Source organism: Tiliqua scincoides, chromosome 4 (assembly GCF_035046505.1).
Source record: "Tiliqua scincoides isolate rTilSci1 chromosome 4, rTilSci1.hap2, whole genome shotgun sequence".
NCBI lineage: Eukaryota > Metazoa > Chordata > Lepidosauria > Squamata > Scincidae > Tiliqua > Tiliqua scincoides.
Window position 1 is genome coordinate 166612517 of NC_089824.1, and position 143115 is coordinate 166755631.

Consider the following 143115-nt stretch of genomic DNA (forward strand, 5'->3'; position numbering starts at 1 on the left):
GAGCAATGCAAGTAGCTGAGTCAGGACAGCATTTCCTCCTGAAGAATTCATCCTGCAGATGTTTCAAAATAATGAATATGAAAGGAGGCATCTTTGCTTTCCTATATAGTACAACATCCTTATCTGAAGTAATTTTATGGAGCATTCCTTAAGTAGTACCAAAGGCTAGACCCTCATTCCCTAACACAACCCAATCCTAACCAGCAGTGGCATAGCAAGCCAACTGGCCTGCGCCATATCCAGCACAGGTTAGGAGGTGGATCTGGCGCAAGTCGGGGTAAGGGGACTTATGCTTCAATGAGGCCTCAATGAGGCTACTCGAATCTGCGCCAGCTAAATTGCTGGTGCAGATCTGAGCAGCCTGGTGTAAGGTTGGGCTGCTGGGGGGGAGGGCGGCTAGGATCCAGTCTGTGCCAGAAGCCACCCTGCTCTTGGGCTCAGTCCACCCACCGGCCCGGCTGCTCTCCCCCTGCCCTGAGATGCCCTAATTATACCCTCCCCAAACTCCCACACCAGTGGCCTGCCAGCAGTGTGAACTTATCTCTGCCAGGACTGGATCTGGCATGCATCCTTGCACTGGTCTCTCTGAACTGGTTTTATGACTTGTTTGTGTCATCTGGAGACCGGCATAAGGGACTTGCACTGGCTTAAGAGCAACTCAGGATTGTGCCCTTAATCTTCGAAGTACTGATTACCCTCAATGCTGAAACCTTCACATCACTTGCCTATTTTGCATGCCATTTTAAGTCATCAATCAGCGTAGAACCAAGAGACTTAAAGCTAAAGGGAGGGCAGTGGACAGTGTGATCCAGAGCACACATGGCTGCTTTTGTGCAGGAACAGGCAACAATCAGTCCCCAGGGAGCGTCCCCAAACAACAGTCCCCAGGGAGCGTCAAACTAACCCCACTATAGCTCCAGATCCAAGGGCCTCTCATTATGCACCTCAGCTGCTCTATTTAAGACAAGTCACATGTAAGGGTTTCTTTAAGCCTCTCTTTTCTGTGTGAAGAACTCCCATGGAAGCAAGTCAGTAGGTAAAGCTAAAATGATTGGCTCATCAACTCCTGCTCGATACAAAATATGACCCTTATGAAAAATGAGTTGCCAACCAGAAGTCTTTAATTTGAAAGAACAGAGTTCTTTGTCACATATGTCCACTCTGGTTTGATGATATTTGCTGATAGTCTTAGAATACGGTGATCCAGACTGAACAGGAGTACATCATCCATGCCAAGCAGAGGAAGCTCTGCTGCTTCCAGGATGTTTGAAACATGTTACTGCAGATGCAATTTAAATTGCACCAGCCTTTTTTCTCTGGCGCATACAGGTTCAGATCATAAGACAATATAGTCAGTATCAGTTTTAGCAATGGTACTGGCAATGATAAAGTCAGTTAGCATCCTTTTTTCACTTCTGCTTTGATATGCTTTTATATAATAAAAATGCAACATGTTTATTGTTTTAAAATAGATTAAGGTCGCAATCCAATACACAGTGGACAGTAAGTCCTTTTACATGTTGTGTCTGTTGTCTTGTGTGCTCCCTGGGGCAAGAGGTCTGGTCTAGAGGGTATAGCCTTCATTACCCGAAGATAACATCTGAAGGTCACCAGTTCAAGGCCACCAGCAGTTCCCTGAATGGCAAGACCTTGAAGCAGCAGAAGTGTGATACCAGATCATGAAAGTTCCATCTGAAATGTTGTGTGGTTCTTGAAAGATACAACCTTTCTGTTATTGTAAAAATCCCCTCGGGGGGGGGGGTTTAGAGGGAGGTAACTGGGGGCCAGAAGTGATACCAGACCGTGAAAAATCCATCTGAAATGTTGTGTGGTTCTTGAAAGATACAACCTTTCTGTTATTGTAAAAATCCCCTGGGGGGGGTTTAGAGGGAGGTAACTGGGGGCCAGAAGTGATACCAGACCGTGAAAAATCCATCTGAAATGTTGTGTGGTTCTTGAAAGATACAACCTTTCTGTTATAAAAATCCCTTCTGGGGTTTAGAGATAGCCTGCCTATGTGAACCTCCTTGAATAAAGTCAAAGGAGTAATCTGATGACCAGAAAGGCGGTATATAAATACCATTATTATTTGGTGGGCCACTGTGAGATACAGGAAGCTGGACTAGATGGGCCTTTGGCCTGATCCAGTGGGGCTCTTCTTATGTTCTTACATACAATGGGACTTACTTTTGAGTAAACACATATAGGAATGTGCCATGAAACAATTCCAAAAAGATTATTCAATTTCTAAATGCGAACAAGATAAAAACAGTGAAAAAACTTTCCATTCAGTAGAGATCATAGAGTCCGATTCTGATACCCAGAATCGCATTCTGACATGATTTCACAAGTTATCTATTATTCAGTGTGAGTTTTAGCCATCCATCTATAGTAGTTTTCCCTCAGAACCTTCCAGGTTCTTAAAAATTATTATGAAAGTCCATCAAAAGTGTTCCTGAAATTCAGATCTACCTACAGTACTCACTGTACTACCTATTATCATGAGAAATGGACAAGATTGCTTCAAAATGTTTTTGTTCGATTTAGGCAGCAATCCTTTATACGCTTACCTGAGTACTATTGAAATAAATGGGACTTACTTCTGAAGAGACATGCCTAGGACTGCAGTGTTAATCTTTGATTGGCTGTTATATAAACTCTCCCATTATTTTCTAGATACCTGGCTAATCTCTCCCTAAATTCTTAAAATGGTGTTGACCTTCCAGATCTTGTTCCCTGAAACTTATCACCTGTTCAGCAGAAGCCTGTTTTCTCTAACAGAGGTGGGGAAAAACAATCCTAACTTGTTTGTGTTCTGAAGAGGATGATGTACCACTACATTATATTATGAAGAAACACCATAAGCTTGTCAAGATTTTTATTGGAAAGGCAAAAGGTATTTCCCATTGTGCTCCAGATACTCAAAAAGAGCATCTTACTCCTTCGTTCTTTGATGGGGATAATGGATCCTTCAGTATTTCCTGCTTTCTCTGTTTTTTATAATTATCCTCTCAGTACCTTAACTGCTATCTTGTTCTTGGTTTGCAACATATTTTTAGATTCATAATGCTATTTCTCACTCTCAGTGGCGCTGCCAGGGGATGCAGGCCACACCAAGTGATGCGCACAGGGGGGTGACACCACTACTGGCCAAAAAATTTTAAATCTTGGTATTTTTTAATAATACCATCATGTTACATAATCAATGCGTAATTTCATGCAGAATGCTATGAAAACAAACCAAATTGAAATATCTCTATTCTAGCAAAAGTTATAGCCAAAAAACCAGTGGGGCAGAGCAATAGCGCATCATCACATCAACTGTGCGGGGCGCTGCCTGGCACACTGCCTGGGTGGAAGTCCATCATAGGGGTGATGCGCTGGCCTCCTGCACCAGATGATGCAAACCCTAGTGACTCCACTGCTTTTTCTTTCATCTATTTTTTTTGGTTTAGACCCCTCAGTGCTGATATGTCAATGTCCAAGCAATTAAGATTCAGATCTAGAAAATCAAAATCCACACTGCACGTGAGGTATGATCAACAAATAAGAACTAGGTGCATAGAGGGCAAGAAGGGTACACGACACTTTGCTTACTATGAAGGAAAGCTCCTCCAATTTATCGGTGTATCCCTCAGAAGCTGAGCATCAGGGAATAGATTTTGGGAAAGACAGGAGCATCAAGAGCGAGGCACCACAGCACTCGAAGTAGGGGTTGTGAGGCTGTATGAAGGAATAAGGAAAGGGGTGTATGAAGGGAGAATAAACTTAGACGGAATGGGTGGAGTATTGTCAAGGGTTTAGAGGTCAAAGGAGTGAAAGAAACAGTACAGGGTGGGAGCAAGTTCTTATCTGCAGTTACTCTCTGTATAATCTTAGGGTACTGCAAGTGGAGAGAAAAGCAGCTTGGCAGAAAATACAGATTAGGCCAAAAGATTCAACTGATAGGAACTCCGGAAGACCAACTAGCATTCTGTAGCCAATGGCTAAAGGCTGCATCCCATGCAGGAAACCTTCTGTCTTTCCCAGACCTGTTCAGGACTGACCAGAGAATGAGAATTTATAGGGGTTCAAACTTTCCTGGCTTGTCTGTTTGCGTCACAGTTGTTCTCAAATGAGTTCACTATATGTTCTGCCTCATACAGTTATGTTCATATGGTTATGCAATAGGGTAGAAACAGAGGTACACGTTGTGCTGGAGACATGACTAAGAGCACTCAGCTTTCTTCCTTAGAGCTTTGCATACATTTACTTCTCCTGCCTGAAGGCCTAGAGACTTGCATACATAGGCACAAAGCAGATAAACCCAGTCTGACATGTTTATTGTACCTCCTGCTTCTGTCCAGCAGCAGAGGTGCAAAAACCAGAAAACACTGGGTTGGGGCACGAGTGAGTTCTTGTTCCAATTAGAGTTGCAGAGCAAAAAGGGTAGCAGATCCATGGTGCAGGGCTCTCTCTGGATAGGTCAGTGCAACTGTGAGCCACTTTTTTGCATCTCCAACATAGGAAGTTTTGCACCTGACACAGGCCGGAGTGCAAGAGCTGTCTCCTGCCCTTGCATTTGCTCTCGAAGGTGCTTGAGTTCTATACGCTGTATTTCAATGATCCTTTCGGTTTCCTCCTCAGGATTCAGCCGCTGGATGCCTGGACTGGGCTGCCGATCAGCAGAAAGATCTGGAGGAAAGTGGAAAATCATACTAATTGAACATAAATGTGAAGAATAGCCCCAGGAGATTAGTCTAGATGAGGGATCACCAGGAAAGCAAGTAAAAAGACAAAAGAATGCATCATGCACTTGCAAACTTGGCAATGCGATTCAGAAACTTAGGGCCCAATCCCATACAATTTTCCAGTGCCAGGGGAGCCGTGCCAATGGGGCATGCACTGCATCTTGTGCTGGAGGGACAGTCACAGAGGCCTCTTCAACGTAAGGGAACATTTGTTCTCTTACCTTGGGGCTTCATTATGGCAGCACCGTTGCTGGAAAGTTGGATAGCATTAGGCCCTCAGGCTTTAGCATTCTTTGTAGCTTTGCACTAACAAGTGCTATCATGTCAATTACAGGGGAAACAAACTGAAATAAATAGGGATGTATCTTGTATTGGATAAACAACTTTGGTGCAGCAGGATGCAAACTTTCCAGTAACAAAAAATATAAAGGTGAATGAATACAATGAACGTACATGTGCCAGACCAGTTCTGATGTGATACAGTCTTTGCCAAAAGCAACTACAGGCAAAATGATTTATATCCAGTACTCTTATCAAGGCCTTATACAACAGACAAGTTAAGAATCATAATGGGATGGAACTGGCAACTGACAGTTCTTGCATTTTCATAAGCAAATACAATAGGCTTGTTAGCTAACGAAAACATGGCTGAAGTGCCTGTTAAAGAGGTTCCGTTACTGTTCCATTATCTTTTGAAAGATAACTGGTGCTTTAAAACTAGCTCAGTTTTCATTCTGTAACTCAATAGCTTGGACAGGCTCACATCAACACATGTTGATTCAATATAAGAGATCACCTATTTCATGTCTCAGAGCTTCTAGCAAAAAGGGGCTAGGGAAGAAGAGATGGAAAGATTTTCAGTGAAAGAGTGGAGGAAAGGGAAAGCTAAAGAATAACAGGAATCACCTGTGGACTGCCCGGGCTGCTTTTTGCGTTTCTGAAGGAGATTCAGAGCTGACTGGAGGTCATGGATTTGAGTGCGAGTAACCTTCAGTTCCCTCCGCAACTCATTGATTTCCTTGATGAGACTCACATTTTCCTGTAGCATCAAGATACAATGCCACCTAAACTGAGATAATTATTCTGCAACAACCCTATAAGGCCAGGGGTCTCAAAACATTTCAGTACGAGGGCCACATTGTATATTTTATACATTTTTGAAGATCCCAAAAAATCAGTTTGATAAATGAAAAGTTTAAATGAATGAATAAGTTTTATTTGGATCCTTTTTGTAATCAGCATGATATGATTCAGAACAAAAGAGAAATGTGACAATTGCAAAGAAATGATGTCATGCTTAAACTGATAAATTATACACATGAGTAAAAAGGTCACAAAATTAGCAATAAAAATATTTTAAGTTACTGCAGGCTAGATAAAATCTTGCAGGGGGGACAGTTGCGGCCCCTGGGCCATAGTCTGGAGACCCCTGCTATAGACCTATAAGGAGAAAGCTGGTATGATGGGCAAAAGTGTGGTGATAGGCAGGATATCAAGGGCAAAATGGAGGGGAGGAGATTGTTGACTCCCTTGATATTCAATACCATACCAGCCCTAACTACACTTTCTGTCTCTGGCTCTTCATTAGATTTAGCACTTGACTCAGGCCTGCCTTGACCACATCTACTCCCCCTAGTGACAGCTCAAGGCCTGAGTACCTGCATGATGCGCACATAGTCTCCACGATGGATCTCGCTTTCCTTTATCACCTTCTTCTTCAGCGTGGCCAGGTTGCGTTCAAGATGCTCTCGTTGTCGTGTATACTCCTCATGCAGGTCTGAGTTAACACCAACAATTTCAACCTGGAGAAACAAAGGAAGTGAGCTCAAATAAGGCAGAATGGAGACCTGCTGCTAAGAGGGGACAATTTTCCCTTACCATATCTGCTTTCTGTACATATTTCTCATAAATATCCCTGATGCTCTCCTTTAGTTTCTTGGGCTCCTGGATGAGGCCTACACAGTCGTGAAGGTCAGTTTTAAATCGCTTGATGAGTGCTTCCATGTCTCGCTCCTGCGGAGAAAAACGTTAAAGCTTGAATCAGCAGAATACCTTGCTTGTTGGCTGGCCTGCTTGTTCTGGCTTAAATGAAGTCTCACATATTGTGAGGGACACGTGCCAGCCAGAATGTCCCACAGGGAAAGGGGGGGGGGAGATTTGACCCTGTAAAATATTCTCAGCCTTGCCCTTAATGAACTAGCACCACAGGATGAATTTGCTTACACATGTTCATTATATCTCAGGATAATTTATCACTTCTTAACTTGGTGTGAATTGCCTTCAATGGAAAGCAGATCATTGCATTTGAGAGGATACAGAAATCTGTGGTGTTTGCAGCATGATAGCTGTTTCATACATGCAAGTTATCACTTGATATTGCAATCATCAAGTCATAGACAGGCACGTGTGAAGCCACCTATTAGGCTACTTACAGAAGAGCACCCTAAAATGCACTCCAAAATGTCATTACCCTCCTTTGCTGGAAAACACAAACACCAGACTCGGTGCAAGAAAAATTTACATCGTCTTAAAGACAGAAGGGCCTTCCATCAAGTCTATATGTGTGACTCAAAAGAAGGACCAATTATAGTTTCTCTATCTATGGTGATAATTGGCACATTCATTCCTGAACCTGAAAGCTACTTTGTGACTTGGCTACTAACAGTTCATTAGTATACAAGTATAGCATACATCAATTTAAACTTGCTGCTTTTATCAAGTACAACATACAAATGTCCAGCTCACTAGTAACTGCTCATCAGGGATATTGTAAATGTCAGTAGTGGACCTGATAACATTGGCCTCTAGATAGTGAATAAAGTATATGCAGAAGTATATGCAGATCTCTTTTTCAGAACACTCTCTCTTGGCAGAGAAAAGTGCAAAGATTTCACCTTACCCAGAACTCCTTCAGCAACTAACTCTGGCCCAATTTGTATTTCTCTTAGTGACATGACCACCACCTGACCACTCTTTTCACATCTTTTAGACGCACCTTCTGCATCTCTTTATGCATCTCACGGTCTGTGGCTCTCAGCTTTAGTCGCAGTTCCGCTATGTTCAGCTCTAACTGTGTATTCTGCTTGTGGAAACGTTCCAGTTCTCCCTCCATCTGCACAGATGCATGAGAAGAGATGAGATTGTGAAGGAAGCCTGTAACCTGATGTGGTCTTCAAGCAGATCAAGCCTCAGAGCAGGAAGTGATCTGTCTGGTCTGCTTCTCACCTCCTGGATCTGCTCCTTCATTGCTTTGATTTCATTCTCACGTGGCTCTATTTGCTTCTTCAACTCCTTTATTTTGTAATCTAATACAAATTTGAATTTCTCCAATTCCTGATTTTTCTTCTTTAGATCATAAATTCGCTTCTCCTAGGACAAACAAAACAGGTACATGGGTAAAGTGTATGCAAATAGATACAGGGACCTATCATACCTCCATCCTTAGACAATCAGACAAGTACAATGGAGTCGGAAAGAACTTATGTGAGACAATGGTAAATGGGGAAGCAGAGAAAGGTGGGTACAGAGAAGGAAGGACAGTCAATGGCCAAAGTACACCATACTCCAGCCCTCAGACTGGGAAGCACCCATATGGAGGCCTTATTTACAGATCTAGATCTTTTCTGCCAGTTAGAAATATGGGCATTGAAAGCCAGCTGGGGATGGTGAAATGTCACAAACAAGATGAAGGAACACATACCAAACCTTCTAGGTGTCTCACCTTGTCTTGAATTGTCTCATCTCTTTCTTGAATCTCTCTCTTCAGCCCCTGGATGTCCTTCTCCAAGGCCTTAATGATCCCTTGCAACTTTTGCTGTTCCAACTTCATTGCTTCAATGTCACTGCAGCGTTCTTCAATCTCTTTCTGGAGACTATTGAACTAGTGAGACAAGCATAGATTATCTGCTAGGGACAGATGGCTAGGGACTGTGAGCTGGTGTCTTATTCAGCAATAGCAAAATAAATTTTACTTTAAAAATGCAATCAAATCTTGAATAAGCTGGCTTGCCCCATATCCATTTATAGAGCAACCGTACTTACAGAAGACCATAAAACATGAGGAGATTCATTTTTTATATACCATGTCCATGCTTATTAAAGATATTTTATAAATATAAAAGTATTTTCATTCTTGGATTTTTTTTTTTTCAATATGATGTAATGTCATTTAACCAGAGAAGCTCTGATAAAATTTCTAAGGTTACTTTTAGTGGTCTCCTGGAGATTTGCTGATTCCTGAAGACACCAGGCTAATCCTGGAGGGCTGGCAACCTCATACTCAAGTGTGCTGGTGGAATTTATTTATTTTAATTTATGCCCCACCTCTCTTATGAGTATCTCAAATCAACTCACAACACAGAAATTAAATAACCAAACACATCATGATAAAACAACAGTACAGCAGCAAATACTTAGAAATCCCAGCAGGAAATACTGAGAAATCCTCCTGCCCAAATGCCAGCACAAACACACACTACAACATAGTAAAATCAATTTAATCTGAATGCCTGTTTAAAAAGCAACACCTTGGTCAGACACCTGAAGGTATATAATAAGAGTCCTATGTGGGCTTCCCTAGTGAGGGCATTTCACAAAGAAGACATCAAAAACTAAAACATTTTGCAGTAGCTGAGAGTGATGGGAACTGGTTTTTCATTTGGCATTATTGTGGCTGTGTTTCCAATATAATTAGTTGATAGCTAAATGTAAACTGTTCTTTTTTTGTAAATTGTAATTTTTTATAGAAATGCTTTCTGTTTATGGTTTTATTATTCATCTTGCTCATCACTTCAAGTGTCACTGTTTGAAGGGGATGGAACATAAATCTTAAACCAAAATACAAACCAGAAGTATGATAATCGGAGAAATTTGAGCATACTTTTTTCCTCATGATTCCTGTCTCCCCCTTTAGCTTCAGGTTGGATTCTCTTTCCTCACGAAGCCGCCTCTCATATTTAATTTTGATATCCTGAATTTCTCTATCTTCATCTTCTTCAATCTGTTTTTTGGTTTCCTCGAATTCTCGAAGCTGCTGTCTTGTCTCATCCTGAGCCTGAAAGACAGGAAGGGGAAACGTAAGAGGAAGGCTGAAAACATGACTGGGAATCAAGGTGAAGTACCAGGGATGGCCTAGGAGTTGGGGATGGGGGCCCAGGTTGGGCATGAGGCAAATTTGCACTGGGAAAACAAAGGCAGCAACATGGTGTCACTCTGCTGAATGTCTTGTTGAGAAGTGATACAGGGTCCACTTCAAATCAGACTGGATATATAGGGCCCAATCCTGTAGAATGCTCACTGACTCACCACTGGCATGCACTGACACAAACGTGCCATAAGGTATGCCTGTGACTGTTAGCGCTGGTCAGAGACTGGCGGACTACACCTAGTGTTCCATGAGAAGCGTCAGGCAGTGGAGAGGTTAGTGGAGGCCTAAGGGGAGGTGCTCTGGGGCAGGGAGAGGGCGGAGAGAAGGTGTGATGGGGAGAAAGCAGGGCAGAAGGCTCTACCGGATCCAGATCCCTGTGTTGGGCCTTAAGGCCCGACACAAGACGCCTTTACTCTGCACCAGCTAAATAGCCATCGCAGAGTCAAGTAGTCCCATTGCAGGGCTGCTTTCCTTAACCAGGGGAAGGGGACGACTGTCCCCTTCCTCAAAGGAGCCACTGGCAGCTGCCTGGCACACTCAGGATGCTGCAGCAGCCATTTTTGGTGCCTCTACAGCCTTTTGCACTGGGCAGCTCAGGATTGGATTGGATTCGTCTAGGATTGCCACATCTTGTTCATTACTCTTAAGGGAGATTCACATAACTGTCATCCATCCATTGTTCATCTACATTTTCCATGCTTAAATAATCGTTTATTAATGCAGAAAATCTGACTTTTTGCACATCTGGCCCTGATTTTAAAAACAAAAGTGTACATAGCTCATACCTCCTCCAGCAAAGTGGTTTTCTCAAGCAGCTTTGCCTCATAATATTCTGTCAGTTCCTCCAATGCCTGGTTTTTACTCTCTTCCAATTCATGCAGCTGCTTCTCATACTCCTCCTGCATGCGCTGCGACTTCATTTGCAGTTCCTGGTATTTCTCATATTCTAGCAACAGCTTCTGATTGTTGCCAGATTCTGACCAGAAAAAGGGTGGCACAGAAAATAAAACATTATCGAGTACCAAGTGTGTTTTGCCCTATCCAGGTTATTCTTGGTTTTCAACAAGGGAGCATACTTAGAATCCTAACTGTTAATGCCTGTCTTTGTGAACCCCACATTGCTCCATTCTTTCCAACACTACTCAATAACTACTAGCTTTGAGACTCCATTTGCTATATCTTTATGGATGAGTCCACACAAGGACTTCTTAAATATGTTTGTTTCTTCAGAGCTAAATCAGAAGTGTGCAAGGCCCCTCTCCCAAGAAATTAGAAATGATGTCATGCTGGGAAAAATCCTGTGCAGATGTTGATGTTGGAGAGCTGCCTGGTGAGAAAGGCTGAAGCAATGCAAAAAAATGGCTGCCGCGGCATCCTGAGCACACCAGGCAGACGCCGGCAGCTCCTCAGGAGAAGGGGAAATTTGTCCCCTACCTGACTATTCAGCTGGTGCAGGGTAAAGGTGCCTCGTGACAGGCCAGGAGCTCCGCCAATCCCACCCCCGCCCTCCTCCCTCCCCTCACGCCTTCTCCCTGCCTTTCTCCACTCACCTTTCTGCCACCCAGCGCTTCTCATGGAGTGCCGAGCGGCGGTCCATCAGCTTCTAACTGGCGCTGTCCCAGCAAAAGCTTGTGCTGGGCCAGCTCTGGTGCTGGGCCAGTGGTAATGGTTACAGACGTGTCTTCTGGCACATTTGCAACAGTGTGCACTGGCAGTGAACCGGCGCGCATTCCTCAGGATTGGGCTCTTAGCAAGGGTGTGAACTGCACCACTTGTGCTGACTGCCATCATTTTAAATAGCAGATAGGCAGGAAAGGAGTGCAGAGGAAAACCTGGTTCTAAGTGGCTTGCAGAACTCAAATGATTTGCAAAAGAATTCTGATTCCCTGACAATGCACCTGTATGAATTGTGGTCTATGTATCAGTTAGTTACCATTTGTGTTTTTCTTCATTAGAACTTCCATTTCCCCTGCCTTGTTTGGCAGGGAGATACATTCATCACAAAAAATTAATTAATTCCATTTACAAAAAAGCAAATTATTCCCAACATGGCTAAATAGACTCAGATCTCACAGTGACTCCTTTGCCATGACAGACAAAAGGGTTGGAACTGTGGATTTATATTTTTTAACAAAATGTTTCGCTCTCCATGTTTTGCCTAGAGAATGAAAGGCCTTTTTCATACTCTGCAGGCAAGTATTACTTAGGATCCTCCTCACCTAGGTCTTGCACTTCCCTTGACTGCTTCTCCACTAGTTCTGCAAGTTGATCCTGGTAATGAATTTCCTGTTTCTCTTTTTCTGTTTTTAAAACCTGAAAAAGAGATGAACATTGTATCCCTAAATAGCCATGCCAACAACTCAATTCCTCAAAAGGTTGTGTGATAGGAAAAAAGTAAGTTTATTAAAAGGTCCATGCAGTAATGCTATGTCCTTGCATTCGCCAATATGGTATGAACAGCACCTGGTTTTTGGTTTTCAACGATTCCATTTCCTGGATGAATTTCTCAGTTAATTCCTTAATCTTTTCATTATAATTCATGTCCTTGAGACGTAGCTGGTACTCATTTTCCATCTTCAGCTCCTCCACACGTGTTTTCAGCTCAAGCATAATCTGAGTCTGCAGGGCAAATCATTACCAGAGTGATAGCAAAATAAGTCAGTGAATAAATTATCATATGAAATGAAAAAGAAAACTCATGAACAGTAGGCTGCCAGAACTGTTGGTTAAGGCTACTTCACACATTAAATGCAGATAATACATTCTGCATATATTGCTAAAAATGCCCTTTGTGAAGGCAGCATATACTCTTAGTGCAGTGTTATTCAAACTGTGAGGCACAGCTCTTTAGGGCGGTGCCAGGAACTCAAAGGGGAGGTGCGGGGTGTCCTCTCCCAGCGATACAGTCACACCCCTGGCCAGAATACCCCTGAGCCCGTCTTCTGCCCGTTTGCGCTTTTTTTAAAGCAGAAGAAATGGGAGTTGCTCAGCTTCAAGAGTGGCTGCTGCCACCCCGCCCTCTTCCGAGCATCGGCTTGCAGTCCTTACCCTTGCTGATCCTTGTCTGGTTGGTTCCTAGTTCCCAGCCTGGGATTGCTTCTCATTAAAGTGAAATCTCTCTTTTCAACCCCCTCCCTCTTCCACTCCCCCCTTTCGATCTCCAAACCTTCCCACTTTCCTCCTCCTCCCCAAATAAAACGCTTCCTATTTTACCAGTCATCAGGACTCTTAAAGTTGCTTCCATGCAGTTGGCAAAGGGGGGGGGGGGGAGAGAGAAGCACACACCTCACTTGGCCAGGAGCAGAAAAAGGGTACTGTTTTTAAAGTGATTTATTAATGTTGTTGTTTGACTGAAGAGGAAAGGCTGTATTCTTAAAGTGATGAACCTTGCTATTTGAAGGGAATACTTATCAGCCATTGATGAAGTGATTGCCAGCCCAATCCTATCCACACTTTCCTGGGAGTAAGCCCCATTGACTCTAATGGGACTTACTTCTGAGTAGACATGCATAAGCTTGAGCTGTGCGTCTCCTAGTATAGGAGACAAATCAGCTTCCTAACCAAACCCTCATCAGCTCTGATATAATTTCATGGTCTATTTTTGTTTTCCCCACCAGCTGCTAGAAAAATTTAATTTCATGAAATTAATAAAGGGTTCAATCCTATCCAAGGAGAATGGGAGAAATGACTAGTTGGATTGGGGTCCACAGGCATGTGTGTGTAATGTTGGTCAGACTGGTTGTTCACAAAGTTCATTTGATAAAACAATTCTATTGGTATGCTTACAAAGTTTAAAAAAATGAGTCATCCTGGACCAGACAAAATCTACCTACTCCAGCATCCTGTCTCCAACAGTGATCAGCAGCTGATATATTTAATATAGTTCATATTTCTGGCCACTTCCTGTTTAATGATGTCACTTCCAGGCCTCAGGAACATGATGGGGAGTCATGGCCAACAGCCATGGGGTTCAAGGGATCCACTGGCCGGAAAAGTTTGAGTACCACTGTCCTAGTGGCTACATATATGAAACAGTACAGAAACAAGCCTGCATTTGCTGCTGTGTTGCATATGAAGCAGTTCTCAGGGACGTGGTGCATTGTGACTTAAAAAGTTAGCATTAGGTGTATCATGCTTGAATCCTGCATGAAAACCTTTATTCTAATAACTTTGCTACAATCATAGATCTTGTTGGATATATGCTGTCCACATGAGGATCTAAAGCACACTGATATTCAAATTTCCACTTTCCTATTTGAAGGATACTGTGTAGCTGCAAACTCTTATGAGAATATGGGAACTATACTGTGCTGTACTGTAACTGACCTTCTCTTCCATGTCTGTTCTAGTGATCAACACTTCATCAGAGTATGGTACATCTCTCTCCCTTTTCAGCCCACGTCCCTCTTTGTCATATACTTTCCAAATAATAATACAACCATCCTCTGCAGAGGTTAGCAAAAACTGGTCATCAGACGTTATGGACATCTGGGAAGAAACAAAAATTACAAAAGGCATACAGGTGGGATCTCGGTATCCACTGATTTGACTCACCACTGATACTGAGGTCCACCTTTAAATGCTTTGTAACAAGGGGGAAAAAAGCACCAAAATCCAATTTTCCTACCTTCACATTGTTAAAAAATTATAATTTCATTCAACTAGATTCCATTATTCACCCCATCTAGTGACCGAATGTGGTACAGTGTCTATACCAATGCATTCTGGGGCAATAATAGAGGAGCAAGAAACCTGGAAGTGGGTCTTTAAAGCTATTTTTCCACTGATTTGGTATCCACTGATATTTTTGATTTGTTGGGGGTTCTGGGATGGAACCCCAGAGGATAACGAGGTATCACCTTTACTGAACTCTGAGAAAGGACAACTGGAGAGTTGGACAAAAGAAAGGTCACTGTGTACTGGTGTTCTGAATTTTATTGGTTAATTAGTTGCATTTTATTCTTATGTATTTTATGTTGTCTATTTACTGGTTCATACCATTATGAATTGTTGTTAGCTTCCTTGAGCTTTTGGAAAAGTCAAATATAAATATTTAAATACATAAAATAAAGGGCAGTGGACAGGCTAAATCAACCAGTTAAATCACACTAAACTTTTCTCACTAGGCCCAATGCAGTCCTGTATTTATCGCCTTGTATTCTCTTGTCCTGCTGTCTATGCGGAAGAAATTTTCCCTTCTCTATGTATCAATTTGTCTTCCACTCTAAAGATACATTTCATTCTCAAAATGTTTCCCCACCTTCATTAGCTTCACCTTACCTGATCCTTCATGGACATTTGACATTCTATTCTTGATCCCTTATCTCAGGGATGGGCAAACCCCGGCCCAGGGGCCATTTGCAGCCCTTGGGGCCTGTCAGTCCAGCCCGCAGGGAGCCTCCAGTCTCCAATGAGCCTCTAGCTTGTCAGAGACTGTTGGGGCCCATGCTGGTCCATGACTTTATCACGATCGCCAGACACAAGCTGTGGGCTGAGTTAGAGCAGGGCCTTTTATAGTCTCCATGTGTTTTCTGTTTTTCCCTTGGCATTTTTTAACACCCCCCCAACTGCCTCTGAACAGCTTATGTCTCTATGTGTGACATGTATGGTCTTGGCTTGGTCTGTATGCTTTCACTGTGGCAAACAGTTCATAGTTCTCATGTGGTCCTACATGCCTGCATTATAGTTCTCATGTGTATTATAAATAAGTTCAGTAAAATTCATTCATTCACGTAAGTTCTGCCTCTAATGTATTCATTTATGTAAATTTATTCAAATATGAAATGTAAATTAATTTTTTCCCAGCCCCCGATACAGTGTCAAAGAGATTATGTGGCCCTCCTGTCAAAATGTTTGCCCATCCCTGCCCTATCTAAAATCAAAATCTGACCTCTAGTAGGCAGATTTCACAGGACTCTTAAAATGCACACTCACTCTTACCTCTTTTCTCTGATCATTTCTCAAACCTATAAGGGAGAGGCTCACAGCAAAGTTGAAAAAGAAATCACTAGAAATCCCTTGCACACAGTGTCCTACCTGTTGCTTTCCAGTCTCTAAGCAAATTTGATATTTGCAGAAAGATATTTCCTGCACTCAAATATACACTCCTGTATATTTCCTGAGTTAGGTGAACTCCATTTGAATGGCAGTGGCGGTGTGTGTGTGTGTGGGAAGAATGTACACATAACTCATTCTCACAGCCTTCCTATCCAGGCCTGGCTCAAGCACCAACAGCTTCTGAAGCCATGCCGTGACAGGCCAGTTCTGTTTCTTACACTACAATTGGACTCTTCACTGTCTGATGCCTAGCAATTCCCAGTGTTACTTTGATGCATGATAAATATATCCTATTTAGATAAACTAAACACCTCTGTGTGGCTCATTTAGCAAAGTATTGCACATTCGTGCATCAGTAGATGTTGCAGCCTGAGGAAAAGAAAAGATACACAAAGGTAAGGGCAATCAAAGTGACTCAAAGATGAATGGAAATACTCTTGGCCTGTACCTTTGTGACTGGACCTGCATGAGCTTGATACTCATTGAATTCCTTGTGCACAGGTAGTGGATATTTCATAGACCGGATGGTCCCTGTGGAGGTTCCAGTGAACACCATGCGCCCAGAATGCGAAACTACTATGCAGGTGTAAGTAACATCAAATGTGGGTACTTCCCGAAGAATCTGAAAAAAGGAGATCCATTAAGCTCTACCACATTATGTTTATCATATGCAGCAAGTTACAGAGCAAGTGTGCATTTTTGACCAGATAATGGTTGCACTGTAACTAAGAAGGTAAGGAGAAGTAAAAACACAACTGGTACAGAACAGACTGGCAACCTCAGGTGTTGCAAGTCAAAAGATGAGTGCTGTATGCCTCAGTACTAGGTTCATTTGAGATATAGCACTATTCTCTTGTGTATTGTTACCCTCTGATCAGTAACATAAGAACATGACACAAGCTCACCGAGGAATCAGAAATCTCCTTGATGGTTTGATCAGAGCCAACAGCGAAGATGACTTTTGTATCTGGGGATATTGCCACTCCACTGTAGCTGCAGGACTTGAGTACACATTCAGATTCCCTCTTGCCATTCTGGAGATTCCATTCATACACTGCCCCATCTGAGCCACAGCTGACCAGTTTATAATCATTTATGCTCCAGACAACAGAGCGCACCTAGGGGGAAAAATGACACTATGCAGTGGTTTATTAGTCAGAGGAGGCATTTTTTCTGTGAAATTATGCCCACTCGCTTATTACCATTGTACCATGTCATTTTATTTCTTCACAGCCTAATCCTATCTATTCCCCCGCTGATACAGAAGCGCCAAAATGGTGACTGCTGCATCCTGTGGGGGGACAGGGGACAATCCAGGAGATCTGGGTAAAGTAACATTTGTTTCCTTACCTGGGGGTAAGCCTCCATGGTGCAGGAGGGTCTACTTAAACCTTCGCCAGCTAAATAGTTGGATCCATGTGGACCCATGCTGCGGGATTGGGTCTGGGATGGGGGACATGATATTGGCCAGGGCCGCCTATCCTGCCACCTTCCAGGACCCAATCTGCCCACCCCATTTCGCCCCCCCTGTCCCTGTTCTGCCCTCCTGCTGCCCTTCCCACCTCTCCCACTGACTTACCATAATCAGCGAGCAGTGTGAGAACCCTTCTCACCAACTCTGCTGGGGCGCACTGTCAGTGCCTTTTGCGACTGACATTGACTGTATGACAGTCAGCACCACCACAAGTGTTGCCATTGGGCAGCATGCATAGGATTGAGCTGTTCAAAAGTTTTGCAACTTCTCCTCCAAAGAGGTGTCCAAAGCAGCAAACACACACACATGCCATAATAAAATAATGTACTAAAACTCCAAAGCAGCAACCAATATCCAACACCTGAAGAAAAAAAAATACCCCAGCAAGTGAACAAACCATCATAATCCTAGAAATAAGGCTTGTTGAATTTTGTTAAAAATGTTTTTGACAGATGGTGGAATATCAAGAGGGACCAAATAGAATCTCCTGTAGCTGAAACTTTCACAGGGTAGGTGGGAAAGGCATCATGCCAGGGTAGGAGGGGCTGTTCTCTCATGAATCACCACTTGGCCAAGATCCAGAAGCTTTTTTTTTTTTGCTGCAAGGACCACAGGCCTTGAATTATTCTAATTTCCACTTGGTTTCTAGTAAAGAAAAGAATTTCGCCCTAGCCTGAATTTCAGGGTCAGCTGCCTCCTATTCTGTTCGTTTGAAATTTCAGATACACTTTTACCTGTATTGTGGATGTCATTCACTGACCTTCCCATTATGTCCTTTCAGGTTAATGATATTGTCAAAACTTATGAAGGAGTAAACGTGAATCACATTTCCATTTACTGCTGCAAACAGGTGGCCCCCTGTACTGAAGGCACACTGTAGAGAGAAGGAGATAGCATCAGGCAAGGAGAATTCATAAAGACAACCTCTTTTTGAAGATACCAGTTATCTGGAATTTGGAGGTCACATGCAGAAAGCAGCCTCCAACCATGCATGAGGTTACAACTAGAGGCAACCTCCTAATCAAAAAACGTTCCTTCCTATCCCATTTAATCCCACTCATGGCATCTTCCAATATACTTCCAATGCTTTACTCCACCTTCCTTCCTCCTGGTGTTCTCCAGCTAAGCTCTTCTGTCAGGTTTCTTTCCTGCGCTCCTCACCTCTCTGCATCCTCGAACAGTGAAGTCTTTGAAAGTCTGAATGTCATCAATTAGCAGATTCATAAGTCGGAGTTTGTCAGCAAAACCAACCAAAACATACAGGCCACTGGGGTGAAAGGCAAGGGCATATGCTTCTTCTTGGTACTCCTTGTACAGGTCCAGCATGCTGCAGTGAAATTAACCGTGGCAATTAATGCACACCCCAGTCTTTTCCCCAACAGAGCTGTAGTTTGTGCCATTCTTTGCCACACTCTGTCTTCTTGAAGAAGGTTCAATGCTTGGAAACAGACCACAAAGGGGAACAAGGAAAACTTGACAGGCGTGAAGATTGACTTTTAAAGTCCTAAATGGCTTAAGACTAGGGAGCTAAAGGATGCCCCCCCCCCCGTATGAAACAAGCTGATCCTTCAGGTCTTCTGGAGGGGTCCTCCTTTGCATTCTGCCACCACCAAAAGTTCAGCTAGCAATGATATGGGAGAGGGCCTTCTTTGTGGTGCTGCCTCAAGTGTGGAACTCCCTACCAGTAGAAATTAGGATAGCTCTTCTCTCCTATTATTATGATAGCAGCTGAAAACACAACTTTTCAGGGTGACATTTGGAGCTTGGTTTTTTGTTTTAAAGTATGTATTTATCTTTATATATTTACTCTGCAACCATTATTATTTGTTTAAAACTGGGAGATCTTGATTTTATGACCTTGTTTGATGTTTTAGACACCTTCTGTTATTTACATTGACGGAAGCTGCCTTGGGTACCTCCTTATTTAAGAAGAAAGGTAGGACAAAAATATTTTAAATGAATGAATTCAACACACACAAACAAGGCAGCAAAAATCATCAGGTAATGCGTCACATGAAAGGAGTATATGATGTGAATGAGGACTTCATGCTATCAGACAATCAAATTAATTCAGATATATTGTCGGTTTGATGTTTCCTATCCCCTGTTCCATTCATTTTTAGGTACCCATAGAAAAGTACTTCCTCTCCAACCTGATCAGAAAAGAATTCATCACTTTTTTTTGCATTTACACTTAGAGCTCAGTCCTTAGAACTCAATCCTCCTCCACGTGCTGGTGCAGCTGCTCCAAAAACGAGAGTGCTGCATCCAGTGGGGGGCGGGCAGGTGTGTGATTGGGAGGCTTCAGAGGTAAAGGGGATTTAAATCCCCTTACACCTCTGTAAGCCTCCTGCTTCACAATGGGTCTCCTTGGACCTGCACAAGTGATTTTGCTAGCGCAAGTCCAAGGACAGAAAGAGCATAGGGAGGTTGCAGGAAAGGAGATAGCTTTCATGGTTGCAGGAAAGGAGATAGACATCATGGCTGCCAGATCCACCCCCTTCTGCAGACTCCCCACCACCTGATATGCCACCCCACCCCCATTCCATCCTCTCCCCTCTTTTGCTGATTGCTTGCTCTGGCAGGCAGTGAGAGAACCAGTGATGCGCATGGGAAGCCTCCGATTTTCCAGCCAGCATCCCAGCAGTGCACAACTTAGCATGCAGACAGAAAGCACTTAACAATGCTTTTCAGCAGTTAGCGCTGGTGGGAGACTTATTTTGCCAGTTCTGAAGTGACCTAGCTAGCTCATTGGAAGTGTTCATTTGGAACAGTTTTTAATATTGAGCGCTGCCTTGAATATATGTTTTTTGTAGGAAGATGTTAAATATATTTTATATTAAATAAAAAAGGATGTACGTTTTATAACAGTCTGTGGAGATAAGAATTTATTGATTCTCATTTGGTAAATAAGCAAGCTACAAACTCCTATTTCTACACCTTATAAAAAAATTAGCTCCTGCTAATTTTCATGGTAATATTTTAGGTTGTAAGTCAAATTAAGGTTCATTATTACAAGACCATCTGACTAGCATGGATAGGGGATGCCTCTCCATTAGAATGTTTACGCAGTACCATAGCTGTTGCCGTTTTTAGTGGGTATTAAGACAGATTCCAACTGCCTTGGTTATCTCAAAGGTACATCCACTGACAAGAGTTACATGTGACACATGAAAGGAGTAAAGGATGTGGTCTTTTGACTATATAGTTATCTTCCCAGGTCTTCTTGGATATTTCTACATACGCCTTATCCACCATTGCTAATGTCTATGTATGTTGCCTATAGCACATAAGAGATCAAAATGGAAATGTGGCTATTCCACCCCAATTTCCCCAAATATTCAAAATGGTAGTTTTCCTCCTCTCATCAATGAAAAGATTGAGCTGATCTGACACTTGAATTGAAAACTCACAAGGATATTGTCAACTGCCTACCTAAATCTTTGTTCACACAACAAATTATATGAGATGAGGATCCCATAATGGGTATTGTTTTCCATGGATTTTTAAAAAAAAGCCTTTTCCTTGAAGATGATACAAAAAAGCCAAAAAAAGGTTGGGTTTTCTAAAGCTGATAACTATACTGTATAATTTATCTGGATTTAGAACTAATGCTTCTGTTCATGCCATGAACACAGTAGTTCTATGACCACATAGAACCCCCTGTCTCTTCTTTGAAGCTTGCCCATTGCTACTGCAACTTAAGGTGCAATCCTAACTATCACTCTAGCACCAAGATAAGGGCAATGCAGTTCTGAGGTAAGGGAACAAACATTCCCTTACCATGAGGAGGCCTCTGTGACTGTCACCCAACTGTAGGATGCAGCATATGCCCCACTGGCACAGCTATGTCAGTGCAGGAAAGTTGGTTAAGATTTGGGCCTTAATAGTATTCAGTCAGAATAGGGCTGGCACTTGCCCCACGCACACTGACTTTTCAGGAAACTGGCACTGTTTGGGTAATGAGTACACAACAACAAAATCAAAAAAAAGTGCAGCAAAACATAGATCCTTACTTGGTTTCATAGTTCCAGATGCGGACAGATTTGTCCAGTGAACAGGTTGCAACGAGGGGCTTGCGGATACAGGTGTCCAAGCCAGTTATGGAAGAAGAATGTACTGGGTAAGCCAGATATTCAAAGCGAGCCATCTCCCCCTAGTGACATATCATAAAAGTGTTAGCTAGAAATGCCCATGTGACTAAAGTCTGCTATGAAAACCGCTAACACAAGACAACACTGAACATCTCTTTATATATCAAAAGGAAATACCTAATGTTCACTACATCAAAGCACTGAAATGGCTCAGTGCCATAATAGTTTTATTAATATTGCTGAATATTTTTAAATTACCATTGAAAAGGAAAAATTGAGCGTAATTGCAGAGTAACTTTGCACGCCATATAAAAAGGTACCCTATAAAGAGTCCTATACAGAAATCACGAGAATGTTTGTATGTACATCCTTCTAGGTCTTGGGAAATTATTCTGAAATACATATTTAAGATAGCTAGATGTGTTTGTGCTCCTATGAAGTGAGACATGAAATATTGAATAGTATTTGAAAAGGACTGCCACCACACCTCCTTTTTTGAAAACAGAAAAAGAGACAGTGTAAGGAAAAAGCATAATTATGGCCCAATCCTAGAGAGCCCTGCTGCTGCCACAAAAGTGACATAATGATTGGTGAGAGAATTGTTGAACCGTCTGATGCTGATTAGCTTTCAGTCATCTTAGCAGGCTGATAGGTGTTTGCATCAACAGTATCTACAGTTCTGTTGAATTCCACTGCATATCCTGTCATTGTTCAGAACACAGTGGTCAGAATGAACTCACCTTGACCAACTCAGCCGATGACATGGAGAGTAAATAGAGCTGATTCTTATTTGTGCTGATGAGGAGTGTTTCCTCTGCAGGGCTGAAGGCAATACACGCAATCTCCTGTTTGTCTGATTGATTTGGATCAATGCTGTACTGATCCTGTGGAATCTACAGAAAGAAATCAGCCCAGTTAAACTCCTGCATACATACTTTTTTCAATCCAGTTCTGCGCAAAAACTATAAATAACGTTCCATGACGCAAGATTGCTTTAATGAAGATCTTCACTTCTAAAGCAGCTGCTTCATTTTGCTCTTGTTTTTAAAATGATAGTTTTAAAAAAAGGGTTATAATTCAGGTCACTTGAAAGGTCTCTGCTTCAGTCATTTTTCATTTTAAATGCATTTAATTCTATTATCTGCAACTACTGGATGTAAAAGGATAGAAAGGCTGCCTTAAGCGTTCTTTTTCATAAAGAAGGAGTATGGTGTAACTTGTTCAGTTTACAATTTCTGCCAACTTAACCAGATAGACTGCATCTGGTCACAGGACCCTGGACAATCCCAATCCCAACTGTCCAACTGCTTGTATGTGTGTGGGCTGAATCTGAAGAAAGTTAATTATGAACTAAGCACTACTGATATCAATGAGACACGTAAATCATATTCATTTATTTCAACAAGATTTAGGAATCCTGATCATGTTAAGAAACAATTGTATGTATTTTCTTTATGAATCTGAGGGCACAATCCTAACCAGGTTTACTCAGAAGTAAGTCCTATTTTGTTCAATGGGGCTTACTCTCAGGAAAGTGTGGTTAGGATTGCAGCCAAAGTCTGTTATACAGTAGCAGACATCTTGGGAGCTTACTTATGAGAAGACATATAGGAATGCCTTGTAAAGGAGTGTCTGACATACTAGCTAGCAATGCTCTGGAGTGTGTGAAAAGATCTTAATGACCAGTACCTTGAGATGCTTAAATAATTTAACCTTTTAAAAGTTAATCTCTAACTGGCTGACACAAACCTGGCCTATGAAACAGACAGGAATTGCTCCAAGCCCCAAAAGGCAGGAGTCTGTCTCTTCTTCCTGTCTCCATTAAGAGCAGAGCAGAGAAATTAAAAGGAACTTCTTTGCCTACAGGGAATCCAAACTGCTGTTTGTTCTGTAATTTACAGAATATATTTGTAAAAACCCCATGGTGGCTTAGACTAGCATCTGGTCATGATAACTGCCTTGAATCTGTCTAAACAACAGAGAAAGGTGGTGTATAAATAATGAAATACTAAAATAAAATAAATAAAAAATAAGCATGAATAGCTTCCTGCTTCTCTGTTGTGAGAACATGCACTTGATTCCATCTTTGAGAATAATATAACAAAATGTCTTGCAACACAGTTTTGAGTGACTCTATTTGGAAAGAACAAAGAGCAGCCCAATCCTAACCTGCCCTGCATGCAAGGCAGGGTTGGGGCCAAAGTGTCTCCGCTTGGGGTAAGGGGAACTGCTTCCCCTTACTCTGGGTAAAGCTGCAGCAGCCTCAATGGGGCTACTCGAATCTGCACCACCTAAAGAGGTGATGCAGATCCAAGCAGCCCAGAGTTGCCCCAGGTTGCCCAGGAACAGGGATAGGCTCTGGTATAAGTGCCGGATCTTGGTCCCGCCCCCACTTCCCTGCCGTCTGCCCAAGAGACCACATGCCACCCGCTCTCCGCTGCCCCAAAATGCCTCCCTCCTTCCCTCACTCTCCACGCCCCCCAGACCCTTGCGCCAGCCTGGAAAGATTGGTGTGAACTTACTGGGCCCAGGGCCTGCTCTGGTGCAGGGAGGCCAGTGCGTGTCTTCATGTCAGTCTCCCCAACTCACAAGTCAGCATAAAAGTGCTTTATGGCAGTTTTGCAACAGTACTGGGCTGGTGCATTGGCCCAAGACTTGCATTGGCCCAAGGGGTGCTCAGGATTGTGCCCCTAGTTAGCTAATGAATTAAAATGCTAAGGAGATATTGTACTTTTCTACATTTTTATGCCAATTTAAGAAAATTGTTTGCTTTTAAAAACAAAAAAATGTCAAGTATAAATAAATTAAATTTACTTGCTAATTATTGAACTATAAACTATAACACATGAGTGTGGCTTGCTCCTGCCTTCATTCCTCAAATAGCAATCATCTATGCCCCTGAATGCAATACTGATTTTATCTTCATCCCTCCCCACTTGCTTCAGGCAAGGTGCATTCCCTCTAAAATTTTCTCAAGCACTGCTTGCAAATTTATATGATTAAATGCTCATTTGATGGCTTAAAAAAACCTCAAGGTTTAAATAAATTTAAAATACTTCAGGGGGAAGTGGTTACATGCAGCGCAATCCAAAGTACAAGTTAGGCTGGCGCAAGTCCCTTGAGCCAGCCTAGGAGGGTCGCAAACATGCTGAAGTATGTTTGTGCCTCCTTTAGAGCAAGCCATGCCAACACACAAAGGTGCACTGGCACACAGAGGTTGCATCTAGCCTCTGTGGCGGCTTGTGGGGCGAACCTTGCATCGGCCGAGCTCAGCCAACACAAGGCTCTGGAGTGGGCGGAGAGGAGGTGGGAAGGATGCGTTCCAGGGTGGGGGGAGAACGGTCCAGGGGGCAGGCGGGTGGGGAACAGGAGGCGGGGCTGGGATCCGGCTGTTATGCCAGATCCCAACCCCTGTTCCCAAGCTGCTCCATCTCCTTGGACTTGTGCCCTGAGGTCACTTGAGCCACTGTGGAGCCCTATCTCATGCTGGATACAGTGCAAGCCTCCTGACTTGCCTGTCCCAGAGCAAGATAGGATTGCGCCCTTAGTATAATAAGGGCTAGCTAATAACTATTATGCACAGCTGATTTATGCCAGAAGCAAAGAAAACCGGTTTCTCCTGAGCTAAATCTTGCAGGAAACAAGGTATGCATGACCAAAATTAGGTGAGTGTGGTTCCTCAGCAACTTGAACAATCAAATTTCAGGTGTTTGTATGTATCCTCCAAATGGTTGACATGGCAACAAACTTTTCAGTCTCAGCCTCTCCATGTGAATCAGCTTTTTCAGTTGTTCTAGTCTGGTCTATAAGACACAGTTGTGTATCCCTTATCCAGAATGCTTGGAACTGGAAGTGTTTTAGACATTGGATTTTCCTGGATTTTGGAATATTTGCATAAACATAATGAGATATCTGGGGGATGAAACCCAAGGATAAACACAAAAATCATTTATGTGTCGTATACATATAGCCCGAAGGTAATTTTATAGAATATTTTTAATAATTTTGTGTATTGTGTACTCTGATTTCTTGTTCTTGATTTCTTGTTCTCCTTCATGATTTCTTGTTATTTAATGAATACATGTCGGCTGGTGCCCTAGGACAAGTTATGTCATGTTGGTGTTCAAAAAAGTTTCTGGGTTTCGGAATTCCTGATACAGTGTAATCAACTCATAGCTAAGTCAAGAATCCTACATCCAAGTCCTAACACCTACCCGTATCTCTCGACTCTCTCTGTAGCCTTCTCTCTCTTCTGACTTCTCAAACAGTAAAATGATGCCTGGACCAGCTGAACAAGCAAAGCCTTTGGAATATGCAGCAATACAAGAAACTCGGGGCAGAGATGCTTGCTGCTGTATTTCAGATTCACAAATTTTCTCACTGGAGATTTCAGGGGAACTGGGGGCAGGAAACTCAATAAGGCTTTAAAGAGAAGAAAGATCATTAATCAGAAGCAATCAGAAAAGTCAAACAAGTTCCAAATTTCAGTTGTGATTTGTGCAAGAATAAGAACCTTTCTTTAAAAAACCTTTTGTATTCTAATGTTGTTGAGCCATTATCCAAATACTAACACAATGTTCTTCCCAATTGTTTGTGCACATTTACTAAGATTACCTCAGTGAACTTCTTTCTAAGTAAATATGCTTAAGATCAAGCTTCATGTTTCTAGTACGTTGTGCTAAAACATCTGGAAAGGACCAATATTTCAGTCTTAATATTTCTCTAGTACATAAATTTATATTTATATTTCTTTAGTATATCCTCCTAAAATATCTGGAACAGACCAACATTTTAGTCTTAAACATGCCACTTGAAGACAACACTTGGAAACCCCTGCTAACAGGGCAAAGAGGCAACTTTTAAAGCGGTGACCTCATATATTTAGCAGGGGGAGAGCAATTGTTCCTCTTCACCCCAGCATGGCATACTTTCCGGTGGCTGTTCCTGGTGTCTCTTCTGTATATATGTGTGTGTGTGTGTGTGTGTGTGTGTGTGTGTGTGTATAAAAAATTAATTAATTAATTAATTGTTGAACCCTTTGGGGACAGGGAACCAAAACCAACTGGTCTGCAATAACTTTGTAAGGGAGATGGTACTGTTGTAAAATGAGGATAATAGTGACCCAAAATTGAAAGATGGGGCAGCTCAATCCGACCTAAGTCCCCCCCCCACAGATGCAGCCACGCCGCTGGAACATGCACTGCATTCCACGGGGGAGTTTCAGGTTCTAGAGGTCTCCTTCAGGTAATTTGTTCCCTTGCCTGAGAGTAGCCTCCACCACCCAAATGGGTCTACTTGAACCAGCACCAGCTACTTTAAGTAGCAAAAATCTGAGTGGTCCGGAAAGGTGGATCAAAGTTGGGAAGAAGGATGTCAGCCCCACTGCCAATACTGCTCCCTTACAAGCCACAATCTGCCCCTGTCCCACCCATTCCACTCCTCTCTCCACTTTATTCCTTCCACCCCCATCCTTACACTGACCTACAGGTGGTGGGACTCTTTTTCTAGCAGCGCTGAATAGCTTTTTGCATTTTGTGGTGCCTATAAAGGAAAATGCTAGGGCCTGGCAGTGCAAGGCCCTATTAGGATTGGGGTATGATTTGTGCAAAGTCATCAGCACAATCATGACCAAGATCCAACTTCAACCCAGGACTTCCAGGTTTTACCGAAACACACTATTTCATCTCTGAACCACACAGACTACTGCAAACTAAGCAGCATGAAGACTGCTTCACCTCTCTGATTCTTGTGGTTGTTCCTCCTTGTCCTTTTCTGTTTCACTGGGAACCTCCTTGCGCTCAATACTTGTCTCCCAGCGTAGATCTCCAGAATCAAATAAGTAGAGTTTGCCTGTGTCTGTACCTACAACCACCTTCTCTTCAGAGAGCCAGGCATGTGACAGATAGTTTTGGGGCTCCCCTCGCAAAAAGTTGGTCTGTTTTAAGGTTCCCTCTGTGTATCTGAACAGTTTGAAAATGCCATATCCTGTAACACAGACTTGGGTATTATCCTGTGGATTGAAGCTGACCTGGAAAGCAACAGATCACAAGTTATTACTTAAGGCAGTGTTTCTCAAACTTTTAGGAGATTTACTCCTAAATAAGTCTTTGAGGGGGAGGGGCAAGGGCATCAATGTGATCCCAGGATCACGTTGCTGGGTGGGGTGGGGTGTGTTTTTATTCACACAGGGCTGCAGGACGTTGCAGGAGGTGCGGGGAGCCCTGCGCAGCCCTCTGCAGGGTTCCCCAAGGCTTGGAATGTTCAAAACAAGTGAACACAAAGCACCTCCTAGAAACTGGAAGTGCTTTGCGTTCGCTTGTTTTGAATGTTCCAAGCCTTAGGGAGCCCTGTGTGGGGCTCTCCACACCTCTTGCAATGTCCCGCAACCCTGTGTGAATAAAAGTACCCCCCCTTGCCCCCTTTAGCAACACGATCCTGGGGATCACCTCACTGCCTCTCCCCTTTCCACGTCCCTTGAAGGGACATGGGAACCTTTACAAGAACTGGTGGGTCACAACCCACCAGTTTGAGAACTGCTGACTTAAGGGAGATTTGTGCACAATTGTCAACCAGTGGAGATGAATATTTGAAGGCCACAGGACAACACAGTGTTATAAAATGTAAAGGGCTGTATCCTAAACAGTTTTAACACAGTGGCACTTGCATAAGCTATCTTCCCTTTCTTCAGGGCAGCTCTCTGAGCCCCTCAAAAAGCTGCTCGAGGGTTAGTGGACCCTTGGGAAAAGAGTTAAGGACTGTAGTAGGAAGGGAAAATTACGGAAAATTGTGCAGAAGTAGCTTCCATGAGTGAAACTTAGGATATATGCCAAACTGTACAGAATTCAAGGGAAACACAGGAACAGGAGACTTCAAAATAAAGGGGGAATGGTCGCATCATAATGTACTGTAATTTATTTCAAGCATTTACTCTGCATTTTTCCTGTAAGCAAGGCAAAAATGCCACTATAGTAAGTATACTCATACCAACCAGCAGAACGCAAAGTATTTTTATCATCTGTTGGCTCCCTAAAATTAGATTACAGTCATACAAAAATCTTTCTCTTAAGAAAATAAATACAGGAGAAATGAATTATCTCCACTAATCCTTACAGAAACTTTCAACACTTAACTGGCTTTATATTTTAACACAGAGAAAAACAAACAACAAAAATGTCACTAAAGCACATGATGGAAGTCAACCTCAGCAATCCCAGTAAAGATCTAACTTTAGTTAAGGGCTAAAGCAATAAAAGGGCAACAGTATCATAATAATAATAATTAGCAATACTAGTACAGTACATCCATTGTAGTCCTAATATACATGCTGCTGTTCATTTTTTTTTTCTTGAAATGGTGATCATTATTGTGTAGTTTTTTTAAAAATATTGCTGTTTCCAGGCCATTGCAACAGGGAACATTGCAGCACTGAGCCAAGTGTAACACTATGTGCATATGACATGCACTACTCACTGAATCCTCCTTTTTGTTATTTTGTGCATATAAGCAATTCAGTTTTCAGGCCTTATGGAGATATGAAGACATGCAACATGAACAGAAGATCTGGGATTTCACTCCAAGAACATCTCCAAATGGCAATTTCTTTTACTGGGGTCCTCGGTGGCTGGGGCCCTACTTTTTCATTTAAGGTAAATGACTAGTGGTTATGCTTATTTTGATTATGTCCCTCAGTACAAGTATAAAAATGGACCTCAGAAGAGATTCCTGCCACTGGACAGTGTTCTTCTCTTCCACCTTACCTGATAGAGAGGACTGTTCTGAACATCAACCTTGATAATTGCCATTGTTCTTTGCTTTTCCCACATCCAGTAGGCAAGGTTTGATTCAGGAGGTCCTGTCTGAGCTACCAGATATTTGGAATCAGGGGAAAAACCCAGACTGACAAATTCCTGAACAGGAAAATCAAAGGTGTTTAGAATCTTCCGCTTCTTGCATGGGACAGATGACAATTCATAGATTGTGATAGTAGGTTTATCTAGCATTGTCTCTGAAATGGCCAAATAGCGTCGGTTTGGACTAATGGCCAGTGCCAGCATCCCTTGACTCTTCTCTGAGCCTGTAAAACACAAAGAAAAAACTAATGTGAGCCTGATGTAATATTGTTTTCATAAGATGAGGCCAAAATGCCAGCAAATTCCAATGCTGTGGAACCTTCATCTCAATATCAGATACTTCAAAATAACATTTTAGGAAACTACTCGGTGAAATAAAATTGGAAAAGTATATCGTTTGTGCTTCATTCACACCTAGATGCAACATGATTAGGGACAAAGAGGCCATTTTCCTAGCAAGTTCCAAAGATGTGTGCAAACAACTGAATTGTGAACATGTCTAAAAATAACATCTATATTTTATATCTCAAAAACATTCAGCAGGGTAAATTTGAGGTTTGCTACTAGCTTTTACTATGCTTTCCATTGTCAATATCCTATGATATCCTATGAATATCCTATGTTCTGAACAAACACTTCAACCATATTCAAAACCAAATCATGACAACTAGTTTGTGACTCTGTGAGTAACATCCAGCACACCTTTAATGCATAAACTCTGCAAAATGAAGAGACAGCAGCTGAAAATGCACTGCAGAAAAGACCTTGCCTGATCGCAGTTGTTCCCAAACTTTTCAACACCAGGACTTTTAAAACAACACTTTATTGGGACCCACCTAGCTTTATGAGACTTCAAATAAATCTAAAATTTAATTAATTAATTTATTTATATGTCTTTATTTACAAAAAAGACCCATTTTTTTAATGAGGCAGCCCTAATGAGCTTTAACAAATGCTCTCCTTCCTTTACCATTTCTCACTAGAAAAATAAAAAAACAAAAACAAAATCTTCTGCTTTTAAAAAATTCTTTATGAGGAGGTATCACCTACTACACATATTTCTCAGAGCTCAGCTCCTTGCAAACTACAGAAGCTGAGCTTTTTTAGGGCAATTGGCTCCTGCAAGTTGCAAGAAAATTGCTAATTGCTCTGTAAAGAACTTGGCTCCTGCAGTTTGCAAAACAACTACTGAGCTTTTTTGGAGAGCAATTAGCAGTTTTCTTGCAAACTCCAGGAGCTGAGCTGTTCGCAGAGTAATTAGCAGCTACCTGATTTATGAATAGGGCGACCAGAAATCCTCTTTTTCCAGAACATGTCCTCTTTTTTACCCTTGTGTCCTGGAAAAGAACTTATATGTCCTCCTTCTTGCAATTAATTATATGCAATATAGCTTTAAATTTAACAATCTAGTAATATAGTGTTTAAATTAACCATGTGAAATCAATATAAGAGTGGTGTTTAGCTTTTATTTTGTCACGTCCTACATTTTTCTTGGATGTCCTGCATTTTGGGGTGCCTAGTCCTCTATTGCAGTTATGACATCTGATCAGCCTGTTTATGAACAGCATCTGGGCTTGAGAGGCAGTTAGTTGCCTGTTATTGCCTGCGTTTACACTGGAAACTCTGCTTGGTCCTTTGTGACCCACCCAAAATCAGATGGCAACCCACAATTTGGGAAGCACTGCCCTGGCCTGCTCTGCCCATGGGGTTTTAGAGTTGCAGAGGGAAAACGTCATCGCTCACTGGGTCATTGCCCTAAAACTCCACGGGTTTTCCTAAAAATGTCATCGCTGGGCACGAGGAAAGGGGGGGAAGGGGAGGTTTACCTGGAATGAACTTCTGCCATTTCTGTTCTATGTGATACTTCACACAGCAATTCCCCGCAGGGTATACAATGATCTGCTCATCGAAGAAGCAGATATTGTTCGCTACTCGAGACTGGAAGCCAAAGATGTGCAGGGACTGTGCCACGATCACCGACATGGTGCCTGAGCCTCAGCCAGCCGCGCTGCCTGGAAGAGAGACACCAAAGGGGGGGGGGAGTCAGGTTGGCCTGTCCACTCACAGGAGAGAGGCAGGTGCCCAGGAGAAGAGAGCCAGGCTGGCCTGTCCACTCCTGGGGTCCCTGGAGTGGACCCTGGAGAGTGGAGGGCTCCCAGGAGGGAGACAGAGAGCCCAGGCAGGCTCACCGGGAGCCTGTCCACTCCCAGGAGACTCCCCGGGCTGGCCTGTCCGCTCCCAGGAGGGAGACAGAGAGCCAGGCTGGCCCGTCCACTCCCAGGGCTCCCCTTCCCCTTCCTCAACAGCCTCCTCGGCCTGCAGCTCGCCCGGCCTCCCTCCGTTAGTAGGGGCCCTTCTCGCCCGGCCTCCGCCCTGCAGGCCTTCCCTGAGCCCTCACGGAAAGGGACACGGGGGGGGGGGCGAATAGCACACGACCAAGAAGACTGTAGCACCGGTTGCCGTGGAGACGGCGTCCCGGAAGCCGGGGGAAGTTGGTCGCAACGGAAGCGGAAGTACGTGTGTCGGAAGCTGCCTGGGGGACCGGAAGTGGCGCCGGACCAGTCCTCGTGGTGGTGGTGTTGGTGGCTGGTTGCGCTGCTGTTGGGAGGTGAGTCGGTGCGGGTTGGAGGGAAAGGGACGCCCCGGGCTCGGCTCTGTGGCCCGAGGGGGGCCGGTCCCTGCAGAGAGTGTGACAGACTGAGCGGCCCCCCCCCGCCTCGAGGATGGAAGGGGCTGCCCGACTTAGAGCCCCAGCCTAGCCGTGTCTACTCAGAAGTAAGCCCCATTTTAGTCAATGGGGCTTACTCCCAAGTAAGTGTGGATCCTTTGCGTGTCTTACTGAGAAGCCAGCCCCATTACGTCCAGTGGGGCTTACTCCTAGGAAGGTGTTACTCAACCGTGGGTCGGTACCCACTAGGTGGGTCGCGAGCCCGTTTCAGGTGGGTCCCCATTGATTTCAATACTTTATTTTTAATATATTAGACGTGATGCTGCCATGGGATGTGGCAGCATTTGGGGAAGTGTTACAGACCTGTACTGTTAACAGGCATACTGTATATGCTTTTAACAATGACAGTCAATGGGACTTACTCCTGAGCACGTGTGGGTAAGATTGTAGCATAGGACTGTGAAAAATTTCCCTGCTTGACGATGTCACTTCCGGTCATGACATCACTTCCGGTGAGTCCTGACAGATTCTCATTCTAAAAAGTGGGTCCCAGCGCTAAAAGTTTGAGAACCACTGGATAGGATTTCTGCCTAATTTTGTTCCCGGTGCAGCTCGGTGAAGGAGGAGTCGTGTCATCCCGAAGCACGCAGTGTGGTGCCCCAGGTTGGACATGGACCAAGACTTGTTGTTGTCGTCAGATTCTGAAGAGTCTGTTATTGCTGACCATGAGGTGCGTTTGGGGCTGTATTCACAAAGTAGGAAAAGCAGCCTGAGTTCTCCTGGCTGTGAATAATTTACATACTGGTCGTATGTTGAGGCCAGCTTCTATAATAGTCTGTCATGGCTTGTGTTGGGCTCTTTTTATTGACTGGTGAAGCCCTGCTTCGGTTCATCTGAAGTTATTTAACCTTTTTTGTGCCATGACACCAAATAAATAAATAAAAGTATAAGAGGGGAACCCACCACTGGTCCCACCTCCCGTCTGGGACCCTGTCCATCCACACCCTCCCACTATTGTTCACTGTAGCCAAATATCAATATTAGAGTAAGAAAAAGTTATCATGGAGCCTAAAACTAGTGAAAGCTATTTTAGCACAATTGCTGAGAACCTGGGCAGGAGTAGGGCACAGTCTCCTGGTACCTGAAGGGATACAACAGTTGCCTCCCCCTGTACCTGGTGGTGCTCTAGTCCAGTGGTCATCAACCCTTTTCATTCTTGTCAGTTGTGGTGACCCCACAACTAAGGCTTCACGACCTCATTGGTGACCTGACCCCAAGGTTGAAGAACACTGATCTAGGGCATTTTTGCTTAATTCCAAGACTTGAAATCTGCAGTGGTGGTGATAGCGGTAAGAGCGCACACTAATAATTACCTGGCATATATAGGGCATTTAAAGTATTCAAAATACTTCATGTATTATTTCAATAATATTACAGATCTGTAACATTTCTGTAAGGTTAGACTAGTTTTGTTGTCTCCGTATTGGTAAGTAGGTAGGGCTGAGGCTGAAAGAACAGTGATTTGCTGAAGACTTCTTGTGAGATTTGAGCTAGGGCAGTGGTGGCTAACCTATGGCACACGTGCCAGAGAGGGCACACATGCCATCGCCCTAGTGGCCAGGCGGGTGCCTCTAGGATCGCCACCCTGGGAGGCGCAGCCACAAAGCCAGCCTCCTCCTGCTTGGCAGCAGCCAGGGCAAAGGAGGAAGGGGTGAGGCCAAGAGGGGAAAGGAATGGACAGCGGGGAAAGAGGGAGATCAGGCGGGGCTGATGATGCTCCCAAGGCACCCCATCTAGCCAGGCCACCCCATCTAGCCAGGCCACCCGGGGAGGAGGAAGGCTGAGAGGCCCTCTGCTCAGCAGCCCAATGGGAGCACTTCCTCCCTCCCCTGTCTGGGGTAAGGCGGGCAGCTCACATGCCACATGAGAGTGGGCACAGCGAAGCTGCTGCAGGCTTTGGGGAGCCAGCCCTGTACATGGTGCTGGTCCTGAAGTAAGTCTCATTAAAGTCATTGGGGTCTGCTCCCCAGGCTCGGATTGCAACCTGAGGGCCCAATCCTATGCGTGTCTGCTCAGGAGTTGGTCCATTGTAGTCAGTGGGGCTTACTCCCAGGAAAGTGAGGGTAGGATTGAAGCCCTAGTCAAAAGGGGGGGGTTGCTCCTAGTTAAAGAGCCCAATCCTATGCATGTCTACTAAGGAGTTAGTCCCATTATAGTCAATGGGGTTTGCTCCCAGGACAGCATGGCTAGGATTGCAGCTTGAGAGCCCACTCCTGTGCAATGTCTGCTCAGAAGTAAGCCCCATTACAGTGGATGAGGCTTGCTCCCAGGAAAGGGTGGCTGGCATTGCAGCCTTGGAGCCTGCTCCTGTGCGTGTCTACTTAGAAGTAAGCCCCATTACAGTGTGTGTGTCTACTCAGAAGTAAGCCCCATTACAGTGGATGAGGCTTGCTCCCAAGAAAGGGTGGCTGGCATTGCAGCCTTGGAGCCCACTCCTGTGCGTATCTACTCAGAAGTAAACCCCATTAGAGTCGATGAGGCTTACTCCTAGGAAAGAGTGGCTGGGATTACAGCCTTAGAGCCCACTTCTGTGGGTAGGGCTTTTTAAAAAAAACATTTTCTTGTTTGAGACAATAAGCAGCGGCAAGGTCTTGCAGCCACCCCTTCCGTGCCAATATTTCTTTACCCAGAATGTAATTAGTCTGTGGAACTCTTTGCCACAGGAAGCAGTGATGACAACTTGCCTAGATGCCTTTAAGAAGGGATTGAACAAATTTCTAGAGAAAAAGTTCATTACAGGTTACAAGTAATAGTAGGTAAAAGATGTTAATGTATAAGTTTTTTCTAAACTAAAACCTCAGTATTCAGGTTAAATTGCTGTGTTGGCACTTTGCTATAAATAAGTGGGTTTTGGGTTGCAGTTTGGGCACTCGGTCTCTAAAAGGTTCGCCGTCACTGAGCTAGGGTTTTGGTAACTCACACTCCTAGCCCATTATGCTGTGCCAGCCATCAGTGGCACAGTGTAGTATCTATTCAGAACTTCGAGCCATACATGCTCATGTAGGGTTAGACATATAGAGCTGCACTTCCTAGTAATCTGTAGGTTGAGTGATTTGGCTTCAACCCTTCTCCCGCTCATCAACTCTTTGTGCTCAGTTGTATGTTTTCTTTGTCACCTGTTGTTTTCTGTTGTAAAGGGGTGTGGGTGGATGACTCCAATATTTGGGTGTGTCAATTTTCTGGGAATCTACTAATGTTTTGCTTTTTCCAATATAGCTCCAGGAGGCGTTTTCTAAAGGTTCACTGAAGCCAGGCCTAAATGTTGTGCTTGAGGGAAGACCAAAACGTTTCAACAATGTGGTGAGTGCTGGGCAATTGAGGCTTATGTGGGATTGTTGTGTGTTACCATATTGAGCATCTGTATGATATAAATATAGAATTTTATAGGAATAGAGTGGACACAGATCAATTGCTTGGTTCCATCTGTACTTTGGACTTGGCAACCAGAACATTCTGTTGTGGGTGGACCTTGCCTTTCCATTAGATATCATATACCAGTTGTAGGACATTTGCTGCTTCTCCTGCTTGGACTATAGAGACCTGTTGGAGATGAGAGAAAATACAAAATGTTGCCATTAATTTGGCTGTAGAATTGGGTAACATAACATTAAAATGCAAGTGTAAAATTTGATAGGAAAATTCTGCATCTACCTTGGTTTTTGCTTCCATGGTGTTGAAGCTGAATGTGGTACTTTCTTTTTCTTATAGTTATTTGATAGGATACACTTGATAGGATACACTTAACAGTGTATATGATGTCTGAAGAGAATCTAATAGTTTGGGGGAATTGTGTAGGCAGGAATGCTCCTACAGACTCCTAGTGCTGTATTGCTTGACATGCTAGTCAGAGTACAGAAGATCTTATGTGTTGCACATATGCACAGTTGACTTTTTTTTTTCTAGGATGGATTGAAGCAGTGCCTGTCTGAATTTCAAAAGCATCTAACTTGGGTGGAACGGCTTGATGTTACTTCTCAACTGCCTACAAATGCAGCTTCTAGTCACGTGCCTCAAAATGATGCTGCCGACCCGGAGGATGACTTCAAGAGAGAGATGAGCTTGTAAGTCTGTATATGAGGTAGAGATTTTTCTTGTGAGCCTGATGTGCTGCATTGTTATCAGTATATACAACAGAACATCTGTTGTATATACATTGTATATATATACAGGAAGTATATACATTGTAGCATCTATGCAAGCTACATGCTTCTAGGTTGTTTGTGTCACCATTTTATTGCCTGCTGCACAAATATAGGAACCTGCTAGTATACTGGACATGCATATACTTGAAGTATCTCTGAAAATACATACTAAATGGGCTATACTAAATACATACTAAATATTTTGTGATCTTTTGTCTTATTTTCACCTAGATTGTGAACTGTTTAGGAACAAGGATCATTTCTATTCTGTAAGATGGCTGTTACTTGTCCTGACCCCCTAGAAAGGACAAACACTATTAAATGTTGTTTTAGGCTTAGTAGCCCTAAAGGACACTGGGTGTCCATTGTGGGGGAGCAAGGTCTAGCATAACATAATTGCAGTTCTGAGCATTTAGCAGTGGAAGCAACAGCACAACAATAGCTTAGAAACAAGGTTAACATGGCAACACCAACAATCACTCTCATATCATCCCTAGGAGTAGAGCCCCTCATCCCACAAGCACATCATGTGTTGTCAGTTTACAACATCCTTCACATGGGAACCTTTATTATATAAGAAGTGGTTATTACATGGCATATGACAGATGTTCCCTTTAGGAGGCCTCCTTGATTCCACCACAGAATGTAGCGCACCCCCCATTGGCACTGCTGCATTGGTGCTGGAAAATTGGTTAGGATTGGGTTGAAAGTTAATAAAGTGGCTTACATAGCAAAAGGAATGCAAAACTGGTTCCTTGTCCCAAAAGGGCTCATGAACAAACATAAAAGGGAGCGATCAGTAACCACTGCCGGAAGTATTGCTCTGTTGGGTTGAATAGTTGTTATTCACCAGCTAACTGCAAGAGAGTTGCTACTCTCAATTGTGCTTCTTTTGTATCGGTGTCTGTGTATAGGAAGTAAACACATTACAAAGGAATGGGAAAGGAGCCATGTCAAGTAAAATGAATATACGTTACAACAGCAGCAAATTCATAGAAAGCAATACTCTGATCTGTCCGATAGGTTTGTGAGAAGCAGGAGATAAGGGTTGAAGTCCCACCCTGGGAGATGTGAATGTGGCTCCCACAAGGCCGTACCCTTCCTTTTAGGCATCCTACCTACAACCATGTTAGATGGGAGAAGTCCATCTAACTGCAACTATTTTGTCCAAAACTGATGAAAGCCATGAAAGGATGCCAGCTGCCATCAAGATATAAAAATTTTAATATGCTGTCTTTTGTTTTCTCAGTTACCATCAGGCCCAAGCATCTGTTCTAGAAGCCTTGCCTCGGCTGCATCAGCTCAAAATACTCACTAAGCGACCGGATGATTATTTTGCAGAGATGGCAAAATCTGATCAGCAAATGCAAAAAGTAAGATGTGTGGTTGATCAAACTATTTTTTTTAAACTAACTTGTATAATGGACATCTTAGTAGTTCGTTCTCTGATCCAAAACTGTAACCTGTCTATTGAACTGGTGATGCCAATGGTTCAAAGCCACTAGCTTCAGAAGCCTTCATTTGCATAACCACTATGTTTGTTTGCTATCTCCTAATTTAGATTCGGCAAAAGCTGAAGAGCAAACAAGAAGCAATGGAAAAGAGTGAAAAGGCCAAACAACTCCGGGCTTTGAGAAAATATGGCAAAAGGGTAAGGAGAAAATCAGAGAAGAGCACATAGGGAGGCCCTTTGAGTTTCAGGACAAGGGCATACTTTTGGACAGTTTTGATTGGAGGTCTGGAAAGTAGATATTTTGGGGAGAGGAATCCAGCTCCTGAGCGTTAACACACAATCAGGGCTGGCCCACCCGTGATGCTAAATGAAAGGCTCGTGCTGGCAAGTTATGGGGAGCAGCAAAGTGATGAGGGGCCCCCCACTCCTTATGCCTGCCTTTCATCCCCCCTGCTATGCCATTCATTGATCCACTTCACTCTCTAAACTTATGGGTAGCAGCAGTCCATCTCCTCATCCAGAAGGGAAGGGGGTGGAGCTGCTGCCACCTCCTTACACACCTTACACACACACCTTACATCTGTGGTTTTAGGAAAGCAGCTCCAGCACCGCTTCCTCCATGTCTTCCTATTTCACTTAAACGGAATGAGCATTCTTTGCTTATCCTGTTTATTTTGAACAAGATGATGAGGAAAAAGGAGGTTGTGCTGGAGTTCAAGCTGGGGTGGGGAGTGGGCTCAAGGCTGCCTTTTCCTCTTTACCTGCCCAGCTGCTTTTCTAAGCAGGAAGGTGGATAAGGAAGCAGTGGCGGTTTCCCCCCTCCTTTCTCCAGCAGCAAGGGCTGGAGCTGCCACTACTGGGTGTGCAAGATGGTAGTGGTGTGTACATACTGCACAGAAGTGCAGCAAAATTTCAGACAGCAACTAAGCTTTGTTGGGCCTGGTGTGTGTGTGTGTGTTTTACAGAGATGCACAAAAGAGGGGAGTCTTTTGGAAAGGACTGGGGCAGAAGAGGGGGCAAACCTAATATTTGATTTCTTATTGATAGGTACAAACTGAGGTCTTGCAGAAGAGGCAGAAAGAGAAGTCCATGATGCTGCATGCAGTCAAGAAATACCAGAAAGGTATGCACTCTGCTCTTTTTTCTTTCTCTGAAGCCTTGCAAAGGGGAGTATGTGATATGGAGTTTGTGCTGTGGAAAAACATGTAGAAACATGTTTCTCCACATCTAAAAACTTGTGGAAAAACTGCTGCATAGCAGAAGCAAGATAAGCATAGCCCTCTGTGGTAAAAGATTGTCCCACTGGATATTAGTATGGTCCAATCCAATTTGGATGCTGTGCCAACAGTGTAACACCTGCTATATCCTAAGCTTGTTCAGGCAATGCCCCACTGGTGCAGCCCTTCCCAGTAATGTCTCCAGTGTCTGTGGAAATAGTGATACAGCCTGTCATCTGTGAAGTGGCATCCTGATTTCAGTGCAATGTTGGTCCGACATCCAAAGAGCTAATCGCCACATCTGCCCAGCCCCAATGCTGGTGACCAGAGGAGTGCTGCCAGGATGACCTGAGCAGGAAGCAGACACAAGACCAATGAGCAGCCACCAGGAATGAGCAATGTGGCAAAAACCACCAGCACCAACTATGGGGAGATGTTCCAAGGACCTTGTGTGTGCATGCACAGACAACACAAGGATACCATAGCAGTCCTATCACCTACACCTACAGCCTATCACTCTCCAGGAGTTTGAAAAGCACAGTAAGTCCTTGTGAGGGGGAGGCAGCGGAGGCAGGGGGGAAGGCAGTGACGCGATCCCCAGGATCGTGTGTCTCAGGGAGGCTGCAGGGACTGGGATGCACTCACCAGTCCCTGCAGCATTGTCCTGGGGGTGCGGGGAGTCCTGCAGGCACTCGCGCAGGGCTCCCTGCAGGACTCCCCAGCTGGTTTGAAGTGAAAGTAGAGCAATCGCGCTCCACTTCCAGTTTTGTACCCCAATTTCCTCGCAGTTTGGGCCTCTCGTGCCTGGAAATTGCACCACAATTTCCTCCCAGTTTGGGCCTCTCGTGCCAGTTTCCAAGTTACATTGGCATGACATTTTTCAAGTTATGCACTGGCATCTGTGGCACACTCATCAGCAGATTTATGCACTAGTGGGGTGATCATAATTTGTGCCTTTCATACATGGACATACGCTGACATATCTTGAAGTCTGAATTGGACAATTAATCTTGGTCCTGAATGCTAAGCTTAGGATAGTTTGATTAGTAAGTAATTTGGTCGTAAGTTTGGATGGTAAGGTTGTGCCTGCAGTTCATTTATAATTGGACATGGGATTAACACGCCAGTATTTGCCACCAGGGAAGCCCTTTCTGTAGCGTGCAGTGTTTAGTCTCAGCAATTAATCCTGTTTTGCTCTGTTTTTTTGTTGCCCACCAAGTCTTGCTACAAACACATTGTCTTGCTCTGTAGCCTGTCGATCTAGTTACATCTCTACGCAAAAGCATTTATGTACTATCTCTAAAAGTAGTTGGCTTCATTTTACAAGCCTGGCCGGATATGGTTGGCAATATGTTAGGCATAAATATATTACTGTATATTACATATTAATGCCAGAATGAAGAGTAGGCTGCATCATCTGTTTTTCCCAATGCAACTACTATATTCTTATTTGAATCACTTTGAGTAATCAGTCACTGTCTTATATTTGTGTTTAGCACAATATGATCTGTTTTATTTTATCATGTAAACTCCCCAGACTAACTACTTGTCATCTCTATAATGGGAATTATGACTTAGAATGTGAGACTGTTGGAAAGATCACAGAGCAGTTTGAATGTGCTTTGTGCATAGATAACATCAGTTAGGGTTAAAAGTAGTTTTCAGACAGCAATTATTCTGGGGTTTCTATGGGTTGGCTTTAATGCAATTCTATCATTCTGCTCTTTATGTAGGTCTCTCAGACAAACTGGAATTTCTGGAGGGGGAGCAGCCAGTAGCTTCTCGAGGCAAGAAGAAGGAGGGGACTGGAAATCAACTAATAAAGAAAGGGTATGACCCAGGAAGCAAGACTTGTTCAGTGAAGCCTCAACAAGTTTTGCCTTTTTCATTAAAAACTAATAATAATAATACAGGTATTTATATACTGCCTTTCTTGGTCCTCAGATTTTAATTCAAGGCGGTTTACATAGGCAGGCTGTTCTAAATCCCCGTAGGGATTTTTACAATTGAAGAAGGTTCTATCTTTCAAGAACCACATTTCACATAGATCTTTTGCTGATCTGGTATCACATTCTGGCCTCCAGTTTCCTCCCACGCAGGCTGACATGCAGCTCCTTTATCTCTCACTTGAAGGGCTGCCAAGATGCTTACAGGTGGAATAACTTTGCTCAGCTTGTCAGCTACTTTAAGGTTTTGCCATTCATGGTGCCAGTGGTCTCAAACTGGTGACCTTCGGATGTTATCTTCAGGCAAAGGGAGGTTCTACCCTCTAGACCAACCTCCTGCCCTATAACTAAAAACTAGTTATATATGTTTTGCGTGTGCCTTGATGCACTATCATAAATCAGCTGTATTTAATTGACTTTCAGTATCATTGGTCACCCCTTCCTCCATTTATCCATTAGATTGAAGGCTCACTGTATTTTGTTTCTTTTGAACCAAATAACACAAATTTTGGAACCAGTAAAGGAGAGACAATATTCAGCTTTCAATGTGTATTTATGTGGGTTTTTTTTTCAGTTTGAACCTGATATTCTGGTCAATTTTTTTTTTTTAAAGCGTATGGGTTTCTGGTTCTTGTATCAGCTTGAAATATATGGGTGGGCTGTTTGTGATTCTCCAAAGGACAAAGGAAAACTTTGTGTTCTACAGTAATTAATTTGAAAAGAGCTAGGGCTGTAATTGTATGCACACTTGCATGGGAATATGTCCCATTTAACTCCATGAGACCTAGTTCTGAGTTGACAGGCACAGGATTGCACTGTAAATCTATGATTGTGAACATTTGGGACTAATATTTCCAGATTTTATCAAGCTTGAAGACTTAGCCTGGGATTTGCTGAGAATCAGAGCCTTGGCACAAGTGCCATTCATACATATAGACAACATAAATTGGCCTCTGCTGCCCTGCTGTTCTCGCCATTAACCTTGATGCTGAATGAGGCTGCAGTCCTATGCCTGCCTTACCCAGGAGTAAGCCTGTGTAGCAAAGTGAAATGTACTTTGGAGAAGGTATGAATAGAATTGCACTATGAGAAGCTTTTACTTTAAAATACGACAAAGTTGGAAGTATGGGGGGGCATTTCTTAAAAGAAAGCAGATCAGAGTCTGACGTATTTTCTTCTCAGAATAGGCATGGCAGGCAGATTATTTGGCCTGAGGTGCGGACTATAACCTACAAACCTGGGAAGTGGTGGGATACTACCCAGTCATGGCTGATTAGTTTGTTTTCCTTTCAGACCAAATGCCAAACGACGATACAAGAATCAGAAGTTTGGTTTTGGTGGTAAAAAGAAAGGCACAAAGTGGAACACTCGAGACAGTCACAATGATACGTCCGGCTTCCGTGCTAGTGTGGCCCATAACAAAGGGTCTGGGAAAGCAAGAAAAAAGGTTGCCAAGGTGAGTACTTGTCATGAACAGGGACCTGGGAAGTAATATAACTATATTCTAGAAGAGCATGGTGAGAATTCAGCTGTCTAGGAATGTCTTTCTACAATTGAGCTGGGTTAGGGAGCATTCATTCTGGCACATGGCATTTTTGTCTGTCTTGTATATGATGGAGGTGGCAGGATGGTAGTTAACTCTGTACTTGTCCATCTCTTTCTTTGCAGAAGAGGCCTGGCAAAAAGATGAGGCAGAAAGTAAAGAACCGTTCCCGATGAGGAATGAAGAGGGTGGACATCTCTTTTCTGAAGTCTTACTTTCTTCCAGAGTGTAGGCATGCAGCCATATGTTGATGTTGGTAATGGCCTCCTTTGCCATTCTGCCTGCTACAGAATCAACAGACAATACCACCTAGTGTTGAACACACCAGTGTTTGGACATGGACTGTCAGCAGTAGCTTCCTGCTGTCTCTGTTTTCACGTTGACTTGGTCTTTCTTGAGTCTCCTTATGCAAGACTATGAATTAAACAGTTTTGAAAGTTTACAGTACATACTTCAGCCATATTCTCTTTAGGAGGTCTCTTCTGGTGGCATTTGGAGGAGCTTGCTGATCCCTTAAATTCTCTCTGCAGCTCATATGCAACAGTGCTTGTGCATCAGGTGCTGCTACCCATTTGGAAGCCATGTAGCTACTGAAGTAGCAACGCCCATACCTCTGCTACTTCATGATTCCCTCTGCTAAAGGCATTGACTCCCTCTCCCCTATTTAGCCACAGAGGCTAGTGGTGTGCCACAACCACTTTTTCACAAGCTGCTGCTTCTCATGTAAACTGTTTTGGGGAGGCGGATTGTGTTCTATGTAACTTCTCTAAAATGGACTTCTACATAAATAAATATAGCAGGTACAGCAGCAGATAAAGTTTTGGGACAGTTTTACTGTAAACAGAAAGTGTTCCAACACTGAGCTACCTTCCTTGCCTTAGGGCTCTGCTTTGTTTCATGTAGCTGCTAAGCATTTGAGACAGTGCAGATCAACCCCCACTAAATTAAGTTTCTAGTCTCCTTCGGTTAAACCCTATGGTGTCCTCATCTCTTATCTTTTGACATCTCCTTCAGGCGCCACATGGCAGCCATGTATTTGGTGATTTCAGAGTTCCGGCATGGGAAATACAGCCTTGGGTCATTCCGATTTATACTGACCTGCAACAGAGAGTTTGAGCATAGTATAAACAACATCAGGCATAAGAAAGAAACAATTTTTCACATGTACAGGCTGCCTTTCTACCAAGGAACTCAGGGCAATATACATGGCTCCTCCCCTTCCTTTTATCCTCACAACAACCCAGTGAAATAGGTTAGGCTGAGAGAGAGTGACTGATCTAAGGTCACCCACTAATATCTATGGCCTAATAGGGATTTGAAGGTAGGTGTGCTGAGTTCAACTCGCTAACCACTACTTAACTGAAACTCTATATCTGGTGAAATCTCTGGTTTCTGATTGTTTGTTGGTAGGATCCTGTGAACCTTTTCAGCACTTTACTCCATAGCTGTAAGGGCTAGGATTTTTAGGATATTTGATTAGGAACTTCTGTGGCAATCCCTCGATCCCGCCATTCAGGCAGCTGTCTCTACATAAATAAACTTCTTGAAAACCCACTCACCAAAGGTGTGGAAAACCAGCCAATTTCCTGGCTTGTGGTTTGTGGTTCTGTGTATTTTTTTGGAGGTTCAAGAGCAGCATGATGAATAAGTTTCAGGAACTTATCTGTTGGGTTAAAGAATTGACACAGAATTACTAAGTCTAGACTGGGTGCAGTGCATTATCATTATTGATAAGTGTCATCAATGTGCATTTTACAATGAGTGCAAAGATAGGCTATACTTTTCTCTGATTTGCTGGAAATATTTCTTAAACAGTCTTGATTTTTTTTTTTTTTACTTCACTACTAAACGTTTAAAAGCAAAGGTTTCTTACCATCTGCAGGCTCTTCTATGTTATCATGCCAAGAACTAGGTTTTCTGGTTATGGTGTGAACTTGAAGGCAAAATTTAAAAAAAAAATGGAAATTAGTCACTAGTAGACCTCAAGCAGCAGTGTGGAGGGGCAGGAAGCCTAATGAGGCTCAAAACTGATTGTATTTTTTCTTTCTATCTAAACCAGGGGTCTCCAAACTTTTTGGCCAGTGGGCTGCATCAATTATCTGGCATTGTTTTGAGGGCCGGGAAAAAAATTTAAATATAAAATTTAAATAAATAAACTAGAGATGGAACTTAGATGAGTGAATAAATGAATGAATGGATTCATTCATTCAACCTCTCTGGCCCTCAGAACACCCTCCAGACACAACCAGAGCACAGCTCTGGTCGTGTTCAGTTGAGTGGGCCAGAGGCTTTCAGGGGACAAGAGCCTGCCGGTGGGCCAGACACAGGCTTGCTGTGGACCGCATCTGGCCCCCGGGCTGGGGTTTGGAGACCCCTGATCTAAACCCTGGATGAATTCTGTAGTTGAGCAAAGATGTGCTCTGGATGATGTACACACTTGGCACAAACAGCACGGGAACTTGTCAAAGCCTGCTGTTCCTTTTACAGGAAAAGATTGGCTTCTGAAGTAAGAGTCAGATGGGATAGGACTTTAAATGTTACAATTTTGTTTAAATTCCTGTTCCTGATTGAGTTTGGGTTGTATATTAAAGTACATAAAGTCTGCTAAGGTGATAAAAGCAAATTGCTTTCCTATAGCTTCCAACTGAATTAAGTCTGGAACTGAGAATGTGAGGAGTTATGCATCCACATGCAGCCTGCTCCTATGCACTTCAGCACACCCAACTCTCCATAGCAGTGGTTCTCAAATTTTTAGGGCTGGGACCCACTTTTTAGAATGAGAATCTGTCAGGACCCACAGGAAGTGATGTCATGGCTGGCCAGTGGCATCAAACATGACAATTTTTAACAATCCTAGGCTGCAATCCTACCCACACTTACCCAGGAGTAAGCCCCATTTATCATTGTTAAAACCATATACCTAGTAGCCTGTTAAAAGAACAGATCTGTAATGTTTCCTCAAAAGCAGTCACATGGTATGTCTGATATATTAAAAATAAAATAAATGGAGACCCACCTGAAATTGACTTGCAATCCACCTAGTGGTTCCTGACCCACAGTTTGAGAAACACTGTTCCATAGGCTTGCAGTCCTAATTTCTGTTTGGGCATCAAGGCTCACTTTGTGATACATATTCTCAGGTATATCAGGAGTCAATTTGGGTACTAGCCAAGGGTGTGAACTTTCTGTACTGGTGGTAGTGTCTAATGTAGAGGTGCCCCCCATATTTTTTACATAGGTACATGCACATTGCACACATCCATGAACTTCATCGGGTTCATGAGGCTGAAGCTGACAGTACAGTCCTACACCTATTTACTCAGGAGTAAGCCCTACTGGGTTCAATGGGGCTTACTCTCAGGTAAGTGTGTAGGACTACAGTCTAAGTAGTTATTGGTAGGAAGCCATTAGCCCCAACCTCGATTATCCAGTTTTGTATCGCGTGTGCTCTGCTATGGGGAGGGGAGAGTCATCCACGTTAAGGGAAAATCCCTACTCCCCCCCCCCCCGTCTCCATAATTCCATCCCATCGCCTCCATACCCTGCATGAGGGGGTTCATCGCGTACTCCGTGTGCAGGCGCTGGTGTCGCAGCTCCTTCCGGACTGTCTCGCAGAAGATCTTGTTCTGACTGACCGGGTCGAGCGGCTCCTTGGGAGCTTTGGTCACCCCCGCCATCTGCCTGCCTGGGGGCGTTCAGCCCAGGAGAGCCCCTCGAGGTCTTTTCTGAGGGGTTCGGTCGGTCTCCTAGCAACTGACTAGGATGTTTCTAATGCGAAGATTCTGACTCCACCCCTGCGCTTTCATTGGTTGAAAAGTTAAAGTTCCCAAAGCGCTGATTGGCTACGGCGCGAAACTCTTCTGGTTTGAATGGGGCAGCGGAGACTGATTAAACTGGGACCGAGAGAACGTGTTCTGCGCTGGGGGACCAGCTGTGGCCGGGTTTGAAGGCAGCACAAAGCCGAAGTCCTTGCCAGCTCCGGTCCTTAGCGGGCCTCTTCTACCAGCGCCGGTCTCGCCTTCAGCATCCCTGCCCCTCTTACCCTTCCTCGTGGGCACTCGGGCAGCAGGATGCAGCCGGACCTGGAGTGGGACGGGAGGGTTCGCTGCACCGTTGCCATCGAGCACCTGGGTGCAGCAGGAGCCCCGAGGCGGGTGCTACTCCGGGATGCCTGGGCTACCCTGGGCCGGGACGAGTTCCGTGAGCTGGTGCTGCAGGTGAGCAGCGCCAGCAGCGGCGCGCCGGGTCCTCCCCGGATTTTCCAGCTGCGGAGGGATGAAGTGCGCCTGTTCACGCGGTTCGTGAAGGAGGGCAAGAGCTCGATCCGGCTGGGCGCGGGTCCCACCCACGTGCAGGTGCTGCTCTCCAACTGCCCCCCGGACCGCCTGCGTCGCTTCGTCCAGACGCTCCGTATCAAGTCCGAAGCGGCCCATGAAGGGCTTGGGCAGCCCGTGTCGGAGCGGGCAAGGCTCCTCTCCAGCCTGCCCCGCACCTTCGACACAGTGAGCCCTGTGCAGGCTCGCGAACTGCAGCAGGCGAGAGCCAGGCAGGCTCTGGCGGAGGTCGCAGGCACTCCGGTGAAAGGCCAGGCGCTGTGCGATGCTTCCTCTCGGAAACGCGTCCGAATGGACTCGGGGGAGGAGCAGAGCCAGGTAAGGTCTCTGCCTAAACCAGTGTGTCTCAGTGCGTGCCCTCCGCTGTGCCACTTCACATGGTCCACCTGCTGGAAGCACCGCTGGAAGTGCTTCTGGGTGGGAGGTCTGATGCAATGTGTCAGACACCAGTAAGAGGCTTAGGGTGGACCAGAGGGCTTTCTTGAGCATGGAAGAGCATCCTTTAGGGCTCTGCCCACTGAGCCAAGCCTCCTACAGCTGTTTGTGGTGTCTCTCTGCCAGGTGGCAGGTGTCCAGGGACCCTTCGAGTACCACTAGACACCACTTCAAGTACCATTGGTGGTACCCCTACCACTGGTTGAGAAACACTGATCCAAACATTCAGGCTAGCTGTTTGGGTTCCTCTCTGTCTGCAAGGGCAATGGTTACTTTATAAAGGAGAGTTGCTGATGGGGGGCGGGGGAGCTTAATTGGAAACCAGATTATCTGACCTGATCACACTGCCCAGGGTCCACGAGATGGGGTTTAAAGGGAGTAATTTGTACCCAGGCCCAGGTTTAAAAAGGGGTCCCAGGAACCAAAGGAGAGGCCCAAAAAAATTCCTGGATTTTTTCCTATCTCACCAGGCCCTGTGAGAGGGGGATGTAGGTGTGCATTGTACATGGGCCCAGGGTCAAAAATGGGCCTGGGTGCCAATGGAGGGGAGCTGGAAATTTCCTGGGATCTCAGAAAAAGTTTGTGTGAAGACTAGCGTTCACGTTTTGGTACGCCCACATAGTTTTATATATTGTTGTTTGTAGAAATCATGATCCAATGGAGAAGGGAAAGGGCCCAAAAGAATCTTTGTCCCTCCAAAAGGAGGCCAAAGAACCCTTGTCTGGTCTAGAGGCAGGAAGTCTGATCTAGAGGGTTGAGCCTCCATTTGCCTGAAGATAACATCCAAAGGTAGCCAGTTTGAGGCTACCACTGGCTCCCTGCAACCCTGAAACAGCTGACAAGCTGAGCTGAGTTATTCCATCTGCTCTGAGCATGGGAGGATGGAGGCCAGAATGTGCGATCAGATCAAGAAAGAAAGATCTGAATGTTGTGATTTCTTGAAAGATAGAAACCTTCTTCAAATTGTAAAAATCCCTACAGGGATTTAATTTGCCTGCCTATGTAAACTGCCTTGAATAAAGTCTAAGGAGAAATCTGAGGACCAAGAAAGGCGGTATAGAAATACATGTATTATTATTATTGTACCCCCTGATAAAATTCCTCTCGGAGTCACTGGCTCTGCCTACAATATGCCTGGTTCAGGGAGTAGTTGCAGAATGTTGATGGAAATTCACTCTGTGTATACACATAGGTACTTCTAAAAATTGTTGCTTCACATGTTCTAAACCTAGACAGGTGCTGAAAGGAGTTCTGATCCTGGTCTAAATTACTTGCAGAAGTGTGCTTTCTATTTTGGGTCTGCATGACAGGGACATAGCCCAAAATTTGTGTCTTTTATTATTTCTGAATCCAACCTTACACTGACTGACAGATGTTTGTCAGGTGAGCAGGATACATCTCTAGCAGAAGAATGGAAGAAGGGAATAATGTAACATGATTATTTACTTAGGTAGGTTAAGCAGGGAGTACAACCTAGCAGCATATATTCACTAATAGCATCATGTTTTTTTCCCTATAAGAATAATTCCCATTATAGACATCAGTAGTGGGGACCTTTTCCCCTTGCTTTGTTCCACAGCTGCTCTTAGCCAAATTCATACTAACCAAGTGGTGTAAATAATATTATTGGGCTGTCATCAGCAAGTAAGACCAAATCTAGCCATTGGACATTACGAAGAGTAGGTAGTATGCTGAAGTGGTAGAATTCTGATTGACTCTCCACCTACAGTCAGAAGAATAATAATTTCAGAGGCAACCCCATGCAAGAAAAAGTCACAGCATGTAGTAAATAAGCATCTTGGAGGAAAAGTTAACCAATGTTGCTAGCTGATTTGCTGATTCATTACATGAAAGATTGGTGGTTGTTGTTCTTTATTATTTTGCATGAGGGGGAGCTCAAATATGATCCTCCACCTGGACACTGAATGTCAGAATTCTACCACCTCATTTTGCATAATGTCTAGAGTAGGTCTGATTCTTTTCCTTTTGAAAGTTTTCCATGACCAGGTTCTATAACAATATAAGTGTGAGGACCCTGCAAAATTCATGGAGCATACACACTGATTGTGTAGAAGCGGGGGGGGGGGAGAAATTTGGGGTCACAGTGTGCCAAAAGGTTTCTCCTTCCAGCTGTAGTTATTTAGAAGGGGAAGGGAGTTTATAGCCTCTCTTTGCTCCTGAACAGCCATTGCTGGAAAGAGATTTTTTTGATCCCTGCACTCCCCCCATCTCTGCTCAGGGCTACCTCTCTGCTGGGTTCCACTACAGGAAATTTTATTTGGCAGCAGCAGGAGGTGCATGTGTCTTGACTCTTGTCTGGAAACATTTTGGGAAAAGGTACAAATTAGTGTTTTTCCTTTCTCAAACATTTTTCAGCAATAGCACAGTCTCTCCTATTCTGTGCTCTCCACTTTTGGGCTCCCATCATGTCTGCATAGGGGGCACCTGCTTAGAAATAGATAATTTACAGCAATCGTATATAACTGACGTATCCAAAGCACTTCCCTTCTCAACAATCTTTACCACAGCCCTCTGATGCAGGCCAGTATTATTCCCTATTGCAGATGCAGGGACTGAGGTGAGAGGGTGGTGGCTTGTATAAGTCTCCCTGTTGACTGGATTTGTCAGTGAACTGAGATTGAAATGGAGTGTTTCTAGCTTGTAACAGGTGGGATAAGATCATATGCCACATCAGCAAGCACAACACACTTTCCTTGGATGAACTTGCAAACTGATTTGGACAGAGTGACAGCTATGCCTTTGAGTAGAGAGGCATTTTCTCCCCTCTGGCAGCTATGTACAAAAGATGTAGGAGGGAAAGTTATCTTGACCTAAACACTTTGGATTTGGGGAGGTACATGCAATCTCTGCCTTAGGAAGAATGTTGAATGACAATGTGGAACTTCCCTTCAGGTGACTGAAAGGCAGCAGGTGAAGAAGTCTTGGTCAATGTGCCCTCGAGCAAATCTCTCCCAGGAACAGTCAATGGTGCTGAGGGCCATCCTGAGTGGAAAGAATGTCTTCTTCACAGGCAGTGCTGGTGAGAAGAGGATCAGAAAGGACCTGCATGCATTTCTATTTATGTTAGCAGTTGTAATGCTTCTGTTTGTTGCAGTCCTAATGCCTCTGTTTGTTGTGAGTCCTAATGCCTTCTACGGCAGAGCAATCCTGGAGATTCTAGCTAATTCACTCCCACTGTTATTCCCTAGGTAGCTCACAGATAGACAAGTTCCTTGGTGAGCCTGATTTGGGGGGGGGGGAGAAAGAAAGAAAGAAAGAAAGAAAGAAAGAAAGAAAGAAAGAAAGAAAGAAAGAAAGAAAGAAAGAAGAGAAGAGATGATAGATTCTGATATCTACATGTCCTACATGATGTCCTACATGTACAATTCAATCCAAAGCATGTTTACTTGAAGGTAGGTTCCACTGAACGAGGTGGAACCTACTCCCTGGTAAGTAGCTTTAGGGTTGCAGTCTAAGTTATATTTCTCCAGCTTCACTAGTTTGTCATTTCTCTTTGTAAGTTGTAAATAGTAGTAAATATACTACTTACTGTTTAAATCCGGGGTTGGTAACTTTCTTCCACATAGGGGCTAGGTATTGGGTCCATAAATAGTAAGAATGCATGCACGTTTGATACACATGTGCAAACCTCCTGATTAGGCCATATAGCTGAGAAAAAAGAGATGAATGTGGCATGGAGAGGCACATGCCCAGGTGGAGAATGATACTCAAAGAAAGTTTCTGCTCTTAATCTGCTTACTCTTTAACCTTTACATAGATGGAATTACAAACCGGAATCTTTTTTAGGACGACTGCAGGCTTGGTGGATATATCCTATTGGGACTACAGGCTGAATGATTTCAAGTGGTGGGCATGATTGGGCCTGTGGGCCATAGGTTGCCTACCCCTGATTTGAATGGTTCTGATTTGAGGGGGAGTTGTAGGTGGGCAGGGAGGAGGTGTGAGTGGCACTGAAAGGAGAGCTGAACTGAAATTCAGATTGCACATGTCTAAGATAACAAATTTCTCCAAAGGTACAGGAAAATCCTACTTGCTGAAAAAGATTGTGGCCTCACTGCCTCCAAATGGCACATTTGCCACAGCCAGCACAGGAGTGGCAGCATGTCAGATTGGTGGCACCACTCTCCATGCTTTTGCAGGTAACCAGAACCGTGAGAAAGAGGTGGGACAGAAAGACCCTCATGCTAGAATGTCCTTGACACATTCTCTCCCTGTTTTTCCTCAAATATTTACAGGTATTGGCTCTGGAAAGGCCCCCTTACATCAGTGCACTGAGCTGGCTCAGAGGCCAGGGGTACGGCAGCAGTGGCTGAGCTGCCGCCACCTGATCATAGATGAGATCTCGATGGTGGAGGGTGAATTCTTTGATAAACTGGAGGCAGTGGCCAGGTGTGTGGTGCTGTCCTTGTTGGGAATCTTCTTGCACAAGCATTAGTCATGTGTGGTTGGAGGAGCTTGGAGATATTGGGGCAGCACACATTGCATTGTGTAGGATTGTCATGTTCTTCCTCGGGAGTTTCTTGATATAACTTGTGTTTATCAGTGGTGATGGGGTACCCTGGAGAGAAGCATCAACCTTTTCTGGAGTGCTATGGTGCTATAGTCTACAGCAGACAGACCTAGATCTATACCTATTCCAATATGTATGCTTCAATTCTATGTCTAGTTTAGGAGAGGACAGTGAATTATCTGCCGTTTGCCATCTCAGTCCTTTAGGCAGCTGGCTTCACTACTTAGCTTGGTTCTTGTGCCTCTGTTTATGAGCCTTGGTTCTAAAACCAGTCCTTGAGCTCAAATGTGGGCCAAGGAGTACTTGAACATCTTATTTTTCTTGCATCCTTGGTCTGTGGCTGCAAACTGTATTCTGCCTCTTTGCTCTCCTTCTCTTACTGTATGCAACACACGTTCAGGCACTTGTAAAGGCAGCTTAATACAGAAGAGTGTGTTGGCTGGAAGGCTTCTTGTTCCTGTAGTCTGAGCCCTTTCCAATTTCCCAAAGACCCATATCTTGGCAATCTTTAAATTACCCTGAACTGTGCCTCACTGTTGCCACATACTACAGGGTGGTGTGGTGGCAGTGGCTAAGATGGGGGTCATCCAGTCAGCTCATGGACAAACTGAAATTCAATTTGTTCAATTTGAGTCTTAACCACTCTGCTGTCTAGTGTAGTATAATGCAGTTAATGTGATGTATTGCACTCTTGAAGTGCTATTTACATTATTTTCCACCATTCTTCTCCCCCTCCTCCACTTACCAAATAAAATGCATCAAGCCTCTGAAGCTCCTTGTAGGTTCTGGTAGGGAGCATTGGCTTAGGATGACTAGCCTTGAGACTCTGGAAGAATTGTTGTATGCATGAACAGTTGTATATATGCATGTATGCATGGGAGTTGGGGCATGGGATGGGGGAGAGAACTGAACTGCACCATGCAATTTCACTGAGATGCAATGCCTAGGGAGTACAGGTAGCAAGGCAGCAGGAGGGTAGGTGAGGGAATATTTGGCAACTGTAGCATGAGTTTGGCTGGTTAACCTATTGTATTGCCATCTTGTTGAAAGCTGGCTGCAACTCGCTGAAGGCAGTTATATTCCCTTTGCTGTCTTGGCAGAGCTGTCAGGAAATGTGAAGATCCATTTGGAGGAATTCAGCTGATTATCTGTGGAGATTTCCTGCAACTGCCTCCAGTCAGCAAAGCCACCAGTCAGCCTAAGTTCTGCTTCCAGGTATGCTGCCATTGCTGTTTCTCATGACATAACCTGCCACTGGCTAATCTGTAACGTAAACAAGGAGTCTTCTTTCACAGACAAAGAGCTGGCGGAAATGTATTCACTTGAACATGGAGCTGACAGAGGTGCGAAGGCAGACTGACAAGGCTTTCATTTCTCTTCTGAATGCTGTCCGCCTTGGCAGGTGAGCTCTTTCCCTCTCCTGAGCTTTGCATTTGAATACTAGTATTCCTACACTACCTAGAATTTGGGTCTAGTATTCTTTAAACAGAAGAACAGCATTTTCCATCACTGGGAAATGCTGTTGGATTACTTGGCCCTGATGTGGGGTACCTTGCCAAATAGTTTCAGGAAGAATGAACTTCCTCAACATGCAAGGGAATTTATTTATATATATTTTATCCTAACTTCCCCCTCACAGCAGGGAGTTAAAGTCAACTTACATTAGTTAAAAGTAAAAATAACAATGGCAATTAAACTTAAACAAAAATCACATAATCAGGAGATGAAACCACAAAAATTTACTACAAAAAACTAAATCCTAAAGTCTAAAGTAAATAAGTGGGTCTTCAGCATCCATTGGAATGCAGCAGAGGAGGAGTGACCCTGATCTCTAAAAGATTCACATCAGAGGTGCCACTGTGAACAAGATCTGTCATTATAATCAGCTCAATCTTTATTTTTAGAGGTCTTGTGCTTTCTCATAGGTAAATACTTGGTGTTGCAGCTGATGACAGTATTACACGCACATGCATCCTTGGCCATGTGCTGACGATAACTAGTCAGAGCTGGTCTTTACGTTTTAATGAAGGATACCACTGCTGTGTGTTGACAGAGATACTCTTCTGGCTGCATGCAGTTCATGGATTCTGTTCATGTCAAGCATGACACTATTTGTAAACTACATGGGTTCTCCTGTGTTACAACTATAGTCCTTAATGTTTCTCATTTAAATACTGTAGAGCAGTGGTTTGCAAACTGTGAGTCGCAACCTGATGTTGGTTGTGAAACTGACAAGCTAATAGCTGACAAGGAAAATGTATTGAACCTTATGGAAAGTAAAACAGCTGCATGTGTGGATTTACTCATGAGTAGGCAAATGTGCCGTGGTCCACTTTGAAGGGCAGGTTGAGAAGAACACACCACCACAAGGTCCTGATCTGATTAACTCAGGCTCCAAAAAACTCTTGAAGAAAGCCCCCTCCCCCCAATGACAAGGAAAATGTATGGAGCTCTATGGAAAGTGAAACTGAGCCACATGCAGTGGCGTCGCTAAGGGGGTGCAGGCTGCACCGGGTGATGCGCTAACATCATGGCTTTAGGAGCTACTGTATCATGCCATACACCGTTGGATGTGGAATGTCCAGCAGAACACAATGCAAAAATCAGAATTGAAATACCTCCTTTCGTTCAAAAGTTATGGCCAAAAAACCGGAAAGAAAAAATGAATGGATTCCTATGGAAAGTGAGCCATATCGTGTGTTTACTCATGAGTAGGCATACTTGCCATAGTCCCTTGAAAGGGCAGGCTGAGAGGAATCCAATGACACCTGAATGGTCCTGATCCAATGAATGCAGCCCTCCAAAACATGAGAAGGATGTCCCTGTCTCCCTCCCAGCTGCGAGTGGAGCTCAAAACGAAGTCGTGTGGCCGCATTTACTTGTGAGTAGGCAAACTTGCCTTAGTCCAGGTAAGGACTGAGAGGACTCAGGGCAGGCTGAGAGGACCCCAAGAACGTCAGAATGGTCCTGATCCAATGAATGCAGCCCCCAAAATCACCCGAGAAGAAGGTCCCTGCCTCCTAGCTGCCCTATTGAGCTCTATGGGAAGCAAAGCAGCCTCATGGTTGCATTTACTCGTGAGTAGACAGACGAGCCTTGGCTGGTGGTCAGGCCAGGCAAAGGGGAATATGAGGACACCAGAATGGTCTGGATCCAATGGAGCTGCTCCAGAAGGCAGCCCTCCCCCTAAAAAGGACCAAAAAGAGGCTTCAACTGATAAGGGGAAATTTTCTATTTTGCACTTGCAAAGCCAGGAGGATCTTTATCTTGATATGCCTGAAATAGAAGAACTTTAAACTGGGTACTGGGGAGGGCTGAAGATCTCACTGATTCTTTTTTTTTTGGGGGGGGGGGGTTATTGCAGGCAGACTACAGAGTAAGCTCCATTGACCACTATGGGACTTACTTCAGAGTAGATTCACTTGGGGGGACAGGACTGGCTCCCCCTTATTTAATTATTTCTTTTCTTTTAATTTAATTATTTATAATTTATTTTAATTTGCTTGATGATGTCACTTCTGGCCATGACATCACTTCCAATGGGTCCTGGACAGATTATTCTAAAAAGTGGGTCCCAGTGCTAAACGTTTGAGAACTGCTGCAATAAGGTGTTAGTAAGTTGACACGTGTGTGTGTGTGTGTGTGTGTGTGTGAGAGAGAGAGAGAGAGAGAGAGAGAGAGAGAGAGAGAGAGAGAGAGACTCTACAAGTTTTCAAAATCACTAAAATCAGAATTTGGAGGAATAATACCATGTTATATATCAATCAATGTGTAATTTCAAGCAGAATGCAATGAAACAAACCACATTGAAATATCTGTGTTCTAACAAAAGGTACAGCCAAAAAACCAGTGGGGGTGGGGTGATGGTACATCACCACACCCACCACCTGGGGCATTGCCCCGCCCACTGCATGGGGTGATACGCAGGCCTTCTGAGCGAGGGTGAGCGAATGGGGTGAGCGAATCCTAGTGATGCCACTGGCCACATGTAGCATTTGTTCATGAGTAGGCAACTGTGCCTCAGCTCTTATTGAATGCTGGGTGAAGGGGAGTTGAAGGCCACTAGAATGGACCCATTCTGATGAACGTGGAGCTCAACAAATGCACCAGAAGGCAGCCACTCAACCAGACAAAAAAGGATAAAAACAAAGGCTTGAGCAGCAGGTAAGTTGAAAATTTGTTAGGCTGCTATCCGATGCTTGCTTACTTGGGAGTAAGCCCAACTGAACACATTGGAGCTAACTTCTGAGTAGACATACCTAGGATTGTGCTGTTAGTCTTGTCAAGCTATAGTAGGTAAGGCCCTGATGGAGTTTTTAAAAAGTGGGTTGCAGTGCTAAAACAGTTGGAAACCACTTCTGTAGAGTTTTGCTTTCTTGATCTTGATGTCCTCATCCATGTTTACCAGGTGCACAGAGGAGGTCACCAGACAGCTGACTCTAACGGCTACCCACAAGGTGGAGCGAGATGGAATCCTGGCGACTCGGTTGTGCACTCACAAGGATGATGTGGAGCTCACAAATGCTAGACGGCTTCAGGAATTGCCTGGTAAGAATGTGGTGGCTTCAGCTGGTACAAATGGCTCTTTCCTTCAAGTGACAGTGAGGCTTCCAGCTACTGTGAGACCTGATGATGGGAGCAGGCAGGGAAAGGGAATCCTGAGAGAAGGCAGGCTGACCAAGGAGAGTAGTATCCGCCTAGATGGACAGGGGGTTTGGCTGCTCAGTTGCTAAATGCATGAACATCTTGGAACATATGTGTCTGGAGGGTGGGTCCAGACAAGAAAAAAAAACCAAATCCACAACCACCACATTTTGGGGGAATAGTGGAGTTTCCAAACAAAAGACAAAGACTGCTTGCTGATGCAAGATGATGCTACAGCAGCATTTTAGGGTGCTGAACTTGCACGGGTGTTTCTGGGAAGTACCTAAACACAGAAAAATAGGCCAAAAATTGGAGGGGAAAAAAGGACATCTCTCACAGGAGCCATCATAGGGGAACTATCCAATTCCTTTCTGAATGAAATACAGCAATGTGCAACATCATTGAAGACTAACTTATGTCCCACTTCAACTGTTAAGTTTCCAGTCCTGGGATTTTGCCACTAGTTTTTGATAAGGGAAGTGTCTGTCTCAGTTCACACTGTTTGGAGCTGTGGAAGAATTGATGGGGAACCCTCCATGGGCAGCTGAGTTGCTGGAACACATGTGGGGAAACCACCCTTAAGGACAAAGGGGGTACAAGTTCTTACATCTAGGTCATGTTTCCTAGGAGAACCAAGGTCCTTCAAGGCAGTGGATAGTGACCCAGTGTTGATGAACATTCTTGATGCACAGTGTCCAGTCAGCAGCATGATTGAGCTCAAGCAAGGTGCCCAGGTGAGCAAACTGGACATTGCCTGGGCTCGAGGCAGATAGTGGAAAGAATTTGCTTTTACTTGCACTAGTTTTTATCTTTCCCCTACTTTGTTCACTGGCATTACAGTTTCATAAGTTTCATACATAACTTTCATAAAAGCAGCTCCTGGTTCTCCTGGGGTGTGTTCAGAACTCAGTTATGGATACATTCTAACTGAATCTTGTAGAAGCAGGCAAGCAGAGTAATAAAGGTTTTAGACAGGTTTCTGTAACAAGCATCTATTAATACAGTTAATTGGGGAGCCATGAATACACTTGTAGGCAACCATTGGTGATAAACTGGTATATCGGTAGCAGATCTGAACACTCATATATTCAGTATTGTGCCTACTCAGCTATTCATCCCTTCCATTCTATTAAGCCTGTTGCTTATATAATAGAAGTATGGCTGGTGAGCAGTGCCTGAGCCTTGCAGGTTGAAATTGTGAACTATGCTGCTAGAATAGATGAATCAGAAGACCACGACCGAATTGCTATCATATCAGCTGAATGGATGAAAATTACTTCAATTATTAGATTAAGTAATTTAACTATTTAAGTTACTATTCCCAGCTATTACTTATGGGTTGTGCAATGTGTGGTTCTGGAATACTTTTGAGATTCAGCTCTTGTCAAATGCCAATGAAAAGCCTTGATCTTCATTCCTATGCCAAACATCTGAGTGTGTCAACCAAGAGGCTTTCCTCTTCAGTATTGGGGGAGACATTCTTAGAGTTCTATATTCTGCTGTGGAAGCTAGCTGGGAAAGGCCACAGGGCAACACCTTTCTGCAATTTCTACATTTTCCTGCTAGGTGATGCTTACCAAGAATCTTGATGTGTCCCGGGGTCTGGTGAATGGTGCTCGTGGAGTAGTGATTGGATTTGAAACTGAAGGAAAAGGTTAGTTCCCAAGTGTGTTCATGAATGCACACTTGGGACCACCCATTATATTCAACTGTCCTTGTAGAAAAAGTTTGTTATACTCACACGCAACTCCATAGCTTTTTTCACTGGGAAACCTTTTATTCTGTTTTGCCAACCATGTTCTCTTGGTCTACCCTACCTGAAGTGGAGGGGCATTGGGCTGCTTCCCAACAGATTCCAAAAAGTGTGATTGTCTGGGGATTGTTAAATATACTAAGCATAGGAGTACTTTTGGCTCTGACTTGCCTTCTTCCTACAGGGCTGCCGAAAGTGAGGTTTCTGTGTGGCATCACCAATGTTGTTGGGTTGGAACGATGGGTAATAAAGGGACCAGGAGGAACTTATCTGAGTCGCCAGCAGTTGCCCTTAAAACTTGCCTGGGCCATTTCCATCCACAAGAGCCAGGTTAGTGATTCATCATCTAGTCATGAAGGAAGCCAGAATAGTACGAGGAGTCCACTACTTTGAGCAGGACCATTTTAAGCTGCATGAATCTTTGACTACTGTGCATATCTGTACTCAAGTTCCTACCAAAAGTACTGCTGTTCTTAACCACGAGCAGTCTAGGCCTTCATCTGTGGTTTTACTCTTTGCAATAATTTGTAAATTTAACAGTCTAACAAAGACTGCTGTTAGCTCTAGGAAAATCTTTCTGTCCCACTTGAAACAAAAAGCACAAACAGGTACAAAAGGGACTTATAGCATGCATGTTATAATATGCATGCTATATCAGTGTTTCTCAAACTGTGGGTTGGGACCCACTACGTGGGTTGTGAGCCAATTTTAGGTGGGTCCCCATTCATTTAAATATTTTATTTTTAATATAGGACTTGATGCTATCATGGTATGTGACTGCATTTGTTAAAAGTACAGATCTGTCACATTTCCCCAGTGATACTCCATGGGACTTACTTCTGCGAAAGCATGGGTAGGATTGCAGTCTAGGACTGTTAAAAATTTTCCTGCTTGATATCATTTCTGGTCATGACATCACTTCTGGTGGGTCCTGACAGATTATCATTCTAAAAAGTGGGTCCCATTGCAAAATGTTTGAGAACCACTGTGTTATATATCCATTTATTATAGGGGGCAGTAAATGGAATGCTGAAATCTCAAGTGTATCTCTTTAACAAATGTAATCCCAGCCCTATCTCTCACCAATGAAAGCCTAATCTTCATGTAATGCTGGGGACTAAGTATTCCTGACTGGATTATTCCAAATATGTACTGTTATTACATACTCCTAAAACACAGTGGTTGGATGTTACTTGCTACCTGCCTGACTTGTTTTTTCCTTTGTACTAGGGTATGTCTCTAGACTGTGTTGAGATCTCCTTGGCTCGAGTCTTTGAACATGGTCAGGCTTATGTTGCACTGTCTCGGGCACGTAGCCTCATGGGTCTTCGTGTTCTAGATTTTGATCCTAATGTAGTGAGAGCCAATCCATATGTGTTGCAGTTCTATGGTCAATTGAGAAGAGAACAACTTCTAACACAGGTAATTTGATTATCTGATTTCCAAAAAGACAATAAACTTGTTCATTGCATTTATACCCTGCCCTTCCTTCAAGGAAGTCAGGGCAGTACACATTCTTCTTGTCTTAAAACAACCTTGTGATATAGGGTGGCTGAGAGATTATGAATTGGAACTGAATTCTAGTCTGACCCTCTGAACACTATATAGGCTCTTCACAATTTACAGGGCAAAGTGTTGGCCTTACAAGGTGGTGGGAGGTAGGGTGAGACAGGAGAAGAATGGCATTATGAAAGTAAAACAGAGGGGCACAAGTTCCTGGGATAGTGTATACTAAAGCATCCAGCCAACTTTTTGGAGACCTAGAGTAGCCTATGCTTTTGAGCAGATTGGTGACATCCCTCAATTCTTTCAGTACAACTCCTTTCGCTCACCTTCCTCCTACAAAAGCTATGGAAAACAACTTCCAGGCTAGTGCAATATTCAGTAAACCTTTATAATCCTTGTGTTTTCTTCTGATATACTATGTATAATTTTTGCTATATCTTCCTTCAGGCTTCTCTTTACTCCAACATTCAAGATAAGGAAAACAGAGAAATAACGTGAAAAACCAAGTGTCCCTGTCCTTATTTTATTGGTCCTGGTCAACTTATTCAATAGTTTACAAGTGCTACTTGGGAAACAACTTCCAAAGATTCCTATCCATATATAGAATTTCACTTCTGATGTATAGGAAGGAGGCACCTCTTGAAGTAAACAATATTTTGATCACCATTTCCTCCATGTACAAGAAATCCAGCTATCTTCTGTCATGGCTTAGAAGATGAACCCTGATATCAAGTTTCAAACCATAATCACGTCCCTCCTAGAAGAGATTGAATCAACATAGAGGCAGCCTCAAGCAGTTACAGAGTTCAAACAGTATCTGTATTGTGTGACAAACTTCATGTTAATGAATGAAAAACATGGCCTTTACAGAGAAGAGTTGGTTACTTTCTTCAACAGTCAAAGAATTTTTACTAAGACATGTACTTAATGCTACTTGCTGCTCTAAGAGTAGCAAAGCTAGCATACTTCTGTTTATAGGAACACCATGAATACCTGAATTGACAAAGATACTATTCTTCTAAGACTCTCATAAGACCTAACCTGCTGGGTAACACTGAGAATATAATAGAAGCCTCCTAGACTAAAACAAGCTAGCTAACTCATCCATAACATATTGCACTTTTTAAATGAATCTGATGTTTTGAAATCTCAAGCTGCTAGTTATTCAACTTTGGCTTCCTCCCAACTCTAGGGCAAGTCCCTTGTGAAATTTATGGGATCAGAATGTTTAAGGTAATAAAGAAATTGCTTTATAAATCAATGCTTAAAATGAGTCTTGTTCATGTGCTAGGACACTGGATTAAAGTAACAAACTTTCACTTAGGCTACACCCATCAAAGACACGTCACAACAAACTTCAGAGGCCACAAAACTGAGCAACAGGCACTTTAAAGACAGTTGCATAAAACTGAATGCACTTCTCTGCAGATTTTGTAACAGAACAAGATTACACCTGCACTAAAAACCTCAACCTCTAATACAGAAGCTTGTTTCAAGTATAAACAGAAACCCTCTAGGGTCAGTTTTCAGTAACTAATAAGGCAAACTTGAACTGTGTACAGTCTATTTAAATCCATCTGTGCCTGTGGATGTACACATGCAACATATAGTGGCTTCCTGTAGGCCATGTGGGCAGAAATGGGTTAAGAACAAAGCAAATATATGCATAAAACAAAGCAGGACAGACTGTTCTAACACATAATGCTGCTACAAACTTAATATGCCTGTGCATAAACCCAACGGAACTGTCCAACGCCTCAAACATCTGTGCTAGTTCTGAGAGGGATAAAAGACACACAACTCATCACAGAAGCTCAAAAATACAGAATCCAAACTCCTTCAGTCCAAGCTCTGTTTCTTTTGTGAAAGCATATCTAATGGAAATGAGAAGGAATTCAAAGGGCAGACACCCAGCACTTTCCAGTTCACAGCAGAAGTCTGTGTGTTATCTGATTTGGAAGCAACAGTAGGAGTTGTACAACTAGTGTCTTCTTGTTGTGGAAGAGTGCTAGTGGCTGCATGCGGAGAGAGAGTTGTGTCTTGTAACTCACTACTATTCCTTACAGGTAGGCTGGACTCTGCCTGTGTTTTGCTTCTCTCACTTTTGTAACGGGCACTTAAGTCCATGTAAGATTTATGCATGTGGCTCTTCAGCTTCTTAAAGTCCAGGAAGCCCAATTCTTCTGGCAGTGACAATAGCAGATCTAGGAGAACAGCAGATTCTGCAACAGACAAAAGAAAATGTGGGAAGGCAAACAGCTACCCCTCACCTTGACAGAACCATACATAGAATTCTTTGTAACCTGTTTCCCAGATGCAGATTCCAACCCACTTCCTACAACAGGGGCAGTAGAAAACATTAAACCTGGATTATTGTCTGGAGGCAATTGGGAGCTGGATGTGGGTAAACAAGCTGAAATTAAATACTGATAAGACAGAGGTTATCCTGGTCCAGAAGTCCACGACTCAGGTATTGGACTATCATCCTACTCGGAACTGGGTTGCACTCCCTCTGAAGGAGCAGGGCCGCAGCTGTAACACACTGTGGGGCTGCTTTTGAAGATGAACCAGAAACTGAAACTGATACAGAACATGGTCCCCTCCCCCCATGGGGTTGCTGGGGCTCATCCCTTTGATTCAGTCAGACCACTGCTTTGGCGACTACACTGGCTGCCTGTTTGCTTCTGGGCTCAATTCAAAGTGCCTGTTTTGACTTTTAAAGCCATTTACAGCTTGGGAAGGTGGAACTGCCTTCTTCTATAGGATCCCCCCCCATCCTCAAGTCATCAAAGGGGGCCCTACTGACTGTACTGCCACCAGCAAAGGTGAGGGAGATGGCAGCAAGAAATAGGGCATTCTCTGTGGTGGCTCCTTGTTTACAGAATTCTCCTGGAATTGCGAATGGCTCCCTCATTGGAGACCTTTCAGTGGGACCTCAAGTCCTTTTTATTCAGGAAGATGTTTGATTAACATTGTGGGCTGGTGTTTTTAATGAGATGGATTTTAATAGTTCTATTTTAATGTTTTGACCATTTTTATGCTGAATGTTTTTAATATTGTTAATTTATTAATATTGGTTTTATGCTGTAAGCCATCCTTAATTCCCTTTTGTGTGGGGGAAAAGGTGGGATATTAATTCTTCAAACAAATAAGTAATCCACATCAAATGTTATACTACTTGATTTTTTTCCATTTGAGCCTACAAACTCAGGATCACTTACATGAAAACTTGAATTATATTTCTAATTTTAAAGCAGAAATCTATCATCCAGCCAATCTCACCCTTCCAACTGTTTCTGTCCTCCATATATTTTCCAAGGGGAAAAGCACCCACTCCCTATCCTCAAAGTTCATGCCCCTGGCCCTATTTTTAATGGACTGGGAGAAAATACTTCCATCTGAAACGTTTCCATGGTTGCAGAAATTCCAGTTATCCTCCCCAAACATGAACAATCTCAAACCTGATAATGTTTGCCCCACACAATCTCACTCTTGCTTCTTCCATGTTGCTGTGAGACTAGGATGGGTTACAATTTCTGAAATATGACTTGGGCCAAGCAGAACTGCATTTTAGCTTCCCTCAGTACATGTTAGTTTTCACAATTATCCCTCAAAAATATTTGGCGCCCTTAGCATGATAAGTCAAATGTCATAGAGCAACTGCCCCATTCATCCTGCATACACCTAAGCCCTGACTTACCACTTGGTGGGAGTTCTGGTGCTTTTGATCCACGTGAGATTACAGAGAGATACATATAGATTCTTTCAAAGTCTATATGAAATTCATTTTGTTCTGGACCTAGTTTCTCAGTATTTGATGAGATAGTTGCTGCCTGAGATTCTTCACTTGGTTTCCTATTTTCACTATGAAGGGATGGAGATGACTGAGTGTTTTTAGCATCCACAGGCTTTGGGGGAATTGAATAGAATAAGCTGAGAGGCTCAGCAGATGCAACTGTCAGCACCTAGAAGGATGGGAAAAGACATAGCTAACAGAATAGCAAAGAGACTGTAGCAGTAAGGAAACTGACTCTTCCTTGTCAAACCCCCAAGCAATCAGCGATTCTTGTGAAGAGCCATCTCTGCTGCTCAGCAATGAAGCCTTGAACTGGGAACCCCTTATAATCTGCCCCCAACTCCTCTATCTGTAGCACCATGTACGTTTTCTAACATTGCTTTCCTTCCAAGAAATCTGTCCCCAAAAGCCTAGCTACTAGGTATGAGAGGAGATTGAATGACTCGAACAGGCAATGTCTGATGTGCCTGGATCAGGGACGAACAGATCTCTCAAGCTTCTAGATTTATAGCAAGAACCCATCTTATGATCAGGTGCCAGTCTATACACTATTACCTGTGAAAAGGCAGTTGTCACAGCATCCTCAAGACCACCTGTCAGTTTTTCAGCCAACTCTGTCCATACCTAGAAACAAGACACATCAGATAAAAAGTCTGATTACATTTCAGTCATAAATATCATAAATCTTCACTTACATTCTTAATTATCACATACTTCAATTGGTGCTGGAATGGGGGCATCTTTCTGTTTACGCTGGCGATACTGATATTGATCCTGGACTGCTTCTCTTGCCACCCGCAGTTTCAATAGGTCCACAAAGGCCAAGATCTGCAAACAGCAGCACATCTTAGAATACCTTCATAGAGTGCTTTAGGAAAGACAAGTCTGCTTTCTGAAGACTTCTCCATACACACAGATGCAGATTTCTCCCAGGTACAAGGAAGAAAGAAACCATGCAATCATAGGAATGATTATGCATTTTGTCACATTTGTAGCCATCATTCATGGGAAACAATTGCAATTCCCAAACTGCCATCATGAGTAGATTACACATATCTGTCAAGGAATGAAAAATGCAGTAAACTTACAGTTCTATAATAAGGATGAAAAAGTAAATGAACAACCGATTGGGTTTGGTGACAACTTGTATTTAACCAAAGTTCCTAGATTGTGTTTCATTTGGAATGAATATGCTTGATATGGAAATACAATCTGACTAACTCAACCCCACATAAAAACAAATATCACAATTGGCAAAGGGGAGACAAACAGTTCAGTTTATATTCTGAATCCCTTTTCTCAGTTACTCTCTCTTAGATTCCAATCTGTCCCAGTCAACAGCCCTCAGTGTTTGGTATCTCTCTTTTCCATCATGCTTTTCTATAACTGTCTCTGACCATCTATTCCTTCTCTTCAGGATAATGTCTCTTCTGCACCTTGTCTCCAGGGTGCACCCTCCCATACCTTGCAACAGCCCTCTTCTTTGTTTAGCTTATCTCCCTTACTTCTTAGCTGTTTTTGTCTTCTTCCTACAGAACACTCCATGCTCCTCCATTTCTATAACCAATATTTTGCACTTTTACAGAATCTGACACTTCACATACAGAAAGCAGAACCTTAATCCACAGAAGTTTACAACTCACCCTTCTTGTGGTGCTTGCAATTAACCATGATAAATACAGAATCCTCGGAACATGTAAGTTCTAAATTCACTTCCTACATATCCTTTGCTGGCACCTGTAGCTTCTCAAGCTTCAAGGAGAATGGGGTTCTCTCAATTCAGTCTTACTCAGTCTCTCAGTCTTACTGTAATTCATCTTCTCATCAAGCCTAACCATCAAAACTCACCTCATGGCTAATCATATATGGACTTCTCACTTCCAAATCCTGTTGTTGCCCAAATTGTCCAGCCCCAGCAGCAATTTAGGCTGGCCCTTGACACTACCCGAGAGAGAGACATAACTTGTATACGGATACTGGCTAAGTTTTCAGAAGCAAACTTAAAACAGTACAGATCAACAAGCAAAACACATTGATAAGCAGGTAGGTAAAGACACTAACAGTAAAAGCATAACACTTCCACCCAGCAAAACCTTCCTTCCCAGGCTAATCCACTTTCCACACAACAGGGGCCAGGCAGATGCTATTTTCCAATATTAAAGAGAGAAAGGCAGATGCTATCACCAAGGTAAGTGACTCTTTCCTTCAGCTGGAACTCAGAGCTCTCCCTCCAATCACACTCAAGAACTTTGAAGCTCCAAGGAACCCTGAAGGCTTACAGCAGCCTCTATAAGAAGCCTCTGTAAGAAGGCTTACAGAAGTTGGCCTCTGCACATGGCCCTCAACAGTCTTGGAGGAGGAGTTACAGTTTTCACTCAGGTCCCTCTCTCTTCTCCCTTCTGTGAATGTAACAACTTCAGGTCCTGGGTAATAGTGGTGTACCTCCCATTCATTTGATAAGGCAAATGCGCCGGACGTGGAGCCTTGTGCAGTTTTTGGACCCTGCGGAAGCCTCTTTGAGGTTCCTGACAGGGTCAGAAACAGTTTAAAGCATCAGGAAAGCTTCAGAAGGCTTCTGTGACGCGTCCACATGAGGCGCCATATGCTCTAGGTAAGTGGGGGGGGATTTGTGTGCAGGTGGAGGGCTGGGGAGGTCTGCCACTGCTGGGTCAAGAAACAGCTGTTGCTGGGCAGAATACTTGTTGGGCAGAAAATCATACACAAGACATGGAAGGGCAGAAAGGACATTAAGAACTTGGAACTTTTACAGCACTGTCCCTGGTCACATGGTGCAACAGTTTGACTGCATGGAAATGAGGCCATTGACAGAAGGCTGACACTGCCAGTAGTGTAGCTGGGGGGGCACAGTACTAAGTGTTACAGGACACCTCAATGTACCCCTCCTCCTCCCGCTCCCATCAAGGACAGCAAAGCAGAGGCAACTCCTCTGCTGTCGCCACTGGGAATGGCTCTGAGGCAAGGAGGAAGGGCAGCTTACAGGGCCCTGAGAAACTTAGTGCTGTGGCCCCCCTCTGTGGCTACACTACTGGCCACTGCTGGAGCCTGCAGCCTGTCCAAGCCGCAAGCCCTCGCCTGAGCCCACCTCCGCTTCATCCCTGGAAGGCAGGTACTTCTTCAGCAGCTGGGGCTGCAGAGGGCCTTGGCCTTGGGCTCTCAGGGCTGTCAGAAGGCGCCTCTTTTCTTTCGCCGTCCAAACGCGGGCGGCGCCGCCCAGCCCATAGCGCGCAGGAGCCGAGCGCCGCCTCGACGGGGGTTTCATGGCGCTGTGGACGGAAAAGACCGAGCGAGGTGTCAGAATGGGGGGAAAGATGCCCAGGCAGGCCCTGCGGCTGTGGCTCCCACCCGTTGCTATGGAGCTTCTCGCCCCCCCACTCCTTCATCCCGTTCCCATGGCAACAGACCGCACCTGGTCCCTTAGCCGTACCTGGCCGGGAGAGAAGCTCTCTTCCAGCAAGCGCCTTTCGCCGAGCCGTCGCGCACAGGTGACGTATAAAGAATGCGCGCGAGGACGCCGGCGAGGTAAACAGTCGCTGCTGGCTGAGCCACACCTTCTACGCGTATAGTGGAAGGGCGGTGACGTCACTTGCTATGGCTGCCACGGGGGCGCCGATCGCGCCCTGCAGGGGTTCTGAGGAGGCGGCGGGCGCTGTTCTGGCGGGGAATCCCCAGCAGCCTCCGTTGCCTTGGCAACACCCTCTGGCGCTCCGGAGGGGGGAGGTGCTTGTCTTCGGCCTGGCCATCTGTCCTGCCAGGCGGTCGGAGCCACTAAGAGCCCAATCCTATGCACGTCTACCCAGAAGTAAGTCCCATTATAGCCAATGGAGCTTACTCCCAGGAAAGTGTGGATAGGATTGCAGCCTTAGAGCCCAATCCTAGGCATGTCTACTCAGAACTAAGTCCCATTACAGTCAATGGGGCTTACTCCTAGGTAAGACTGCAATCTCATCCACACTTACCTGGAAGTAGACCCCATTAACTGTCATGGGACTTGCTTCTGAGTAAACATGCAAAGGATTGGGCACTAATCTCAACCACACTTTCCTAGGAGTAAGCCCCATTGACTCTAATGGGACTTACTTCTGAGTAGACATGCATAGGATTGGGCTCCAAGAGGCATGAAGTACTGTGGTGTCAGGCTGCAATCTTATCCATACTTACCTGGGAGTAAGCCCCATTGACAATGGGATTTACATCTGAGAGTACATCTGAGAGTATGCCTGTCTTCACAGAAGTAAGTCCTATTAGAGTCAATGGGGCTTACTCCCAGGAAAGTGTGGCTAGCAGTCAAAGATACTAGCCCTGTTTTCTGCTTGTTGTGTGTATGTTAAAGGTGATGAGACCCTAGCTGCAATCCTATCCACACTTACCTGGGAGTAAGCCCCATTGGCTACAATGGGATTTACTTCCAGGTAGATATGGCTAGAATTGGGCTCCCTGTCCAAAAACAGGTGGTGACTCTAGCACCTACCCAGTTTGCTTGTGAGCAAAATGTGACCAGCCCCTGCATTGATCTACAACAGGGGTAGGGCTTTTATCTTAAGAACCTTGGGGTCTGCCACCTTCAGGGGTGTGTGAAGGGGGTCTAGTGGTGCATGAGGTGCTCCCAGAACTAAAAAAATTGGAAGGGACAAAAGTCCCCTTCTGCTGAGGAGCTGCTGCTGCCTGGAGCATGTAGGACGCAGCAGCAGCCATTTTTGGCTCCACTGCAGCCCTGTGCCCTGGGCAGCTCAGAATTGGACTGTATGACAGCCTGCTGTTGGGAAGTACAGCTTCATGAGCATTGTGGCCCACCAGCCTGGAAAGTTCAAACAACTTCCAAGGGTGGCAGTTTGCTGAGCTTGACTATCCCCTTTTTGGGTTTGGGCTATCACCCTGACTTGTACAAACTAGAGAACAGAATAATAGCATTTCTTTTTCAGGACTGACTCTTGCTGGAGAGATGAGAAGTTAATTCAAGCAGAGATATAGCAGCTTTTCTATAGTTGTGCTCTACTGGCTGTTTGGCAGTGGTTCAGGAACCAATCCTATCCAACTTTCCAATGCTGGTGTTGCAGCGATACAGCCCCGAGGAAAGGGAACAAACATTCCCTTACTTGGAGGAGGCGTCTGTGATTGCCCATCTACCATAGGATGCAGCTCATACTCCATTGTGCCAGCTGCACTAGTGCTGGAAAGTTGGATAGAATTTGACCCTCACTTCTGTCAGTATTAAGAAAGTCTTCTTCCACTGACATAGTATTTTTTGAGTCCTAATGACTCCAGCAACTCCGTAGTGTTTTGTCATTAGCTCCTCTACACAATTGTTAAAGGTCCAGGAACCCTAAATTTGAAAGGTTGGCCACCTCTGCCTTAACCTATTTCTGCCCCGCCCACAGGTGAACAAGTTTGGTCCCTGTTGCATATAGGCAACATTGGGCAGAAATGGTTAAAACACTACTTTTGATCCCAGAAGCTGCAATATCTATTCACATCCCTGGAAAGCTTCACATCTATCACTAGCTGTTATCCCCTTACCTCGTCTTTCCCTTACAGCTGTTCCAGTGATTCTCTCATGCCGTTATGGATTCCATTCAGTCACAGCCAAATCTTTATCTGTTTAGCACCTTGCAATAAGCATGGCTCTTCCAAATCAAGGAGGGAGAGAGAGCGCGAGAGAGCGAGCGAGCACGAGCTCCACAACTCCTCTGAGGAGTCTTGATTGCAAAGAAGGATGCACTTTGAGTAAGGTTTAACTTGAAATTGAGAACTTTACACCCAGGCTCTGTTCCTTCATTTTCACCCCATCCCACCCCCTATGGGTACCCACTGAACCCAGCAGGACCAGGGTTTTTGCAAGAGCAATGTTGCCACTTCCTAGACAACTGGTTCTGGGTAACTAGGGTATGACCCTGCCCATATTTTGCTCAGGAGGTTCTGGGAAATCAGAACTGTGTGGGAGGTGTGCCACCTATGAGTCATATGCCTTATGTTTATAAGAGAGTTTCTGTCTTCTCAGTGTTGCTTCTGCTATTGCTTTCACCCTTGCAGCCAGAAATGTGATTCTTCTACTACAAAGGGTGGGCAAACTAGCAAAAAGAAGCTCCAACCTTTGCTGGTGACAGAGCCCTTTTGACCTCTCAGGGACATGACTATCTCTTGCCGCCTCCTTCAAGCTTAAAAGAGCAGCTAGGAAAGGCTGTGTTCTCACCATCTTTTGGGCTGGAGGAACAATGTAGTTGTGAGGGCTCTTGTGTTCTCCCCAGCCACCTTGGCTCAAAGGCATGATACATGACAGTGAAACACTGTCCAGCATCAGGCCTGTTTGAAGACTGTGGGCCCAACCCTATCCAACTTTCCAGTAATGATGCAGCTGTGCCAGCAGTACATGCACCACATCCTGTAGTTGCATCCTGTAGTGGGGGGCGGAGGTCACAGAAACCTCCTCAAGGCTGCATTGTGGCTGCATCAATGCTGGAAAGATGGATAGGTTTGGGTCCTGTGTCTTATGTGTTCTTGATATGCTAACCATCTAACAGTACAATCTTATGCATGTTTACCCAGAAGTAAATTACAGTATGTTCAGTGGGACTTACTCTGGGTATGTGTATCGACAGGATTGCAGACCAAGATAGTCCCCATTCATTCCCTTCCTTTGTGGTTGGGTGTGCAGATATAACCAGGGTGGCTTACCAGGAGCAGGGGCTGATAATAAAGCTGCCAACCCTATTTGTAAGTGTAAGGTTCAATAGTTTCATGGCAGGCTGAAAGAGTCTTGGCCCTGGGTGATGCCTGGCTGGGTAACTACAGGGTCATGGCCCTGTATGCACCAGGTACAAATGTAGGGCTGCCAACATTTTTCTGAACAGCTGTGCCTTTAACAAAGCAAAAACTGGGCAGTTGAAGAATTTCCATCTTTACATGCCCATGACTTGAAAAGGTTGATAGTTTCTGCTTGCTGTGCAACTATCATTTTTATTAGGTCAGTATTTCTCAAACTGTGGGTTGGGACCCACTAGATGTGTCACAAGCCAATTTCAGGTGGGTCTCCATTCATTTCAATATTTTGTTTTTAATATAAATTAGACTTGATGCTACCATAGTATGTGACTGCATGTGGGGAAATGTTGCACTTCTGTACTTTTAACAAGCTACTCTGTTTATTCTTTTAACAATGACAGTAAATGGGACTTACTCCTGGGTAAGTGAGGGTAGGATTGTTAAAAATTTAACAATCAAGTCACGACATCGCTTCCGGTGGGTCCTGACAGATTCTCATTCTAAAAAGTGGGTCCCAGTGCTAAATGTGTGAGAACCATTGTATTAGGTTATTTTTTTTTTTTCTTCAAATAGAAGTCTGGGAAGGAGGCAAATAATTAGCACAATGGTTTTTGCTTTTTAAAAAACTTTTCCAAGAACAGAGACTGAGCACACTTGTCTGACAGGCTCTATTTCCCTAAAGCTGAGTGAGTTCCTGAGCAGCCATGATAAACACGGCACCCAGCTGCCAGCTCTTGATAAAGAGCTCACAGAATGTCTTGCTAATGGGAAAGAGGATAAATGGGCCTGAATTGAGGCTCCATTTCAGACAAAATGCCTGATATTAATCTTGTCAGCAAGGATAAGAAGGGAGGCAGGTTAGTTGAGTGTGTTGCTGGCAGAAAGTCAGACCATGGTGTTTTGCATTCCATTTTTGTTCTGACTGCAACATAAACCCAGATATGAACCCAAATTCTTTAACTTTGGTAATATCATGATGATGGAGCCATTAAACAACTGTACAGATACCGAGGGTTCATCTGATGTCAATATAAATGACAGATTCACAGATTTCTCAAGACTCAGCATCTAGGGTTGCCAGCTTTTTACTAACAACTGCTCCTGTGCCTCTACTGACTGTTTGATTTGCAGATATTAGCAGGTAATAATGCTTACCTCCATGCTGGGAAAACCTTCACTTGCTAATTTGAACATAGCAAGCTGCTGTTAAAGGCACAAGAGCAGTTTGGTGATTGTTGCTTTTTCTGATCAACTGACAGTCCTATTAAAACTGATGGATTGAGAAGGTGGATAGGGAAGATCCTCACTGGAAGCATCTCCAACCTCTTATCTGAGCCATAACCCCCAATTGAAAGCACTGGAAAATTATTTATTTTAAAACATTTATATCTCACCCTTCCCCTTACTTTTAGGGCACCCAAGGCTATTAACAACATAATAATTAAAAACAATACAATGAATAAAAATAGCATAAAATACAATTAAAACATTAGCAGCAGCAGCAGCAGCAAAGGATAAAACAAGAAATTGAGTAACAAAATTAAAAGGGGAAAACCAAATGAAATAACTTTCAGGCAGGGGCAAGAAACCATTTTAACAGGTAGGTGCAATTCTTAGCTCAAGTGGGAGGGAGTTTCACAGGAGAGGTGCTGCTACAAAGAAGGCCCTCCCCCATTGCTGCCAGCCAAGCTTTGGCTAATGATAGCACATATAAGAGGGTCTCCTTAGGGGACAGGTTATTTCATATGGGAGGAGGTAATCCCTCAGTTACTCTGGTCCAAAGCCATATAGTGTTTAGAGATCAAACAAACACCTTGAATGGACCCTGAAATGAACTGGTGGCCACAGGAGCAGTGGCATGACAGAGTCAGACTGCCAAGTCCTATGACCACAGGGGCTGCCAGATCACTAATCATTGTTTCCAGATGTCCTTCAAGGGCAGCCTCACACAGAGCATACCACAGTACCAGCACAGACTGCTGTGGTCTGATAGACTCCGTTAAGGCTACAGCTGGTGCATCAGTGTAAGTTGGGCAAAAGTCCCCACACTGACCACTGCTGCCACCTGGTTATCCAGAAGCAGTAAAGAATCCAGGAACACCCCCAAATGGTGAGCCTGCTCCTGCAGAGCGAGTGCCATCTCATTTAAAATAGGTTGATAGTTCAATACCTGCACATTATATCTCTCCAGATCAAAGAGACCATTGTTTTGTGCAGATTTAATTTCAGCTTATTAGCCTTCTTCCAGTCCCCTAGTGCCTCCAGGTAACACCCTAGGACAAGGTTCTACTTGGGACCATAGACCCCCTAGATGGGTGGGCTTCAGAGGATCCGTGAACTGGGTACAAAAAAATTTGATGCATATTTTTATGTGCATTTTTCTGAAAAAGGGAGTCCATAGTTTTCATCAGATTTTCAAAGAAGTCCATGATCCAAAAAAAGGTTAAAAACCAGTACTCTAGGATGTCTACAGCCTCCCCAGCAGAAGCATAGAGTGGGTTTCATCTACATATTGCTGACATACAATTCCAAAACCCCAGACAATCTCTCCCAGTGCTTTCGTTTAGATGTTATATATCATATTGGATAAGATAGATCCTTTTGGTATCCTGCAAACCCAATGCCAGGATGCTGAACAGGAATCCCCCAATATTACCTTCTGAAATCTCTCAGCCATGAAGGACTGGAACCACTGTAAAATGGCACATTCAATTCCAATCCAGCCAACTATCCCAGAAGGACACCATTGTCAAAGATGCTGAACACCTCTGAGAGGTCCAGCAAGACCAAAAGCGACACACTGCCCCAGTCTAGTCCCTAGCTTAGATAATCCACCAGGGCAACCAAAGCTGTTTCTGTCCAAAAGCCAAGCCTGAAGCTGGATTGAAAGGTGTCCTGACAATCAGTCTCATTCAGGAAACTTTGGTGCTGTGACACTACTCCCTGCTTTATTACCTTGCTCTGAAATGAGAAGTTGGGGGCTGGTTGGAAGTGTTCCAGTATGGTGGAATCTAAGGAGTGTTTTCCTTTTCACCATTGCTAAATCCAGCACTGGCAGCAACAAGACAAAGATCTAAAGGTGAAATAACCACTCTCCCTAGCCATTCAGTCAGTAACACCCCCCCCCCCCCCACTGAACTAATATAAGCCATACTGGGCAAAAGTCAAGCTGATGGCCTCAGACTCTGCAGGATCCTATCCTTGTCCTCAGGTTGTTGCAGAGGATCAAATATCTGGAAGAGGGGGCTCTCAATCAGTCTAGTTGTGTTCATAGTTTTATGAGCAGCTTACTATTACAGTACTGTATTTTCAACAAAATCAGACTGCAGGGTTGCTTTCCTATACTGCACTTAGACTGACACAGAATGAATCTGTCTTTGGATTATTACCATATTATACTGGGTAAAACTGCTAAAATTATTAAAAGATGTAACATCTCTATCACTGAAATCAGTGGGACTAAAAAAGCTTAACTGCAGCTGGATCATGCCCAATAAGTTTAGACTAGAAAAGGTTTACAAGTAAATCAGAAAAGTGAAAACTTAACAAATGGACTATGCAAATTCGACGCCTCATTTTCTCTGCTAAATGTGATGCCAAATGTGAAATCAAATACTTTGCAGCATGAAATCTAACAGCAAGCAAGGCAATTTATATACCCATGACAGTGATGCTATTTTTCACAAGGCCTCAGGTGATTCCAGAATATATTTCCATCTTAGCCCAAGGTGTGGAAGGTACAGGAAGGCTCAGAAAGAAAAGAGAGAGAAAAATACCCAGATTTCAAAATCAGAGCTGAGCTGTCACTTCCAGTGTCTCTTGGCTCTAGACTTCAGAACCTATTAATGCAAACTGAAGTATTTGGCCTGATTTTTCTTAACATGACCTGTGATCCAAGATTCCTGACCAGAAGCTCTTCAACTCATACTATGAGGAATAATTGCCTGTTTAGGGTCAAACAACATGATGTGAAGGAGGTCTGTGGCTGGAGGATGTTCTGATATTTGGATTTTCACTTGAAATCTGCATGGGAGGAGGTGCTGAGTTAGAAGGAAATAATGGTACTGAAAGTTGGTGCTGATAGTTTAACCCAGTGGTTCTCAATGGTTTTGCAGTGGTTTTGCAATGGGACCCACTTTTTAGAATGAGAATCTGTCAGGACCCACCGGAAGCGATGTCATGACCAGAAGTGGCATCATCAAGCAGGAAATTTTTTAACTATCCTAGGCTGCAATCCTATCTCCACTTACCCAGGAGTAAGTCCCATTTACTATCGTTGTTTAAAGCATATACATAGTAGCCTGTTAAAAGTACAGATGTCTAACATTTTCCCAAATGCAGTTACATACCATGGTAGCATCAAGTCTAATATAGTAAAAATAAAATATTGAAATGAATGGGGACCCACCTGAAATTGATGACCCATCTAGTGGGTCCTAACCCACAGTTTGAGAAATACTGGTTTAGCCCATTCTCCTATGCCATTTTTCTTACCTAATTGTCCTTCACCAATGCTATTTGCCTTCCTAGTGAACACATATCAGTACCTTTTTTTTTTCTTGTGGGGCAAATAGCACCTTCAGTGGGGTTTAGATCAGCAAAATGGTGCAAAGTGCTCTGATGCCCCAGTCAACTGCTGCTTTTAAGTGAAAATCCAAATATCAGAACATATGGGCATGGATCTCCTGGATACTACAAAGTTTGATCCTATAAAATATGAACCAAAGTGCTTAACGTTTTGGCATTTTAAACTTGACCAGGATGGTGTAGTGGATCAGGAGTTGGAATTAGACTGAGAAGATCCAGGTTCAAATCCCTGCTCAGCCACAAAGCTTCCTGGGTGACTTTGGGCTAGTTACTATCTCTCAGTCTCACCTACCTCATGGGGTTGTTGTGTGGACAAAAGGAGGGGAGGAACATAAGAACAGCCCTGCTGGACCAGGCCAGGACCTTGAAATGAGGAAACAGATCAGGGAGGTGACAAGGAGGGAGAGGGTTGTAATCATGGGGGACTCCAATTATCCTCATATTGACTGGGTCAATTTGTGTTCTGGTCACGAAAAGGAGACCTTATTCTTTGACATGCTAAATGACTGTTGCCTTAGAGCAGCTAGTCATGGAGCCTACCAGTGTTATGTGAACATCCCCTTTTTCCTTTTAGTTGTGATTTTCTCTCTATCTGGTTATGTTACTATGGACTAAAATATCATGCAGGCTAAACTTCTCACACAGGCCACATTTCCAAAACTCTGGTCAAGTTGCAGGCTCATGGTTACACAACCACCACCTCCCTATGGTCACACATTATGGGAGGAAGTCTGGCATCTTAAATCACTGTTTAAGTGTCTCCTACATTACTGTATTCATTGTATTGTTTTAACCCAATCACTGTTTAAGAATTGTATGCAAAAGTGTCTCCTAACCCAATCACTGCTTAAGTACTGTATGCAAACTTGAACTGCCTTCTTGTGTTGCTGATTCATTGTATTGTTTAAGTTCCCCCATCTAGGAAGCCAGCGATAGACCCCATTGAATTTTGCTAATAACTGACATCCTGGTTCTTTCAGTGTTTTACACACCCTGCTGGGTGATAGTAAACAAGCTACCATCCAGCTCAGCATGGTCAGAACCCCTTTTAAGTGAGGGCTTCCTCTCACTTGCTTGCTCAATCTGTCACCAAGGACCAACACATCTGTGTTGTGTCAGAGGGTCCTCTTCACAGGACCCCAACTGCTCTACAAGACAGGTAACTATCTGGTGCCTGGAACTCTTTCCCTTCTTCCCCCCGCTTTTTCTCCCCTTCTCTCCCCGTCTTTAGTTAGCAGCTAGGGTTGGCAGATCAGTCAGGGACCCCTAAAATCCTTCCCTACTCCTTTTTCTAATTTCCTCGGATGCACCAAATACTCTTTACATGCAACCACCATGAAAGCTAAGTACACTAGATTCAAGTATTAGGACCAAGAAACATACACTTATCATTTCTCCATGTGCATTATGTTTACCTTTGTGCTTTTGTAATAAAACTATAATCTTTTATTAAAAGTTATCTTTCTCTCAGTCTCTTCTTTAAGCAAAAGGGAATTTCTTTGCATTATGCTACCTTGTTATCCAGCCTGCAATCCTAAGTTTCCAATAAGGGAAGTGTAATAATTCCCCTAAACAAAGTAGCCCTCTTGGTAACACCAGAGGACAGGTGACTCGGGATTTAATATTGTGCGGTACTCAGGACCTGGTTAGAGATGTCAATATTACTGAGCCATTGGGGAACAGTGATCATGCTGTAATCCGTTTCGACATGCATGTCAGGGGAAGAATACAAATTTCTCACAAAAACCCTTGACTTCTGATGAGTGGACTTCCCTCAAATGAGGCTGGTTAGAAGGAGGTTGAAAGGAAAGGTAAAAAGAGTTCAGTCTCTACAGAAAGCATGGGGGTTGCTCAAATCAACAGTAATAGAGGTCCAGCGGAAGTGTATACCGCAAAGGAAGAAGGGCTTGACTAAGTCCAGGAGGGTGCCCGCATGCCTAACCAGCCAAGTTAGAGAGGCCGTAAAGGGCAAGGAAGACTTCTGTAAATGGAAGTCTTGCCCTAATGAGGAGAATAAAAAGGAACATAAACTGTGGCAAAAGAAATATAAGAAGGTGATACGGAGAGACTATGAGGAACACATGGCCAGCAGCATTAAGGGGAATAATAAAAGCTTCTTCAAATATGTTAGAAGCAGGAAACCCACCAGAGAAGTGGTTGGCCCTCTGGATGGTGAGGGAGGGAAAGGGGAGATAAAAGGAGACTTAGAGATGGCAGAGAAATTGAATGAGTTCTTTGCATCTGTCTTCATGGCAGAAGACCTCGGGCAGATACCGCTGCCTGAGCAGCCCCTCCTGACCAAGGAATTAAGTCAGATAGAGGTTAAAAGAGAAGATGTTTCAGGCCTCATTGATAAATTAAAGATCAATAAGTCACTGGGCCCTGATGGCATCCACCCAAGAGTTATTAAGGAATTGAAGAATGAAGTTGCTGATCTCTTGACTGAAATATGCAACTTGTCCCTCAAAATGGCCACAGTGCCAGATGATTGGAGGATAGCAAATGTCACGCCGATCTTTAAAAAGGGAAAGAGGGGGGGACTCAGGAAACTATAGGCCAATCAGCTTAACGTCTATACCGGGTAAAATGGTGGAATGCCTCATCAAAGATAGAATCTCAAAACACATAGACGAACAGGCCTTGCTGAGGGAGAATGAGCATGGCTTCTGTAAGGGTAGGTCTTGCCTCACAAACCTTTTAGAATTCTTTGAAAAGGTCAACAGGAGAGAGAGAACCCGTGGACATTATCTGGACTTTCAGAAGGCGTTTGACACGGTCACTCACCAAAGGCTACTGAAAAAAATCCACAGTCAGGGAATTAGAGGGCAGGTCCTCTCCTGGATTGAGACCTGGTTGAAGACCAGGAAACAGAGAGTGGGTGTCAATGGGCAATTTTCACAATGGAGAGAGGTGAAAAGCGGTGTGCCCCAAGGATCTGTCCTGGGACCTGTGCTCTTCAACCTCTTCATAAATAACCTGGAGACAGGGTTGAGCAGTGAGGTGGCTAAGTTTGCAGACTACACCAAACTTTTCCAAGTAGTGAAGACCAGAAGTGATTGTGAGGAGCTCCAGGAGGATCTCTCCAAACTGGCAGAATGGGCAGCAAAATGGCAGATGCGTTTCAATGTAAGTAAGTGTAAAGTCATGCACATTGGGGCAAAAAATCAAAACTTCACATATAGGCTTATGGGTTCTGAGCTGTCTTGGTGTGGTGGTGGACAAGTTGATGAAAGTGCCAACCCAATGTGCGGTGGCAGTAAAGAAGGCCAATTCTATGCTGGGGATCATTAGAAAAGGTATTGAGAACAAAACAGCTAATATTATAATGCCGTTGTACAAATCAATGGTAAGGCCACACCTGGAGTATTGTGTCCAGTTTTAGTCGCCACATCTCAAAAAGGATATACTGGAAATGGAAAAGGTGCAAAAGAGGGCAACTAAGATGATTGCTGGGCTGGGGCACCTTCCTTATGAGGAAAGGCTACGGCGTTTGGGCCTCTTCAGCCTAGAAAAGAGACACCTGAGGGGGGACATGATTGAGACATACAAAATTACGCATGGGAAGGATAAAGTGAATAGAGAGATGCTCTTTACACTCTCACATAACACCAGAACCTGGGGACATCCACTAAAATTAAGTGTTGGGAGAGTTGGGAAAGACAAAAGAAAATATTTCTTTACTCAGCATGTGATTGGTTTGTGGAACTCCTTGCCACAGGATGTGGTGATGGCATCTGGCCTGGATGCCTTTAAAAGGGAATTGGACAAGTTTCTGGAGGAAAAATCCATTACGAGTTACAAGCCATGATGTGTATGTGTAACCTCCTGATTTTAGAAATGGGCTATGTCAGATGCAAGGGAGGCCACCAGGATGCAGGTCTCTTGTTATCTGGTGTGCTCCCTGGGGCATTTGGTGGGCTGCTGTGAGATACAGGAAGCTGAACTAGATGGGCCTATGGCCTGATCCAGTGGGGCAGTTCTTATGTTCTTATGCCATAGGCCCATCTAGTTCAGCTTCCTGTATCTCACAGTGGCCCACCAAATGCCTCAGGGAGCACAATCAGGAAGCATGTATACCACCCTGAACTCCTTGGAGGAAGGGCAGTATAAAAATGTAAAAAATAAACAGCTTTGCTACTAATAGCTGGAAAACAAAGGGATACTGATCAGTAGAATATTTCCTGATGGAGAGATGCAGTAATGAAAATAGCTTGTGTCTACTAACTATAACAGCTGATATTTATGACTAAACTAACAGCACAATCTTATACACATTTACTCAGAAGTCCCGCTATGTTTAATGGGGCTTACTCCCAGGTAAGAGTGTATAGGATTGCAGTCCAAATGTGATGGCAGCAAATCCAGGCGTGTCAATACAAAGCTTCTTTAGATACATAGAAAAGAGTGGTGAAAAGTCAGGTTTTAACAGAAAAAGGGGCTTACTGTTGAGGAGTGCAGAGACTTTTTCCTGCTCATGGCTTACCTGCAGCCCTTCTTCCAAGGCACATTTCTTCTCAAAGTGACTTCAGCTGGGTGTGGGTTCCTGATTCCCCAGATGAGCCCACATGCAAACAGTTTGCACATGCATAGGATCTGTGCCTACACCAGGGCCTCTGAGAGGAATTTTATCAAGGGGTGTTCCTGTGCTCCTGAGCTCCTTTACACTCCTTCATAGTTAGCAGATCCACAAGCCAAAGAGCTACTGTAGCAGGTCAGTTTCCTCCCATATGTGACACTGTTAAGGAATGTATGCATTCCTGGGCCTGGTGTTAATGGCTTCTGGCAGTAGTCACTGCCATGTGCCCACAGTAAGGCCCTCAGTATTCCACATGGGCAGTGAGTTTGGGTGAGATTGGAAAATGAAAGATCTCAGGAAATTTCTGGGCCCCCATCTTTGGCTCCTGGGTCCCCTTTCTGACCCTGGGCCTGGGTACAAATTACCCCCTTTACCCCCCTCTCCTAGGCACTGGCCTACACTATGGGGAATATGTATAGGCTAGCAGTGGAACCTGCTGCTTCTCCCCCGTAACCCATGGTCAATGTGTTGAAAAAAATCTTTAAAAGTGCAGACATTTTCTGGTCAAGGACCTGGAAACTGTAGGCTTTCCTCATCATTGTATATGCATGCTGGGAAAAGCTTCATCAGTTCGATTTTGCTTGTCACACAACTGTTAATGACACAGGAACCCTGCCAGAAAAAGTTGGCAAGAATAGTCTCTGGGCTGCTCCCATTATTGTTGGTCAATAACGTGCAGGATCCTGCCAGGAAATGGCAGCAAGCCCACTGCATGAGTGCTTTTATGCTGTCAGTTCACCATCAAAGGATAGAAAGTTCTCTTAAAAGGAAACTTTATAGCAAGTGGAAGAATGAAATGAGATACAAATGCAAGGTGCAGTGTTATTGCCCTAGGTATGACATTATCTATCCAGTAGGGGGTGTTCCACTCTCAATCTGGAGGCATACACTTTTAAAACAAGCAAAAAGCAGCAACAGCATTACTTGCCTCTCCAAAGCATTCCCCTTAAACACATCCTACAGCAACAAGTGGCATCACTTCTTGTTCTGTTCAGATGTTGTTTGTTGCACAGCAGTGCTTTCTTCATCTGCCAGGGCATAATAATCTGCCCAAACTCTCTGGAAAATTCTTTGAACTATTTTACTATCCCTTGATCTCCAAAGGAGCAAGCCAAGACCAAACTGCTACCATGTCCATGTTTTATGTAATTATTTGGCTACTTGCCTGCAGCTACTGCAATGGCTAGTTCCCTCACCCATTCATTGATATTTTTCTTATTTGCATTAATCAGACATATTCAGTTCTGCCTGGCATGGTCATATGACATGAGAGACTTATGAGCTAAAATGGCACTACAACAAGGAGCAAGCAGGTTCTTGCTCCCATTCCCTCATTGTTTGCTCTGGGCTGCTTTGAATGCTATCTAAGAGTTCTACTGGGCTTTTTCATTATGAGATTGTGTTTCAGGGCTGATCCTTCTTTACAAGGAGTTATTTGTAATTAATTATATAAGTTTTTGATTCTGTAGAATCTCTTCTGATCTGATTTGTTTTGTATTGGCATCCATCATTATGCAATCCATAAACAGTGAGAACTGTTCTGAGGGGCAATTATTGACTTCCAGCAACCGACAGGCAATGCTAAGGAGCTGTGATAGAAATGTTGAGCCACTGAAATATGACGGGTGGGAGAAGGACTTAAGGCAGAGAGCTCAGGTTTGGTGCCCATTTAGAGGTGGCTGTTTTCATCTCAACCCAGAACTGAATGGAGACCATGGAGAGGTATGGCAAATGAAAAAGGGAACACTGTATCTATCCAAGGGTGTAAAAATTCTTGGCATTGTGATTTTGTATGCTTGTTAGTGGATCTCTGTTCAATCACCTAACTCATGTTAGCATTGTCTGAATGAATTCTTGAACTGGGTGTGAATCAGTAGCATTCAATTGATCTCACTAGAGTGACACAAATAGATAGCATCTTGGGATCTGGCCTGCTTTGTTTTGAACAGCAGATCTCTGTAAGTGACTCCTTTGACATTTCAGTGATTCGCTGCAAGGCATGCAGAACAAGAGCAGGTTTATAGGTTGTCACATGAGCAGCTCCTGCTGCTTTAGGAGTATGTAGGACACAAGTGCTCCAAGGAGGTGTTATCCTCAATTTAAAAAGCTTGGGAGTTAACGATCTTTTCTTTGTGATACTTTCATTTGCAGTTCTTCACTGATTTCTAAACTCATTTATTCAGGATGTCTTTTCATTGATAGTTAAGCCAGTAATATTGCTAGGGAGTATGGGGGGGGTGCAGGGGGTGTGGACTGCACCAGGTGACGTAGTGGGAGGTGATACCACTACTGGCCAAAATTGTGAAATCTTGGTATTTTTGAACAAAACCATCATGTTATACATCATTCATTTCATAATTTCACGCAGAATGCAATGAAACAAACCATATTGAATCTGTATTTTATCAAAGCTTATAGTCAAATAACTAGAAGGAAAACACAATTCCTTATGTAACAAAAAGTGGATTCTCTTAACTCAAAACCAACCAATGAGACTGATTGTTCCCAGAGCCAATGAGGTGTTATTATGACACAGCAGGGAACACATAAGGTGTTAGTATGAGTCAGCTCTCATACTGAGAGCTTATCTGTCATACTAGAATTCTTCTTCAGTTGTGTGAGTGCCAGCATGTTGGCCACTAGTTTTTTGTTGGTTACTGATTTGTTGAGTGATCTGTCCTGTTCTATGAATAAATAAATACAGTTAAGGGGGGAGGGTTACACTAACCCTAGTGATGCCACTGCATGTAGGTTGTGTGTATGATATTGTAATTTATTCTGTATGGTCTGATACAGGAGGAGGTTCATCATCAGGGCAATGCAATAGTTCTTGCATGTGGTGACGCAACCTTAGTGATGCTTCTGACTTAAGCAAAGTTTCCGTATCAGCTTTGAAGCAGAAATCAAGTGCAGTAGGAAGAAGAAACAACAAAACTGCCAGAAAATGCTGCTTCTAAAGCAACTGAAGACTTGACAAGTGTGGAGACTGATGATTCATGATTTTGCATATCTGTTTCCAAATATGTCTGCAGTGTCTGTGGGCCCACATGAAGCAATTAGAGGGCTGGGGTTCAGTAGCACCCCATTGACTAGTGCTCTCCATCCTCCCAGAAGTGGTGGCGGCAATACACTTGATGCATAAACCCAATTGGGTCTAGTTGGGTCTGGTATCAGCCCATAACAGGGTTGGACTACTCCTAAGTGGGAGAGGAGAGAAAGAGAGGAAAAGAGAGAGGAAAAGGAGAGATTAGGATGAAGGAGAGAGAACAGGAAAGAGGGAAGGGAAGAAAGACCAGGTGGTGGAGATCTGAATCTCAGGAATCTCCAACCTTGCTGCCAATTAAAATAGAATGAAGGAGAGGAGGGATCTGGATTAGCTTTTGAGTGTGTCACTCTCCTTGACAAGGAGGAGCTGTTGAAGTAGCTGGTCTCATGGACATTCAGGAATCATTCAAGGCTTGACCTAAGGAGGAGGCCAGAGATAGCCTCCTCCTCAGGGAAAGGGTGTTTCTCTAAAGGTGATGGAGGCAGGCCTGGCTCATCCATAAGGCCAACTGAAGTGGTTGCCTCAGCCAGCGCACTGGTGCACTGGCGGGGGGGGGGGTTGCCAATCTCTGTATTTGCCTCACTTGCCTCCACTGCCTCTCCTTCCCTGGATTGGAACAGAAGGAATAGAGAGGAAGAGGAAATGTGGATGGGAGAATTGTGCTGAGCTAGAACACTGGAGAGTGGGAGGAGAAGAGGCTGGCACATTATCAGGTAAAGGGGGAAGTATTTGGCATGCCGTGTCAGGAGGTCTTGGGCTGGCCTGGGAGGAGAGTACCTTACTGGGGATAAGTTAGGGAGAAAAATGAAGTAATCTTGGAAGGCAGCTGGATCTCCTCCTTTTTCTGTTTTCTTGAACTCTCATCCTGTTGCCTTGTCCTAGTGGCCAGGAAATTGTAATGAACAAAACAAAGAGTTCATCTCTGTGGGGATGGCCACAAAGGAGGTGTTCAGTTCCTGCTCAGCTCTAGTCAGTGCCTGTAGTCAGTGCCTGTGGTAAACAGGATCTCTTCATCTGAATGAAGATATCTTTCTTTCATCAAATATTGTTAATTTTAAAAAATTGTTTTACTGTTTTTATTGTGAGCCATTTGGGTGTCCTATATTTTAGGGGGAAAGGTGGGTTATGAATCTTTTAAATAAATAAATCATACTGGTACATTAATGGGAACACCTTGTTTATTGGCACCATAGAATTGACTTGGCTTATTCTGTGTAGCCCCACTGCCTGACATTTTTTTATATACATTCATACAGTACACGGTGCTGGGTGCATGCCAGGTAAGCATGACCAGGCTAATCACATGGCATTTTGAATTGAATATGAAGCCTCAGTTCCCACAGGCCTAAGGGAAAAGGCCAAAATTTGGTTCTTTAGGTGCGCACACACGCTTTAACTGGCTAGCTTAGAAGAAACCTTGCCATTCTTTCTCTTTTGGAAAATTCCGATTTGCACCTGTATGCATGTCACATTGTGGGAGCTTCCTGGCTCTGAAGCAATCAAAGTTAGCTACACAAAAGACATACCTGTAACCACAGCTTCCCTTACCAATTTCATGGTGAAATTCACTCAAGAGTTGCCTGCCAACTGAGGCGTGGGTCTCTGGAGCAATCTAAAAGACCATTGCCTCAGCCCACAGCCACAGCAGGGGCAGCCAAACATGAGAGGCACCAGTGTGGAAGGTGGAATCTCAGTTCCCCACAAACTCTGTGGAAAGGAACAACTGGATTGAGATGTTGAACATCTTGTTACAGCAGCACTCACAGAGTTTATAGCACATTCCTGCCACTCCACTCTGGCCTCTGGAGGTGAACAGTGGAACTGCAACCAAGTAAGCAATCCTAGCTAGGGACAGGCCTAAGTAGCTTGCATTGGAATTTCATTTCATTTAGCATCTAATTTCTACTACCTGCTTGTCCCTAGTTTCTTTTCTTAAATACATTGTTTCTAATTTTGAAGACTCCCTGGTCAGAGTTCAGGCCAGATTTGTGAGCTAATGCCCCCTGCTGTCTTATCCAGTACATCATTTGTAGGGGTGCAGAGGGACAGGAGTTGGCCAGGTAGGTTGGCTCCCTAAATGCTTCTTTAGCAACTGCCTTCCATGCAGAGGGAAACCTGGTAAGTGGAGTCCCCCACATGGGAGGAAATGTATGGGAAACAGCCCCACTTCTTTGAGTTTCCCCTTCCTGATTGTAGTGACATGCCCTTTGCAGGACTGTGTTAGGCTGCCCTATCTGGGACAGTGACCTTCAAGGTTCCTGAGGATGTGTGGGACGGTCACGTGCCTGGTGTGTGGGCCTTGCTTCTTCCCCATTTCTACATAGCGGACTGCGGCAGCCTCACTGCGTCACCAGAGAAACCAAGTAGGCTTTGTTACCTCCTTCTCATGCCCTCTTCCCCAACCTTCCAAACGAGTACATGGTTCTGATTCATCCTCTGGCATTAAGCACAGGAGCAGCCCAAGAGAAAATGCTAGGCCTGCAACTATGCACCCTGCTGCCCCCCCCCAAACAGTCATGTTTGTGCCCCACTACCACTCTTGCTGCTACCACCATCTCCTCCTTGCCCATCCAGCTGCAAGGACAGGAAAGTGTGAGTGGGGCTGGGCATGGTGTAGCATGGTGATTTTCACCCACCCTCTACTTGAGCTCTGGTGCTGCTGCCTTTCTCTGCGATGTCCTGATTTTAAAAAAATGCTTATACACATTAATAAATAAACTTTGCACCCACTCTGCTCATCCCATTTATTTGAAACAGGCCAGTGTGAAAGAAGGAGGTGGTGCCAGAACTGTACATAAGTAGATGGGGGTAGACTTCGGATAGCTGGGCTGTGTCTCACCTTGCCCACTTGGTCACTTCCCTAAGCAGCTAGGTGGGTAAGGAGGCAGCAGCTTTTTTCCCCTTCCTCCAGCACTGCTGGATGAAGAGGTGGGTTGCTACTGGGCTGATCTTCCTCCTGCTTGCTGAGAACAAGCAGGGAGAGATTCGAAGAGCTGATAAAAGCAACTTGATGGGCAACAAGCTGGAGGGGGTAGCACATAGATGCAAGGTGTGAGATATCACTCATCTGTTTGTCACCACTTGAAACAGCCATTCCAGTCAGACTCATGGCTAGGCCAGCCCTACACAGCGTCCAGCCCCCCACATGCCGTGCTCTATATGTTGGCAACCTTCAGTCTCGAAAGACTATGGTATCGTGCTCTGAATGGTCATTCTGGAACAGCGTCTAGTGTGGCTGAAAAGGCCGATTCGGGAGTGACAATCCCTTCCACACCGGGAGCAAGTGCAGTCTGTCCCTGGTCTGTCTCCTTGGCTATGGGCCTTCCTTCTTTGCCTCTTTGCCCCAGGCTGTTGGCCAAGTGCCTCTTCAAACTGGGAAAGGCCATGCTGCACAGCCTGCCTCCAAGCGGGCCGCTCAGAGGCCAGGGTTTCCCACCTGTTGAGGTCCACTCCTAAGGCCTACAGATCCCTCTTGCAAATGTCCTTGTATTGCAGCTGTGGTCTACCTGTAGGGCGTTTTCCTTGCACGAGTTCACCATAGAGGAGATCCTTTGGGATCCGGCCATCATCCATTCTCACAACATGACCGAGCCAACGCAGGCGTCTCTGTTTCAGCAGTGCATACATGTTAGGGATTCCAGCTCGTTCCAGGACTGTGTTGTTTGGAACTTTGTCCTGCCAGGTGATGCCGAGGATGAGTTGGAGGCAGCGCATATGGAAAGCATTCAGTTTCCTCTCCTGTTGTGAGTGAAGAGTCCATGACTTGCTGCAGTACAGAAGTGTACTCAGGATGCAAGCTCTGTAGACCTGGATCTTGGTATGTTCCGTCAGCTTCTTGTTGGACCAGACTCTCTTTGTGAGTCTGGAAAACGTGGTAGCTGCTTTACCGATGTGCTTGTTTAGCTCGGTATCGAGAGAAAGAGTGTCAGAGATCGTTGAGCCAAGGTACACAAAGCCATGGACAACCTCCAGTTCATGCGCAGAGATTGTAATGCAGGGAGGTGAGTCCACATCCTGAACCATGACCTGTGTTTTCTTCAGGCTGATTGTCAGTCCAAAATCTTGGCAGGCCTTGCTAAAACGATCCATGAGCTGCTGGAGATCTTTGGCAGAGTGGGTAGTGACAGCTGCATCGTCGGCAAAGAGGAAGTCACCCAGACATTTCAGCTGGAACTTGGACTTTGCTCTCAGTCTGGAGAGGTTGAAGAGCTTTCCGTCTGATCTGGTCTGGAGATAGATGCCTTCTGTTGCAGTTCCAAAGGCCTGCTTCAGCAGGACAGCGAAGAAAATCCCAAACAAGGTTGGCGCAAGAACACAGCCCTGCTTCACTCCGCTTTGGATGTCAAAGGGGTCTGATGTGGAGCCATCGAAGACAACAGTGCCCTTCATGTCCTCGTGGAAAGACCTGATGATGCTGAGGAGCCTGGGTGGACATCCAATCTTGGGGAGAATCTTGAAGAGGCTGTGCTCTATGGGTGAATAAATGAGCAAGTGGAATTGCAATGACATCGTTGATTAGGGTGATGTGAAATGGAGACTAGTCTTAGCCACTTCCTAAAGTTGCATCACCACCAATCCACACATCTGTTTGTAGATTGCAGACACAGCTGTATGAAGGATCCTCTGCATGCCTACGAACCAGCAGAGGATGAGCATTAGGTTTGGGGTGCATAGTCTGACTCTAGAGGAAGTTGAAAAACAGTGGCCTGAGTGCAAGGCATGAGATACACTGGGCTACAGAGCAGTCAATGTAATTGTCAGAAAGAATTTCCTAACCTTAAAAGCCGTTCTGCACAATCTGCCTGTTATGGATGCTGCAGACCACTAAGGAAAAGTAGGGCAGGCACCTGTCACAGATGCTTTATTGATGCTGTGTCTCAGGCCAGGGGGCTGGACCACAATAACTCATTGGGTGAGTCTGTGATTTTCCACCTCTACATGCATTTGTCATCAGAATAAGAACAGAGCGAATTGGCTGTCTTGCACTATAATGATAACTAAGTACCTGCTACATTCCAGTGTCAATTGTGGTGACTATTTGTGGACTATTAAGTGAATGTGTAGAGTATTTGCGGTATGGCTCTGGAATTTATGAACTTAATTTAATATAAATTGTATTATTTAATTGTAATTGTAATTTAATTGTAATATTATGTATTATCAATTATATTTGGAATTCATAGTTATTTTCAAACTACATAACTTCAAACAAGGCGAAAACTTGTTTTTAATAATACTTGTGTAATGATGCTATTTATCTATTACTTTATCCAGTTAATAAAATTATGTACATATTTTTTAAAAGATAACCAGGTATTGTTACCAATTGTGCTTTTCAGAACACACATTCACACAGGGGGGCAACTGGGAATCTATGTCAAGGAGTGGGACCTGTGTAATGGCCAGTGGGACAGCCCAATGGTGCAGCAGAGAAAGAACTGAAGAGGGAGGCAAGGGTGAAGGTCCAACAACAACAACCTAAGCAGGTACTATGTACAGCCATAGCTATTCAAGGAAGGGCAGCAGAGCAAAAGCTTTGCATTGCAAGGTGACCTACCAAGGATAGCTGAACAGCCTGTGCTGGCAAAGTGGCTTTTGGTTGTACTTGGGGAAGAAACAGTAAGATGGTTGGAAAAGAAATGGGGAGCAGTTGGTTACTACGAGTAGTTCTGGAGGCTCCAGAACTCCAGAACTCGTAGTTCTGGAGGCTGGCTGGGCATCATGGTTCTTGGGCAGTGGCTGTAATGGGGTGCTTCAGGCTGCACTGGGGGCTCAAATGAACAAATCCAGTGGCAGCAAGATAGACTGAGAGACAGTGAGGTTCTGTGAGCCAACCTTTTGTACTCTGTTCTCCTCCCTTAGAAACCTTTTGAAACTTCCTCAAGAAAACTTCTTCTGTCACTTGATTGCTCATCCTCAGTCCTAAATGGGTGTTGCTTTTGTTTTGCACCTCACCATGGCTGCAGCAGTGAGCTCAAGGGGGCAGTTGCTTCATTAGCATGAACTCTTTGATTGAATTTGGCCATGGAGTTGGTGAAGACAACTGTAGGTAGCTTAGCTATTTTTCTCACTTTGTTTACTGCAAGTCAGGAGACTCCCAGGATGTGGCTTTTCTTCACAGGGTCAAATGCACTGTGCAAGCAGTTTCAGCCAGGAAACTGAAATTCAGGCAAGGCTTCTTCCAAGCCAGCGGGGGTGTGTGTGTGTGTGTGTGTGTGTGTGTGTGTGTGTGACTGCTCTGACAAATTGTTACTACTGGTGCTAAATTATTTTTTGCGGGGGAGGGGTTAATTAATTAAAAATGTGAGTTGACTTCTAGAGCATCAGGGTGGTGTTAAGCTCTTTTCACCCTTGACCTTCTCTGTAGCAAAACAAAGAATTTTGGGGAGCTACCTGCAAAGACCAGCATAGGGAGAATCAGTTCAATAGAGAGTGACAAGGGAGTGTCTTCAAAGATATAAGAGATTTATTAAAGGAGCAAGCAATTGTGAAGATACAAATTCAATAAAGCAGTTTATAAATCCTGACACAAATGTGTGAATGTCCCTAGGTTGTGGTGGTGTGAGTGTCTATGTGTGCTTGTATTTGGTATAACAAGGAAGTGTAAAACAGATTGGTTTTTAGTGAAGCCCTGAACTTTTAACCTGGTCCCTACCATGAGACAAGAGAAGGAGGAGTGAGATGGAGGGGAAAGGAAGTTGCATAGTGAGACAGAAAGTTTCAAAACACATTTATAGCTACCTGAGTCGGATGTGGTTTGAGGAAGGCTAAAGGGGTGTGTGCAGCTTTGGAAACTCTGACACATACAAGGATTGTTGCACCAGGTAGCATGTGCAAGTGCCGGTAAAAATCCACCACTATTGAAAGCAGTGGTACTAGTGTCACAGTGCCCTTCTTCCATGGTGCCCTCTTCCAAGGCACCACCATCTTGGATTATGCGAGAATAGTGCAAGATCTTGCGTGATCCAAGATAGTAGCACTAAGGAAGAGGATGCTGGGACATCCTGATGTGCTCCCATGAGTATGCCACAGCACCCTTTGGTGCCGTAATGCACAGTTTGGGAACCACTGATAAGGGGGTTTTGGAGTTGTTGATTATGTAACAGCTCTGGGGGTAAGCATGTTAATCTGGTTATCAGTATGTAAAAAGGGTTCCAGAGGTTTCTGTGTTGGTGTGTTGATGTGTAAACTGGTATGAAAATGCATTCAGAGTGGGTACTGATGTGGCTCTTCCTGGCACACAATCAAGGAAAGCATTTCTGAGCAAATGCAGATGTGCAGGGCACATCACACAATAGGTACATTCAAAATATAGATACAGGTCCAAAGTGCTGATGTCACAGATAGCAACAGAAACTGAAAATTACATAGCACATTGAAATGGGATGAAGTGATTATCTCCCCTTTCCTAAAGTACATAAGAACAGCCCCACTGGATCAGGCCATAGGCCCATCTAGTCCAGCTTCCTGTATCTCACAGCGGCCCACCAAATGCCCCAGGGAGCACACCAGATAACAAGAGACCTGCATCCTGGTGCCCTCCCTTGCATCTGACATAGCCCATTTCTAAAATCAGGAAGTTGCACATACACATCATGGCTTGTAACTCGTAATGGATTTTTCCTCCAGAAACTTGTCCAATGCCCTTTTAAAGGCATCCAGGCCAGATACCGTCACCACATCCTGTGGCAAGGAGTTCCACAGACCAACCACACATTGAGTAAAGAAATATTTTATTTTGTCTGTCCTAACTCTCCCAACACTCAATTTTAGTGGATATCCTCTGGTTCTGGTGTTATGTGAGAGTGGAAAGAGCATCTCTCTATCCACTTTATCCTTCCCATGCGTAATTTTGTATGTCTCAATCATGTCCGTCCCCCTAGGCATCTCTTTTCTAGGCTGAAGAGGCTCCAACGCCATAGCCTTTCCTCATAAGGAAGGTGCCCCAGCCCAGGAATCATCTTAGTCGCTCTCTTTTGCACCTTTTCCATTTCCACTATGTTCTTTTTGAGATGTGGTTACCAGAACTGGACGCAATACTCCAGGTGTGGCCTTACCATAGATTTGTACAATGGCATTACAATATTAGCCGTTATGTTCTCAATACCTTTTCTAATGATTCCAAGCATAGAATTGGCCTTCTTCACTGCCGCCGCACATTGGGTCAACACTTTCATCGACACTGCACCACCCAAAGATCTCTCTCCTGATCTGTTACAGAAAGCTCAGAACCCATTAGCCTATATGTGAAGTTTTGATTTTTTGCCCCAATATGCATGACTTTACACTTACTTACATTGAAACGCATCTGCCATTTTGCTGCCCATTCTGCCAGTTTAGAGAGACCCTTCTGGAGCTCCTCACAATCACTTCTGGTCTTCAATACTTGGAAAAGTTTGGTGTCATCTGCAAACTTAGCCACCTCACTGCTCACCCGTCTCCAGGTCATTTATGAAGAGGTTGAAGAGCACCGGTCCCAGGACAGATCCTTGGGGCACACCGCTTTTCACCTCTCTCCATTGTGAAAATTGCCCATTGACACCCACTCTCTGTTTCCTGGTCTTCAACCAGTTCTCAATTCATGAGAAGACCTGTCCTCTAATTCCGTGACTGTGGAGTTTTTTCAGTAGCCTTTGGTGAGGGACCTTGTCGAATGCCTTCTGAAAGTTCAGATATATAATGCCCATGGGTTCTCCTGCATCCACATGCCTACATGACTGCAAGCACAAATGGCAGGCAATGTTCAATATGGAGTTCAGGGTTTTACCTGAGTTTTCCATAATTCACATTATTGTCCATGGATGTGTTTGAATCTGTGATGAACGTCCTGATTTTCCCTTAATTTTTGCCAATTTTTCTGTAGTTTTAGATCCTTTTAACTCCCCAGGAGCTCTTGAGCAGGGCAGTAATCTTAGAGTTGCTGGAAATATCCTCCTGCGGCCTTCTTGTTCTTTGTTTGGAAACTACACGATTCCTCAGCCATGTGCTGGGTGTGGATTCAGGGTCCATTTTCCTGTCTGAGGCAGCTTTTCACCTTAGCAAAAGAGCTACCTTGCCCATTGGATAGCATATCTGTCTGACTAGGTCTAAGGGGGGTTGGATGGAGAAGCCAGGTGGGTTCCACTCTTTTCAATTAGGTGACTTGATGAAATCATTCAGGTAAGGCAATATATTCCCCAGCCCACATGAAGTCATTGTTGTACCCTGCCCTATCACTGAGTAACCCATGAACTGGGAGAGGAGCACCTACTTCCTTCCACCCCAAGTTCAAGGATGGGGCTTTCTTGAGTGATGTAAATTGCTTAAGCCATTTCTGCCCATCATTGCATATAAGCAACAGGGACCAAATGTGTAAACCTGTGAGCCAGACAAAAATGGGTTAAGTTAGGGACTGCCTAGCTAGGACTATGTTAAGGAATTACGTTCTGCTCCCTGGTTTGCTAAGTTACTTCAGCCAGTATGTAGCTTCCAAAGGCTTAACTAGGAATGCCGTGAGGAGGGGGCTGAGTTTTTAAAGTACTGTAGTATCCTAGCTCCATACACTGGGCTTTAATAGCACAGGCCTACAAAATTGAGGGTCAGAAAAGTTTTTCCCAAACTTTATGGTGGTTTGATATGAATTTGGGGTGCCGATTCCAAAAGTGGCATCCGTTTTGCCCAATCACGTCTAGTTTTGGAGATATAGTATAGCCTCATTGGTTCAAGTGAATGGTTGAATGGTTCAAGCACTTTCTCATGAGGAAGACATGGTATACCATGAACCATTCATGGTATAGACATTGAACCATTCACTAAAGGGGCTATGCCGTGTCTCCAAAACTAGACATGATAGGGCAAAACAGATGCCATTTTTGGAATCGGCACCCCAAATATACCCAGGAATTGGTGTAATGTTTAAGGAAGCAAAATGTGTGTTCGCCTGTGTAGTTAGTGTGTCCATTTGCTCAAACTGTTTCTTTATGCTTTCCAGCCAAGCTCAGCCATTTGCGATCAGTCTGCTTCTACTTTTACTACTCCCTTTCTTTCCCGTGTTGTTTAATTCCCTTTTCTTTTTTGACTTTTAATAAACTAGTTACATTTTGACCCTTTGTCTCTTGGGAGGTAGTTTCCCCCCCCCCCAGATGATCTTCCTCTATCTGATTTCTGTAGCCTGGGATGGTGGCAGCAGATGCAAACTTCCCCTCATTCAGCTGCATGTCCAGTAAAGGGAAGGCAAGAAAAGGTGGATGCAACTTAACCACTAGGCAGTACTTCCCTTGGCCATCCTGCTTTCTCTGGGATCCACTCTCTTTTCCCTGACAGAATTCTAATAATAATAATAATAATAATAATAATAATAATAATAATAATAATAATAATAATAAAAACAACAACAACAACAACAAAGTTTTAAATAATTAAAACAAAGTTTGTTGCTAGTAACAAAATTAGAAGTGTAGCCTTCCACAGCCTGTGGGATCTGAGGCCATCAGTCCAACTCTAAAGTCATGTTACTAGCCTGGGTCATTCTCTCCTGCAAGGCATCTAGTGCCACATACATGTGCATATAATCACATATTCAGTGCTTAAAATAAAGAAATAAAAGGCTGTCATGCAAGAGTTTATCATAGATCCATACTATTGCTGAATTATGTCATTTTTTTTCCTGAAATAAACTGAATTATGTCCTTGCCTATGTTCAAAGCTGATACACTCACCTCAGGCTCATTTTGAATTGCAAGCTGATTCCAAGTCAGAGAGATAATATGGACTTTAGAACGGATGTCTTGTTGCAACACATTGGCTTTGGCAAGGCTAAAGAATCTGCTGGAGGCTGGATCCTTGTCTCTTAATAATTTCTGACATTTTAAGGGCATTGTCATAGACAGGACCTGGCTGGAGTGGTGAAGTCACACTCTTCCTGTGCAGATCTGCATGAGACCAGGAAAATGCAATAGGAAAGAATGAGAGGGCCATGTGCAATAGCTGCCTGTGAAGAGCAAAGGGAAACACACGGGGTGTAACAGCAGTCATACCTGTTCTTTGGATTGAGATGCATTGAGATGCATAATCTGTGTTTGTAAGGGAGCATGGTGCCACCAGAGTGTACATGCAGTGCTGCCCTGTTGGAGCAATAGGCTCTTCTGTAAACACCTTTACTACATTCAATCCAGATGTACCCATTTCCCTTCTGGGAGCTGAAAAATTAGTTCTGTGAATTTCAAGCAGAAACCAGATATGCGTGACACTGATCGGTTGCCTCTGTGATGTCCTCTAATCCATAAAGCAATTTTGCACTTAAAAAAAAAAAAAAGATGGTAAGGTAATGAATAAATGGCTAAGCACATGACTATTCATGCAGCATTTTTTAATCTAAGAAAGGCTAACAGCCCAGCTAAAAAGAGGAGGTGCATGGCCAATAGCTGAACCAATATTGAATTAGCTGGTATGCATGTCTGTAATTTTCATGGCAAAGCTACGTGAAGTCAGGCTTGCACCACATTTTAAAATTTGCTCCAGTCTTGTTTTCACATTACTTCAGTCTTCACTCTTTGATCTGTATGCATATTGCTCTGGTACTACACCAGTTGCATATACAATAAAAATTCAATTTTTTTCTGCCCATAAAACCAGGAATGTGGGTCATAGACTCTGTGATGAATGCTACTTCTTTACTATAATGGAAGTCCTGTGTATATGCAACACAGAGAAGCCATGCCTTAGGGCCAAATCCTATCCAACTTTCCAGCACTGCTGTAGCCGAGCCAATTGGGTGTGCGCTATATCCTGTGGTGGGAGGTTAGTTATGGAGGCCTCCGCAAGGTAAGGGAATGTTTGTTCCCTTGCCTCAGAGCTGTATTGCAGCTGCACCGGTGCTGGAAAGTTGGATAGGATTGGGCCCTTAGGCCTATGCCTGTAGTGTAAAATTTTCCTGTAGTGTGGCTGCTTGGTGAAATAGGGCTAATAAATTCTCCAAAAGAAGACATGGACAAAACGATCAATGAGCCTGGTTTTTTTTTGGGTAAGACTTTGGAATGCCCTTTCAACCTCTTCTCGCCTTATGAAAACTAAAGACTTCCATACCTTCGTGACGAACAAGCTACTTCTGTTCATGCCAGTCAGCATAACAATGAGGAAATCAGCAGATTTCAATTAGGGACTAATTGGACCTCCAAAGGTTAAATATTGTATTTATGTTTGTGGAAAGCAGCACAGGAAGCCTAATACAAGATTCCAATATGCAGCAGCAAGGTCTGATGGAAGCAGAATAATCTGGAGCCACTGGCTTTAGCTCCCAGAGGAAGTACAAACATTGGTGATATTGTCCGAAATATTGTTTGCTGAAATGCTGACTTGTCTTATTAATTGTTTAATGCATGCATGTCTCATGGAAATTGCCAGGGGATGGATGCATTCTAGAATTAGTGTCACTTTTTTGGTTGCACAAGCATTGTAGGTGGCTGTGGTGCAGTGCAATCCTATCCTGCACTGGAACAGGCAGGCCAGGAGGCCTGTGTTGTATCCAGCGCAAGATTGGAGCCCAAATTCTTCCCTTTACCCCCAGGTAAGCCACTGTAGCTCCAATGGGTCTCCTCAGACTTGCACCACCTCTGGAGGTGTCATAAATCTGAGGAGAGCGGAGCAGCTTCCAGCCACTCTGCAGTGCTCGGAAACGGGAGCTAGAATCCAGCATATTGCTGGGTCCCAGGCCCGTCTCCCACTCCCCTCCGCCCGCCCCTGGGACTGCCCTCTGCCCATCCTGAAACACCTCCCTCCTGCCTCTTCCCTGCTCTCTCCCTGCTCACCCCAGAACCTTGCATCACTAGAGCGCGGCCGACACAAGACTCCCTGTCAGAATTGGCAGGGAGGCTAGATTCAGACTCCGTGGGCTGGTGTACGTCCCTGTGCTGGACTAGCCAACTCTAGAGGAGGTGCAAATGTGCTTTATGGCATGTTTGCAACTCTCCAAGGCTGGCGCAAGGGACTTGCGCTGGCCCAAGCTCGATCTAGGATCCTTAATTCCACTGTAGGCCCTTAACCCTTAATCCTTAACCCTTAATCCACTGTAGGACCAGCTAATTAATAGCCAAATTCTATCCAACTTTCCAACCCTGGTGTAGCATTGCCAATGAGGTATGCGCTGCATCCTGTGGTGGGAGGGTAGTTATGGAGGCCTCCACAAGGTAAGGAACATTTGTTCCCTTGCCTACATTGCAGCTGCACCGATGCTGAAAAGTTAGATAGGATTGAACTCAGAGATATTAAAACATACTGTTGTATTGTGATTCATTTTAATCATTTGCAAACAATTTCTGTTGCAGAAAGCAAATATTTTGCCTTCCTCCTTCCTGTTGCAACATCAGTCAGCTTCTTTCAAAGTGATAATTTATTATCAAAAAATAATAATTTTCAGCGTTATTATCTGCTTTTAGGCACGAATATTTTAAACACAAAATGGCGGTGTTTTGTGTTTTTATGTGTTTTTTAACAAAATAAAATACCTCAACCCATTGACTATAATGGGACTTACTTCAGAGTAGACCTGCATAGGATTGGGCTCTTATTGACATTAAACAGAAAGTCTGACCTTGAATACTGTAAACCTCATCCTTATCTTTTATTCATTTTCTAGGATTGTATTAACCAGGAGATCTGTCTGTATTGGAATCTGATAGAAAGGAGGTGAATACAAAAACTGCAGTAAATGTAAACTGTGGAATTAAACTTGGAATAAATATACCCATGGGATGGAATTTAGAAGCTATTAGATGAGATATTCATTTTTTATTTAGGGTTAAGTTGCAAACCATTTGCTACTAGTTCTGCAAAGTGGACTAAAGAGAAGTTTTCCCATTTTGGGCTATTACAAGACATGTTGCTCTTCATGCAACAAACATAATCAAATCTTTGAATCCAATAACACCCTCAAAACAGGACAGTAAAGCTAAAGTTGGGTCCAGTGAACATTTGGGGATGCAATTTTTTTCCAAGTTTTCAACAATGCTCATACCATTGCTATTTTGCTGGTGCAGGACTGGGGCATGTAAAGATGACCAAAAGGGAGAGGGAGATGTATAGGATTTGTATGAAAGTGCTGCTGAACCCACCCCTTCCCTCTCTCATTCTGCATCCCTCCCTGCCGGTCTCCATGCCCAGAAGTTCCCCCATTCCTTCCCACCCCATTTCTCCCACTCCCTGCCCCCACCGCCAACTGACACTAAGGGCACAATCCTAACCAGGTCTACTCAGAAGTAAATCCTACTGTGTTCAATGGGGCTTACTCCCAGGAAAGTGAGGTTAGGATTGCAGCCTAACCGACTTTGGCCCAAATCCTAACCAACTTTCCAGCACTGGCATAGCTGTGCCAGTGGGACGTGTGCTGCATCCTACAGTTGAGTGGCACTCATGGAGGCCTCCTTAGGGTAAAGGAATGCTTGTTCCCTTACCTTGGAGCTGCATTGTTCTTATGTTGGTGCTGGAAAGTGGGTTAGGATTGTGCCCGTAACTAGTGAAGTTGCTGTGCTGTGATTGGCTGTCAAATGTAGTTTGTATGTTCTGTTGTTGGAAAGTGCAAGGAGTAGCAGGCAGTACAACTTCCTGCTGTTTTCCATTACCCATTGTTCCTTATGGAGTTACTTCTCCTTATGCCATCTCTGTGATCGGTATAGCTTTTTTCTGGCATTGGGAGGCATGTCTGTTGTCTGAAGGGGGGGATGAGCATAATGGTGTATGCTCATTCCTCTTCATCCCTCTCACATTCCCCTATGTCCCTCTGATAGCCTGCCCCAATCTCCTCGCTGTTTGGCCTCTCTGTTGTGTGTGTTGGCAACCTTCAGTCTCGAAAGACTATGGTATCGCGCTCTGAAAGGTGGTTCTGGAACAGCGTCTAGTGTGGCTGAAAAGGCCGATTCGGGAGTGACAGTCCCTTCCACACCGGGAGCAAGTGCAGTCTGTCCCTGGTCTGTCTCCCTGGCTATGGGCCTTCCTTCTTTGCCTCTTTGCCTCAGTCTGTTGGCCAAGTGTCTCTTCAAACTGGGAAAGGCCATGCTGCACAGCCTGCCTCCAAGCGGGCTGCTCAGAGGCCAGGGTTTCCCACCTGTTGAGGTCCACTCCTAAGGCCTTCAGATCCCTCTTGCAGATGTCCTTGTATCGCAGCTGTGGTCTACCTGTAGGGCGCTTTCCTTGCACGAGTTCACCATAGAGGAGATCCTTTGGGATCCGGCCTCTCTGTTGACAGTTTCATTTTTCCAACATTGCACCAGCATGTGTGGCATGACCGTAGGCATGTGGAGTTCTATGCTAGCGGAGCCTTTATTGCACCAGAGTATGCACAGATATGTCAGCAGTTCTCAAGGATAGTACAGGTCCAGCCTATTTATACACGGATTTGACTCAACACGAATGGCCCCTGCAAATGAGAAGGAATGTGCTGATCCCTGGAGAGGGGGAAAATGCATCCCTTTAAAATCAGTTTAAAAACAGTCCTTTAACAATAGCCTCCTTAATGAGAAAGAGAGAGGACAGCTGGCAGACAATCCATCAATCCTTCTCTCTCCAGCGGACCCCTCCCTTCCTCCTGAGCACATGAAAGAAAGGTGATCCCTTTGCATTGGTGAAGGGAGGGGCTCAGTGTAAGCTTTCAGCTCGGTTGTAAGCTCTTGGAGGAGGACTGATTGATGGATTGTCTTCTTAATGACTGTTATCTTACATCACAAAGGTCAGCAAGGCTGTTTTTAAATCACAGGAGCAAAGAAACTTTGTTTTTTAAATTGATTTGCTATAGTGTGTTTTTTTTTTGCCATCCACCATGCGAATAATTAGTCTCAACCTATATTCTAATCCTATGCATGTTGTCTGAGAAGACCCATTGAATTCAATAGGGCTTATTCCCAGCTAAATGCATATAGAATTACAGCCTTAATAATTCTGCATCTCTACAAAAATGCAGCCATATGGGAGTGCAAGCCCCATTTTAAGACTAGAAATAATTTGGAAAGACACCTGTCAGTCTGCTCACAGACAATTTTTTCACAAAGCAGGAAGAAAGACATGTTTAGGGCAGTGGGAACGCTTTGGACAAGCTCTTGGTGCCACATCCACGAAGTGAGCAACGTGAGTGGCAGGTTGTGGGGGCCAGTAGGCAAGACTCAAGGTGAAAGGCACCCTGAGTCTGTTGCTGCCTCTTCCCCAGCCTACTGAGGATCAGAAAGCAGAAACCTGCTTCCTTACCTGCTCACCTTTGCACAGTCTCTTTAAACAAATCAGGAACACGCCTAGTCCCCATGTTTCTCATGCTTCCTGTTCTGTTTAAACTAAGGACTGAGCAGAGCAAGTAAGGGGGAAGGTGGCTAGATCACTTCCTTCTCCGCGCCTTTCAGGAAGTGCTTGGCAGTAGCATTTGTATTCACTTCAAGTGGACTTGGTCCAGGCCTACTCAGTGAATTCAGAAAGAAGCTGGAAGGCCTCAGGGCTGAAAGAGCAAGTGAAGCACATAGAAATTACCCAGGCACAGTTTTACATTTGTCTGCTTGCTTAGAAGTTCAACATCTCTAAGGAAGCTGGTGGCAGAAAAAAAATCTATGACTTAGGGGCTCTTCCATATCTGTGACAGGCCCCAAGAGACACCTGCAGATCTGCTCAGTATGGCAACGGATATCCATTATATTCCCCTGGAACATTCCACGGAACAGTCCAGAATTGGATTGCCTTCTGAATAAAACTCTGGCCATAGTAGGCAAAAGCAAGACTTTAATGAGTATTTTCTGTTTTTCAGGTGTTCAAGGTTACAGAAACATGGATGTACTGTGTGGTACATCCATAAACAATCTCTCAAAAACAGAAGATATTAAATGCACTGATAGCAACCACACAAGACTGATTTTTTAAAATTTGTCTCTGCAAAGAAAAATGTTAACTCTGGCAATGCAGAGGTTTTTAAAAAAATGGAAGCTAAATATCAGACTGCTTGACTGTGTCAGAAAACTGTTTTAGAGAATGAAAAACACCTATCAAAGTTCAGGCAATGTCCATATTAAAAAGCAATAAATCCTAAGCAGGCCAAAGAAGGTCAATGTGTTGGCTTAACTAGCGGCTTAAATTACAGTAATTGCTCTAGTTAACAATTCTGCCCTACTTTTTCATATAACGTTCAGGGCTGAAAGCTTTTGTCAATTAATTCAGAGGATCACATTATTATTTGCTGATTTGAAATGTGAATATTTAATTGGATTTCAATCAGTGCTGCCTCATAATTCATTGGGGGTGGTGCTGTAAACAATATGGATATTTTATTTCCGGAGATGCATTTAAGATGATTTTCCAAATGATAATTGATTTGCCTGTATTAGTTAGCTAGAATCTTTAATTAATGTAACAGCTTCCTAAAAACAGCACATGTTAACATCTTATTTATTTTAGCCAGATATGATGCGTGGACCTTATGCTAGGAATAAACCTGGCACCTTGTACTTACAGTCCTATACTCAACCAGCAGGAGAGCAAACAATGCAGCAATAGCTGTAGAATCCAAGCAACAGTGACTGGCAAGGCCACAGTATCCATTATCACCCTAGTAACCCTACCATCACCTCCTGGTCGTGAAGTTGCTCATTGACAACCCCTCCATTACTCATGCATATAAAGCACCAATCAATATCACCAAACTCAATAGACTCACACACACAAACCCACATATACAGAGGGGGTGGAGCACAGAGGTGATCCAGGGGGTGGGGGTGGGGGGTCCAATTCTATTAGGTTGCCATGCTGGTGGAACTAGCATTCTGCCAGTATGATCTGCCTTATGGCAGTCTCACAAGGCATTGCAGCAGTGTACAGAGTTGTACCGTTCTGGAATGCTGATGGAGAGGTTAGAGCCTCCTCCCATGCACTGGTAGACCATAGAAGACCTGCTAACCCAGGTAGGGAGGTGGGGGAGGTGAGACAGAGCAGCGGGATGGTAGAATGGGAATGGGGGTGGGTGGAATGGGGCAGTGACGGGGATGAGGAGGAGGGCAGATCAGGTCTGGAAGGGGCAGCAACGTCTGCTGAATCCAAGCCTCCTTCCCAGATCTGATCCTTTGATCTGGGACCAGGACCCAGAACTGGGGTGGTGCAAATCTAAGTAGGCCCAGTTGGGCGCTGGAGGCAGTGGCATAGCTAATGCTGGAAATGGAAATGTCATGGACATGGAAATGAGAGCCGACTCACATTAATACCTTGTTGGTTTGATGCTATATCATAACATCACATTGGCTTTCAGAACAATCAGTCTCATAGATCAGTTTTGAGTAAGGAAAGCCCCATAATGGCCCACCCATCCACTCCTCATAAGAAGTGGTGGTGGTGGGGAGGTACAAGGCTTTGAGGAAATAGGTGAAGGGGAAGACACATCTGTTTTCTTATCCAAATGGCTAGCACAAGTTCTGCAGCTGGAAGATGGAGTAGCTCCAATGATAAAGAGAGCCCACAGTAGATTTGGTCCCAATGACACTACATCTTGTGCCCAAGACATTATTGCTAAATGTTGGGACTTGCAAAACAAGGGGCAAGATACTGAAGGAAGCATGAGACAGGAGATCTTTTATGTTTAAGAACTCCATTAGTACAACATTTCTGCTTTTGTAAAGGAAGTATGAATTGAAGAAAAGCAGGATAGAAGTGTTTTGACCAAAGTCCAATAGAAGTGTCATAACCAAAGCCCAAATAATGTATAAATGGGGATATCCCTTTCAACTGATGGTAGTACACAAAAGAACTTTAAATGACAGCATGGAATAGGAGTGTTCTTTGGTGACTTCTTCCGACCAAGCTTCCCCCACTGGTATCTTTTAAAATAGCAAGCAGAAATGGAAAAAATGAAAAAAAAAACCCTGCTGGGGAAAGCATAGCTGATACAGAGATATTATCTGGGAATTCTGGTACAAATCTCTGGATTCTCAACAGATTGAAAAAGAAAAGTTGACATGGCTGTCCCTAAGGTCCTGTCCTATCTTTTTGAGCTATGCCAACATACCCCTACATACACCAGTACAACAACAGCCCCACCAGTGTAGAAGTCCATCTGCCAACAGATGCACCATGAAATAGGATTGAGCCTTTTGACTAATGCTTGCAGAAGGTCCATAGAGGCTGGTGAAAATGGTTTTATTTGTTCACGAATTTTGGTGTTTTCCAAAGTTAGAAGTGCAAAAAGCAGGGTTATGTGTTTTTATTCTAAGGGCACATTTTTATAAATTATAATCACTTTGAAAGTGTACCAGGCAGATGATACAGATTGTATAGTGTCAGCTGATGCAGCCACATGTATGTAGAGGTGTTAGATAATATGTAGAGGTGTTAGAGAATAGTTTTATTTTTTTTTGCCAATTTCACAGATTTTGGTTTTATTTACAAGTGCAGAAAGTGGTGTTATGTGTTTTCATTTTGTTATCACAAAAAAAAACTTGTATCCATAGCACATTAGTAGAGTATTTGCTTGCAAACACAAGGTCCCAGGTTCCCTATATATCTCTGTCTCTACCTATGCATCTCCAGGTAGGGCTGGGAAAGTCACTTCTGAAACGCTGGAAAGCCTTTGCCAGTCACTGTGTAGACAGTACTGACTTAGATGGACTAGTAGCTTGCCTGACTCCATGTAAGACACTCTTATATCCGCAGTGGTGGAGCTACATCACTGTGCTAATGCATCTTGGGAGATTCACTAGCACTGAAGCCTTAGAAGCAATCTGATCCTTGTCTAGCTGCTGCAATATGAAGATAGGATTGCATTGCCAATTCCTTGGGTACATAAGTACCTCTACTGAAGAACATTCAACTTAAGAACTTTCAAGATACAGACATGCCTGGCCTCGAGTCCATAGATAATGTTAGTGCCCATTCCTAGCATCCTCCATTTTATTCTAGCATCCCCAAGTCGTGTTAGCTAGCTTTTCAAGGTAAGACCACACAATATAGAGTACTGTACTGTAGGTAAATACCTTTTTGCCTTATTTCACAATATGTTTGCTACTGATAGAGGTGATGTTGGACAAAAACAAAGCAACTTCCCAGCAACCCCTGGAACCTAACCTGTTAAAGTTGGGGAAATAGGAGAGCTTCTGCAATTATGCTGCTCATTATCATTACAGAAAAGATGTCTTTAAAATAATTATTTTCCATCAGTTGTTCCTCAGTTTTTTCTAGTCATACTTCTGTAAGCTAAGATTGGATGATACAGATCTCTATTATGGTGTTCATTGAACACATCAATTAAAGCTTGTAAAGATTTTTGAATACTGGATAAAATGGTTGTAAGAGACAAATACAATTTTGCCTTGCCCTTCTGTGAGTGAAGGATAATCATGTTTTGGAGCCCTGGTCTATTCTTATACATCATCTGAATGTCCTTGATAAAGAAATGGAGAATGTTGAAGGCACCACTCAGTCTTCTGCTGTCAGGCATGATTGTAGCAAGTTGGTGTTGTACATAAGGAAACATGTAACTGTTCTTGCAAAATAGTAGTAAAAGCTTGGTGAGGAATTCTGAAGTGGCTGCTTCAGATCTCACAAGTTCCTAATTAGCCCATCTCCAGAGGCTCCTTTGCTTGCAGTATCTTTGCAACACCTATATGAATAAATAAAATTATCCTTTTTCTCCATTAATAGGCAAAACTAACATCTGAGTATCATATCATAACCATAATATTAGTTCCTAGATTATGCATGCAATTATGCATTGTCAAAAGTGGTAACTGCTGCATTAGCTTTTCCTTTTTTTTTTATCCACAGGAAATTATCTGGCCTGATTTGAGATGCTCTGATGTCTGTTTAAAATGAAACCATTATTATTTTGGCTGCTGTTTTCTCCAGAATAGAGTGAATTTCATACATTAGTGGCCCAATCCTATCTGCTGCTTATGCTGGAAGACTGCATGTTCTGCTGGCATAAACAGCTTTATGGCCATCGCAAATGCGGCGACAGGCTGCCAATGCAAGCAGCAAGCAGGCTAGTCTACATGATAATGGAAGCTGGACATCTGCCAGGTATGCCAGTATGGGGGTTGGATCGAGATGTGGTTGAATGGGGTGGGGCCAGGTGGAATGGGGCCATGATAGAGAAGGGGAGGAGGGTGGATAGGGCCCAGAAGGGAGTGGGTTCAGGATTAGTGTATGCCTAATCCTGGCCCCCTTCCTGAGCCTGATCCACCTTCACCAATTAACTTGGACTTACATCAGTGGTTGAGCTGGCTCCAGTCTGAGTTGACCCATAGTGGCTGCTGGGGCCTATCCTGGAGCATGGAACTAATGTTCCCTTACCCGAGACCTCCCCTGCAGGATACAGTAGTAGCCACATCAGTGCTGCTGCATCACTCTGTGGAGAGTTAGTTCGGATTGGGCTTTAAGAAGAGAATAAAATCTGAAATGAATTTCATAATTTGTCCACTGTGATTTCATCACCCGTGATCTCAGTTCTTTGGGAAAAATGACTTTCACCTTTTTATTTAGGGATCTCTATATTAAAAATACTGATCAATGTTCCTCTGGAGTTCAGATTGATACTATAGTCACATTCTAGAAGCATTAATAGTCTTTTAATTAATAAAGATTTGTATATTTTTAAAATAACATATTTTAGGCTTAAAATGTGAGATGTTCATGCATTTTTATAGATGTTTCAGCTACTGTAAAGCTTTGGATTTGTGATTAAATTGCTTTGCAAATGTGATCTTGCATCTTATGATAAAATAATGACATGTAATAGGAGCTCTGCCGACTTACTGAATATCCTTTGTTGCTATTATAATAGTCCTATAACATGATCTCTATTATGCTGAACTATAAAGTAACATTGTTTGGTCAGCATAATCCCACAATGTAATCATACTTTTAGGATATTAAAATGGGTCTCCTTGTACTCTGAGTTGTAGCTTCCTATATATCTAAAAAAGATGAATGGGATTTAGCTAGGCTGCTCCCATCAATGTCAATGGAGTCATCTAGCTAAATAACCCTGTGTAATTTGAGAGAGATAAATGCTGATCTTATTCAGTCACCAAATCTCATTGTTCAAGGTAAGTATTATGGTTACTATTAGGATGATCTCCCAAAGCACTATGAAAAAACTTGCCTGTAGGCCCAATAATATCAACAGTTTAAAAAAAAAATGTTTTCAGCCTATTTTCCAGTCTATTAAAGGAAATTACCATAATCATTCTACAGTGTTTATGCCCTAAACATGCATTGGGAGTTACATTTGGCTCATTCTGTTTTGCTGCACAAGATACACAATTGCTGGGTGCAAAGGTCATACTACTAATTCTATTCATGTGTACTTGGGAGTAGGTCCCACTTTGTTCTGTAGGACTTTGTTCTAAATAAGTTTGCATAGGATTGCAGCTTATGTACCTTAGGTTTTCCATCAGGCTAGATACAGAAAATGACACCTTCCCCATAGAGTGTTCATCCTTAAAAATTGCAAGATACAAGATAATGCAATATTCTTTTTATTGATTTTAGTGTCTGGGGTCTGGCCCAGGACTCCACCTAGGTCACTGGACATGGCCAAGTTCTTGACCAGCAGGCTTTTCCATGGAAGCAGTAGCAGCTCCCCAGGGCCTCTCCACCTCGCCAGAGGGGCCAGCTCCAAGAAGGCAAGAGGGCGCGAGAGCCCCTCTCCTTGATTTCAGTTAGGCTGGTCTTGCTGCAATCAAGGGAGAAGCCCAGACAGGCGACTGACGTCTGGGGCAAGGGGAGTAGAGCTGCCATCAGCAGGCTCCAAAGAAGCAGAGGTTGCAAGTGCTTGCAGAATCAGGGGCCTGGGAGGCTGTCAGGTCAGGCTTATGTAGCCAAGGTGAAAGAGTAGAGTAAGGGGGCGGGGATGCTTCATATAACCCCAGGCTAGCTGGTGATGAGGGCAGTCTAGAGGAAGCTGGCTACCAGGCAGGATGCTGGCCAGTCAGTGATCCGGAACAAGGCTGCTGGCAGGGAAGAGGACCAGTGGGGGATGGAAACTCTCCCCTTCCCCCTGCAGATCTCTGAGGCTACCAGATCCCTTGACAGACTGGGAAACTGGGAGGCCCAGCCACAACCTCCTTTTGCTCCAGTGGCAAACTCTCATGGCACCTTAATATCTGTTGCCCCAGGGGCACTCATCCGTCCCCCAGCAGTTATCTACATAAAGAAAGTACAGTAGAGAAGAAGCCATAATATACATATATAAACATGTGAAATAGATAAAAATGTGCAGTTGTCCAGCAAAATGTATATTAATTGAAGAATCAGACATATTAATTCTGTTAATAATTTCACAAAAGTCATATCATACAAATGAAGTACTGTACTTCTAAATCTAACATTTTCTCCTTAGTATAGAGACATTCCAGTAACAACTAAAAGCTGTTTGTTGTACCGTAAAATTTTCCCTCGCATTCGGTTTTTCATCCTAGAATTCTTTAATGTAAGTTAGCGCTTATACATCAACACCAGGTTCTTATTCTAGGTTTCTAGATACTCATAGGAGGTAACTGATCTTGTTTCCAACCTCTGTCAGTTAAGACCTAGCAGTGATCAAAAGGTCAGCTACTACTTAGCTATGTTCTCATCTAACATGCTGTCTTAAGTAACCAAGCAATATGGCTATGGGGTCCATTGAAACTGCATACCCAACTGTGTCTTTAATAACTTCAGTAAAAGACCTACAGCACCTCTGAAAAGCACCCTACCTATTGTTTTCCCTTCTAGCACAATCTACTACCATGTCCATACATTTTCTGTAAAATGGTGGGGGTATAGTACCATCTAGGTAATAACTTATAGAAATTCTCTCTGAATTCAGCATCCAGTACAGAACAGCATGCTGTATACCTCCAATGAACTGAAGACCAGTGTTGCTCAATGATATGAACATTCTCATGCAATTTCATTTTGTAGTAATGATCTCCATGTTCAGTTTCCATCCAAGTAAAGAATAAATGTTGGACAGCAAACTTTTTTTGGTAGGTATTCTATTTTACAAGAAGTTCAAGGGAAGTAAGTATCCTTGCTGTGTTCCTCTCAACAATTTCCTGTTGTGCATTGTTACAAATTAGCAGATATTGGGAAAAATGGCAACTAAACTACAGGAAGATCCTATGTCAGGATAATTTAATTCTAGATTCAATAGGATCTAACAAATAAAAACTCCTGTTCAGTATAAAAACTAGACAGAACACACAATTTAAGGAATAGATTTGTAAGAAGCTGCCTTATACTGAATCAGACCTTTAGCCCATTTAACTCTGTACTTTTGACACAGATTCTCCAAAGTTTCAGACAGGAATTTTTTTCTGCCTTATCCAGCGATTGTGGTGTTTGCACTTGGAAACTTTTGCATTCTGTACCAATCAGCCAACAGCCCTTTCTTAAATTAAAGCTCTGATCCATTGACTAGGGGACCAATCCTATGGCCCAGCTGTGCCTCTGGAAGTTGTGTTCACATGTTTTATGGCTGCTGCAAAAGGTGACATGCCATGGAGCACAGCCAGGCCTCCACCAGATGTGAGTGGCCACTGCTGCATGCCAGAGGACCCAGGAAAAGCCTTGGCCCTGGTAAGTCAGGGTGGAGGTTTTGGTGGAATGAGGATACTAGGGTGGGGAGTGGTGTGCATTGAGGTCAGGAATGGGGCAGTATCAGTGGCAGCAGTGCCACCAATATCCTGTTCCCCTTCCCAGCCTTGATCCATGTTCCTGTGTCCACCTGTGTCAGTAAAATTGCTGGTGTAGGTCTGAGTAGACCCATTTGACAGTGGAGTCTTACCCCTTGGCAAGGGAACAAATGTTCCCTTACCTGGAGGAGACCTCCAGGACTCCCCCCCCCCACAAGATGCAATTTGTACTGCTGTGGCGTGGTTAGTGGTAGAAGTTTAGATAGGATTGGACTGTCAAGTAATATATATGCAGCCAATTCTTTGCATTGGCCATGAAACAGGTAACATTCTTGCCTCTACTGTATTTTGATGGGCAGCATAATAAATTTGTTTGCTACCTTCAGGACTCTTTAAGTTGATTGAAAAAGGTTCTTGGCTGCTGTTGAGATGGATAGGTTAGTTCTCCTAGAGGTAAGTTTTACAAGGGAACTTTGTGCACTTCTGGCATTGTAGGCCATGAACGGGGGGGGGGGGGGGAGTACTGCACAATGTAACTCTTAACAACTACGAATGGAAATATTTCACAATACAAAAAACAGGGAAAAACAGTACAACATTGACAATGAACAAAATTGAAGCAATGGCTTCATATAATCATATACAGCAGTTTATGTTGTATACTGTCAAAACTGAAAGGATACATGCATAGGTTTCACCACTTGTACACAGTGGAAATAGATACTCCATGCCAACTTGCTGCCTGAGGGGACCACCTCAGTAGGCTTCATGGATGGGCCACTCTTGGCTGTGGGGATTGGATCAGTGCATTTGAGATCTTCCAAAATACAGTTCTATCCTTGGGATCTCATGCCTTGCAGATCTCTTGGTCAGAGTAGGAAGTTTGAGCAGAACATCTGTTCTGGCAGAAAATGCCATTTTCCCTTCCACATGTGTATGTGGCAGTCACAGGTTTCACACATTCAATCACTGTCTCTTACAGTTCTGCAGTTCCTTTTTATGGACAATATTGTCACTGAACATGATGTCATGGCCACGAAAGTGGCAACTGTAGGACATTCTTAACCTTATCCCAAATGCTATTGGTGGTTGCTCCCTCAGTGATGGGAGAAAGGCACAGATGTGCTCACCTATTATTGTTCAGAGTTTAATTTGAAGTAGAGCTCAGGCCCCAAATCCATTTTCAGGGCCAGGTCTCAGCCAGATGTGAATCCAGTGATAGATGTGCTCCTGAACATGAGCCAGAATGCCTTTTCTTCCTCTGAGAGTGACTTTAGCCTTGTCTTCAACACATCTGTGGTAAGGATGTGAGGGAGAGGTAAGGGCAACTGGCAAACAACTTGGCACTTGAGGCCGTGTGCCAAACGCTTCCTCAGGTTATAGGGCAGTCTTTGTTCTTCCCACTCACTGGACAGTAAAAGAAAGAAGGGGCTGACTGGAAGTGTGGAGATCAAAGTAACAGGTTAGAGCAGCAATTTTCAACCTTTTTCATCTCCTGGCACACTGACAAGGCACCAAAATTGTCAAGGCACATCATTGGGTTTTTTTTGACAATTGACAAGGCACATCATGCTGCTGGTGGAGGGCTCTTACCCCCCAATGGCCCTAGCAATAAATGACCTTGGCACACCTATGGACCATTCAAGACACACCAGTGTGCCTTGGTGCACTGGTTGAAAATGGCTGGCTTAGAGTGTCTCAGTGCCAGTCGGCCCACCAATCTCACTTCCTCCACTGCTTGGTCCCCCCTCCCTTTCCCCAATGTAGTGCATGGGAAGCGGTGGAACAGCAGGGAGGAGTGGCTGGCTGGAGGTGGCTGCCTCCCTCCAACCTGCCCTACATCAGCCTGCCTCATGGATGGACCACCCTGCCCACAGCACAAGGGTTGGAGAGGCATAATTTTGGGGAGGGGGGAGAAGTGCAACAGCATGTGCTGATATCCAAGAGGCGATTCCCTCCCCCCCCCCCAAGGGTGCCATCACCGCAAAGAGCGCAGCTGCATCCCTGCAGAAGATCTTCACCAAGACTGGCACTATCCTTGGCAAAGTTAGCCCTGGGGGGGGGCAGCCCGCCAGCCAGCCCTCCTGCCAGGACACAACTTCACGCAGGGGGTGTGAGCCTCGCTCGGGGGCACCCGAGAGGTGCCCACTGCAGGTGGTGCCCCGCTCCAGAACGGAGCCTGGACGCCCTGGCAGGCTCCTTCCAGCCAGCGAGTGCGCAGAGCAACTGTTGCTGGCCCAGCCTGCCTGCTGCCCCGACGCCTGGGCAGGCGAGAGCCCTCCCTCCTTCCAGAAGCGTCCGCTCCCCGCCTGCCCTCCTTTCTCCCGCTCTGGCAGGAGGGCGACGGCGTGGGCGGCGACGGCGCAGTGGAGCGGAGCGAGTGCCTGGGGAGAGCGGGAGGCGGCGTCCGGGCTGGGGGCGGACTTTTTGAGCCGCGCCAGGCGGGCTCCTCAGAGTGGCGGCGGCGGCGGCGGGTGCGGACGGCAGGGTCGCTCTGGCTACGCGCCCGGGGCTCCGCTGCTCGGCTGGGGAGGCAGCCCCCCCGCGCCCCCGCCACCCCTATGGACGAGCACCTGAGCCTGCTGCGCTCGCCCGCCGCCCTGCCCTCCTGCAGGCACCCGAGGGGCGGCAGCAGCGGCGCCGGCGGCGGCGGGGTGGGCAGCAGCCACCACAACCTGGGCTACAGCGAGCAGCTCTTCCCCGACGGCGCGTTCTCCGGCCCCGAGGACGGGCAGGAGGAGGAAGAGGAGGACGACGACGACGGGGAGCTGGACGGTGGCATGACTGTGGTGGGTGGAGAGGACCCTCCTTTCGAGGAGTCCCAGCACCCCCATGCCCTGCTGGGAGGAGAGCGCTATGACCACCCCATGGCCCACAGCCTGCCTCCCCCCAGCCATCACCCCGTGGGCAGTGGTGCTGATGGAGAGCACGAGTGCTGCGAGAGGGTGGTCATCAATATCTCCGGGCTGCGCTTCGAGACCCAGCTCAAGACCCTCGCCCAGTTCCCAGAGACCCTGCTGGGGGACCCCCGCAAGAGGATGCGCTACTTTGACCCCCTCCGCAATGAATATTTCTTTGACCGCAACCGGCCCAGCTTTGACGCCATCCTCTACTACTACCAGTCTGGAGGTCGCATCCGACGTCCCGTCAACGTCCCCATTGACATCTTCTCGGAAGAGATCCGCTTCTATCAGTTGGGTGAGGAGGCCATGGAAAAATTCCGAGAAGACGAAGGGTTCATCCGCGAGGAGCAGAGACCTCTGCCTGAGAAGGAGTTCCAGCGCCAGGTGTGGCTCCTCTTTGAGTACCCTGAAAGTTCTGGACCAGCTCGGGGCATTGCTATTGTCTCCGTTTTAGTCATCCTCATCTCCATCGTCATTTTCTGCCTGGAAACCTTGCCCGAGTTCAGAGATGACCGTGACTATGAAAGTACTGCAGGGGCATTTGGAGCTGGTGGTGGTCCTTTTGTGGCAGATTCCTTCACAAATTCTTCCTCCCCATCAACCTCCTTGGTGTCATCTTTCACTGACCCTTTTTTTGTGGTGGAGACTTTGTGCATCATCTGGTTCTCTTTTGAGCTCCTGGTTCGCTTCTTTGCTTGTCCCAGCAAACCCACCTTCTCCAAGAACATCATGAACATTATTGACATTGTGGCCATTATACCTTATTTCATCACCCTGGGTACTGAGCTGGCCGAAAGGCAGGGAAATGGCCAACAAGCGATGTCCCTGGCCATTCTCAGAGTCATCCGACTAGTCAGAGTCTTCCGTATATTCAAGCTGTCTCGGCACTCCAAGGGGTTGCAAATCTTGGGGCAAACCCTCAAGGCCAGCATGAGAGAGTTGGGCTTGCTCATTTTCTTCCTCTTCATTGGAGTTATCCTATTTTCTAGTGCTGTCTACTTTGCAGAGGCTGATGATCCCACCTCAAGTTTCAGCAGTATTCCTGATGCCTTTTGGTGGGCTGTAGTGACTATGACTACAGTGGGTTATGGGGACATGCACCCAGTCACTATTGGAGGCAAAATAGTAGGGTCTCTCTGTGCCATAGCTGGAGTGCTGACCATTGCCTTGCCTGTGCCTGTGATAGTCTCCAACTTCAACTACTTTTATCATCGGGAAACAGAAGGTGAAGAACAAGCCCAGTATATGCATGTAGGAAGCTGCCAGCATCTTTCCTCCACTGAGGAGCTGAGGAAGGCTCGTAGCAATTCCACTCTCAGCAAGTCAGAATACATGGTGATAGAAGAGGGAGGCATCAGTAACAGTGCATTCAAACAGGCTGCCTTTAAAGCAGGCAATTGCACAGCCACGAGCAATCCCAACTGTGTGAACGTTAAAAAGATCTTTACGGATGTCTAAAAAGCTAGCCTTCAAGGATGTGTAAAAATATTTTAGAAGGTCCGCATAATCAGTATTGTGAGGAACGTGCACCATCGTTGATCTTTGTGCTCTTGTTTATTACATGTACTTTTCGGACCTTTCCTTCCAAAGAGCAAAGATGAGGATTTTTGGAGGGTAAATTAACAATAAAACAAGCAGGTGTTGTGAAAGAAGACAGATAGAGGATACAAAGAAGAATGTGCTACTCTCAAAACAGGTTTTTGTTCTGTGCCGTTTTTGTTGCTGGACGTTGCGGTTTTGTTGGGAAATGTGCTTCTTTGATTATGCAAAGAAAAACTGTGTTGCTGATTTTCCTTTCCTTGCATATATGCACTTGTTTGATTGAAAGTTATGAAGAGGAAGACAGGCAGACGTAACTGTAGTGCAGACCATGAAAAATATAATCATTTCATCTCAGAAAGCATCTCTCTGCCAACACATCTCAAAACATTGCCTACTACTGGAACATCTGAGATGTTGTCATACAAGCGTACAATCTATTTCTTTATGCCAGGTTAGAATCTCTGTGCAATTTGAATCTGTCTAATGTGTGATCATTTTGATACAATAAGACAAGAGCCTTCATTGTGATTCTGGATTTCTTGGGTCAGTTACTCCACAGTTCTCTTCCCCCCCCCCCCAATCTGAAATTTGAGCTTCATGGTATAGTGGAAAATACTTTCAACATCACAAGGTTGAATGATTGACTAACTGAATGATATCTTGCGTGTCTGGCGTTTCAAGAATTGTTAGATTCCTAGTCAGTCACTGATGGTGACTTTTTGCAGTGACTGCAGCCTCAGTCAAAACCCATCAAAACCATAGAAACAAGGGGATATTTCCATCCATTTCCAATTCATTTAAGATAAGCGGCTGCATCTATCACAAGAAGATTAAAGTGGCAAACACGCCTTGCAGCGGAAGTTACTAATTTGGACCTGAGTGATGCAGTTTCCATAGCAACGTTGGTTTCCTGGGAAACTCCCAAAGGTTGTCATGGCATCCATTCCCTCCCTCCCTCAGTCCCTGGCTGTTTCCATAGTAACTATTCCAGATGGTTCCAACTTCTGTGATTCCACAGAAAAGCTGCTGTTCTGATAAATCACACAGACTCACACATATGCATATAGACACAGCATTAATCCCCGAGAGGTTTAGGTGTGGAAACGGTATTATTCTATATGAACCATTTTTAAATGTGCAAAATCTGAACATTCTAGTCCCAACAGAATCAAGAAGAAAGAGAATATTCAACAGTTTTGATTGTTCTGCATATTGTAATAGAGTCCAAACACCTGTTCTGTACATGAAACAAGCTTTGAGGCAATTTGATACATGAGAGTCGAAACTGGAAATGAATTGTGTACTTGCTACCTACAGAACTGTGCGGAAGACTGAAAAAGATGACACCATCTCTGCTGTCTTCAGAACAAAGCATACATTAATTCATGGTGCATGACCTAGTTTTGCCCAAAATACCCTTCCTGAAACAAACGGTGGTTCCACTTTCAAAGCACATATGGCACTGAAGAACAAGACTCCAAACATTGTCTTAAAAAAGATGCAAATCTGAGGGAATTAATACAGATGAACCATAAAGTGTGAGGGAGAGAAACACTTAAGATGCTCTAGGGAATATATACTCGTCTTCTCTTTTCTGCACATCTGGGGCTGTGGAAAATCAGACAAACACAGGTGAGCTGTTATTGCTGCAAAAACAGTTGCCCTTCCTAAGGTGTGTGTATATATCTTCCTACTGTCAGTGAAGCAAAGTAATCAAAACCCCTGTATTTCCCCCAAGATTTAATATATAGTCTTATTTCATTTCAATTTATTCTTAACTCATATACATTTAGTTACTTTCCTCAGATCACTTACTCTGAAGCACTTTCTGTTACCTTCAGTTTTAGGATTACTGTAATGTAACTGTTCCAAAGTAGTTCTTCTGATTTGCGATCAAGTGGCTTCCAGAGTATCTGGTTCCAGGATTATTGTCTTTTTCAGGGTAAATAACAGGATGCATTGTAACTCAGTATGCTTTGCAATATTATCCACTAGTGCTTTGCTAAAATGCCTTTCAGAAATATACTATGCAATTTGATGCTAGTGCTTAAAAACAATCAATTTGTAGAGTTGCAAGTTAGTGAATCTTTCCAGCGGTGATCCTGATTCAGCATGTCACTTGTGCTTCCTTATATTTTGTTGAAGCAAAATGTGTGGCAGATACAGAGGCAGCTATCACAGCTTCAGTCTTCTATTTTTAAGACTTGCTTTTTACAAAATAAATACCTTGTGAACAAATGGGGAAAGGTTTACTGGCCAAGCCTACATATTTCTTGCCATGAGATTCAGCAGTACTTAATAGCATATGACTTCATGCCTTTGTATATAACATTATGGCCTGCATGTGGTGATCTGTCTCCATCCCATTCAACATTCACACCTACTTTCATTTTCAGTCAATACATCCAGTATACTGAGATGTATTACAGTACTTGGCCAAGTCCTCCACTATTTGTGGCATTGTATGGAGTTGCAATTGAACCTTGTAATTTCCACCAGCTGGGAACTGGGCTAATTAGTATCTGTAGGGGTATAGAGCTGTGCCAGCAGCATGGGTTATAGTAGTCCTGTCTGTCTTTGCATTTCACCTTGTTGTGAGGTTTTCTGGAGATAAAGCAAGATAAAACTATAGGAAAATAACGGTCTTAAACTTATATTGATATGGATAAATCCTGATTTTGTTATAAGTGGACTATTATTGCAAAGTAATAACTGTTTGTCTGGGATCCAGAGGCCTAATTTAGGTATTATCCATGGTTTGGGCATGTCCAATGAGAGTTAAGAACATAAGAACATAAGAACAGCCCCACTGGATCAGGCCGTAGGCCCATCTAGTCCAGTTTCCTGTATCTCACAGCGGCCCACCAAATGCCCCAGGGAGCACACCAGATAACAAGAGACCTCATCCTGGTGCCCTCCCCTACATCTGGCATTCTGACTTAACCCATTTCTAAAATCAGGAGGTTGCGCATACACATCATGGCTTGTACCCCATAATGGATTTTTCCTCCAGAAACTTGTCCAATCCCCTTTTAAAGGCATCTAGGCTAGACGCCAGCACCACATCCTGTGGCAAGGAGTTCCACAGACCGACCACACGCTGAGTAAAGAAATATTTTCTTTTGTCTGTCCTAACCCGCCCAACACTCAATTTTAGTGGATGTCCCCTGGTTCTGGTATTATGTGAGAGTGTAAAGAGCATCTCCCTATCCACTCTGTCCATTCCCTGCATAATTTTGTATGTCTCAATCATGTCCCCCCTCAAGCGCCTCTGTTCTAGGCTGAAGAGGCCCAAACGCCATAGCCTTTCCTCATAAGGAAGGTGCCCCAGCCCCGTAATCATCTTAGTCGCTCTCTTTTGCACCTTTTCCATTTCCACTATGTCTTTTTTGAGATGCGGCGACCAGAACTGGACACAATACTCCAGGTGTGGCCTTACCATAGATTTGTACAACGGCATTATAATACTAGCCATTTTGTTCTCAATACCCTTCCTAATGATCCCAAGCATAGAATTGGCCTTCTTCACTGCCGCCGCACATTGGGTCGACACTTTCATCGACCTGTCCACCACCACCCCAAGATCTCTCTCCTGATCTGTCACAGACAGCTCAGAACCCATCAGCCTATATCTAAAGTTTTTTTGCCCCAATGTGCATGACTTTACACTTACTGACATTGAAGCGCATCTGCCATTTTGCTGCCCATTCTGCCAGTCTGGAGAGATCCTTCTGGAGCTCCTCACAATCACTTCTGGTCTTCACCACTTGGAAAAGTTTGGTGTCGTCTGCAAACTTAGCCACTTCACTGCTCAACCCTGTCTCCAGGTCATTTATGAAGAGGTTGAAAAGCACCGGTCCCAGGACAGATCCTTGGGGCACACCGCTTTTCACCTCTCCCCATTGTGAAAATTGCCCATTGACACCCACTCTCTGCTTCCTTGCCTCCAACCAGTTCTCAATCCACGAGAGGACCTGTCCTCTAATTCCCTGACTGTGGAGTTTTTTCAGTAGCCTTTGGTGAGGGACCGTGTCAAACGCCTTCTGAAAGTCCAGATATATAATGTCCACGGGTTCTCTTGCATCCACATGCCTGTTGACCTTTTCAAAGAATTCTATAAGGTTGGTGAGGCAAGACTTACCCTTACAGAAGCCATGCTGATTCTCCCTCAGCAAGGCCTGTTCGTCTATGTGTTTTGAGATCCTATCTTTGATGAGGCATTCCACCATCTTACCCGGTATGGATGTTAGGCTGACCGGCCTATAGTTTCCCGGGTCCCCCCTCTTTCCCTTTTTAAAAATTGATCCCTTTTTGGTCCCTTTTTAAAAGTTGATTTTGTGTATCAGACCCCAACTCCCCATGCCATGTCGCAAATTCTTTAATTTTATTTATTTGTTTATTTATTTATACAAACAAACAAACATACATATATACATACATGGATGCATATCCCTCCTGGGCATTCAAAGCAGCTTTTAGCATTTCTGTCAAGTTTCAAAAAAGGTTTGTTATATAGAAAGGGGAGGTAATGTGAAAATCACATCCAAAGTTCCCTTGGAACACAGCAGCAGAACTAATGTTACAGTTTTTCAGTTCAGATCATCTAGATCAGGAGTCTCTAAACTTTTCAGTCAAAGGGCTGCATCAAATATCTGGCACAGTGTCGAGGGCCGGAAAAAAAAAATTAAATATAAAATTTAAATAAATACATTAGAGATGCAACATAGATGAATGAATAAATGAATGAATGGGCTCAAATGTCCAGGATTTCTCCAAGTACCAACACAGCCCAAGAAATAAAGCACACACTTAAATGGACCCCCATTGCCCCACCTCACAAGTGCAACTCTGGTTTTGTTTGGTCAACTGGGCCAGAGGCTGTCAGGGGATCAGATGCTGGCAAGGCCAGATAGAGGCTTGCTGCGGTTGCATCTGGCCCCTGGGCTAGGGTCTGCAGACCCCTGATCTAGAATAATGTAAGTTTAGGAACTCTACCCAGGGATATACCCTACTCCTATATTAAGGGTTTTTGTTTGTTGCTTCAATCAAAATATTAGAATGAGACTCTGAAGACGAACAATGGAACAATTAACAATATTTTCTTTACTACCACCAGAACATTATGAATCTACATATTCCAAGGCACAGGTTCATTAAACAGAAGCCAGGTATACTGTAGATATAAGGAGGGGCTTTCTCCATAAGGAGGATGTGTGGGTATCCTATGCATGAGATACTTTTTTAAAATATTAAACAAAATTTTAAGGGGAAGGGAAGACACACTGCTCTGATGTGAAGTGTATCAAGTCAGAGAGCCTGGAGATGGTAGCAGTGAATCGTTGCAGTGATCGCCCTTGATGACGGACAAAATCTTTGAAAAAACAGTGTCACATACAGTATGTTTATTCCTCTTTCTTATCAGAGTACATTGAAGATTTGCAGACCAATTGCTCTATAATGTTGCTGGTTTCTTTGTGTTTCTTTTTTTATTAAATTTATTCACCCCACACTCAGTTCAAAGGCTGTTCCAGCAGTCATTGTAGTAAAATGAAAATCAATCAAAGACTTCGAAGGATAAAAACAATAAAATCCATGTAAAAGATAAACAGTGATCAATGACTTGCCAAAGTCCATTTGTAAAATCTTTTAAACACTACAGATGACCACAACTAGCAATCCAAAGGACTTCCTAAAGAGGACGATCTCTACTATTTACCTTCTAACAGAGCAATCCTATCCCTGAGTTACACCCACTGGATGGGATAAGGCTTATACTATAATGTCACTCCTCAACTTCTTTGTACCAGTGGAACAAATGCTATGCAGTAGCAATACATTTAGGAGACTACCCCTAGCCCAAGGGGAAGACTGGGAAGGGTTGAGTGTGTGTATGTGGGAGGGCTTTGTCAGAGTTTTAGGCTGCAATCCTAACCAACTTTCCAGCACTGACATAAGGGCAATGCAACTCTGAGGTAAGGGAACAAACATTGCCTTACCTTGAGGAGGCTTCCATGAGTGCCCCCAGCTGCAGGATGCAGCACATGCCCCACTGGTACAGCTATGCCGGTGCTGGAAAGTTGGTTAGGATTGAGCCCTTAATCTTCAGAGCTGGTCCCACACCCAATGATAGTGTAATTTTTGCTAGTAAAAGTGGTGGTATTATTGTGAACACGCCTATTGACTATTAAATAGAGAACCCCAAATTCCTCTCTGCTCCCTCAAGTACCATGCAGAATTTCTCTTCATCCAATCACAGCAAACCACTAGGGATATATGGGAGGGGGGATGAAATGGAAATGACACATTATGCAAGAGCTCTAAGGCTGGCTTGCCCAACAGTTTATTTTTACTGAAATGCAACTGAAAGTCGTCACTTTTTTCAAAGAAGGTGCAGGAAGGTGTTGCAACCTCTCTGTCTGCCATTTTCCCAATCAAAATTCCCTGCTGGCTGTTGTTTGTCCTCTGTGTGTGTGTGTGTGCGCGCGCGCGCATGAGAGAGAGGGAGAGAGATTCTGATGGGGAAATGGCAGTGCAGGGAAAGGGTTAAACATTCTCTTCCCCCATTGCTCTGAAGAACTTAACAGCCCCCCAAAGCTGCATTTCAGTTAAAAAAAAAAGAGACCCAATCACAGATGTCTTGCCTAATGTGTAGTTTTCCCCTTAATACCAGCCTTTGAACTCAAATCTCATACATCAAAACGTGTGGCATAGGCTCCATCACTCTGCTACTTTGTCTCCCAAACTGCAAATTCACATGCACTTTGCACAAACAAAAAACATTCAACAGCAAGGTAAAACAAAAAGAAATGAAGGACTGATGAATACTGCTTGTCTTCTCAGAACCCTTTATAGAGTTATCCTGCCTTGGAACTCCAGGCACAAACACCCACCAAGAAGTTCAACTCCACACCTGCAACTGGAGTTGCGTGGACAAAAATCTGAAAGAGGTAAGAGAGGGAAGGGAACTCATTGGGGAGGGGGAACCATGCCTGAAAGCATGATACCTGGACTTCTTCTAAATCTCCCCTCCAGTTCTCAAAGAAAAAAGAGAGGCACTCAACACCTACAACTACAGCATGTCTCCTGCTCCATGCCCCTTCCACCCCTAATATGGAGGAATTGTTTATTAAATAGCTCTCTCTTACTTCCCAGCTAATGGCAGGGTGCCTCACACAGAGGACACAATGTTGGAGTGCATGGTGCAGAAACAGGGCCGTTTTCAGTCAACTCCCCACCCCAATCTGGGTAAGCTTTCACAATAAAAGCAATGGGGAACACAGCCACTTTTACTGGTGAACATTGAGGTGCTCAACATCCCTGATTGCCACCACTGGCCAACTACTCATAGTGATCTTTTTTTTTTTTTTTCTGAATCAGAGCTGGGGCACATGGAGGAGAACAAGCAGGAACTGCATTCCAGTTCAACTTTCTACAAAGGTTGGGTGAGTATTGTTGCAGCTATTTCATCACTTGTCCAGCAGGAAGCTCCAAATGTAGACATCAGGGTAACTGCCTGTGGGAGTGTGGGCTGAAGCATGTGGAATGGAATAGCACCTAGGTGGTAGTACCTCTTCCCATGTTACCTCACTCACCTACCCCTGATGTCACAAGTCACTTGATCTACTTTTCACAGCAACTCCATGTTATTCATCACCATCCTGTGCTTTTGTTGTCTCCCCACAGGCAACCATTCAACCCTCATAGTTCCCCAGCGAAGTTTCCCGCTCCCAGTACTAGGTGGACTGCAAGTGAGGGGTACAGCGAGCAGCAGCAGTGACTGGTGGGAAGCCAGCTGTGCCTCTGTGGGATGGTACTCTATGTCCCATGTTTGTACTCCCAGGGCTCCCTTGCCTTTCCAAAGTGCATGACAGATATCAATGTAACAGGTGCAGCTCTGTTCAGCATGGAGATGCTGTGATGGGGGAACCTGCATGGCTGCTTTATCTCTCATGCAACGTTCACCACAAAAATCATGCAAGAACTCACATGCAGCTACCCCTGTTCCTTTGTGAGAATTCATTCTGCCATGGATGTGTCAATAAAAGCTATGACTGTTTCAGCTGTGTCTCTGTTCTCATGATGGTTGCCAGATAGGAAATTGCCACCATTGCTACTCATCTCAACTATCGCCACAATGGGGCACATGTACTGGGAAGAGGGGGTTCTTCACCGTAATTTCACTTGGGCTGAGGATCTGTATCTTGCCTATGGAATATTGGCAAGGGAGTGGTGCTTCTGTCTGCATGTTGCCCATGTTCTTTTGGTGATTGCTACTGTGATGAATAGTAGTACCTGTGATGAAGAGGTAGTACCTCTTCCCATGTTTGCCCACTCATCTACCTGAGCTGCATGACAGAAGAGTGTATGGGAGAGATTGATAAGAAAATGTGGTGGGAATATAATCAGCAGACTGACAGTTGTCAACATGATTATGTGCCTGAATGGAATGAAAGGGGCTTGGCCTGTTGGAGCTCCTGAAGGGTAGGCTGTCCAGATGACACATTTGCATCTTTCTGATATACAACTTGAACATGCATTCCATGTTTCCTGTTGCTTTGCCATTTCCCATTGATCCACCAGGAAAGAGTTGATAGCCCTTTTGTGATCTGAGCTTGCTGTTGTAGCATCCATTCTTCCTTGTGCACGTGCCCCTCTCCTCATCACTGAAAAATGCTAGTTCCCTTCACAGTGATAGCAATATAAATAATTTGTTTGCAAAGCAGACAAATTGCCCCCACAGTGGGACTCCAACCCACATCTCTTGGATGCCATCATGTTCTCCATGCCAAACTGCCTCCAAGCCATGGCACCTTGTGTAGGAGAGTAGCTATGGTCTCTTTATGGTTGCTTGATCATAGGTAGTGAGTGAAGGATGTGCATTTACGAAGTTGGGTGACTTTCTGCCCAATTCATGCTATGGTGGGGGCCAATCTGAAGGCCTGCAAGAGGTAAGGGAAAATATTTTTCCTGATGGCCTTTGGGTCTCCTTGGACCTATACCAGCTGTATCATTCTATAGCTGGCATAGGTCTGAGGAAAACCAAGGGACAGGGCTGGCAGAAAAATGGGGGATAAAATCCGGCATGCAAGACTGAGGCATGTATGCGTTTGACATTGAAGGTCAAAGTAATAATTTGAATTGAATCTGGAAAGCAGCTGGCAAGCAGTGCAAGTGTTTTAGGATAGGTGTGATATGGTCTCTTTTGCTAGCACCCATTTGTTGCATAGCTGCTGCATTCAGGACTAATTTCCAAACATTTTTCATATGCAGTCTCACACAGAGTACATAACAATAATTTAAGCATACACGATAGTGACTAGTTCTTTGTTGTCTGGAAAATGTTGAAGCTATTTATTGCACTTGGAAATCTCAAAAGTTTCTCCTGAGTACAGCTCAAATTTATGAGTCAAGTAGCAAAACTGTGTCCAAGAAAGAGTACTCTAAACTGTGAACAGGACTTTTAGGAAATGATCTTTTTTAAACCTTGAACAGGCTGTGCAAGTGGTGTTTTTTTTTTTTTTGTATGAAGGAATAACCATTTAACAGATTTCATTTGTGTTGTTGGAGGCAAAGTTGTTGACACAAGGCAAGGATGGGGCTGAATATTATGGACCAATGTGGCAGGGCGACAGGAGATGAGAAGTATGTGAGTAGATAACAAGATTGACAAGCACAGCAAGAGCCATCTGAGTGGGTGAGCATGGCAGAAAAATGTAACGAGAGAGAGAGAGAGAGAGAGAGGAGGCCTACCAAGAAGTGATATGCAAATACATCTAGGAAGGAACATGACTGACAGAGCCTATGCATGTCTACTCAGAAGTAAGTCCCATTATAGTCAATGGGGCTTACTCCCAGGAAAGTGTGGATAGGATTGTAGCCACAGTCATGTTGCAGGGTCTCAAAAGAATGACCTAGGTCCTAGGAGAAGTGACTGGGCTTCTATATAACCATGAATTTTGCGGTGTAGTTAGCTGAGACTAGGGATAAATTCTGATCTTCTGTCATGGTTCAAATGTGAGAAAGGAAACCGTTTGTGAAGTTCAACTGTATTTATGTGACTGACTTCCCTTCGGAGAAAGAATAATAGCAGTTAAAAATTCAGCAGAGGAAAAAGCAAACCAGTTCAAATAGCTGAAATAAAAATGCCTTGATTAGGCACTAAAAAGAACAAGTTAGGGGCCAGATGGGCTTCAAGGGGCAGGGAATTCCACAGTTGGGGGCTGCAATTGGAAAGTCATGGCAACTTTCTTATTAAGTTTGTTCATCTATGTAATGTGACAAAAAGCTGTGTAAATCTGTTTGTCTTTGCAGCATCGTGGGGGCCATTTGCTTCACTTGCAGTCAGGCATCAAAACAGAATGTGGGAAATGCTCTGGGAATAGTGTTGGTTGTATCCTTGAAATCTCTGTGACATTGTAGGACAGGAAATACTTGTTTTCCAGAGTGTGGTCTGAGATGTGGGTCTCCAGTGTATTTTGTTGACATCCTGGCTTACTGCCCTGTGCATATATGTATTCAAACTCTGCTGCAAAGTTGTTTTCACCTCAGGCAAAGGATTTCATTATAAGACAGCCCATGCATTTGGGCATAGCTGGGCATTCTATACTAACATAAGAACATAAGAACAGCCCCACTGGATCAGGCCATAGGCCCATCTAGTCCAGCTTCCTGTATCTCATAGCGGCCCACCAAATGCCCCAGGGAGCACACCAGATAACAAGAGACCTCATCCTGGTGCCCTCCCTTGCATCTGGCATTCTGACATAACCCATTTCTAAAATCAGGAGGTTGCACATACACATCATGGCTTGTACCACGTAATGGATTTTTCCTCCAGAAACTTGTCCAATTCCCTTTTAAAGGCGTCTAGGCTAGACGCCAGCACCACATCCTGTGGCAAGGAGTTCCACAGACCGACCACACGCTGAGTAAATAAATATTTTCTTTTGTCTGTCCTAACCCGCCCAACACTCAATTTTAGTGGATGTCCCCTGGTTCTGGTATTATGTGAGAGTGTAAAGAGCATCTCCCTATCCACTCTGTCCATCCCCTGCATAATTTTGTATGTCTCAATCATGTCCCCCCTCAGGTGTCTCTTTTCTAGGCTGAAGATGCCCAAATGCTGTAGCCTTTCCTCATAAGGAAAGTGCCCCAGCCCTGTAATCATCTTAGTTGCTCTCTTTTGCACCTTTTCCATTTCCACTATGTCTTTTTTGAGATGTCTTACTAAGAGATAGAGCATTAAAGTGTGGCATAACTCTCTTTAGATTTAAGGTTTCTGTTAGTGACTGCTTTTCTGTTCCCAAGGCATCAGTACTAGGTCCTCTTCAAAGTTCTTCCTCTTGTTTCTGTATTCTGTTTATTTGGCTTTCAGTGTTTTTCTTATGCAGATATTTAGGAGGCTAACCGTAATTGATCTACAACATTTGTGTGATTAGATCAGCTGCGGCATATCGGTGTGCCATGAATGGTCTGCAGGTGTACCGCAGGAGTTTGGGGGAGGGTAATATATTATTAGGAGAATTGAGCCCCTGGCCGGTAGTGCCTTGCCAACTGCCAAAAAAATGGATAGTCTTGACAATTTTAGTGCCTTCTCAGTGTGCTGTGAGATGAAAAAGGTTGAAAATTGCTGGATTAGATCATCATATAAGTAGCTTCTCATTGGTTTTCAATGAGATCATCTTAGGATACTTGCTTCCTGTTCCTATGGTTTCAACACATCTGCACAGGCAGTTTTTCAGGGATGGTGAGGCAGATCCAGTGTGCTTCTGATCAGGCTCACATCTCATACTGGTCCATCACTTTCCATACTACAGTTATAAGAGAGAGAGCAAGGTGGCTCATGCAGCCAGCATGCAAGCAGGAACAATGCCAATGAAAGTTCCTCCCTTAAATCATCTTGCTTACTGTTAATTGTGTACATCCTGGTGGCAGCTTCCCCCATTCCCAATTTGATGCCACTAAATTGAAGAAAATGGGACAAAGCAGGTACTTTAAATGTGACTGCTGCTGGGCAGGCTGCGCAGGGTGAGGAAATGTAGATCAGTTCTGGATGAGCACTGAATGCAAATTAGCACCCTCTTCAAAATCACTGCACTGCTGTCTGTTAAAAGTGTGCCTTCAGATGCTCTGGCATTTATTTTGTTTATGAGGCAGCAGTGTTGAGAGGTCCATGTGCACCTTTACTATCTTTTTTATATGTACTTTTTGTCAGAAGAGCAAGGTCACATATTTTCCTTTAGCAGCGAAATGGGTCACTGCACAATAGTCTATAGTCCATTGGGAAAACAGCACTATCCTTTGCTTAATTTCACGGTGACTGCAATTAGCTCTCTGTGAGCAAAATGTTCCTGTGCAAGAACCGCAAGTTTTACAATTCTTCTGCATTAGACACTTACACATAGCCTTGCATGTTTGGTTTGCAGCAAGCCTTGCAGTAACTCACTGTCAAACATTCATGCATGAAAATCCCCTCCAGTCCTCATCATTTCATCCTTTTTTTTTTGTTATGAATTGAGACATGCTCAGGAAATGTAACTTTTCTTGTAACAGGAAAGTTTTTGCATTTAGCTTGCCAGTATGTTTCAATATGATTATATTTCTCACCCACCACTGCCTCCCTCACAGATGTGAAAAAATTATTATTCTTAGGGCCCAATACTAACAGGCCGCTGTACCATTAGAACTCACATTCTGGTGGTGCAGCTGCCTCTCCGGTGTTGCAAAATGTGACATGCTGTTTTGTGCAACTGGGCTGCTTCCGGAAATAGAGACTGGTAGCTCCTGTTTGACAGTGGATCCCCTGGCACTTGTAACTTTGTGCAGGGGATGGGTAGTCGGTGAGGTTGTGCAGAGCTAGACATGGACAGGGGTGGGCAAAGGTGTGCTAAGGTGGACTGAGGGTGGGAAGGGTGAGGTTAGCAGCGGCAACAGCTCTACAAATATCATATCTCCCTACCTGGCCTTGATCCATCTCCCGGCCAAAATGCTGGCACAGATCCAAGTAGACCTATCGGGGAAATGGAGGCTAATCCTGAGGTAAGGGAACAAAAGTTCCTGACCGCAAGGAGGCCACTGACTGTCCCTCTAGCAGGATGCAGCTTGCATTCTGTTGGTGTCACTGCATCACCATGGGAATTGGTTAAGATTAGACTGCTATTACTATTACGTGATAATTTCCTAAATGATTTGAAAATTAGGGTTAAATTAAATATTTCATTAGATTATATATTTATCTTTTTGTCTGCTTGCTTCATTTACTTCTTACATCTCTATCTCACCCTTCCTCCAAGGAGCATATACCACACATGGTTTCCCTTTCCATTTGATCCTTGCAGAACCCAATGAGGTAGGCTAAGTGAAGTGAAAGTGACAGGACCAAGATCACCTCTTCTTTGGGGGGGTATTTACAGTTAGTTTTCCTGGAAGTTAAATCTGTTCTGTTTGTATACTTCATTTCAGGGAATTTGGTTTTGAGGAGTTGGGAGGATATTAGTGTCCAGGGCTCCTCACACTGTTGGACAACTCACTTAGGGCCCAGTCCCATCCAACTTTCTAGCCCTGATAAAGCCTTAAGATAAGGGGCCTAATGTTCCCTTACCATGAAGAGGCATCCATGACTGAGGGCCCAGTCCTATCCAACTTTCCAGTGCTGATGCAGCCATGCCAACAGGGTGCGCATTTCATCCTGTGGTGGTGGGGCAGCCACAGAGGCGGCCTCCTCAAGGTAAGTGAATGTTTGTTCCCTTACCTTGGGGTTGTATTGAGGCTGCATCTGTGCTAGAAATTTGGATAGGATTGGGCCATGATTCCCTACTGCAGGATCCTCTGTTGGCACAGCTGCATTCGCATTTTGGAACTGGGCCCTCAGTTGCTTAAATTGCTAGATTCCTTTGAGGCTTTATCACCAGGAAGCTTCCTCATTGAGGCTGTCTCTCAAACTAGCTCCAAATTTATACTGTACCTTTACCTAGCTCCCTCTAGTGCTCTCAGTTAGAATTGGAAGGGCTTGTTCAAGGGAAGGGGTTGCAGCTCAGCTTCTGGGCTGCACCAGACTACAAGTGATAAATGTAGTTTAGGGAAAGGTTGTTTCCTGAAGAGAGTGGCCAGTGGGTGCTGAGGAAGGGGAAGATCAAGGCAGTATCAGCCCCCAGGAAAGGAACTGAAAGGTCTGGCTTATTTTATTAGTTTGCCTCAAGTTTAACCCTTTTTCTGAACCTGCACTCTGGATTTTACCCTGGGGGATTTACCCTGGGATTTACCCCTGGGGGCTGGGGATAAGAATAGGCCCTCTGTTTGGCTGTACTTGTCGTAAGAGGCGACTAAACAGCCACCGGGTAGATGGGACTCGTTAGCCTGGGAAGGCAGCTCATCTGAGAGAAGGAAAACTGATCCCAAACCTCCACTGCCTTGTGGCTACATCCAGTTATGGAAAAGGCTTCAGGAGTCAACCTCGAGGCAAAATCCGGAGCCGGAGTCCCTGAGGCAGTTCATGGCTGAACACAGTCACGTTCTGGCAACTCCTGCGATGCCGCTGGAACCAACCGTATTGACCTCTGCCTTTCCATTGGAACATTTCAGCGACGTGGAGAGGGGGGATTTGCTGCATGGGTAACAGCCTATCCTCCATACCTACTTTACCCTGGCTTTGCGCACTGGAGAGGACACTCTGTTCCAGAACCACCATTCAGAGCGTGACACCATAGTCTTCTGAGACTGAAGGATGCCAACAACTCTGGATTTTAACCTGGACTGATAGTTAAACCTACAACTCTGATTAGTTATAGACTTTAAATCTAGGTTGAGCTTGAACTGAAGGGCTGAGCCTTCACATAAATTTCCTATCAGTGCCATTCCTTTCTGTTTCTTTAGTAAACCCTCGGATTAATTAAGTAATTCAAATGACTAAATAAATAAATAAAATGCTAGTGCTTACCTCCTCCTCCTACAGTTGCTTAACTCACGTATTTACCTTGATGTTGTGGCACCAAGTTGCAATCATATTTACACTTACCTGGGAGTAACCCCAATTGACTATAATAGGACTTCCTTCAGAGTAGACATGCATTGGATTGGGCTGCAAGGCTCTCTCATACTTGTAGAGCCAAATGCAAAGAAACTAGAATTGAAATTAAATGTGCATTTATTATGAATGAATCAGAATGAAACATTTTTTGACTTGGATGAGTGTACAAATTTGAATTCACACCACATTTGAATTCACACCACATGTATTAATGGTACTTGATGATTTCACCGTGAGTAGCAAATATTTGTTTCAAAGAACTGAAGTGCCAGAAGGGGATTTCAGCTCTATATAAAAAATACATGGCAAACTGTTTTGGAATTGCAGACAGATGGATAATTTAGTTATATTAGCCCTCTGCTGTCATTCCCAAATAAAAATAAAAACATCTGGCTTTAGAATTAATCCCTCTAACATATGCTTATGAAGCTGTAACGACACCTTGCTATTCAGCTTGTTATTCTACTTTCCCAACGTGTACAGTAACAGTTTTTGGGGGAGCACATCAGGGGGAAAGGAGACTCCAACAGTGTCAAGCATCACATAACCTTACTTTGCAAGTTGCACCCTGTGTAATCCAGCCTTTTAAAAATAAAATACAAATTGAAGAGCTTTGAGAGTTTATTAAGGCCAGCTTTATTTCACTTGGACAGATCTTTGGCTCCTATAGAATTCCTTTTCTAGGGACACTGATGTGTATCAGCTGAGATTTTGGACAGCTACATCTTTCAGTTTTTTTTCTCTTGTGTTCTTTGTCTTCAGTGTTGTCCTTTATTGGATTCTATACTTAGTTTTAACTGTTTGTCTTCTGCTCAAGTGTTCCCCCACTCCATACTTCTAAAGAATTGGTGTCCGTTTTTCATTCTGATCAGTTCCATTTTCCATCCCTTCTGAAACCTACCATTCGTGTTGTCATTAAGTGTTAAACCTGGAATGCAGTATCTGAATAGGTTTCAAGGAGACAATGTGGCAATTTTCTGTCATCTCTGTCTCATACACACATATGCACCCGCTCACCTCACTTCCAGAACTGTCAGTCTGGCACTTCTCAAAAGCATTAGATTTCTTACAAAAATAACCCACATGGGTAGATGACAAGGAGTTGACACTGCAGTGTGCTGCTTGGGAAAGAAGATGGTATTTAATTCTTGCATACACGTGATATACCAGCGATATCCGACCTTCCAACATTAAGGCCCCAATTCTAACAAAATTCCTTCCACTGATGTATATATGCTAAGGAAATGCGTGCTTCATCCTATAGTGGTGGGACAGTCTCAGAGGTCTTCTCAAGGTATGGGAAATTTTGCTCACTTATCTTGGGGAAAGTCTCTGTTCCCCCGTGGGTCCCTGATTCTCTGCCAGGTATTTTGCTGGTGGAGAACTGAAGAGTGTAAAGGTGGTGCGGAGGGAAAGGATAAGATCCAGCTGCATTCATGTACCGCTGATCCCACCGCCCCTCCTCCATTTCACCTCCTTCGCTGCTGAGAAACATCTCCCTGCCCCGTCCCTCCCACCCCTACTGCTGCCTAACCTGGCACCAGGGGACGGCATTTTTGCTACCCATGGCCGCCAGCAACCATGCTGGCTGTCTTGTTGCACTGATGGGCAGTGTCAGTGAGCACAACATTGAGTGTTCTAGGCACTTTCTCTTGGATCCTGCCACCTCTACTGATGGAATGCCTGTTTCATCAGTAGAGCACTTTTAATAGGATTGGACTGTAAGGCTCCTGTACATTATGAACAGTTGTCAAGATGAGGGTATTTCAGAAAGTGCAACTTGTCATTTGACAAATTGATGCAGGTAGTTGAAAATCCACACAGGTTGAAATTTCCTCCTCTATACATCTCTGTTACAGGAGCCTTGATGCATGTTCAGGCTAATAAGTAAAAGAAGGCATCTTGCCACTACTTATTGGACTGATGCTTTATCTGTCATCTATCATTCATGCTTCAGCTGAGTTCTTGCAGGCATATGATTCACCTCACTTTTAAGGGCCAAAATAGATGCGACTTTAAACACAACCTTAGCCTTTCCAACTTTTTTTTTTAAGCTGCAGATGTCCTTGATCTAGGGCAGGGGTGTCCAAAGTTTTTGGCAGGAGGGCCACATCATCTCTCTGACACCGTGTCGGGGGCCGAATTAATTTATGTTTCATATTTGAATAAATTTACATAAATGAATATATTAAAGATGAACTTATATGAATGAATGAAGGTCTTGCAGTAGTTCAAGGCCTATAAAAGGCCTTGCACAAAGCAAGGCTGGCCTTTCCTTTCCTGCTGCTACTGCATCACAGACGTGAAACAACAAGCAATGGAGCCCTTATCCCACAGCTCACTCGAGAGGCCAAACAGTTGCCCTCATGCTGAGAGCAGTCGCATCGGGCCAGTGTGGGCTCCAACAAATCTCTGGAGGGCCAGAGGCTCATTGGAGGCTAGGGGCTTCCTGAGGGCCACATAGAGAGGCCTTGAGGGCCGCAAGTGGCCCCCGCGCCGGGTTTGGGCACCCCTGATCTAGGGCCACAGTGTTGCGGAAGAGGGTTATCTTTGCTCTTAGCCCCACACTCCTGACCAAAATAAATAAACATTCACACACATTCACCAAGCTGCTATTTGCCCTGGGAAGGAAAAACCACCCATGGATAGAACTACAGTGCCTTGGAGGCAAAGGAATAAATTACTGATTACTTTTGCAATGTGAAATCTAAAACAATTGGTGACGACATGGTTCTCCGGATTTACGCTTGCAGTGTGGCTGTGATTTTTTTTTTTTCAGGGTTAGGGGGAGAAAGACACTTGAGAAAGTAGTAGTAAATGATAAATGAGAATTCCTGACAATGCTGGAGTTACTTGAAGTAGACATCCAAAATAGTAGTACTTTCATTCAGACCAATTAAAATGTCACAAAGTGAGCAAGCAAGCAGACAAGCAAGTTCTTCAGAAGACTCCAGGCTGGATGAAGCAAAACAGAGAGAGTGTGTGTGGCTGCAGAGCAGAAACCAAGTTGCATGATGAAAAAGTTCTCAGGTCTGTAGTTTGTAGACAGCTTTGTGATGGCCAGCTGGTGGTTTATGTGGGCATAAAGAGGTGAGCCTCTGCTAGGTGCAAGGTAGGTGTGAGCTTGCATTGAGGGCTACTTGGACAAAGAAACTGGTTGGTTGGCAACCTTCAGTCTCGAAAGACTATGGTATAAGCCTACAGCAGCTGGTATTCCCAGGCGGTCTCCCATCCAAGTACTAACCAGGCCTGACTCTGCTTAGCTTCTGAAATCAGACAAGATCAGGCATGTGCAGGGTAACAGTTGCTGCCTGGACAAAGAAACAACAATAGCTATTCCCCATCAGTGGCATCACTAAAGGAGGATGCGAAGCACTAAGTTTGGCAGGAAGCCTCACCGCAGCGTGCAAGGGACCCCTCCCCTTTGAAGCCAGGCACAAGCCTCTGTTTTGCTTCCACCACCTGGAATGGCTTGGAGGGGGAGGGGCCCCTTACACACTGCGGTGAGGCTCCCTGCAAAACTCAGTGCTTTGCACCCCATCTAGCTACACCACTGTTGGCTATTACTGTTATTGAAAACATAAAAATCTAGCAGTTACTTGTGGCTGTCTCCAGCACTGTGCAGTACATCCTTACAAGAGAGAAAAGAAGTACCTGTACATAAATATGGCAAAGGACATTCTCCTGTGGGGAATATGGAACATAGTACTTGGTTATGCAACTCTCAGAGAGCACGTGAGAAGCAGTGTTTAGAGGGGATTTAGGTGGTGTTGGGGCACACAAACACACAGTCCTTGTATGTGCAGGGCTTACATTTAAAAAAAGAAACACAACCAAACTACCACCACAAGTTTGGTAAGAGAAGTTTGACAATGGAACCAGTTATCGAGGAGAATGATGAGTTCTCCCTCGCTAGGGATCTGGGGAGAGTGGATGTAGGAAAAAATAGATTGTAATGCTGGTGTGAACAGATGCAAAAAGATGGCTGAATTTCACTAACTGATTCAAAATAATCCACTAAATATTTGAATGATGGCCTCTAATGTTGGTATAAATAATGCCACAGTTTTGCTTAATAGCTCTGAGATATTTCATGTTTGTAGATTCACATGGAGAAGTCCCTTCTGGTATGCTTTGCTACTGATAAGTGCATTATGATTTGTCACACACTCCTCTTTTAACAACTTCTTTTAAATGTTTGCATGGAATCTTGTGCCTCATAAGAAACTTTCTGCAGTAGGTCTAGGCCGGTGTCTCAGGCTCTCCTTGTCCCCCCATCCATTGTGCTGCCTTTCCTCTTTCATTATTAGGGCCTTTAAACATGGAGATTTGGCACCATTATAGCCATGCAGCAGCTCGCTTTAGACACATATGTCATCTGCTGATTTGTTTTTAGCAGGAGCTAAACCTGGCTACCTTGTGATCCTGGAAGTGGGCTACATCACAGTTCTGTCTAAAGGTTTCATAAGAACATAAGAACAGCCCCACTGGATCAGGCCATAGGCCCATCTAGTCCAGCTTCCCGTATCTCACAGCGGCCCACCAAATGCCCCAGGGAGCACACCAGATAACAAGAGACCTCATCCTGGTGCCCTCCCTTGCATCTGGCATTCTGACATAACCCATTTCTAAAATCAGGAGGTTGCGCATACACATCATGGCTTGTACCCCATAATGGATTTTTTCTCCAGAAACTTGTCCAATCCCCTTTTAAAGGCGTCCAGGCTAGATGCCATCACCACATCCTGTGGCAAGGAGTTCCACAGACCAACCACATGCTGAGTAAAGAAATATTTTCTTTTGTCTGTTCTAACTCTCCCAACACTCAACTTTAGTGGATGTCCCCTGGTTCTGGTATTATGTGAGAGTGTAAAGAGCATCTCCCTATCCACCATGTCCATCCCCTGCATAATTTTGTATGTCTCAATCATGTCCCCCCTCAGGTGTCTCTTTTCTAGGCTGAAGAGGCCCAAACGCCGTAGCAACCTTTCCTCATAAGGAAGGTGCCCCAGCCCTGTAATCATCTTAGTCGCTCTCTTTTGCACCTTTTCCATTTCCACTATGTCTTTTTTGAGATGCAGTGACCAGAACTGGACACAATACTCCAGGTGTGGCCTTACCATAGATTTGTACAACGGCATTATAATATTAGCCGGTTTGTTCTCAATACCCTTCCTAATGATCCCAAGCATAGAATTGGCCTTCTTCACTGCTGCCACACATTGGGTCGACACTTTCATCGACCTGTCCACCACTACCCCAAGATCTCTCTCCCGATCTGTCACAGACAGCTGAGAACCCATCAACCTATATCTAAAGTTTTGATTTTTTGCCCCAATGTTTCCCCTCCTTATTTTGGCAAACAGCTGTTTTTTAAAAGTGTATATAGGTGCACAGGAGCAATTTGGCAATTTCAGCTAATTCTTGCATGTGGGATTAAAAAAATATATGCCCATAATTTTGGGATCAGGAAGCAAGTATGTATTGAAAAAGGAAGATTCGTACCAAGACAATGAAGTATGAAATGAAAGAAAATAAAACACAAGAAGAGTGCTAGTCTGTGCCCTGAAGGAGATTACCTGAACAGGGGTGGGGGTGGTTGTTATGGTTATTCTCCTCCCTGGGAAAACATGTCTCCTTTTGGCAATGGAGAGGGGCTGCAAACAGTGGCAAAAATGTTCAGAGCCATTTAAGGCCAGGGCAATGGTTTCTATCCTGCTAAATTGCCTTCTTGATAGTATACCTGATCTAATTGGCCTTGTGGCATGCTAGGTCCTATAAATGAATGGTTACCAGATGGGTTGTCATGAGGATCTCTGTCACTTGTGGAAAGCTACAGGGTGATGAAAGAGGAAAGGTACACTTATCTGCTGTGACCTCAGCAATTAGTGTGGTCTTTCTTTAATTTTTGTGATCTATGGTTGCCCAACCTAGCTATCCACCTTGTGGCCTCCAATAAGTAAATGGGGCCATTGTGGCTTGCCCTCTTTTTACTGTGGGGGGTCCCAGCAATCTGACTGTTGAGACATCTGAGTTGGAACTGTATGGGATGCTGGCTTTTGAATGAGAACAACTTGTGCCTGGGGCAGGAGCGAGGGCAGAGGTGCACTCCCAGAGGGAGTGAGGGCAGAGGGTAAAGGTTCTGTGAATGTATTCCATTGAGGAGTGCTCAGAGTGGATCATGCTCAGAAGTTAACAAATAATGATACCAATCCAACAGTGAGCCTGTTCACATGTGCCTATAGTGGCATGACTGCCACCTAAAGCTTGTTAAATAAGATGGTGTTGGTGCCATACTGTTGCTGGGAATGTGTGGATTGTTGCCCTGCTTCTGTCACATGGCACGTTGCCATGTCAGCATCATCAGTACCCAGGACAGTGCAGTGCTGGCACTGGATATTGCATATGAGAGAGGCAGAGTGATGTGGTAAACCATTCCTATGTTCCTATTGGTGGCACGGCGTCCCTGATATTTAGAAATGGTTTGGGACGGCATCATTACTACTATAAGGTATATGTGAATTGAACCTGAGATCAGGAAGCTGATGAGCGAGAAAGATTTGAAACACAATTAAGAATATTTCACAGTATGAGCACTGCTTTTCAGTCTGCTGCAGGAATGATAAACATGACTTAGGGCCCAATCCTATCCAGTTTTCCAGGGCTGGTGCAGTTGTGCCAGTGGGGTGTGTGCTGCATCCTGTGGTGGAGGGGCAGTCACTGGGGCCTTCTCAAGGTATGGGAACAGGTGCTCTTACCAAGGGGCTGCATTGTGGCTACACTGGAGCTGGAAAGTCGAATAGGATTGGGCCCTCAAATGTTTATCTTTATCATGACTTAAGCATGAATTAAAATTTATTTATTAACTAAATAGGTTTTAGTTAGATATTCCAATTCTCACTTTCCATTTTAGAGCAGCGGTCTCCAAACTTTTCAGTATGAGTGCCACATCATATATTTTATACATTTTTGTGGGCCAAAAAAAATCATCTTTATATAGGGCGGGGGTGAGCAATACATGGCACACTGTCTCTGCCCGATCTGTTGCAGGGACCTGGTTTGTTATTATTTGTTTACGCATGTGCAAAACTGATGTGATTTCCTTACCATTATTGTTTTATGGCATTATTAGAAAGTCAAGAGGCAAAACATGATTTGTTTTATCAGCAAGAGTTAGGTTAACATCGAATACTATAATTATACTTTGAGGATCTTAAAAGCATATGGCTGAGGTGACTGAAAATGAGGGTTAACCAAGCTGACACTACTCTAGCCCATAGGGAAAGGAGTGCAGCGAACAGAACTGCACGTGTTAACTATCAGACACTGTGGCTGGGGAAAAAGTTGCTACAGGTCAGATAAAATCTTATGGTGGGCCAGATGTGGCCCCCAAGTCATAGTAGGGACTCATCTTTTAGAGCACAAAGCTATGAATGTTGCAGAATGCGATCATTACAGGCAGGATTCCACATTCTGCCTTTCTAAAAAAAGTGTCATCTTTCAGTGTTTGAACATACAGTAAATGCTGCTATTTATTCTGCTCAACAGATAACAGAAGATGTCTCAGTAAGTGCTACAGAACCCCATCAAGCTCTTAAATACTTATAAAAAGAATCACAGACATCAGGAAGAAATAACTAATTATACTCTAGCATCCTGCACTGAACTGAAGGATGGTCTGCCCTCTTGTGTCTCAGTATTTTAACTTTGAGTGGTATAAAAAACTGTCTCCCTCATTCTCTGTTTTCTGACAAGTGCTTTATGTAGAAATAAACATATTTTACATTGTAAGAGAAAATAAATGCAATATTATAAGCAAATTCAGAGCTGGAGGTAAAAGGAGTAAGCTCCTTCAGATACTCTTTCTGCCTTTATGAAATCTCTCAAGCAAGCTTCAACAACTAGCAACGAAACATAAATTGTGCTGCTAATAAACATTCCAAATGTGTTGATTGTAAAAAATTCATCTGTTTTGCTTTGTGTGATTTTATTTTGGGCTGTAATGAGAAATGAATCATCATTCTGTGTTCTTTTTTAATGACTTTTTTTTTTAAATTTCTGTTGGATGTTATTTATAAAGTACCTTTGTCACAAAATGCTTTCCCACTTATTTTCTTTGATACAAAGAAAAGTGATACTGCTTTTAAACACTTCAAGATGGACTTTGGAGAGGAAGCTAAAAGAGTTGTGCCTTGTTTTGAAGCATTTATTAAAGGCATTTCTGGGTGGGTGGAAGACAGAATGGGGGAGGGAGGGGAGCGGATTGGGCCTGGGAGGGGGAGTGGGATTGACAGAGGCATCCTTCACCATATCCTAACCCCCCCTCCCTCGCCACCTGGCATTACACTGGACTTCTACCAGCTAAATAGCTGGCAGAGATCTGAGGAGCCCCATTGGCCTGGATTTACTGGGGGCAAGGGGGAAATATCCCCCTTACAATGAGAACTCCAGCCACCTCCTAACCTGCGCTGGATGCAGCGCAGGCCATGTGACCTCGCTGTACCAGCACAGGTTAGGACTGGACTGCAAATTTATCTGCATTGGCAGATTGGGCCTTGGAAGGATACAGTGTGCAGCAGCACCACCAATCCTACCCATCCGCCCACCGCCCCCATTTCTGCCCTCTCACACCCCTCCCTGCCCTCTCCTGCTCATTCGCTGCTCACACGCGGAACTTAGCTGTTCCAGCACATGCTACACCTTGCACTGGCACTAGCGGGAAGGTTCCAGCCTTCCTGCTGGCACTGCTGACTTGCATGCTGTTGCAATGTGCTTTATGGCACATTTGCAACAGTCTGCAACAACAAAGTATGCACTCTGCCAGTACAGAGCCCCATTAGGATTGGGCTACAACTGTATTAAATTTAGTTTACTCTCAGGTACATGTGTATAGTACTGTAGCCTAAATTCATGATCAACCAGAGAATTCTTTTTTCTTGCTACCGTTTCTGATTAATAGGAAATTTTGCTGATCGTTCTTAGGTCATGAGTTATGGCCAATTGCTACTACATCTTTAATAACTGATTATGGCCTAGATAAATTCTTTCTAATGCTTCTTGAAAGCCCGGCTGCCTAGCAAGTTTTACTTCTGGCTGTTATTCACTTCAGGATCTAATGACACAGTATTTCTGTGACTAGAAGATGTTCATTTTCTATGTCTTTCTATACTTTCTCATTGATCGTATTCAACCATTTGCCCTGCCCTTTTTATCATAGATTTTATATAAAGTCAAAGTACAATAAAGAAACAGCCCAAAGGTGTTCATCTTCTAATTAGTTTTTCTAGATGCCCAATAGGACTGTGTAAATAAATATTATAGCCATGTAGAGTGGTTTAATGCCTGCAGATCCCTTCCCCTCCTGTACAGGCATAAAGCATAACATCTGCACTGAACCTATGTGCAGGCAACCTATACATGCATGGACTGGGTACACAGGATCAGGGCATTGTCATTGATCAAGGCATTGTCACTAGTTTTCTCGCCTACCCCAGACTGGTGAGGGAGGGAAGGTGTGTTCATTATGTTTCATGCATTAAAAATTGGTCACTTGTGTTTAATAAGGTGGCCCAAGTTAAACCCAAGTGCAGTCTAGTGTCTTCGTTAGAGCGTACCAAGGTAAACAGAATGTCAGATACAGGGGAGTGGCAGTGAGATGCAAGTGCAGGGGGGCCCCCACAACTGCTGAGCCTGTATTAGCAGATTCAGTTGTCTGCAGATTGGGTCATACAGCATGCACACCCCTGCACATGCCCTCTTGGAGGTGAGGGGAGCTTTGCTCCCCTTGCTTCCAGAAGTGGGGGAAGCTCTTGGACCATGGGGACAGGTGTTCACCTGTATCTATAGTTTCAGGTATCTGCTGGGGGAGTGGTTCTGGAATGGAACCCCCATGGATAAGGGGGCATGCCTTATCTTGTGGTCTTTGTGCTCCCTAAGGCATCTGGTGGACTGCTGTAAGATACAGGAAGCTGGACAAATGGATCCTGGGCCTGATCCAACAAGGTTCTTACGATCACAGTTAAGATTCTTTGCTCATCTGTGCAAGCCTTTTGCTAAATACTCATAGGGAATGGAGTGATGCTAGCATGTGTGTTCACTCTGCATGGCTGTAACATTAGCAGATGCCTAAATTCTTACACCATTTCAGTCCCACCTTTCCTTTTCTTAACCAAGACTTCAGTACACACTCAGAGAAGAAGTCAATATAATACTGCTAGGAGGAATAATGTTCACTGGCATTGGATATAGATGAGACATGATTAAGGGTCTTTTGGAGATCCACACTGCAGCACTTTCAAAGTGTTGCATCTGTTTTTCGCCATGTCATAGTGGCTATTTTTGCAGAAGTTAAATGCGGATTGCTTCTGCCAACCAATTCCAGAAGCAGCAGGAAAAGTTTATAACCTGAACAGGGTCACCAGCAGGACAAGGACTTTTATTTCATAGAGGCTGACAACATCCTCTCTCTCTCTCCCCCCTCCCCGTGATGTTTTTTATGAAAAATGTTTTTTCTGTCTAAACTTTTAAATCGTACAGAAATTGGACCCTCTCTGTATCATGCGTCAGGAAACCAAGAAATAATCAGCTTTTCCGGCTTTGTAACTAATGGTGAAGCCTGCTTAGAGCTAAGGCTTTATATGCTGTACATTCAATGTTATCAGTCAATTTCAAGCAGAGCATAGGAGGATACAAGACAATGGCACAGCACATATGCTGTATATTGGAAGAGGAGTAGCAAACCCAGACCCCTGTCATAACAAACAGCATCTACCTGGGATATGGGGAGCCCGCATAAAAGTTTCACAGTCTGATAGTCCTCTCTGCAAATCATGAATACATGAGAAGCTGCTGCATATTGAGGGCCCAATCCTATCCAATTTTCCAATGCAGTTGCAACTGTGCCAATGGGGTATGTACTGCATCTTGTGGTGGGGCAGCAGAGGTATCCTCAAGGTATGGGAACATTTGTTCCCTTAGCTTGGGGCTGCATTGCGGCTGCACTGGTGCTGGAAAATTGGATAGGATTGGGCACTGAGTCAGCCAATTGACCCCCCCCCCCCATAGCATTGCCTACTTTGACTAAAAGCAGCTCTCCAGGTTTTCAGATAAGGGCCTTTCCCAGATATACTGGGAGATGTCAGGGATTGAACTTGAGACCTTCTGCAGGCAAAGCAGGTGCTCCATCACTGAGCTACAACCACCTGTATGCCCAGATATGAGCAAAGTTGGAACACTGATGCTATTTCCTTCAGGAAAATAATGTGCTCAATAAATACGAGTAGTATCCTATCCTTCCTCCATTGGCCCCAAGGTGGCCAATACTGCATCAACCAAATGCAATAAAATCCTCGCAATAAATAGCCAGAAAAAAAGTTAGGCAATACCACAAAATGAAATGCTTATCATAATCAATATGCCAAGGCCTTCCAAAAATGGAGAGCCATTCAGAGCCCAATCCTATGCATGTCTACTCAGATGTAAGTCCCATTATAGTCCTAGGTAAGTGTGTATAGGATTGCAGCCAGAGGCTTTTACAAAAGTCTGCAGAGATGACATCAGGAAGACCTTTTGGGGGGGGGAGAGGAGGGAGTTACACAGCTCTAGTGCTATAGTTTTGGCCCTGGAAGCATCTCCAGGTCAGACTAGAAAAGACTCAAAAAGCCACTGCCAGTCAGTGTACATACTAAGCTAGGTGGACTAAAGGCCTGACTCATTAGAAGGCAGTTGCATAAATTATCACAGCGAGAAAAGAGAGCAACTAGATGTGACACAGGAAATCTGTGGTCAGTGTCTTTTACATTTCCTTTTTAAATTTAATTTAAAGTAATTGTGGGGAATAGGATCAGGATGCTGGTGCTTAGTGCTTGAAAGGAAAAACCTGCAGCTAACACCTGTACCTCTGTGTTTCCCCCTGTATTCCAAATAGCAGAGGGGGATTTTGATCCTGGCAATTGTGCATGGGAAAAGTGTTAACCCCCTGCCCCAGCATAGAGGTACTGATCCAATTTGCACTTCCTTACAGCTGCTATTAGTTAAAATAAAACCACAGGAAGTCATAATCACAGATCTCCCACACCATGACAATTCACATTCTGAGCCTAACAGTAAATGCCATGGACATCAATGCTGCATATTTTAAAATATGTATTTAGGGGTGGGCTGTTAGTACCATGAAAGGCAATATGAAAATTGAAGTACTCCAGTTTAATCCCATTGAATTAATTGTATCAAATTTTTAAACCTGAGGTTTAATGGTTTGTGAATTGCAGCTGGAAGGCACAATGCACTGGGAAAGTCTCTTTTGCAACCCCATCAAAAGAATTGAGTGCATGGTAGTGCTCTTGGGTTGCTCCCAGCCATTTCAGAGGTGCTTGCGTGGGAGAACTTTGTTTATTGTGCCCTAACAAGCCAGACAACAGCACAGATATTAGACATAATTTTACAGGCTCTGAGAGTCATTTCTTTGTTACAGTTGTTTCATCCGAGTTGCAGCTGCAGAAGTCTCATACGGTTTAAGAATGATAAAGCACTCTTGTGTCCATTTTGATACCTGATGATTAAAAACATTACTAAAAGTGTGTTGATTTATCGGAGTTCAGAAAATGAGCAACCGGATAATAAAGAAGCACAAGAAAATGAGCAACTGGATAATACAGAAACACAACTGGTCTTTTCTGGCCTCTTAATGCTAATGTATTCATCCAAATACATTAGGTCTCTTGCCTCAGGTCTCTTGCCATTTTGTTTTCTCTTGAATTTTTAAGTTTTCACTGAAGAAATCATGTCCCTGCTGACTTCCAACCAAATGCCACTTGTAGGCTGGAGAGTGTCAGAATACAGAAAGGCAAGGTTGGACCAGGGGTAAATGCCAAAAGGCAGGCCTCCATTTAATTTGAGTACTTGTTTGGGTTGGGCCGACACATTTTAGAAACTGAGAAATTGTATGGGTATGAGTTGCGCTCTGCGTCAGGGGCTTGTTCCTGGCAATTGAGAAGTGTGTGAAAGCACAATGCAATGCATGTGCTTGTATCCAAAGCAAGTCATGAAGATGAGGGGAGATGAGCTCCAGAACTTCTCCTACAGCAGGAGTAGGTAAGCTTTAGGTCAATAGAACCAATTACCCCCAATGGGGTCCCTAGCCTAAGGGGGCCCTGTGCTAGTGTAAAAATAAAGAATAAAATCAATATTTTTACTAAGTCATTTTGCAGTCACTACAACAAGTGGTTTTGTAACTATTTACTTTTCAAAGCTAATATGCACATTTTGCTTGTTTACTTGTATGCTTACATGTATGCAGTTTTATATTAAAATGTGCTTAGATCCATTCAGTTCAATAACTCACATGCACTTTTTAAGTGCACATTTTAATTGCTCTCCATTCTACCATAGAGATATACATTCTATGAAAAATGTTATTAAGATTCTACAGACTTTGACTATGAACCTGGGGCCCCACAAAAAATGTTTACAATGGGCCCCGCCATCTGTAAGGCTGGCCCTTGGTGATGTCATCATCAAGTGTGCTCTGGCGCTGTCTCTGAAACTTTTTTTTTTTTTTTTTTTAAAGAAACCCAAGCTGAAAAGAAGCATCAGGTACAGCAGGGGACAAAAATTTGCCTGGGACAAATTTATCAGTATATATCAGTATATCAATATATCAGTGTCTAGGCCAGTGGTTCCCAAACCACCAGCCAGGGAAGCACTTCGTTTTGGCCCCTTAAGGGGCAGGGGAATTGCAGCAATGTGATCCTCCAGGATTGTGCTGTTGCTGGAGAAAGGGGGGGGGGGTTTCGTGGCTTATCTGAAACCAGTAATAAGGTATGGCAGATGTGGGGAGCCCTGTGAACACTTCTGCATGGCTTCTCAAGGCTTGAAAAAAAAAATGCAGTGGGTTTCTGATTGCAAAACTGGAAGTGACTGCCATTTTTTTTTTTTAATTTTCACTGCTTGGGGAGCCCTGCAAAGGTGTCCATGGAGCTCCCTGACCCCATGGCTGGCTTCAAGTAATTCAGGAACCTATACACATTTTCTTCAACTTAAGTTCCATTGAATTCAATGAGACTGTTTTTCTGAGCAGATGTGCATAGGGTTGTGCTATAAGGCTGCAATCCAGTGCTATTTTACCTGAGGATAAGAGCTACCGAACACAGTGGGACTTACTGAGTAAATGCACAGAGTTTCAGACATGCTTGCTTGGGGTTAGTTCCACTGAACTCAGTGGGGTGTAATTCTGAGTAGACATGCTCAGGTTTGCATTTGTCTGGAATATTTTTAATTCTTTCTTTACTTTTTATACTCAAGTATTGCAACGTCATCCAAGAGTTTGAGAAGAAATGAGCTGGATCTTTAAATGAATACAATACGTTTCGAAGTAGGATTAAGTGACAGGAGAAGAACACACTCTAATGAAGAAATATAACATTGATTTTTGCACCTGCTAAGTTGGGCATATCTGTGGCATGGTGGCTGAGTAATTAAAGACACTGGACTATCGGCTGGAAGGTTGGCAGCCCAGGAATTGGAGACCCTGGTGCAGTGGAACAGGGTGACCTCCTGTTACTTGCCACAGCTCCTGCCAACCTAGCATGTAAATGCAAGTAGATAAACAGGTACCACTTTGGTGGGATGGTTAGCTCCTGCCAACCTAGCATGTAAATGCAAGTAGATAAACAGGTACCACTTTGGTTCTGTGCTCTTTGGCATCTAGTCATGTTGGCCACATGACCATGGAAGATGTCCTCGGACAACGCTTGCTCCCTTGGCTTAGAGATGGAGATGAGCACCATCCCCTAGAGTCGGATACAACTGTTCAGGAAAAACCTTTACGTAAGGGCATGGCTGTGGGGTGTGTGTGATGACAAGCTCCTGCACTTCAAAATTTACCAAGACACCACTGACTATATTGCAGCCACAATAAAAACCAAATAGGTGCGGCCAGGATCCAAGCATCCTTGAACATGTAACCATGTTCCAGTCATCATGTGCACACCAAAACCTCATTGGTTTCCTATTCTGATTGCAGCTCTTTGTCTTGGAGTCTGTGCCTAAGGCTTCCCCCATACAAATTTGAAAATTATGATGTCATATTGTGATTGAAATTCTTATATACACAAATATATATAAATAATTTATTTATAAATTATATTATAAATAAATATATTATAAATAATATAAATAAATTTATAATTTAATAATCTAAATTTCCATCTATGCATACACTATATCTCCAAGTTCCTCTTGTATTCTCCTTATCAGTATTCCATTTCAGATTATTATTCTTTAAATCTAACCTTTGAATCCACAGCTCATTCAATCATTGTTCCAGTTATTCATAAAAGTTTGTTGATTTCTCTTAGTAAAGTCATGTTTATCCATTTCTATCCATGACTTTAGTCCACCATTCTTCTATCGAAGGTATGACTGGTTTGCCAATATTCTGACAGAGTATTCTAGTCATACTTATCATATATAAAAAAAAAATTTCAAATTTTTTCCCCACATATTCATCAGTCATGCCCAAAGACTTCAGGTTTCATCTGCACATTTGTTTTTAAAAACAACTGTATCTGTGCATGTATCTGTATCCAATACTTTTTTTTAGTACAAGTCCATCACATATGATAAAAAGATCCCTCCTTTTTTTTTTAACATTTTGAACATTTGGTGTCATATACAAGTTACAGCGCAATCCTAACTGCATGTTAAATTAGCCGTAAAGCATGTTTGCACCTCCTCAGGAGTAAGCTGCGCCTGGCCACAGGGGTAAGTTGTGCTGGCTGAACTCAGCTGATGTAGGGGTAGGGGGGCAGGGAGGAGGCAGGGAGGCGTTCTGGGGTGAGGGGCAGTCCCAGGGGCAGGCAGGGGGGAGCAGGAGGCAGGGTTGGGATCCTGCAGTTATGCTGGATCCCAACCTCATTTCCCAAGCAGCGCAGAGTGGCTTCAATCTGCTCCACTCTCCTTGGACTTGTGCTACCTTAGGAGGTGGTGCAAGTCCGAAGAGACACATAGGGGCTGCAGTGGCTTAACTGGAGGTAAGGGGAAGAGTTTCCCCTTACCTCTGGCTGAGACACTTTGGGCACCTATCCTGCGCTGGATACTGTGCAAGCCTCTTGGCTTACCTGTTCCAGCAGAAGATAGGATTGCCCTCTTACAGGAATAACCTAATCATCCATGGATTTTTCACCAGCGGTTTTATCTCAACGCGATGAGAAGGGCCCTTTAAATTAAAGGAAAAAAGTCATATAACAATAGCCTCGTTAATACGAGAGAGAGCAGCCAGCTAAAAATCCATCAATCATTATTTCTCCAGGCATTTAGAACAGTTTCACTCCAAGGTAAGTGAAACTCCAAGGCAAGCACATGAAAGAAAGATAATCACTTTGCATTCTTTCCCAGCACTGTGCTCTGGGTGAAGGGAGGGGTCGCTGGCTCAGAGTGAAGCCTTTCTAAGCTTGGATGGGTGATTGATGCGTTGTCTGCCTAATGACTACGTCTTACATCACAAAGGTCAGCAAGGCTGTTTTTAAATTGTCTAGCAAAGGGACATTGTGAAGCAATGAAGCAATCAAGACACACTCACATGTTTTGGGTTCATGAAGGGAGCAAGACAGACTGGCGAGCTTCAGGGAGAGAACGCTCACACACCAGAGTTGCACTCACTCACACAGCCAGCCTCCTC

At 44.1% G+C, this 143115-nt stretch overlaps 6 protein-coding genes across 9 annotated transcripts; 3 read left to right on the top strand and 3 right to left on the bottom strand.

Annotated features, from left to right (window-relative positions):
* Positions 1 to 2890: 2890 nt before the first annotated feature.
* CFAP57 (cilia and flagella associated protein 57) lies at positions 2891 to 31843 on the bottom strand. Of its 4 annotated transcripts, XM_066624247.1 has the most exons (23): positions 31805 to 31843; positions 31178 to 31363; positions 29259 to 29575; positions 27237 to 27529; positions 25716 to 25923; positions 22242 to 22394; positions 21424 to 21563; positions 18569 to 18734; positions 18168 to 18281; positions 16839 to 17051; positions 16382 to 16555; positions 14203 to 14364; positions 12340 to 12495; positions 12096 to 12189; positions 10662 to 10852; positions 9610 to 9783; positions 8452 to 8610; positions 7956 to 8099; positions 7726 to 7842; positions 6609 to 6743; positions 6389 to 6532; positions 5637 to 5769; positions 2891 to 4674 (listed from the first exon to the last, which is right to left on the bottom strand). In XM_066624247.1, the coding sequence occupies exons 2-23, from the start codon at positions 31332 to 31334 to the stop codon at positions 4466 to 4468; spliced, it is 3753 nt and encodes a 1250-aa protein (XP_066480344.1). In that variant the 5' UTR covers positions 31335 to 31363; positions 31805 to 31843; the 3' UTR covers positions 2891 to 4465. The 4 variants fall into 4 exon arrangements, with proteins under 4 accessions (XP_066480344.1, XP_066480340.1, XP_066480345.1 ...); XM_066624243.1 differs by lacking the exon at positions 31805 to 31843 and having other exon boundaries at positions 31178 to 31749; XM_066624248.1 differs by lacking the exons at positions 14203 to 14364; positions 31805 to 31843 and having other exon boundaries at positions 31178 to 31749.
* Positions 31844 to 31874: 31 nt separating this feature from the next.
* Positions 31875 to 42827, top strand: EBNA1BP2 (EBNA1 binding protein 2). The gene is made up of 10 exons (XM_066624367.1): positions 31875 to 31959; positions 32631 to 32749; positions 35296 to 35379; positions 35983 to 36140; positions 37471 to 37594; positions 37783 to 37872; positions 38722 to 38797; positions 40625 to 40721; positions 42131 to 42293; positions 42506 to 42827. The coding sequence occupies exons 2-10, from the start codon at positions 32690 to 32692 to the stop codon at positions 42554 to 42556; spliced, it is 903 nt and encodes a 300-aa protein (XP_066480464.1). The 5' UTR covers positions 31875 to 31959; positions 32631 to 32689; the 3' UTR covers positions 42557 to 42827.
* Positions 42828 to 43364: 537 nt separating this feature from the next.
* CFAP144 (cilia and flagella associated protein 144) lies at positions 43365 to 46057 on the bottom strand. The gene is made up of 4 exons (XM_066624368.1): positions 45922 to 46057; positions 44254 to 44313; positions 43940 to 44043; positions 43365 to 43478 (listed from the first exon to the last, which is right to left on the bottom strand). Exons 1-4 carry the CDS (start codon positions 46055 to 46057, stop codon positions 43365 to 43367), a joined length of 414 nt encoding a protein of 137 aa, XP_066480465.1.
* A 393-nt stretch (positions 46058 to 46450) lies between these two features.
* Positions 46451 to 60081, top strand: PIF1 (PIF1 5'-to-3' DNA helicase). The gene is made up of 12 exons (XM_066624054.1): positions 46451 to 47032; positions 50063 to 50189; positions 51184 to 51309; positions 51406 to 51559; positions 52781 to 52895; positions 52976 to 53082; positions 56089 to 56228; positions 56952 to 57058; positions 57891 to 57978; positions 58262 to 58407; positions 59308 to 59499; positions 60031 to 60081. The coding sequence occupies exons 1-12, from the start codon at positions 46451 to 46453 to the stop codon at positions 60079 to 60081; spliced, it is 1935 nt and encodes a 644-aa protein (XP_066480151.1).
* A 19-nt stretch (positions 60082 to 60100) lies between these two features.
* SNAPC2 (small nuclear RNA activating complex polypeptide 2) lies at positions 60101 to 66876 on the bottom strand. The gene is made up of 6 exons (XM_066624055.1): positions 66825 to 66876; positions 66483 to 66663; positions 64094 to 64207; positions 63935 to 64003; positions 63284 to 63548; positions 60101 to 61805 (listed from the first exon to the last, which is right to left on the bottom strand). Exons 2-6 carry the CDS (start codon positions 66657 to 66659, stop codon positions 61423 to 61425), a joined length of 1008 nt encoding a protein of 335 aa, XP_066480152.1. The 5' UTR covers positions 66660 to 66663; positions 66825 to 66876; the 3' UTR covers positions 60101 to 61422.
* Positions 66877 to 109528: 42652 nt separating this feature from the next.
* LOC136648747 (potassium voltage-gated channel subfamily A member 3-like) lies at positions 109529 to 111328 on the top strand. Its single transcript, XM_066624964.1, has one exon. It carries the CDS (start codon positions 109529 to 109531, stop codon positions 111326 to 111328), a length of 1800 nt encoding a protein of 599 aa, XP_066481061.1.
* Positions 111329 to 143115: the final 31787 nt, after the last annotated feature.

Bases quoted from the DNA above. Each gene is read 5' to 3' on its own strand.
- CFAP57 (XM_066624247.1), bottom strand. From the start codon at position 31,334: ATGTCGGTGATCGTGGCACAGTCCCTGCACATCTTTGGCTTCCAGTCT. The intron at 14,365-16,381 runs GTACAGGCCAAG...GTTTCTTCCCAG, and splicing joins ATGCAGGTCCAGTCACAAAG to ATGTCCATAACGTCTGATGA. The intron at 12,496-14,202 runs GTCAGTTACAGT...TTTGCCCTGCAG, and splicing joins GAACAGACATGGAAGAGAAG to ACTCAGATTATGCTTGAGCT.
- EBNA1BP2 (XM_066624367.1), top strand. From the start codon at position 32,690: ATGGACCAAGACTTGTTGTTGTCGTCAGATTCTGAAGAGTCTGTTATT. The intron at 36,141-37,470 runs GTAAGTCTGTAT...TTGTTTTCTCAG, and splicing joins TTCAAGAGAGAGATGAGCTT to TTACCATCAGGCCCAAGCAT. The intron at 37,595-37,782 runs GTAAGATGTGTG...CTCCTAATTTAG, and splicing joins CTGATCAGCAAATGCAAAAA to ATTCGGCAAAAGCTGAAGAG.
- CFAP144 (XM_066624368.1), bottom strand. From the start codon at position 46,057: ATGGCGGGGGTGACCAAAGCTCCCAAGGAGCCGCTCGACCCGGTCAGT. The intron at 44,314-45,921 runs GTATGGAGGCGA...TTTGCCTTCAAG, and splicing joins GATGAACCCCCTCATGCAGG to TTCACACCATAACCAGAAAA. The intron at 43,479-43,939 runs GTGAGTGGGTTT...TCTCTGTTGCAG, and splicing joins GCTGGTTTTCCACACCTTTG to GTCAGTATAAATCGGAATGA.
- PIF1 (XM_066624054.1), top strand. From the start codon at position 46,451: ATGCAGCCGGACCTGGAGTGGGACGGGAGGGTTCGCTGCACCGTTGCC. The intron at 47,033-50,062 runs GTAAGGTCTCTG...ACTTCCCTTCAG, and splicing joins CGGGGGAGGAGCAGAGCCAG to GTGACTGAAAGGCAGCAGGT. The intron at 57,059-57,890 runs GTGAGCAAACTG...TTTTCCTGCTAG, and splicing joins AGCTCAAGCAAGGTGCCCAG to GTGATGCTTACCAAGAATCT.
- SNAPC2 (XM_066624055.1), bottom strand. From the start codon at position 66,659: ATGAAACCCCCGTCGAGGCGGCGCTCGGCTCCTGCGCGCTATGGGCTG. The intron at 64,004-64,093 runs GTATGTGATAAT...TCTTGTTTCTAG, and splicing joins CCATTCCAGCACCAATTGAA to GTATGGACAGAGTTGGCTGA. The intron at 61,806-63,283 runs GTAAGTCAGGGC...TGTCTGTTGCAG, and splicing joins ACCAGAACTCCCACCAAGTG to AATCTGCTGTTCTCCTAGAT.
- LOC136648747 (XM_066624964.1), top strand. From the start codon at position 109,529: ATGGACGAGCACCTGAGCCTGCTGCGCTCGCCCGCCGCCCTGCCCTCC.